The sequence below is a fragment of the Zootoca vivipara genome, chromosome 3, assembly GCF_965207765.1.
Source record: "Zootoca vivipara chromosome 3, rZooViv2.hap1.1, whole genome shotgun sequence".
Classification (NCBI taxonomy): domain Eukaryota; kingdom Metazoa; phylum Chordata; class Lepidosauria; order Squamata; family Lacertidae; genus Zootoca; species Zootoca vivipara.
Window position 1 is genome coordinate 9,120,617 of NC_142586.1, and position 144,179 is coordinate 9,264,795.

Genomic DNA, 144,179 nt, shown 5'->3' on the forward strand with positions numbered 1-144,179 from the left:
TAACATGCCAAGAATTCAGCTGAGTTAACTCTTGAGTACCTTCTCCCCAAGCACCCGGTATGAGTCACCATAAGAGTATAGTAATTTTGCCCATGGTGCAATGAAACTATAGCAGACCCTCCATTATGTACATTTTAACTAAAGTGAACAAGTGATTCATGTGTTAGTCACCAATGACTAGGCCTTTAAATTGCCAGTAATTAGTTGCATAGCCCAGCCACTTCATTACGGAATTAGGAGTGTTTTATAAACTGCAAAGAAAGCTCTGACCCTCACAACTGGTTTTTATACTGGACTTTATTGGAAAAGGTATAAAAACAGAAATCCATAAAAATTTTAAAGAGCAAAATTATACCATGAGGCTCCCAGTATGACAAACAATGCCTGAATTGCAGTCTGAATGCAATGCTATTTGCTAGGTTTTTAAAAAGCCCAGGGCTGGATGCATAGCAATTATGAGAAGAACACAATGATAGATTTGCATTTGAATGCCGAGGGAAACATGCAACATTTACAACAGTGGCTCGAACAAGCCACTTATTAGAGTCCCTCCAGCAAAGTACATCAGTTATGTGTAAGTTATTCTCACCATCTTAAGAAAAAGTATTAAAAGTTTTCCTTCTGATGCAATTCGCATTACACACTAAGTAACTTTAGCTCCCCCTATGGGCTCCGATGGAAGTCTTCAAAAGATGCACATGCTGAAAGGTAACCTTGAACCCAGCAATTCAGAGCAAATGCATCAAAGTGTTCCATTTCACATAAAGGAGTCAAAACCTGCTTAAATTAGAAAAGAATGCTATAGTATATTACTTTTTCAAAATCATTTTCTATGGTTGTCTTAGTGTTTTAAGCAGCAACTAGCGTTTTCCATTTTATCAATTATTTCAACATTCCAAACTTACTGTATACTCTCTATCCACCCAAAGCACATTATATAATTTTGATAAAAGTACAAGTTCCATTCTACTTCCAAGTTGAGAAGGCTCACATTTCTTCTAAAGGAATTACATGATCCCGCTATGTGAAGGATTAATGTTACAGTAAATTCAACTTTGGTTATAGAATAGATTTAAAAGCAGGATTTATTATTTTAAAAAGCTGGGGGGGGGGGAAATGCCACAGAATTCTAAACAGCACTTTCATACTAAAATTAACATGTTCTCAGATTTAAAGATGTACCCATGCTTCATATATCTTGTTTACCTCCTTTTAGTCTAAGTGATTTTTATCAAAAAAAATATTGTGTAAATGATTTCTAACATAATCCATAGAATATTGGGGAGAAAAATCTGATAGTAGGAATGAAATCCAGAAATACTACTCCCCCGTTTTAAATGCTCTCCATTGCCTTGAATTCACTGAGCGCTTGCACTGGGTTGAGGTGCTTTTTCTGGGAAGCGCGCTTGATTTTGGTCTGCGTCTCATCCTGTTTCTCTCGCTTGACGAGTGGTTTCTTCTCTGGGGCTTTCATTTTCCAGGACACGGCTGGCAGGTTCAGAGAAGCCATCCCTTGAGACTTCTGGTATTTTGTGGATGCCACGTAGGAGGCCTTCACCGTTTGCACCACAGCATTCATCAGGTTCTTTGCAGCTTGAATCAGCGACATGGCACTGTCCACCTAAAAGCAGGTCAGCAAGGAAGTCCCTTTAGTTTCAGATAGTGCTCATTGTGCAGCATTTTAGGAAAGGCAGGACGGAAGGCGCTTCGAATAACATTTATATTGTCTCTTTACATACCTTAGATTCCTTTACCATAGAGGTTTCCTGTTGAAACTGAGCATGGTGCTTGCTTTAGAAGAATTGCGAGAAGGAGAATAAAGAAGGAAAGCAGTGGGCAGGATTCAAAGGGCTTATTTAGATGCACTCAAAGGAAAAATGTCAGAATCTGAACCCTGCATCCAATCAGACTACTTTTGGAAGTCCCCATAACTTTCAAAAGAGGTTTTCTATCTGGCATTGGGCAGGTGGAGGTGGAGACAAGGGCTGCTGTCCAAGAAATGCAAGTCCAAAGCTCTTGAATAATATGAACTCAACCACTGCATGCAGCCAGTCAAGATTCCCAAGTCATCTGACGGCTGGATACACAATCATGAAATACAGATCCTCATCACTTTCAAAACAGAAGCACTCTTGTAAGATTAAAGCTCACCTTGATTGCTGGCATGGCATGAAGTATTAAAGTCTCCATGCTAAATTGAAGTAACTTCAGCATTCTGCTTTTGCCTGCATAAGTTTAAGGAATTCTTCCTTACATGCCCAGCTTCTGGGTGAAAATCTTGTATTTTCATATGAAGGAAGAGGAGCACATATATTTTTTTTTTTTAAAAAAATTAGTGCTGCAGACATAATCTTGGACTGTCCAAGGAGTCTTCAGTGCTTCACTAAAAAAACCTGGAGTGTTTCTTTTAACAGGACCATTGGGCAAAAGTACAGTACTTAATAGCCAAATGGTGATTGAATAAAATTTAGTTAAATGAACTTATTTAAATAAGCCCTCAGTTTAGCTATTACTTAAAGAGAAAAAGCAGCTAGGAAGAAATTTCCAAAGGTATGGCTATGTTTTGCCCTGTTGCAGCAAAAACAGTCATTGGCATTTCAAAAAAATAACATTTATCAGGACGTAAGCTTCTGTAAACTAGAAGCATTTCTCTACAATGGCGGCTGTGTGAGAAGAGCAGGAGGGTGTGTGGCTGGCCCAGTATAAATGTTGCTCATGTTTAGAGGTCACCTGAAAACTTGTCTCATGTGGTAACTGCTACCTGCTCTGAGCCCATCGGCTATAAATCAATTTTTTTAGCAGCAACAGAGGAGGACAAGACCTTGTTCCACTCCACCTCTCTGGAAATTGATTTGTTGACATATCAGTGAACCTGGAGCTATTGTTCCACAGGGCTTCTTCTGTTCTGTCCCTGCTTATAGTATATGGTCTAGACCAGAGGTTTTCAATCTTTTTGAGTCCACGGCTCCCCTGACCATTCTTTCTGCGGCACCCCTGTGGGGCTCAGGAGTCCAGTTATGTCGCCCCTTGCCTGCAGAGCAGGCAGCCTCCAACTCTTTTTCAAACACCCTCCCTTGTGGAGTTTTTCCTCTGCCTCCTCTCCTCTCTCCTTGGGAGTCCTCCAGGCAGCCGCTGCTGCCGCCCCTAGTCTCGCTGCTGCTGTCCCCTGCCCCAAAGAGAGCTGCTTCTCACACTAGTACTTGCTTGTCCATTCCCAACAGCAAGGGCTGGTGGACTGGCTGGCTGGACTCTCTGGTCTGCTTGCTTGCTTACTCTGAGGCTGCCTCAGCTCCTGGCAACCAGCACCCCCTGACCAGCCCCAGGGGAACCATTCTCCTAGGGAGCTTGTAGCCAGGGCTGCTGCAACCAACAGCTGTGCAAACAGTTGGGGGGCAAGAGAAGGGAGGAAAGGAAAGAGGGACAGAGGCCAGTGTTGCCCGCGGCACCCCTGACCATCATTCAAGGCACCCTAGGGTGCCACGGCCCACTGGTTGAAAACCTCTGGTCTAGACTGTAAAGGTTATTCTGCTGCTGCTAGCACCTGTCTATGTATTTTGAGATAGGGCTTTCAATTGGAGGGCTCCATGGCCTATTGCTAATCATGAGGAACATGCAGAATGAGATGGACAGTAAGGAAAATTTAATTAAGCCAGAGTGGGGGGGGGAACCCCAACAACCTGTGGATAATTTTTGAAATACAAAACCACACCAATGAAGGATAAGCTAGCTCTTGTATGTGTCAATTTGGATTGTGATATCTACTCTACTAAGTCAATACTGTATATTTTAACAAACTGATAAAATATGGAGTCTTAAGCACACAATTGCACTGCACAATTTCTGCCAGTATTCTGTTGTGTTAACTTTGTGTTAACACTTTGTGTTAATAGCTGATGTGTCCACTATGCATAGTGACCACTATCTGCTGGCATTGAAATGTATCATATTAACATCTGTGAAGGATCTCATCACTGCACTGTCAAAAACGACATGCAGATTGACAGAAGGTGGCAACAGGTAGGGTGGCACAGATTGTTTCAATTCAGAACTTAAAGACTCCATGAGGGAAGCTGCAAAAAGATTAACTGCCTAGCATATTTTGAGGGATCTTTAACTGATTTAGGCCTCCTAATTAACAGCTCAAGACTGCCTTTTCATTTTTACGATTTCTACAGCAGCACAGATAATGTAGACGTTTACAAAGAGAATCTGGGTTAGGATCCATTGCAGCCATTTCTCAGATTCTGCATATCAGTGGAGAATAACCCTTCCTGTATACCCTGCATTTAACAAAATCCTTCTGACCAAGAACTGCATAAACAAGTGATATGGGATTCCTGACTCCTTTTGCTGATTTTAACTTTCATTTTTTTTATTTCCCAGATTCCAAAACATTGTATTTATACGTCACAAACAATCACTTAATGGGAAGGCAAGTGCTGTAACAAACTAGGTCATTGTTCAACTGGCTGATGGGGAAAGGGATACCTACATGGCGTATGCACTTTTATTTTTCAGTGTGTATTAAACTACATTCTACCGAGTCTAGCTTGGAGACAGGCAGTTATTTATGGCAGAAGACCATGTAAGCCACACAGGCATTTTATAGTCTCAGTAAAACCCCAGGGAACATGTTAGCGGGCTGTCAGGGTAACAGCTATGTCTATTTTCCATGCTGAGAGCCTTGCCAAAGAGGGCCCTCACATGCAGAATACCACAGCAATACATGTTGTGTTTTCTGCAGTGCTCGCCCGCCATCCCCCTGGTTGTGACAGATATGCTAGGAGCCTATTGCTACACGAAATGTACTCTGTGTGAAGGTGCTGCTGCCAACACTACTATATGTTTCTGCTTTAGTTTGTCATTATTCTCAAAGGCGGAATTCACTCGTTTTCTTCTTCTTCAAGCAGCCACTTGCAAGATTTGGGATCTGAACCTTTCATTTCTCCCATATCTTATAGTGTGAATTCCCTTCTGTGAAAGTAATTGTCTAAACACCATGTGTAGCTAAGAACAAACCTTTTGATGATCAGAAAAAAAAGTCGAGGATGGACTAGTTTTGTGGAGCAATAAGAACCATGTTCCGAGCACCACTAAGGTGTCTTTATCACAATCACTGTTTAGTCATTTTGGACTCGCAGCAGTCCATGGAGGCGCAGGTCAATTCTGTGTCCAGGGCAGCTGTTTACCAGCACCATCTGGTACGGAGGCTGAGACCCTATCTGCCTGCAGACTGTCTCGCCAGAGTGGTGCATGCTCTGGTTCTCTCTCGCTTGGACTATTGCAATGCGCTCTATGTGGGGCTACCTTTGAAGGTGACCCAGAAATTACAACTAATCCAGAATGCGGCAGCTAGACTGGTGACTGGGAGTGGCCACTGAGACCACATAACACCGGTCTTGAAAGACCTACATTGGCTCCCAGTACGTTTCTGAGCACAATTCAAAGTGTTGGTGCTGAACTTTAAAGCCCTAAACGGCCTCGGTCCAGTATACCTGAAGGAGCGTCTCCACCTCCATCGTTCTGCCCGGACACTGAGGTCCAGTGCCGAGGGCCTTTGTGCGGTTCCCTTGCTGCAAGAAGCCAAGTTCCAGGGAACCAGGCAGATGGCCTTCTCAGTAGTGGCACCTGCCCTGTGGAACACCCTCCCATCAGATGTTAAAGAGAACAACAACTACCAGACTTTTAGAAGACATCTGAAGGCAGCCCTGTTTAGGGAAGCTTTTAATGTTTGATGGATTACTGTATTTTAATATTTTGTTGGAAGCCACCCAGAGTGGCTGGGGAAACCCAGCCAGATGGGTGGGGTATAAATAATAAATTGTTGTTGTTGTTGATGCATAAAACTTTTATGGATAAATGGGGAGCCTTGATACAGTGGGATAGCATTCTTGTGCTGGAAAAACTTACTCCTTAAATGTAAACCCTTGAAGATGTCAGCATAGTACTGGGCAGGGGAACTGCATTGCTGTAGGGGAGCATGCAGTCTTACATTTGGGTACACATGTTTGTACTTCAGTGCATGCACACAACCACAAACACACCCGCCCAATGACATTTTTTAAAGTGCTACAAAACTGCTCCAGTTTTGCAGAGTGGAGGGGGAAGTGAAAGAGACTACAGTGCATATAGCAGAAGTGTGAGAAAATGCTGATAGTTATTAAGCACCATCAATATACAAAGGGCTTTACAGCGTAATATAAACCTATGGGGAGGTGAGGAGAAAAAGACTGTCACTACTGCCTGAAGAAGTTTCCAATGGTGGCAATGAGATAAAAGGGGAAGGAAACATGGGATGAAAATGATGTGCACACAGCTTGGCTGGGGACCAAAGGGTTAAAACTACAGGTTTCCAAGGGGAAGAGAGATAGCATTGCTTGGTTATTCTACTAGGAAGTTCCAGGGGCAGCAAAAGGAATAATTGGGGGAGCCTGAAAGCAGAAGTCCCAAGTAGCTGATTGGTAGACTGGGAGGAGCACAAGTAGAAACAATAGGATGGGGCAGGTTTGTGGAGAGGTTTAAAGACAAGCAGTTTGATGTAAAAAGTGATGAGAAACAAACATACATGCTGGCAGGAAAGAAAGACTTGGCAGTGGTAGTTTGGACAGAAGTAAAAGGGTTAGATCTAGATTATAAGATGCTTTCAGAAAATAAACCATTATTCAGAATACAGCTGTAGAATGGTCTCAGCTCTGGACAGCTGCAGAACAAAGTTTAGGTGTATCCTGTATAAAACAGGAATAAAAGTAAATTTGCTCTCTGAATGAAAAGGCATAGCACAACTGTGAAAAATTGCACAATACTTTGCATATCTAGCATGGCCTCTGACTTACCAGAATTACCTAAGTATGTAAGGATCATCAGAATCAATTGTAATGAGTTTTTGAGCAAAACCAAGATGCTCCAAGAATCTTTCCAAAAGGAGATTTATATATTCAGAGATCAGAAACAAAATGAAGACACACACAGTTTGTTCAGAATCCTAAAAAACTAACATAAACGAAGTTTGTACAACTGTTGATGTGTTCAGAAATTTACATACCCCAGACACAACGAGTTCTCCTCCCAGGTTTTGAACTTCTGCCTTCACTTTGCTGCAGATGTTTAGCTGGTGGCAGTATAAAGCAATACGTTGCAGATAGGCTAGCAAATCCTGTTTGCAAGCAGAATCTGGGCACTGAGGACAGAAATAAAATTGGTATTTAGTTCTGAGACATTAAAACTGATCAGTGTATCACATATCAATAGTGTTTCCAATCCGCCAACGAACATACAGGCTACCCTAAATATCTAATTTAGGCAAAAAGCTGATGTTGTAGAATACCTCTTGCACAAAGACTGCTAATGCAACGGTCAGTCATCACCTTGTAAAAAAGGTTTGGCAAAATGCCTGTCTATATACACTGATTGACCTATAAACAGTAATAATACAGTTATATGGATTTCATAGTATGTCCTGATTGAGGCTTCTCTCTTTTGAAATTTATTCTGCTTTTGTTTTAAAACAAAAAACATATGGTGGCAGCATACATGGTTTAATGGTAGAAAAACTTTGAAGCAGTTCATAGTTCGCCTCATTTTATCGCAAGTCTGTGAAGAATTTATCCTCTGAGCTTCATGGCTGAGCAGGAATTGAACTCAGGTTTCCAGCCCCGGCCCATTACACCAAGCACCAAGAATTTTCCCACTCAGTATAAATGTCATCCATGGATCCCACAGCCTAATATGGAAGAAAAGATTTTTGCTTCTAATTTTAAATAAATAGTGTAGCTATTTAGTGAATACACATTTAGGCTTTCTATACTGCATAGTGGAAAATCAAAAGTGAATGGCTGAGAATTAAGAGTTTCATTATCTCGTATATTGTTCACTTCATTTGCAAAAGTAGATACTTTGAATAATTGCTTGTTGAGAGCAATTGCATGAGCTATTCATTGCTTTTCAATCTATAATGCCAACATCTTGAACTTGCACCTGTAAGGCATTAACATGCTTAAAATTGTGCTAGTTTGCACAGGTCAGATTTTCCCGGTTTAACTAATCTGGCTGCAAAATATATGTCTTCACTTTTGAAAATTCCAAAATATACACACTGTGAAGTGAATAAAAAAAAGGCAGAATTAATTAAGGTAACAATGGGATGGAATACTGAATGAATGAAGTTCTCACAATGCGTGAAAATTCATCTAAATGGTGAGAAAAAGTACTTTGTAACTGCAAATGGAAAAAGCTATTATTGCTTTCAGTCCTACAGCTCGAGATAGATGCAAGTTCCAAAATACTGACATCTCTGCTGGTGGCATGCAAGACAAGGGCAATGTAGTAATTCCACTGCATTCTAGAAGTGCATATGGTTAAGTGCTGTGTGACTGCTTGCCTTCAGGCTCATCATCTTCCTAAGGTCAGATTGTGCCAAGCCAGAGCAATTTGCTGAACTTCACAATGAATGTGTGTCTCAAATATGAAATTGTTCAACTGGAGGTCTAAAGCAAGCGTTCAGAGAGTAATTATTCAAAAACAAAGTTGAAAGATTACAACTTAACCTGCATTTTCTAATGCTGGGAACACACAGTGAGGTAGTTCTTTTGAGGTTGTTTTTTTTTGGGGGGGGGGGGTAAGGTGTCCAAGCATCCACAATGATTGAGTAGTTGCAGAGCAATGTATGAAAAAACGAACAAAAAACAACCAGGAGTGGAAAGTAACAGTTTTCTTTTGGGAACTCTATGCTCAATGACAATTTTTGAAGTGAACACCAAGCTTCACAAAAACTCAGGGCAAACTAATGATCCAGCTACAAATAAAAAGCTGAAGTGCAAGAGAACAAAGAATCAATAATTTGAGTCAGAAGACACCATAAAACAAGCTGCTAGCTCCAGGACTCTTGTACTTGTGAATCTAAAACCCCAGTTTAAATTAAACTAAAAGTTTGTGAAAAACAGTTCCAACTCACATGATCAGCAATTGTCCGTCCTAACTTGTCCATTCTTGACCCAGCTTCTGCAATTTTCTTTGCTGCACTAATCACATCAGATGTATTTTTCAGTGGCCCTTTCCCTCTGCAAAAAAAGGAGAGCACAGCATTTGTCTATTAGAATCAGGGACACAAATCAAGGACATCTTTGTTTTTCAATTATTTCCCGCTGTACAGGAATGACTATAACTAGGCTGCACTAATGTGGCACTGAAACACACTGTAAAAGATTGCTTCATATTATTCATGTATGTTTCAGATATAAAAAGGTAAAACTTGTGAACCAGGTTCTTCACATAGTTCTGTATCATACTACATATTGGAAGGAACCAAAGAATAGTTCGCATTTCTTGATCACAGACCTCACCACTTTCACAAAAAGAGGATCTTTTACAGGTTGGTGGGATCGTATGTATGTATGCGTATACATACAAACCTATCTAAATCTCTGCAAACAAACAAAAACAAACAAGGCAGGCCCAAACTCTTGGACACTCCTATACTTTTTGGAACACAGTCATTAACCTATAATAAAAATAAACCAAAAGTGAACTAATTTCAAGTGTCAGATCATTAAATTATTGCAATATGCAACAACAACAACAACAACAACACCACCACTTCTCTGCTTAATAAATACTATGAAATCTTATTTATTGTACTCTATTTTAAAATAAATATCATTTTGGCCCAGTTTTTCAGAATATAGATCACAAATTTCTATGCAGTTTCCTGGAAGCTCCATGTATGCATCACAGATAATCAATGTAGGAAGTTACATTTTAATCTTCACAAAATGTGGGATTTCCTTTTTTTAAAAAAATTAAGTCTATGTTCAGCAATGCATGTGCTGGAGAGAGCTTAGTTATTCAGACATGTATTATTTATTTCTACAATTTATATGGCACCCTACAGCAGAAGATCTCTGGATAGCTTGCCAGAATCAAAGAGAATAAAATGAAACATAGCCAATGAAAACCAGAAAGACTACATTAAAACAGAGTAGAGACTTTGCAGCACTAAAATTCTAAAGAGGACAGAGGGGGGAAAATCCACACAGCTAAGGCAGTATCAAACCCACATTATAGTTTAAAAGGCCAGGGACAATAAAAAGGTCTCCAGCTGCTACTGAAAGGACAAATAACGGAAAGGCCCTCTCAAAGCCACATGGCATTCCCCAGTTGTAGATGACACCTAGAGAAGGGCCATGGATAATGATTTCAAACTGTAGCGAAGAGGTAATCTTTCAGATACTGAGGTCTCAAGCCAAGAAGGATTTTAAAGGTCAAAACCAGTTCTTTGAATTGGGCACGAAATGAAGAACACGAGTCAGGGGAGATGGCAAGGTACAAGCATATTATATTCATGATACCCAGTTCCAGTGTGTATTATTGTACCTGTAATCTGTGCCAACTAAAGTTTCCCACTGTTTTTAAAAGCAGGCCCCCAGACACCACACTGGGTTGTTTCCAAATGAAACTGTCCTGTTAGTGCAAGGACATCTGCCCAAGCAACAGAACCATCTCTTTCTAACTCTACCCATGCTCCCAACTATCTGCTCTGAAGTGGCTTTTTTTTGGGGGGGGGGAGGGAACCCAAAACAAATTTGCACAGGCACACAGGAAAAGGAAGTATTGGTGTACAAGGTGAAATGCTTGCACTAACAGCACTTCACTGGATTTCTAGCCTAACATGGTAAAAAGTGTCTCATGACACACCTCCAGATACAAAGAGAGATGAGCGTCCTCCAATGATGAACCTGGTCCATTAGGAGGGAGTGCAACCTCCTCAAGAAAAGGGGGAACCACAACTGATCTGGGCAGATGAACCGTGCACTAGCAGAAACCTCAATCTTGTCTGGATTGAGCTTCAGCCTTTTGGCTCTCATCCCATTACCATTGCCAGGCACTGATAAAGCACTTCCACAATCTAGGTTTTATCCCTCCCTCCCTGGATGATCTCATTCAGTGGCTTTGTGTAGATGCTAAACAGCATGCGGGATGAGATGGAACCCTACGCGACAAGGGGCCACGAAACCAAGCAGAAATCCCCCAGCGCCACCTCCTGGAAGTGGTACCTAGACACGAATAGAACCACAGAAGAAAAGTACTATGCACATAAAACTTGGACAGGGTCTTGAGAGGATCCCATGGTTGATGTTAACGAAAGCTGCTGGAAGATCCAGGAGAATCAGTCCTCTCCCTCTCTCTGCTAATCACCACCCCACAGGCTGACAAAGGCCGTTTCAGTACCAGAGCGAGGGCTAAAGCCAGATTGAAAACAGACAATACTAGTCAGATCAGTCAACAGCATTTAGGAACGAATGTAAATCTAACAGAGCCCTGTTGAACAAAGGATATGAAATAAAGTTGCCCCCCAAATGCTTATTTAGATGGCGTGTCCATGAAGAATCCTTACCTGGTAAAATCTGTCATTTCCATCATAATCATGCACATTTGTTTTGCCAGAACAATGATATCATTACCACTATCATCCCATTTGGACACTTCAGCGTCCAATTTACTCTTTTCTTCCTGGAAGCTGGCAACTTGTTCAGCGATTTTTGCTTTTTGCTCCTGAGGGAGTTGAGCCATGATAGCCTGGAAAGAAGAATGGTTTCACATATAATTACTTCCATTCATTGGCAAGATGGCTTTTCAGGTTATTTCACTAGCCAACTAATTCATAGGGGCAGAATCAAATTATATCTGAAAGGATGAGAGGAACATTTCCATCTTGATCCATATCATGCACCTATATGAATTATCTACCATTACAAGTACAGACCATTGGGAAAGAAAGTCACTGATAAAAGGCTGGTTTCTGAAGTCCTGCTGAGAGGAAATTGCTAGCATCCTGAGGGTGCCTTCTTTGTTTTTTAATCCTTTTCTCTTTGTAGAGTACAATAGCCTTTACAGCAAGGTGGTTCAAACCATTATCGAATCACCTGCTGTAGAGTTCATCTACCTTCAGGTAGATAGCTAGAAATTAAATTTATATTTATTGTCAAGAAGAACCTATTGAATATGGTTCAAGAGTGCTCGGAAGCAAAGCTCTGAAGCAAGAACACATCCTATGTAATTACCAGATAATGATGTTCCAAATTAATCTAGGATTGAATTTTGGTAGTTTAAACACACACTGTCTACAGACAAAATTGTATGGCTATTTCACCAAGCAAAAGCAAATTATAACAGAGCTAAACCACTGTTGGGCTATATGAAACAACAGGGCAACCCAGGGTGCCTGGCTTGAAAAGGCATGTTTATTCACAAACAAGTAGCCCACCTGCAGTTTCAAGTAGTGTACTGGCATGTCCTCCTTGGAGCAGTGCCACTTGAATTTAAGTATCTCCTTTAATTATTCTGGTAGTGTTCTGTGCAAACATACTGTGCATGCACGCACACACAGAAAAATTAGAAGTTACCTACGTTGCTTGGTGAGAATTACCTCTGCTCTGCTACAATTTTGTAAGTAAGACAGTTGCCAAGTTTGACGTTTAGCATAAAATATACATATGAAGGGCTATTTGGTTGCAACACAGAAGTTAATCCAATTATTGAAGTATTACTTTCAGTTTTGGTATCCATCACTTAAAAGAAATCTGAAGAGGAACTGGAAAGAGTTCAGAATAAATAGTTTGGAAGCCATGCAATCTTAGGAAAAGTAAAGGAATGTGAAATCTAAAGAGAAAAGGTTGAGGTGGCATAATAGAAGGAGAAAATAAATGCTGTAATAAAGACGAGGGAGAGAGCTGAGACCAAATATAATGGTCTCAAGTGGCAGCACTTTATATGATGGCAGCAGAACAAAATAGTCCTAAGTGGTACATTCTAATTAGTGAAGAATCTGTGTAGGTTCAAATGCCCTCTCTGCCCAATATCTTACTGGAGCAGTGTTGATTAAGTCACCATTTCTCCGCCTTGACTAACCTACAGGGTTGCCATGAGGAGAACCGTGTGTGGGAGAACCAAGTATTCCACCTTGCAGGAAAGGCAGGATGTAAATATAACCTTTAATAGCCAATGATAAGTTTATTTCCTTGTTTATGAATAAACTTATCATTGGCTATTAAAGGGAATTCTAATGCAGATGTCAGATTACCGTAGGTGATCTTATCTGACGATCTTGTATATTAGGTCTGTGGTTCTATTACAAAATGCGGGGCAGAAGGAAAGGCAAGAAATAATCAAAACAGGAATAGAAATGCCATTTATCAGATTACATAATGATTGACAAACAGCTAAGACTCAAGATAGGTTTCAGGAACTCACTGGGATAGTTGAAAGGATAGGGCCAGAAGAGTTCACGATCTTTGGGTAAAATTATCTTAAGGCTAGGGATTAACTAATGTGGCAGGAGGAAAGTATATGCATCAGAGGGGAGAAGTAACTAAGGATGAGGCTAGCAGAGTCGTGCATGCATAGGGTACATATGAGGGGGTGGAGCTGGAGAGGTGAACTGACACAGGGCACTTGGATCTTCTCAACTGAGTCATGTTCTGATCCGTTCTTTCCGTTTTAATTCTATTTTCTTCCCCAAAGCAGAAAAGAAGGAAGAAGATGGTTGGAGAAAGATGGACGTTAAGACGATATGCTGGCCTCTTGATTAAAGTATGATCAAATGTTCTGCATATGTTCAGTGAGATTTGGAACAGTTTGCCTTACTCTTGCACTTTGGCCTGCAATAAGTTGGTCATCTTCAGTCTGAACACTTGTTCGGCTTCTAACATCAAAGTCTTCTGTCTCAAAGTCTGAATCATCCAATTCTTCAGGAGTCTGGGAAAACAAAAATACAAAAAGTCAAGAGCAATTCAGTGAACAACCATCTCTGGAATTATTCCCTCTGGAATGCATCTAATTTAAAAGCTTTAAAACTAAACATAAATGAATTTTCACATTTTGTGGCTTACAGATAAGCAGTTAGAAATGGCACCACCACTTGTGCTAAATGTATGGCTTATGACATTTAAAGCATCCTGTACATAATTTGATGGCGAGATTGAATATAAATGTTTTAATAATTTAAAAAACTGTGGACAACTGATTTGGGATGCACATGTTAAAATGCAGAGCATTGTGCCCACCTGTTTCATTAACTGATACTCCAAGATTAAGCCTCCTTCACATTTTTTGTTGAAGACAAGTAAAATAGGATTCCCAACACTTATAAGAAACTCCCCATTTAGAATGATGTAAGCCTTCAGAGAGGACGCAGGTGGCGCTGTGGGTTAAACCCTAGGGCTTGCCGATCAGAAGGTCGGCGGTTCAAATCCCTGCGATGGGGTGAGCTCCCGTTGCTTGGTCCCTGCTCCTGCCAACCTAGCAGTTCGAAAGCACATCAAAGTGCAAGTAGATAAATAGGTACTGCTCTGGCGGGAAGGAAAACGATGTTTCCGTGCACTGCTCTGGTTCGCCAGAAGTGGCTTAGTCATGCTGGCCACATGACCCCGGAAGCTGTACGCCGGCTCCCTCGGCCAGTAAAGCAATATGAGCGCCACAACCCCAGAGTCGTCCGCGACTGGACCTAATGGTCGGGGGTCCCTTTACCTTTACGCCTTCAGAGAACAGGCTCAAGATTTGGGAAGTTTGGTATTTATTCTGGCTACTGTATGTTTGCCTTTGTTATATTATAATCTGCTCTGAGTCTCAAGCATGGGGCTGGATGACAGTGAAAGTAAATGCAATGATCTCTTTGTTTGGTATTATAGCTCTAACTGCAGCACACACAATTTAGTATTAATTTTTGAAGGCAGCCCATGAGTTCAGAGTGTTACTACGTACTTAGGATTACAAGTCAATCCCGTTAACATATTGCTTTTCATAAGTTTGGAAAAATGCAGCTACCATTTCATTCATATCAGTTTCTTTCTTCTGTTCTTATAATCAAGATGCCAGCAGTAGCAAAGTGTATGGCTGTATTAATGGCTTGGCAACAAGCTACACAAGCTTCATCTTTGGTTAAATTTATCTCCCTGTCAACTGAGGAAAGTCAATGTTTGTCTTCCTACTCAATGAGATCATGAAGCCCTTGCTCCATTTTGTACTTTTATTAGTAGCAAACTAATACCTAGGATCCCAGGTGGCGCTGTGGTTAAACCACTGAGCCTAGGGCTTGCTGATCAGAAGGTCGGCGGTTCGAATCCCTGTGACGGGATGAGCTCCCGTTGCTCGGTCCCAGCTCCTGCCAACCTAGCAGTTCAAAAGCACGTCAAAATGCAAGTAGATAAATAGGAACCGCTACAGCGGGAAGGTAAACGGCGTTTCCATGTGCTGCTCTGGTTTGCCAGAAGCGGCTTTGTCATGCTGGCCACATGACCTGGAAGCTATACGCCGGCTCCCTCGGCCAATAATGTGAGATGAGCGTGCAACCCCAGAGTCGGTCATGACTGGACCTAATGGTCAGGGGTCCCTTTACCTTTAATACCTAGGATACACTATACGCTGCAGTAAACTTTTGCATTTATTCTACTTATAGAATGAACTTATGTAAAGGCCAACACAGCAGTGAATGCATGAGCTTGGCTTCCCTAGGCAGAAGTAGCATTATGAGTTGCTGAATGTAGACGCTGTGTTGTGCCAAGCAGCGATCTGCTATAGCTTACTAATGGCTTGCATATACAATAAGCAGACATGCAAACTCATCACATAAAAGTTGTTTCCCAACAGAGAAATAATTTCTGTGAACAAAGCCCCATAAGCGAAGCGCTGGGCTTTGGAAGGAGGTGTGTGACTCTGAAAGCCTAGTTAGCACTTTCACAGCTTTGGGAAGGAAGCAGGAGGGTTCTCGGACTCTTGCCAGCATTCTTGTACCTCCTTTCCAAAGCCAGGTGCCTCCTTACTCACCTTTGGGAAAGCACTGTGAGGGCTGGGGGTGCACTGTGGCCTTGTAGAGGGTGCCATAGTACCCAAGTCCATCACTGTGTGTGTGTGTGTGTCTAAAAATCGGAATACTTGCAGCAGGGGAGCAAATAGGTATGAAGCAAGCTCTGACAAAAGAATCTACAGCTGCTGAGACAAGGTGCAATATTTCAATTTTCAGGTTTGGCTCTTGTTATTTTCCCTCTCCAATACTGATACAACTTTTGGGGAAAGTATATATTCTATTTGAATTACGGGAGAATAGAATGGAAAAAAGAAGTTGGGGAAGTATTACATGAAACCACCCTCATAATCTCATCTGGGAATGCATGCCAATCTCTGCCTTAGAATACAAATGATGCCAATGTGGTAATGTCACAGCAGGTCATAATTTTAAAGCCCCTTTAATCTAGATCCCTATTTTAATACACAAAACATGAGGAAATGAAGATCTGCCATCAGCTGTCTTGTAGTTTAATCTTTCTTAGATAAAAAAGGTTTGTCACCTAGCTTTTACATTCTCAGTACGTATTGGTTTAATTCAAAGTACACAAATGCTTAATATTATCATGCTTTACATTTAAATGTCGATAATTAATGAACGGTATTAGTTAAAACTTCCAATATTTGTGATTCATTCTTATACTTGCTTTGAAAGCTTTCTACCATCTTTCCAATTTGCATTTTAGATTGAAATGTGAAGCTTTCAATCAGAGCTTTTCAACATAGGCCCAAGAAGATGAGACACACTTTTAACTTAATAGTCTACTGATTCATTAAAGTTTGAGTTTCTGCCTCGGTAAAATTGAAGTAGCAAACAGGGTGTCTTTTGAATTTGCTTCCTGAAGCACTAGATGTAATCTTAACAGTACAGGATTTTCTTAGATTTATTCCCCCTGCTGTGACCTAAGAGCCTATCAAAACCTGCTTTTTTATCTTAGCCTTGACAGTTCTATTCTGTGTTGTCAATCCTAAAGCTATTTATCCCATTCTTAAAAGTTTCAAAGCAGCTGTTGTAAATTAAGAGTGTTTAATACATGTACATATAACAAGATAAAAACTTAAAATATATTTCAGTTAAGTAATTAAAAACTTTTTTGGGGGAAGAGTGAAAACAGACAGGTGGAAATAGGAGTAAAAGCAGTATTTAAGATTAAATCTGTGTCATGTTTTTTTAGCTGAACAGCATTTATCCATTTTGTATTTTAATTGATTTGTTATATATGCCTTGAGAGCTGCCCAGAGGGCTTATGCTGTGAAGCAGCTGTATAAATTTAGAATGTGTATGTGTATAGTTTATACAGACACTCAGTGCTATTGTACTGCCTTATTGTTTAATAAAAATGTGGTTGAGAAAACCAATGAATGCCATTTTAAGGAAATAAAGACTGACTCACTCTGATCATCAGCACTGCTTTTCTGATGTCACGAATTCCATCGTATACCAATCGAGAAGCATCAATGAATTCATTTTCATCCATTGGTTGAGCAGGGTCAGAACTCAGTGCTTCTACAGCAGCTTCTACTTGTTCAGTAAAACGTGGCATAACTAAAGAACACAAGGGGGGGGGGGACATTCCGCTTACCAGAATACAATAAAATTTGTGGCTCTTAGCATGCACATTCTGCAGTAACACAATACTGAAATGCAGTTTTATAATCCACAAACATTATTGGTACAACTGTTCTTTCATTGAAATGTTACAAATCACACACATTCAGATTTCCTAACCGTATCCCTACAAAGGCCATATAATACACACAGGACAGACACTTAAGAAAGGTGGGGATGTGACTACATTCATGCTAGTTTTGTACATTAATTGTATTGTGCATTTGAAATGTGTACATATGAAAAAGTTTTGCCATGAGACATGATGATGTTGACCACTCAGAAAACCTGAGTTGCTTGGTGGTATACAAATGTCATTAATAAACGGGTCGGTGCGTTCACCAGAAGGTTGGTGATTTGCTTCCACCTGCCTAGGTCTGGCTCTGGAAAGGATTCCTGCATTGAAAGAGGTTGGTCTAGAATGACCCTTGGGATCACTTTCCAACTCTACAATTCTATGGCTGCTAATAAAAGTTATTTTGTTGGGCCATATAAATAATACTAATTCGTTAAGATACGGTTAGTATGACAAAATAATACTAATTCGTTAAGATACGGTTAGTATGACAAAAACATGAGCAAGAAAATGGAAAGTCTGCCAGTGCAACAAATGCAGGATTAGATTACAGGTTCTCACATATGGCCTCAGTGGTGAGCCTAACACCATTGCTACAGAAGGAGGAAGAGCATGGTGAAATAAATACTTTCCTAAATAAGAGGTCAAATTGAGACTTATAAAGATCCTTTAATGCTTTATAAAATAACGTATATTCAATTTTGCATTTCTTGCCCTGAGTCCTGGCTACACCTGCTCTCTGCTTTGCTGGTCAATTTCCACCTGACCTGGGGGTGCGGGGTCCAGACCAAGGCAGTTGCTGAAGGTACCAGGGACCTTCTTGCTGTCAGTCCAGAAAAGGATGCTGCTAAGGTGCTTAGAGACTATAAGGGTGGGGTTGCTCTTGGGGGCCAAGATTTAATTTTGGGGATCCATCGTATTTTCAAGATTATGCTTCTGTATTTTGTTGTTAGACATTATAATGGGATTATATAATTTTATTGAATATTTCTTAAGGAAATGTTTTCATCAACGTTGTGAGCTCCCTTCAGCATAGTTTACTATGGAAATGCAGCATACAAATACATGGTGTTGATGATGATAATTAAGGAAATTTTAAGTAGCCACAGTGATCTGCAATGAAGCATTAAAAATGCTGACTCCAAATGTACTGTGTGTTACCAAGATCATCATTGCGGAAGAGGAATGCAGGATAGTGATACTGGAACTTGGTGTTGGAGCAAAATGGAACTAATCAGTCTGCCAGAAGGATTCTGCCTCATGTGTCATCAGTACCACCAGAGACGTTTGATGGTACAAACTATACTGTGGCTCTGCACGAAGACGCATTGGCAAATTATTTTAAGCTCAAGCTACTAACTAGCACACACGGCACTGTTCATAGTGCTCTAGGATTGAATATAGTAGTCATATGGCACTAAGAAATCCCTCTGAATGAGGATATTGATTTTATGATTAATTCATCTTAATTCAAGGTCAAAAAGAACTAATTGTCTGCTGTGGTTTTATGCATGGACAGAGTGGTCATAAACAATTCCTTCTGTTTGCATTTTACAGTTCAACAGAGTATCAGACTTGCTTCCAGACCAGAAACGTATTGGGTGTGTATGTTAAAATTAATGATATTTTAAATTTACCAATTACAGTTCCGCTTAGCTCTCACCTGTGACTTTACATTTTTTTCTTTCAAGAGAGGAAACTTGTTCTGTTAGGACATGCATTTTAGTACTGCAAGCCAGTAATTTCCTAGTGATTATATCCCAGGGATGGGATGTTGACTTATTGACTGGTGGAACTTCTAGTTCAACAACATCTGAAGACTCTCAGGTCTCCATGACAGCTACAGTGGAACCTCGGTTTATGAACACCTCGGTTTACGAATTTTCGGTTTACGAACGCCGCAGACCCATCTGGAATGGATTAATTCACTTTCCATTACTTTCAATGGGAAAGTTCGCTTCAGTTTATGAACGCTTCAGTTTATGAACAGATTTCCGGAACCAATTACACCCATGCTTCGGGTTAAGTACGCTTCAGGTTGAGCACTCTGCGGACCCGCCTGGAACGGATTAATCCACTTTCCATTACTTTCAATGGGAAAGTTCACTTCAGTTTATGAACGCTTCAGTTTATGAACAGACTTCCGGAACCAATTGTGTCCATAAACCGAGGTACCATGGGGCTCACAATGGATAAACAGACCCACATTTCAAGCAAATATTCCAGCAAAACACTAGATTTAGCACTGAGGTTTAAACAGTTAATAAATTTGCTGTACCTACCGACACCAAGTTGTAAGCAGAAAGCACTGAACAGGGTAAGTATCTGAAATTAAAAGCCTGATGAGGTAGTTTATCTTACCTGTGTTTGACAGCAGCTTTGTTGCATCCAGAACCTTTTCTGTATACACTCCAGGTTCATAATTATCCATTTCAGAAGTGACAACATGAATTACTCTAGCTGCACGACCACGAATTGCACCAGCAGTGCGATCTAAGCCATCAACATCTTTTTCTTGGAGAGCAATGACACATTTGTTTACATCTTCCAGAATATGATTCTCTGGTAGTAAAATAGAACAGAGCAGAATTCAAAATTAACATTTCGCCCTATGTTGGTGTATAACAGCATCAGCACGGAGCGTGAGGAGGATTGGTCAAGGCTGTGAAGAATCCCAAGTCTTTTGTTGTTACGTGTTGAGCACAAAATGCAGCAATTAATAAAAAGTTCAATTAAGAAAAAAATCCTCTATACCCCCATTTCATGACTGAAGGAAATTGTAATCATTCACCAGTTCAAAGTCTATTTTATTTGCGATACGGACGTGAAATAAGTCACATTCCAATCAACATTCTAAAACAGGGGTGGGAAACTTTAATTCCTTTCTCCATCCTGTTGAGAACCTCATTCCCTCAGTGATAGTCTGCTGAGGGCAGCAGATCACTTGCAGAGGGCTCCCCTGTGTCTTTCCCTCGCGTTATCCTGTTCTGCTCTCCTTCCTGCTCTCTTCCCTCTAGGTTCCCCACACCGGCAGAAAACCAAGCCAAGGGCCACAGGTTCCACCACCCCTCTTCTAAAAAGTTTTATAGATCAAATTGGACAACAAAGTGAGAGGTGCAGACAAAATCAAATACCTAAGAACATTCTTAGTAATTTGATGGGAATTTGATGGGAAGATAATACTTTTCACTTTCCTACATCTACTTCTTCAGGAAACAAAACATCTTTCTGAAGCCCGATAAAGATGAAGATGCTCAAGTTCTTATTGCCAATCATTTGTCCATGTTCCTCGGGCAGCTCTGACAATTTCACGCTTTATGGTGCTCAATTTTCCAGATACTTCTGGCACTGAAGGTATTAAATATTTGCACTGAAGCGGTATGCTCCTTTATGGAAAAGTGAGACATGTACTACAAGAAAGATTTTTCCTCTTCCTTTTGATATTCACCCCTCATTCCAAATCCTCACACATGTTCCTATTCTTGACATTAAGCCATTCTGAAATAGTCTAATGTTAATCAGAAGTATACAAAGCGGGAGCCAGGCCACCACACACGGCCTTTGCAAACCACTTGTTTCAAGTTTCCACTGTCTTTCAAAGGGCACCTTTGGAGAGCAACTTTATGCAGCCATTAGCTATGTAACAAACATTATTCAGCAAAGAGCAAATGAATGAATGCAGAATGAAGATTAAGAAACTGGGGGTGCAGAACAGTTAGGACAGGGGATTCTTAAGGTAAAGGTAAAGGGCCCCTGACCATCAGGTCCAGTTGTGTCCGACTCTGGGGTTGCGGCACTCATCTCGCTCTATAGGCCAAGGGAGCCGGCGTTTGTCCGCAGACAGCTTCCAGGTCATGTGGCCAGCATGACAAAGCTGTTTCTGGCGAACCAGAGCAGCACACGGAAATGCCGTTTACCTTCCCGCCGGAGCGGTCCCTATTTATCTACTTGCATTTTGACATGCTTTCGAACTGCTAGGTGGGCAGGAGCTGGGACCGAGCAACGGGAGCTCACCCCGTTGCAGGGATTCGAACCGCCGACCTTCTGATCAGCAAGCCCTAGGTTCTGTGGTTTAACCCACAGCGCCACCTGGGTCCCTAGGGAGTCCCTAGTATAAAATCCAGAGACTGAATCCAGTGAAAGTGGATGTGCAGCACCAGGTTCCAACCTCCTCAGCTTCACTCTGTCATCGGCTAAAGTGTCTGTCTCTTCCACCCTGGCCGATGCTTTTAGGAAAGATCTTTATAGAGCGCTGTTAACAAAATAAATAAATAAATAAATAAAGGAAGGAAGGAAGGAACTAATTATTAATGGAAGGGAAGGAAAGGCTATATTACAGTGAGAAACCCTTTGAGCAGAAGCAGGTAGGAATAGTCAGACTGTCCTCCACAGCCCCAGAGAAGAAAAGGCTGCAGTTGTAGGCATCTTAGCTTGGCAGTAGCAAGATAGTAACTACTGCTGAAGTCTGCCATAAGGCTGGGCTGCAAGTTTGCGTGTGTGGCAAGGCACAGTGGAAAATGTGGAAAACGGCTACAAACTCACATAACATACGTTTTCAACACCTCATTCTCTACAGCAGCTCTATATAAAGAAGGAGTGAGGCAGCCCAGTGGTATATTTTGCACTTCCACTACCAGGCCTGAGATCCAGAGAAGTAGCAACAGCAGCGAGGGCTTCTGTGTTGTTACCTATGCTCACAATACTTTCTAAAATTTGGATTGAGGAAATGAAGGGCTTTTAAGAAAACTTCATCTCATGGAGCTGAGGTTTACGGGAAAAGAAATGGCTGTTAATCAGTGCTGCTCCGCTATAGTCCCTTTAACCTGTTAGTAATGCTAGACATCCGCTTCAGTACAAGCCTGACATTCTACCACAACATAGCCATAGCTGAAGAAAAGAGCTGTTCTAGTGGCCTGGTATACTTCTTTATTTACATAAATCTATGTTGAACACCAACCGTAAATGACTGGTGATTGTTATCTCTAAAGTCCCTGAGGTAGTCAGACATTTTATTTTAAAAAGTAATACACAAAACCTAGCTGCAAGCTGTATGATTAATAAAATAAAGTATTCAAAATGCTGCCTGAAAGGAAATAACATGCAAATTAAAGTTGGCATACACTGTATCTTCTATCCATTTATCCAAACAATTATGTTAGCAAATAAGTCAAGCAGCATAAATAGACTAGTCTCCCAGCAATCTATAATAATTTATACAATAAACTTTGCTCTTTTGTACAAAACTGTTATCATTCAACAGCAACAAACCGTAATGATTGTCACCTTATTGTATTGTGTGCACGTAACGCAAACAGGAATTTCCAGGACAGTAGAAAATGTTTATTGGATAACAGATGTTAGGAAGTACTGTTCCATGCACACCACAAATATGGGGGAGATGTATATATTGATGGCAGTGCTATTGGCTGTACAATATAGGTTTTCCCTATGCTTCAATTATTTGTGGAAAGGAAATGCCCCTCCCCCCCAAGACTGATGTGACCAAGAGAGTTCTGGGCTAAAACAGCTGTGGTTGCCTGCAAATGTCTGCCTCAATGTGTTCACAGACCTCAGAAGACTGGATGATCTTATTGGAAAGCTTTCCTCCTGTTTTAGTTTTGTTTTTCTCCTCCTACAGGACTGATAAAGAGCATATCTACACCTCTTCTATATTTATATATCGACATCTTCACCATCCATTTTCATTTACTTCACGCAACTGATGAAATACAGTAAGCCTGCAACTTATGCAGGGGTTACGTTCCAGGGATAACGCCTAAAGTCAAAATTGCGAATAGTCAAAACACATGGGGTTCAATGTCAGGTGGATTGTCTGTCTTTTTGCCCCAGACACCCATCTACTGTTTTGTTTTTTGCCAAGAACGTAAAGATAGGGCTGCCAAATTTTGAAGGGTTTCCACCCCGAACAATCCTTCCTACTCCAGGTATGTCCAGGACGTATGGCAACCTTATTAAAGATATATGTGCACAAGCTAAATGCTGTAGACTCTTGCCTACAAAAGCTTGTGCTGCCACCATATTACATTCTTTGTTGCAGCAAACCAGCAATGCTATTCACAGAATTCAAGAGGATATTCCAGTACCACTGTAGCAGGATAAACAATGAAGCTAAACATAAAAGAAATCTTAGCATTCTGCAGCCCATTACCTGATACTGCCAGAAAGTCATCAATGGAAGTGATATCATCCACAGCATCTGTAAGCACACGAACTTGCTTTTCCCACTGTTCTTTAAACATCTCCATGTTTTCTTGAGCTAGCTTACTTTGTGGCTTGGCAGCCAAAGCCAAAGCTGCATTTATTACCTGTAACGCAAAACGTTTTTTTTTAAAAAACACACTATGAATTTACCAATTTTCAGATTTATGTACTAAAAATGATCTACATTTGGCAAAACTGAAAAATCAGTAGGGTGTTTTTGACTGGGGGGTGGGAACAGAGGCTACAACTGTTTTGGTTAAGGTTCCCTTGAGTTAATTCATGGCAATAATCAAACTGGGGATCTTCCTGATTAACTTTTTTGTTACAGCAGCTCTCGGTATAAAGAAAAAGCAAGAAAGACTGAGGGTTTCCCTCCCATAATTTAGATCTAAATATGTTGGGGATTGGCACAGAGTCTGCACATGTTCAACTGACTTAAATAACAATGTCATGAACACATCTGTTTACAATTTTGTTTTCCTTCCAACGTCTAAATGGAGTATTGCCAGGCACACATTACCCCTTTGCTCAATAGAGAAACAGATGACAGAGGATATTAGTTACCACTGATATAACAACTCACTAGAATATTTTATGTTAATAGCTTTAAGCTACCGCTGGTTTACGCTTTGTATTAAGAGATTACAATAACTTTTCTATTACGATCTGAAAAACCACCTACCTTACTGCGTTGATTTTAGCAGGCAAAATATTATTATACACACTAAAAATATATTTACACTCCGCACATTTCATGCAGAATTAAGACTATAGAATTCATAGATCCATTCATAATTTACCTGAGGACAGAGGGCTTCAAGCTGGCTTGCTGACATGTGGACTAATTTCACACCTTCTTCGTTATTTGAGATAGAACAGGCCAAGTTGGCAACCTGTGCATATGACAGAAAGGTATTTTAGGAAGGTGTTTTTGCTTCTGGAATCAAAAGCTCTTCACAAGGAGACTGTTACAGTTTGCATGCCTTTTACAACTGGCAATAACAATTCTTAAATTACAAAAACCAAAAACACACACAAACAAACCCAAACATTTCTGAACAAGTGTTAGCATGCACCTAACACTTTCATGTATTACAACCAGGGCTAGCCTTCAAACATTTGGTCTTCCAAATTGCATGTAGTAAAAAACATTTGAACAGACTGATTGTTATCCAATATTATTGCTTTACACCCATGTATAAGACCCTGATGTTGGGAAAGATTGAGGGCACAAGGAGAAGGGGACGACAGAGGACGAGATGGTTGGACAGTGTTCTCGAAGCTACCAATATGAGTCTGACCAAACTGCGGGGGGCAGTGGAAGACAGGAGTGCCTGGCGTACTCTGGTCCATGGAGTCACGAAGAGCCGGACACGACTAAACAACAAAGTAAGTCGGTTCATTTGGCTATTCTAAAGAAAACCTATACTTTAGCTAAAGGTGTACTGAGAGTCCCAATCTATAGTTTCACTTAGCGATTTGGCCTCTCAGAAGCGTAGCCTTGTGTGGGAACATTCTCCACTCATGTGCAAGCAGTTTATGGGCATCCAAGACAGAACAGAATACATTGCTGCCAATTGGTGCAGAAAAAGATGACAATTGGCTGTTTCTAGAGATTTGTTTGGAACCTTGAGCTGCTAACTAGAGACAAGTCCTTCCATTTGCTTTCTAGAAGGGAAATGAAAGGGCACATAAAAAACTATGTTATTTTTAAGTGAAAATGTTCTATATCTTGGAACCTGTTCTCGGAGGAGGGATTCTAAGAGGGTTTGTAGTTATTAACTGACAGGTGAATGACAGCTTGTTATTTAAAGCCTACATTTGCGCACAGAAATATGTAAAAATTAGTACAAAGACAAGAACAGTGCGTTCCATCCCACTATAAGCAGCAAAATTTCGCCTCTTTCTAGCAAGGAGCCAGCCAAAGGAAGCCTAAACTCTGGTTAGTAAACAGGTGGTTTCTTGTAAAGATTTATATTAAAAGCATTTTAATGTGTTTTGTTAAAGAAACACAGACATTGTCATGGAAGGAAAGCCAAAGTTTTTGCTGTCAGGACTTGAAACCAGGCAGAACCGGAGCCATAAGTATAAAGACTTCTAGTTATTTTCAGGGATCTTTGCACCCATTTGTACTTTTATCTATGCTTTCATAAGAATCATATTGTATAGATTAGGTATTTTGAACAGTGACAGAACTAAATGGCTCGTTAACAAAGTTGTTCATAAAGAATTTTACATTTTTAAAAAAAATCAAAGCTCTATGTTAGCATTATTTTCAAGTTTATTATAAAGACAAGTGTATTATCTACTGTGAATCTCTGTCACCAACCCTATTATTAACTGCTAGGAGAGATGAGTCTACAGAACTAAAAATAAACAAGCTTTTTTGTTACATTAAAACACACACATGCTAACTTTATTAAGAGCAAATCTGTGGAACACAAGCATGGAAGGATTGTTTTTGTTCATCCTTCTCCTTGCTATTTGGAGACTTTTTTGGGCATAGAGAAAATAGCAAGAAATGTAGATTTTCTTCTTTCTAACTGAGTGAATGTTTTGTTGACCTTCCAAATTCTTTTTCTTACATTAATACCCTCCTGACCTAGAACTCAAGGCAGTCACCCGTCCAGGAGATGACCTAGATGGTTTGAATAACAGGGTTGGCTATTCTAGAAAAGGCAAAAATCAGCTGTACATTGGAAAGACAAGTCTGGAATTACTGCCTTAAAAAGAACACAAACATTTGGTAATACCTTTGAAGATAAAGGCTTTGTTACTCTTTTGACAGTTTTATCAAATTCAAACCTCATGTTCTAATCTTAAAAGCTTAATAGGTTTGTACACTGCAAGAAGATCAAACCTATCCATTCTGAAGGAAATCAGCCCTGAGTGCTCACTGGAAGGACAGATTGTGAAGCTGAGGCTCCAATACTTTGGCCACCTCATGAGAAGAGAAGAATCCTTGGAAAAGACCCTGATGTTGGGAAAGATTGAGGGCACTAGGAGAAGGGGACGACAGAGGACGAGATGGTTGGACAGTGTTCTCGAAGCTACGAACATGAGTTTGACCAAACTGCGGGAGGCAGTGCAAGACAGGAGTGCCTGGCGTGCTATGGTCCATGGGGTCATGAAGAGTCGGACACGACTAAACGACTAAACAACAACATCACATTAAAACACAGTAAAAAAAACACCCCTATGGTTTAATGTTGGTGTGCAGTATGCTGTTGTACGTAGTTCCTTGATGTTCTTTGCTTGTTCCTGACTGTGCTGCTGGGAAAGAAACCAAAATCTGGTTTGTCGCAACATCCGAACCTGGGCTGACACTTCTCCCCCCCAAAACCCACAAGCAGTAAGACAAGAATAAACCTTGGTTACCACTTGTGGCTGTTTGGAGAGAAACGAACCTGAAATTCAGGTTTGGGCACTGTGACAAGTCAGACACTGAATTGCTTCCTGGTGGCACAGCAGCAGGAACAGAGTGAAAGCTTTGAACTGCGTGCCCCAGCATAATGCTAGCTTGCATTAAACATTAGTTTTTAAATCCACATTTGAGAATCCTAGTAATGAGATAAATTGCTAGGCATGCAAGGGAAATCACCCCTTTTCATCATCATTCCTAGATGACTGGTATAAATGTTTTCTAAATAGGGTTGTCGTGATCCTCTGTAAGATCAAATGTCTTTTCACTTCACTTTGTATATTCCTAGAGGATCTGGATTTGTCTCCTTTTTGGAGTCAGAAGTCAGCAAGGAAGATGGTGTGGCTATCATATGGGCTAGAAACTCATATTAGCAGGATTCCAGATTTCCTACTCAATGCCTGGGTAGTGGAGAGTATAATCCATACTACAAAACTTCTCACTTTTATGGTTGCACAGGAAAATATGTGCGACAACCAATACTGACACAATGTTCTTTTCCTGTACTGGCCTTTGAAAAACTAAAGAATTATTTTCTCCTTCTTATCTATCAAATCATTCTGTTCTTACTGAGCTGACCTCAAAATCCTTGCCAAAGGTTAAGGTTTTCACATGATTATAACCAAAACATTCTAATGTCATGGAATTCCATGAATGTCGAAGGATCTGCAAACAAACTGCCATGTAGTTAGGGACAGTCCCACCAAATGTCTTCATGCAACTGCTGCTTGCCCAGTTGTCCAGGACATTTCATGCAACCAAGCCCAGGGAGAGATGGCAAAAGCACTGTTCCTCACTAGGCTGAGGAACACAGCCTCCTATTGGGAAACTGAAGAAAATCCTAAAAAGCTCCCACATCATGGCTGCTTTCCCATTTCCCAATATAATGGGCAGCCAGGACAGTTAGGTCTGATTCTTACATGATTTTCTTGGCCCTTCCAACCCCAGGTTATTCAGCTCAGGAGATCGTGGTGTTCAATCACCCCACTGACCAGGCTGCTAAAAATAGGGAATGTCATCAGTGTATGTTTCTGTTCTGTAGTCCCTTCAGAACTTGACTGTGGAAAGCCTAGCCTCCCAACCTAAAGCTGACCATCCCTGCTATATATTCTCCATGTATGGAATAGCCAATACTGCACATTTGCAGTGTGGGACAAAAGCTGCCAAATGCACACAATTTAATATTGCTTCTTTTGCTAGGCACCTGCCCCGTACACTATTCTATGTGACAGGGTAATATACACACACACTGACAGCAAATCAATGACCATACCCCCTTGCCCCAGGCTTAGGAGTGACAGATATGCTGTGAATGATAATTTAGCTAATCCAAAAGGAACAAGTAGTTACGAGTTTGGAACTATTTCCTGTAGTACAGGCGGAAGAAATTAATTTTAAAACAGTTATCAAAAACACACACCACTCTTTTAGCCAATTCTGTAACCCATCTCCAAGAATCTGCCCTTTACATCTTAAGATACATGGATGACCTCGGGCTGCCTACTGGTGCTGCTAGCATTTGGATGAACAACTTTCTATTTACCCCCAAGTGACAATCCTGCCAGATATAATAGTAACAAATGCGTACTTACAACTACTTCCCTAAAACACTGCACTATGATTTGAGCTAATGTGCTGGTGACAGAACATTAAGCGGTGGGTAGTCTTCTAGAAGGCTGTCCATTCTATATGTGGATCAGCTCTTTAAAGTTTGCTTTGAAATTCATTAACAATGACACTGGAGCAAGAAATTAGGTTGATGTCTCAAGTGAGGCATTCTTAACTCTGTAAGTTTACTTGTAGAAAGCAAGCACAAGGCTCTGTTACTTGAGCAAGTAAATGTTGATATAGGCCACATTAGCCAACATGGTGCACTTCAGATATTACTCAACTACAACTCCCATTAGCCCCAGCCAGCATGGTGAATATTCAGGGATGATAGAAATTGTAGTCCAAAGTATCTGGATGGCAACATGGATGGAGCTGGATAGCTCAGTGGTGCTTATAGTGACAAGACTGCAGGTTGGATTAGATTATCCTCAGGGTCCCTTTCAACTCTACAATTTGATGATTCTATGATTCTGTGTTAGCTACCCCATTCAACACACTTTTAGATTGAAGTCCCAGCCTTCAGCACTTCCTGATTTGTGTTTAAACCATGTTTCTCTCTACTGATCATAAAAAACAAATATATTTTAGAGTATTGAAGGGCTCACCATTACCCACAAGCCATCATATTGCAGTTTACAAGACATAGTGGTTTATAAAATACTGAATCACATAACAGCAGATAACTTAAGATCAATCTATTGAGTTAGTTTCAAGACTATATAAAACATTAGCTGTTGGATGAACTTGTCTTTTCAAAGCTGCCCCCCTCAGTAATATGTAACATTTATCTGAAGCGGATTTCTACTATGAGCCTGAAATGTGCTTGGGAAACTGACATCAGCATGACAAATCAGTGAATGGCAATGGAATTGCCATATCAATCAAGTCTACCTCAGCCCTAATTAGAGAAGGGTAACTCGGCTAAATTTAGATGGCATCCAACCTGAGTTCAACTTTGTTATATCAAAAAAAGTCTGAGGCCCTTATGCTAGAGGGGGCATAAAGGAAAAAATGACCCTCCTTCATATGTAGTCGTCTGCTTCCTGTTTCGCTCCTCTGGTTGCTGGCATTCCAAGCTGTGATATTATGCAGTAAACCATTCACATTTGTCTGGCCTTGATGTTCTGGACAGTCTTCAAGGCACAGATTAGTATGGAAGGAGTTCCAAAAACTGGAAGCTTGCCTTAAACTTGTCTTTTATTGCATGAAATGACTGGGTGTGGAGGGTGGCCCTGGCTGAAAACGCAACGGATTAAGTTAGGTTGCAAAAGGGTTTATTAAAAATATATTTGTAGAAATCTTGTATATATCACTTATTATACATAACTATACTGAACGTTAATCACTATATAGTGACATCTGGTAATATGCTGTTCTTGACTGATCTCATGGCTTTCCTCTCTGTATTTGCAAAATATTTTTTTTACATTTTTTTTAGCTTAGTTACATTGTTTTTCAAGGCCTGTGCCTCTCATTTTCTTCTATAAAAGCCCTGAGGCACTTGGGCCAAGGTAGATAAACATGGTTAACAGATAACACAGAGATGTATTCTCACACAAGGCCTACATGAATTTTTAATTAACTGAGAATCTTATGTTTTGCTGAACAGATTTTGCATTTAATTTTAAGTTAGCAGTTCCCTAAAATTCCTCCTCAGCAGTTACATTAAGTTGTGTGCTGATCTGTTGATACTTTCTGTATGATGAAATTTTTCACTCCCTGTTGACATCTCAACCACATATACTGACTACCTCCACTGAAAAGCACTGTAACAACTGGTGTTGGCTGGTGTGGTGTCTTTTGTCTGTGGTGATTTGTTATCACTTGATACTACAAAGAATTATAAATATGTATGCATTAAACAGGCTTTCAAGTGTGACAAATGCCTGCCTTCAAAATTATAGCTTCTCTATAACATTGAATTCCATATTAGTGCAAAGCCTTTTTACACTTGTGTTAATAGCGGCATGTGGCATTGGTAAAGCCACTTGGAATCTTGCATTAACGTTAACAAAATGCAGGAATGCGATCTGTGAAATTCTGGCTTTTATGTCCTCAATAATAAAAATACTTTTTTCCATAGTTATGAAACAGATAAATCTACAGCCATTTCAAATGTAAATATTTTGTCCAGCTTGAAATGTTATATTATCTGACACTAGCCAACTGGCTCTTTTTCTCTAAAGCACTTATGCTGTCACACTTGCAAACTTCTCTCCACAACTTTGTTTAAAAACCCCACAAAACTCTGTAACGCACATAATATTACCAACCAGGAAAAGCTGTATTTAACACGCTGCCCAAAACTCAACTGTAAGTAAAAGGAGAATTTTTAGAAATCAAGTATTGTAGCTATAAGGCTAGCTAGGGAAATTTCCAGATATATACTTCATTTGTTTGGTTGTTTTTATAAAAGAGAAGCAAGGACAGAAAGCTCTTGGTGTTAAAAGAGCAAGGTTTCTCTATCAGCACACCAGAACCTGAAGTGATCCAATGAAGCTGGCTGGTTGTAGATGGAAGATAAATACTTCACGTAACACATAATTAACCTGATATAAGTTTTTTCAAATTTTAAATTATCACTCTACCTCTATCAGCTTGTTGGCATGTTCACGGAAAACCTGTGCGTATTCCTTAACCTCTTTCTCATTCCCATTCTTGGCGGCTTCAATCAGAACTAGAAGTGGTACGTTTGTCTCCAGAAAGGAATCTGAAACATGGTCCATTACAGCCTTGCGGAGCTAAGAACAGAGAACAAAACAATGTTGGCCCTTCAGTGTAAACTGCATTAATAAAAAGTTCACTTTGCCAGCAACCCTATTATTAAACACACATAATCCTTCACTTTAATGCAATTGGCATTGCTGTATGGAGGCTATTCTGAAGCTAACTTCCCCAGTAAATGTTTCATGTCACATAATCATTTTAGCCTCAAAATAATAATCTTAATGGGGAAACACAGTACTTGCTTAAACAATTAGATAGTATGAGGTAAGGCCACTGTATTGCTCAGAGGCTGGATCTGGCCCACGAAACCTGGTTCTCAGCAGTCCTATCAAGTTTTAAGTCAAGGCACTGCAGAAGTTCTATCAGATTTCACTTGTTGGGAAAATAATGTTTTAAAAGCTGTGAGACGTATTCCATGTATCCAAGGTTTGACTACAGTGCTTTGGCCTTTTCAGATCTGATTTGTCCCACTACCCGTGAGATGTTGGTGACTTTATAACAAAGTATGGCGACTCATGACAGGGAGTATTGAAACTGGTCATTTTTCATGTTTTAACAAGATTAGATTGACACAAAAGCAGTTTCGACTTTCCCTGCAGCCAAGGAAAAAGGCAGCAACAAAAAGGCATTGCTAATGGCTCACTCTGATGCTCTCTCTTCATAAGGAGAGAGTTCATTCTAGGAAGACAATCATTGTAAGCAGTGGCTCGATTAGGTTGGCCTTTGCTGCTGAAGAGAAGAGGAGGAAGAGCTCATCATGGCCCCGCCTCCAGCAAAGCTGCACCTAAGAGGCTTCTGTGAAGACACTGCGACTCCCTTCTTCCAAGGCCAGCTCACTCAACTTCTAATTGAATCCAATCTTTTAGTTTTCTACTACAATGAACAGAACATTAAAGACTGCTAGAATCAAGCTAACATGATAAATGGAATGTTATGTAGTGTAACTGTTTGCATGAACACTTTATACATATTTAATACTGTACCTGTCTACGCAAATCCCTTGTCTTTTTTGTCATTTTGTCTATTGCAGAATTTAAAGCATCACTTCTTTCTTTGCGTCCGGCCTAGAAAATTAGATAAAACAAACAAGCTTTATTAATGTATTGTACCCATTGCAATGGCTCTTTTCCAAAGGATTTGAACACCCAGGTTTCTCTGTTGACTTCAGTGTCAAAGGCAATGCCTCATAGATGATGAGCTAACAACACTGAAGTCCAAACAGAACGCCATACTTTGTACGCTCAGGTCACATGCACAAGTAAGGAGCCCCTTTATGGGACTGAATACTTACAATGGTTGATATAGACATAGGGTTGAATCAAACACTGCACGAGCAGACTTCTGCTCTCACACAATGGCACTGCTGAACACATAAAGCACTTATACATAGTTGAACCTGGCAAAAACTTAGTTCTATGATAGAATAGTTTAAATCACAGTAGGGGGTGGGTTGTGGCCTTCCAGTTGCTGCTGGACTCATAATCCCTGATCATTGCCATGGTAGTTGGGGTTGATGGGATTTGGAGTTCAGTCACATCCAGAGAGTCACAGGTTTATAAGTGGTTTCAAATTTCTATAAATAGGGGAAGCATCCCTTCAATATTTTGGCTCATGAAACCATCTAGTTAGGTGACCAAAGATACTCTCTCTTAGAACTGCCTTTCTCCAAGATGTTGTATATAAAGTTAATAAATAATAGTAACAACTCTGCACAGGTTTTGAGACTCAGACATATATAGACTTACAAAAACTTTACATTTTTGTCAAGAAGTCTATTTTTGTCAAGAGTGATTGTTGTTGCCTTCCATTTTTTTCTTGACTTTTCCCTCTTTCCCCAAATAATAATTCGTCATATCTTAACACTTGCGTGTCACTGGTTTTAGGGGAAAACTCTGGAATTTCTCATTAAAACTTTCCCCACACGCATGTTGGCTATGCTACATTTGTGAAGTTTTAATGTGGGAAGTTTCCCTTGTCCTCTGGGAACATAAAACCAAACTGTTTAATACCCGTAGAGATTGAGTGAATGGAGAGGTCCTTAAGCATTGGGTTTAAAAAACCCAAAGCAGACAACTTGAGGTGAGAACCTAATAGGATTCTTTTTTTGGGGGGGGGGTGCAATTTATGCTGGGACAGCCTCCTTCCAGTTCTGTCACAGAGGTACAAAAAGGGAAATAACCGACAGAGCTACTGGGCGAGACTGGCATTTCAAGCAGGCTTCGAAATGTCTGCTTACCACTGTGAGTGCAGTGCTGCCCTCTAGTGAGCATGACAACCGAAAAGCAACTGAGTTTGTTATATGTATAATGATTTAAAAGTTGCAGAATATACCGTAGTTAATGACAGAACAAGTCTCAAAATACTTAAGACAGAATTGTTAGTTAGCATTCATTCTTACTGTCATAGCCTATTTATTCCAGTATTTGAACTGATAAAATTTGCTACACAACTTGAACAAAATTCCTCCAATTAACAATTCTATTTTAAAAATAAAAATAAAAGCCACAAGCTTCTTGCTTATTAGAATTACAGGTAGTTTTTTTTACCTGTACTACATCACCCACACGGCAAAACTAAATATTTATGGTAGTTTTTGCCAAACAAACCCAGACTCATGCAATTAACATTTGCTTTGGCTAGGTAGGGGGGAAAGTAAAGTTTACTTTTTTCCAGAAAAGGCTGAAAATTGATCAGGATGCCTGCAAACGTCCTCAAGATCTATTTCAAGTTTCCCTGTGAACTCTTTGTCCACCCAGGTTTGCTTTTGTTCTTCAAGTTCTCATTATCACATTTGTTTCATTGGAATAGGACTCAAGTTTGCTTGTTCTCAAATAATATCTGAACTATCCAGAAGTAGAACCATTAGAGCTTTGAATGACATTATCTTATTTTATTTTTTTAAAAAACACATTTAAAGTAGAAAACGATTTATTAAAGCTATTGCATTTGATTTGACTCCCCTATGTGGTCTTTACCAAAACACTCTTTCTCCATTTCTAGCAAATAAAAAAATAAAAATTCTTCCTTTTAAACTAGATCTTTAATTATATAGCAATACAAATAATTTCTGACATGCTAACCCCTTGCAACTCTCCCTTGGCAGATTTTTTTTTTTTTAATTTAGCACCCTGCTCTCACACATGTAGGCATAAGAATGCCAGCAGGACCACCATGTCACAAAAATCTGTACTATAACTTTACTTCACAAATTCAGATGTATAGCTCAGGGCTATTGTTATAAACATGTAACTTGCAAGAGAGATTCATGTAAAGTCATTCCAATTACTTGGATGCTGGATGAAAAATTCCTACAATTAGTTTTTCCTCTTAGTGGTAGTCTAATCTCACAATTCACAGTATGCACCACTGTGTCTTAAACTGCAAAGCTTCTGGAAAACCCAAACAAAAAGGAACGTCACAGGATGACGTCAGCCTATATACAGTTGTGTGGTCGCAGCACATAAGCAAATGCATTCCTGTACCGTATCCCTGAAAGCTTTTCAGCAAATGCATTCAAGCGACTACAGAAGCTTCTCTCAGCAATAAGCCACCCTTCTGCCATCAACAAGTTAAGACAAAAAAGCCATAGCAGTTGAAAGCATTTTCAATTAAGCAGCAGTACCAAGAACTCCAATTCAGCACTGTTTAAGGAATTAACAGACCTACCGCTGGAAATCAAGGAAATGAATTCAAAAGGAATATGAGAAAAGAGGATGTCAAGTCATTTTTTTCCTCGGATGAGGACAGCAGAAGAAAGTAAATTATTCAAAGGTTGTCAGTGTTAGAGCCTTTTACAGACTCACTGTGTTGAGTCTAAAACTGCGACTGAATGCAACCGCCAACGCACTCAAAAGAATGGGTAAGTTTATATATTTTTGTTTGTTGTACTATGTGCAGTCAACCTTGCTTCAGAAATGCACATTTAGACAACAATAGATTTAAAAGGCAGTTTTCAGTTGCCTTATCAGTAATGTCAATAATTCAGAGATGCTCACTAGGATTTGTTTTATATTCTAAGACCTGAAACATTTTAATGCATGTGATTTATCTGTAGCATTCTTTATCCGTCTTGTTGGAAGCATACATCTGATAAAAATATCCTATTTTGTTGTTTCCCTGAATTATATTCTGCAGGCTTACATTTCAAGTGGCCATTAGGGGCTCCTATGCTGGCAGCAGTATATGCAATGAGTATTGTTTTTAAAATGCTGCCTGCCTTGGGCACGGCTTGTCCGCCAAAATGCCGTTGCGAGAAGCTGCTCTTTTACTGTGACTCTCAGGGGTTTCACTCAGTGCCAAACACCACTGACAAGGGCTGTCTAGGTTTGTCTTTGAGGCACAATGTTATTATGGAACTTGAAGGGGATCAGTTTGCAAGCTTCAGTCAACTTACTTGGCTTCATTTAGACCATAATCAAATTGATACAATAAGAGAAGATGGTTTTCAAGGACTGTATAAACTCAAGGAATTAGTTTTAAGTTCAAATAAAATCTCTTATTTGCCAAACACAACTTTTAGCCAACTGCTTAACCTGCAACATTTGGACCTCTCTTTCAATCAATTGTCTGCTTTGCATCCTGAGTTGTTCTATGGCCTTCGCAAACTGCAAACCTTGAGTTTACGTTCCAATTCCCTGAGGACTATCCCAGTCCGTCTATTTTCAGACTGCCGTAGTTTGGATTTTTTGGATTTGAGCACAAATCGCTTGCGAAGTTTGGCACGCAATGGATTTGCAGGATTAATCAAACTGAGGGAACTTCACCTAGAGCACAACCAGCTGACAAAGATTAACTTTGCTCATTTCCTACGGCTAAGCAATCTGCACATGCTCTTCTTGCAGGGGAATAAAATTAGCAACTTGACATGCGGGATGGAATGGACCTGGGGCACTTTAGAAAAGCTAGATTTGTCTGGAAATGAGATCAAAGCCATTGATATGACAGTTTTTGAAACAATGCCTAATCTTAAAGTACTCTTACTGGATAACAACAAGCTAACCACTCTGGAGTCCAAGGTTTTATATTCACTTGCAACCCTTACTACAGTGGGCCTCTCCAGCAATCCCTGGGAATGCAGCCCCAAAATATGTGCACTAGCCACATGGCTGAGTGGCTTCCAAGGTCGGTGGGAGCATTCGATACTTTGTCATAGCCCAAACCACACCCAGGGAGAGGATATTCTAGATGCAGTTTATGGTTTTCAGCTTTGTTGGAATTTATCAACTGTTGTTACATCCATTGCTACAAGTTACAGAGCTCCAACGACTGAATATACAAAAAGGATAAGCTCCTCAAATTTCCATGTGGGAGACAAAGAAATTTCAACTACGACAGGCATACCCATTACTACAGAAGAGCAGTTGCCTGAGCCGAACAATGCCGTCTTCAGCCAGCAGGTAATTACAGGAACAATGGCTTTATTATTTTCTTTCTTTTTTATCATTTTTGTAGTGTTCATCTCCAGGAAGTGCTGCCCTCCCACATTAAGAAAAATTAGGCAGTGCTCAATGATTCAAAGCCACAGGCAACTACGATCTCAAACACGGCTACATATGTCAAACATGTCAGACCAAGGACCATATAATGAATATGAAGCCAGCCATGAAGGACCTTTCATCATCATTAATGGTTACGGACAGTGCAAGTGTCAGCAACTACCCTATAAAGAATGTGAAGTATAATATATACAGGTAATCAAAAAACAAAAAGAAACACAAAATCAGATAAACTTATTTTAAATTGCAGGGATCCTACACATATTTTTGATTTTTTTTTTTACAAATGTTGAGAAAGCTTGGATTTTTCTAGGCTACTTGTTTTGAGTGATGCAGTATTTAAGGGTGGCTTTTTTAAACCCATAGTATTTTCTGTGTTAAAGCAGCAATGTTTGCATTAAATTTGCACTCCTAATGTTTGGAAGTCTAAATATGCTCAACCCAAAATATGTAAACTGCTTCATGTTAATGTAATTATACGTGTAAATTTTTACTCTCAAGCCTCCAGATTTGATTTAGAAGAATGGTCTGGATGAAAAGATGTTAGGCATATATTTACAGGACCCAGTAAAGGGAGGACATTTTACCAACTAAAGCATTGTAGCTATGATCCCCAACATTTCAGCTGGCTTGGTTTTCTTTTGAAGTAGAGATTTAATGGAATTTTCTTCATTAAAAAAAACTGGTTCTTGGGACTTATGATCTACAGTGGAAAGGTGCAAATGGGGATTTTCCAGTGTACTGAAGCATGGAAAAAGATTATTATTTTCTTAACTCCATATTGAGAGTTCAGCTTATCTAAATGTGTTCCAGATTCAGAATATAGCTGTTGACAGTTCTGAATAAACCAGGATTACATCCCCATTGCTTTGAAATATCAACCTTCTACAGGCAATCAGTAGCATGCAGTTTGGTCTTCAAAGTATTAGATACACTTCAACTTTTATTAAATCTGTCTAATGGGACACATTTCAGACTAAGAATCAATATATACTTTACACAAATGAAAACTGAGATGGTTGTTTTTTTAAAGCAAACACAGAAAATTATTCCTTTCATCTCCAGCTGTTTGTCTAGACCAGAAAACTATTTTATGCACCAACTACTGGTTTCTCTGGAGGACAAATTAGTCCTTGCAGTACAGCTTTCATCTACCATTGCAACATCCCAATCAAGTAAGATTTATGCTCAAATCCTGGTCTGGTTTATTCAGAAGTGAGACAAATATGTTGGGAGACGTAAGAACATTTTAATGTAGGATATCAGAGATGGTTTACTAAAAAAGCAATTTTAGGAACACTATTTTGCTGAGCAGAATGTTTAGAAATATTTTAGGCAGTACAAAACTACTCTGAACAAAACTGATTTCTGGATAACAATACAGTTTCCAGATTGGGTTATGGAATTGAATATTACTGTGCATCTAATGTGGACAGAAGTTCATTGGAGAGGAGAATTTAATACAACTGTTCAAAAATCATGAACACATAACCAAAGCTATAAAGTTAGAAGGAAATGTACATATGTAGATCTAACATATCATGCCACGTTCAGCTGCAACAGTATTTACAAGTACATGCAGAGGGAAAAGAAACATTGGTGCTTGGAGTTCTTAAATCAGTATATAGTATTAATTGTGTGTTGTACTATGCTGCAAAGTTTTCAACCTAACCATTGGCTCAAAAATCCATTTTTATATGCGTAATATCTCTTAGTGAAGTACTTGGATAAATATATTTCAATGCTTTAACAAAAAAAAAGTGAGTAGTTTGGAGATGCAAGACTTTAAAGCCACTGAGTCAAAGTCCACAACCCATGAGCTTAAGCTTTTCATATTGGACTCTATTTTAAGTTAATAGGAGGGCTCCTATTTTTCTAGTTCTATTAAGCCACTGACTGTTTACTACTAGAGTGAAAATGGATGGACAGATGGAAGGATATCTGCAAATATCTCATGTAGTAAGCCATTATTTTAGCCATATACAGTGTATTCTATGCATCTGGGCAAAGGGAATTTCTCTCTGCATTTAAACACTGCAGCCACCAAGAATCTATTCAGCTTCATTGAGATTAGTGTTCTATATACCAAACTCTCGCAAACTGCCAGCCTCTTCTCCCAGCTCCCACTCCATATGGAGACACAGATAATTTCATGTCTTGCCAAGAATCAGCTGTGCATAACTCTACAAGTGTGTTAGGAAGGTGGACAAAGGCAATGAAAGATAAAGGCTTAACAGCAGAAGTCAGTCCCTTTCTTAACAGGTAGCAAACAGGCTTTTCTTTCAAAAATGTCTGCAGTTCCTCACTATGCTGAGTAGCAATGCACTAACTCTATAGAATTTAGTATAAAGTGGGAAATATAAATTCCAGCAGTTTTTCCACAGAACCATTTACATGCCCAAGATCATTACCACTACAAGCCCTTTTTGCTTCCTATAGCATATTTCCAATTGAAAATAGCCCAACGTTATCCCAGTTAATTACTTAAAAAATATGTAGGAGCTGTGAAACTGGCTGGACTTATTTAGCCAACATTTCTAGTTCCCAACAACCCCTGCCCTCCTGGGTACTTTCTATGGCTTATGCTGGGCTTTTGTAAGAGATGCCAGTAGAATCCTACTGCTGCCATTATCTCCTCCAAATGTGTGGTAGGAAACGGATATTCGTGTTTAACATGTGGAACAGGGGGATTCTGCAGCAAGTGAGTATGTGGAACTGCTGATAATAGTCTGATCTGCGTTTACTTTTCCCTTCAAGGAAATTCTCTATTCCTCCCTGCCATGTTAACCCACCTATCTATCCCTTCCCTTTGGGCTGGTATTTGTAGACACCTAAGCAAGGACAGTCCAATGTTATTTCCATACTCAAGCAGGTTTGGATTACAAAGTTATGACATGTCTTGCAGATACTTCCATTACCACAATGAATACTTGTCTTTATAGTGACCTTTGGCTGCTTTAACAAAAAACTATGTGGGCTACTAAGTTTGAACTTGCAATCACTCAAAGCACAGGCCAGTATTAAACCCAGTAAGAGGAATCATATGGCTTGCGTGATGATTCACTGGCATCCACAAAAATAGACCAGTCTTTCAAACAACACTGAGCTGTACACAGCAAGCCCGCCCACTAGTTATGTTCGCTATATTTCTAACTATTTTGCTTTGTCTATCTAGGAAAGAGGGTATTTTATTGAGTGGCAAACTGACTGCTACTACACTCACATTCAGTCTTGTATAAGGAAAGATGTCAGGAGTATTATTTTAACCAACAGAACATACAGTATGAAGATCATTTCAAACCTGCATAATCACACTGACAATAGCATCTATGAAGGATGTACATGTATGAAATGCCAAAAGACTGAATTCAAACACAAAAAAATTCCAGTTGACAGGTTTCTACAATTTGGCCAATATACATCAAATATCAAATAAGTGAAGGGAGAGAGTTTCATGCATCATTATTTATTAAATTTATATACAGTACTGCCCTTCATTACAGGGCAATTCACAACATAAAAATAAAAAATTAGAACACAAAATACATAACAAGAACAAAAACAAACCAATAATCTTCCTCCCACAAACATGTGTAAAAGAACATAGAATGTTAATCAGACAAAGGCCTGGTTATAGAGAAAAGTTTTCGCCTGGCGCCTAAACCTATGCATTGAAGGTGCCAGGTGTATCATTAAATAAATTACTAAATTTATTCAGGAGGAGTGATATTTATGTTTGCTCTTAGCTTATAAAGGTCAGGCAGCTTTAATTTACTAGTATGAGATTAATATCCTGTCTCTCCCTTTGGCTACTTCCCTTTATTTCTGCCTCCCTCAAAAGTTCATTCAAAAGAATGAAAAAAGTAGTGATTTATAACCACATGTATATATATATACCAAAGCTGTATAAGGTATAACATTAATTGGTGTCTAAAAGAATTCTTCCCAGAAAAAACAGGTTTTTTTGGCAGTAAGAAATCTAAAACATAAGAATACCATCATCAAAGCAGAACACTGTTTACAGTGAAAATGGATAGAAACTGCATTGTAAACATGTATCATGGAGATATGCACATGTGAATCAACCTCAAGACTAGCATAATGTACTGTGTCATGCAGCTGTAGTTCTCCCCCAACCTTCATACACTACGTGTTTTCATTAGCGACGGTTTCCACACATGCTTGAAGTTTTCTCTTATTTGCTAATATCAGAATGCTTTCCTTCATGTCTTCTACAGCTACACTTACAGAGCCTTAGAAGGGGAGGGGTCAAAACAAGCAGAACCACATCGTATTTGTGGAACTCACTGCCCAACAAATCTCTCAGTATATGTATTACTGCCTTTATGGTCCATTAAGGTCCTTGCAAGCAAGTTTCAGAATTACAATTTGTTGCTGCATGTGGGAAGAACAAGGTGGTGAGGTTATATCATGTTTGGTGCCACAATCATCTGCACTCCAAGATCAGATACATGGAGTTTGCTTCACAAGCATTATCTTCCTTCAACTGATAGCAACATTAAATACAGTACTTTGGAATCACTTTTAATATTCAAGTAGTTACTTGCTTTGTGTGTGATACACACAAACACTCACTCACTCTACAGGGGTATAAAGGTTTAGATTACACCATTACCCAACATAAATGCAGGTCATGTAACCTAAGGGAACAAAAGGGTAGCTACATCCATGATGCAAACTTCAGAAGTCTCCCCAGTCCTTCTAATCCATCATTTCTCTCATTACTAATTTTTTTCCTGGAACTTTTCATTTAATTCTGAAATAAAATATTAACAGACATTCCAAATGACCTGTGCCAATAATGTTCCAAGATGCGTTTTCTGGTGGAGGATAAAGGTTCATAATGCAGTAATTGCAGTGTACAAAAACATTAAAATTGTGTATACTGTAAAAATAGAAGTTGCCTCTTTATTGGTGCCATTTCAAGATGGAAAATACTGGTAATGCAATCTATTTGGTGACAAAATGTAACAACAGCAGTCTTCAGGACCAGCTATAAATTACCTGCTCCTGCAATATAGGCTGTCTAGAAAGGCTCTGAGTATGGTACCTTCCATTACACACCATTGAAATGCCACTGTTAGCTACATTAGTATAGACCAGTCCCTGCTGTCAGGATTAATGGGAATTGTAGTCTGACAACTTATGGAGACACCACTTTGGCCACTGTGAACTTTCTGGATCCTCAAGTGAATTGTTATTAATAATAATAATTTATTAAATTTCTAAACTGCCCTTCATCTGAGGATCACAGAGTGGTTTACAATATAAAAACACAACAATTCACAACACAGTAATAAACAGAAATAATGTAACCAACAGCTGAAAAACAAACAATGGAAGAAAATACTACATGGAAGAAGCAGTAAAAAGCAGCAATTACTGAATCAGGAAGGCGGGTGGAGAGATTAAAAAATGGGAAACACTTTGGGTTAATATTTTGATATTAAAGTCCTGAAGAACCCAACAAGCATGAAATAGCCTGGGATCTGCTTGATTTTAATCCTTTTATTTTCAAGACACAGATTTCAGTTTGCCCAGGTTTCCAAATGAGTTTAGGATGGCACTCTAAATTGACTAATGAACAACACAGTGCCACACAAAGTAGTAAAAAAACCCAACCCTAATATTTGGAAAAGAACTGTGTGTATTATTCTGATTTGTGTATAAACTGGTTGTTTCCTAGCTGTTCAACAAACGTGACCTAGACTGGCTGTGATTGCTGAAGTTCAGCCAGCTTGACTGCACTGGCTCCCATTTTAAAGTTACATTTTGGGAGCCCAATGAGTGAGTGAGTTGTGTGAATCTGTCACTATGTCAAAAAAAATTCCTCTTCCTCTTCTCTATCTGCCTAGCTAGGATTACCTGTTCACCTTTACATTTCACAATATGCTCACAGGCAAAATTCTTCAAAATTTCAGGCACTGAATCTGCTTTTACCCCAAACTGGCATTTGGGAACCTACTTCATCTTTTTAAAAAATTTTTAAACAATTTTATTTATTGAAAGAAAAAAACAAAGTTAAAAACATTTACATTCATTTTACATGCATCATTACATACATCTTACATACCTCCTTTCGCATTCAGCTTCAACTTTCACTCTCGTAAGGTCATAATAATAAAAAACTAAACAAAACGATAGTCATCATACTTCAACTCAACATAATCTCCCTCCACCACCCTCCACCCACCACATGTGCTAGACTTCCAATCACGTAATCCATACTTATCTTTCCTCTCTATTAATATCTTTTGCATATTATTTCCTTTATGCATATTTCTTCTCTTTTCATTCCAATATACTTTATAACTTATACAATCAACTTTAACTATTACATCATATTTTTAATTCATCCTCTATTTTCTTATCTTACTGATTTCTGATTACTTCATCTTTTTTATCATATATGTGTGAATTGTGATTGTACTGCTGTTGTGATCCTATCCTGAACCAAATGAATCCTTACCCAACAGTTGAAAACTAACATTTTTAATGGATGTTCAGAATTCTATGTCAGACTTTTGTAAAGTCTGATAAAGGTAAAGATTAAATACTCTCCCTGAAACCATTAAATTGAACTAGCATGGACAATGCGAATGTCGTTTTGATTTGCAAGGGTATAGCTGGCAGTCCATTTGATAAGGATAGGATTGTCCAATAGGATAGTCATGCCATACTAAAAGCATTATTTGTGCTCACCCTCCTTCCCAATCTTGTGTAAGACGAGAGGACTGGAAAAGGGGGGGGGGCTGAGTCTGCATTTCCTAATTTTACGGAAACACATGTGGCATGAGCAAGGTACTAAGGTAACCCAGTCAGATGGATGGGGTACTTTTATTATCATTATCATTATTATTCGGCTCTAGATTGGGGTTGTGAAGAGAGGGAAACAGCTGCAATGAGTATTATTTTGTAATGGCATAGCAAACTACAGAATTTTGTTTTTTTAAGCACCTATGTCTCACTTGCAAAAACACTGCTGATTTAGTGTCTAAATGTGGTTAAGTTCACCTTCATCTGCACTTCAAGTCAGTTAAAGTAGTGTTTCTTACTATGATGCTGAAATTGGGGTGTTTTTTTAAAAAAAAACACCCAACAACAATTCTGCCTTGATTTCAAAGTTAAGATTATAATGTTCTAATATAAGCAGAAGCACTGTGAAACGAAGCATTACCTGGTAAATGAGCTCTTCAGCAATTTACCTTCCCTCAACATACAAAAGATTGGCATAGAGGACTTCATGAAGTAGACACATGGTCTAGGACCTGAACAACTGCAGCTAGTTCTATACATCTAACAAAAGTTTGGATTTGTGCTCAAGTACTCCCTTTCCATGCTTTATTGTAAGCTTGGTTTGAAACTTCTGAGTTCTAAAGTAGTCTTTATATGGTACTGGGGATTGCAAGTCAAAGAAAAACAAGCCAAATTCCATTGGATATGCCCAAAGCCTTGAATACACTTAAATGCAACTCTCTAGATCCTGACCACCATTCTGCCTAATTGTGTTTTAGATTAAACCGCTTTGGTTTCTGCTTTCTTATGAAGGAAATGAATTGTCTCAACACAAATGCCCTTAGCCATCAGTTGCCCAATATGCAAGCCAAGTGACACCATAAGATTACTTTCTGCCAAGTGTTTTTCACTGAGATTTCATCTTCAGATTTCTCATGGATCCAAATAATTTTACTTAATTACACAAGTTTCATTCACACTACAGGCAAAGACTGGTTTACGCTTCTCCAATGTGTGCAACTGTAAACATGCACGTGGCCCAAACCTGGAAATGTCCCAAAAAGGGGTGGAATGGGGCAGCCTTAAGTGGGCCCCAGTGACACACGTGGGGGTCCAGAATAACCCCTGTGCAAATCGGTTGCTGCCTCTACTGTCTTGTGCTTATATTTAGGTGATGTTTTATGGATACAGTATTATCTGTTGCAATAGTGGTAATGATCTGAAAGCTTTGCTCACTGTGGATGTCATTGCATGAGGTGAACCAGTAAAGCTATGTTCCCATGAAATAAGATCTACTTATATTTGCTGTGATCTGGATTTAGGGGGGGGGAGAGGGTAATAGAAGTAGTGGCACCTCCTGGAATGCTGGAGTCCAATTTTGGGAGAATGATTCTGGGGCATCTAAGGCATCCAAAAAATTAAAGATGAAGAAGCTTCCCTACCATTGTAATTAATTCCTACACTCTACTTCTGGTTTTTAATATCTAGCTGCTGATCCATAAATGGGTCAATTTACTTACACCATGAATGTTCAGTTCATAGAATAATTATTCTTCACCAAAAGCTTCTAATAGAAGTTGGGCAACATCCAGTATGCAAGGGGACACCTTTCTTCTACAGCTCCCTTCCCACAAATGCTAAAATATCCTCCTCCCCGCCCCTCACAGCTAATACTGGGGGCTTACAGGGGGAGAAGGAATCTGTTGTGCCAACAGTATCTTTCAGTTGTGGACAGCTATTGTTAGATTTCACCCCAGGTATACCGCTTGACAATCATCCTCAATAGGTTTATTGACCAGCTCAATAAATTAAAATGTTATAGAATTAAGATTTCCTTGAATCATGGAACTGGAAGGGACCCTTTGGGGCATCTAGTCCAGGCATGGCCAAACTTGGCCTCCAGCTGTTTTGGAACTACAATTCCCACCATCCCTGATAACTGGTCCTGTTAGCTAAGGATGAGGGGAGTTGTAGCCCCCAAATAGCTGTAGGGCCAAGATTGACCATGCCTGATCTAGCCCAACCCCTCCAATGGAATCTCAATAATCCTAACCTGAACCTTTAAAACAGTGCCCCTCAGCACAAAATCCTCCAATTCTTCCCTTGCTTATAATATACTGTACTTGCCTTTAATCTTCCCACTACTACCTTTAAAACAGTGCCCCTCAGCACAAAATCCTCCAATTCTTCCCTTGCTTATAATATACTTGCCTTTAATCTTCCCACTACTACCATACCACCTTCTTTTTATTCCTTCTTTGCACCCCACCCAAGCACAGCCATAAATAGCTCTCTAATGATGCCTTATTGCTACTCCCCTTAACACTTTACTTTGGAAGGAATAAACACTACAATGACCAACCACAGATTACTAACTGCTGAAGCAAAAGAAACCGTTGGAGCAGGCATGGCCCAACTTGGTCCTCCAGCTGTTAGCTGGTCCTGTTAGCTAGGGATGATGAGAGTTGTGGTCCCAAAACAGCTGGAGGGCCAAGTTTGGTCATGCCTGGAGTTTAGAGCAAACATCTGACACTCATGGATTGCAATACAATTTGAGCAGCAGCTTACCAAATTCCCTCTGCCCTGTTTTGTAAATGAGGTCAAATTAATATAGAGCCATTTTATGCACACATTCGAAGCTACATCTATAACTACTATTCAGTCTCGTAGGCATTTGACAACTCCCCTCTATAACTACTATTCAGTCTCGTAGGCATTTGACAACTCCCCGCTCCAATAATTTATTTCTTGGCAGTTCTCAAATTTTATTTCAAACATAGTTATTTCCATACGCTTATCATGCATCCTGTGTTGCTATACATCAAGTCAATTTACAGTAAGAATAGTCAATGTCTTAAAAGTATTTCAGACACTCATTCTTCCAATAAAGCAAACAAGAGATGCTCGTTAACCTAGTCAAACTGCAGTCTTACCTGATTTAGTATCTACTCATGGGTGTGGGTGAAAGGAGACACATGAAAATCCAGAAATGAGTGGAACTTGCAACAGGAAGACCAAGCAACAGATAGTTGACACTGCAGCCACCCAAACTGCACATGCCTTTTGTTCCTTCATTCTCCTTAGACAAATCTTTCTTACATCCTACATTTGTAATTAGTGTTGACACCAAATTTGCTGAAGGAAACTCTCCTTCAAATTTTAACAAGTTTACCACAAATATTGTAAGGATATACAAATATGCATTTGATGGGAGATTGAACATTTTCAATCTGAAAGTATATGACAGGTACCAGCAGTAGGTTTGACAGTTATCACTGTGCAATGTAGTTAAGTCTTATGTGGACTTGAAGCAAGGATTTTTATTTTGCTGTCAAAACTCCATTCTAAATTCAAATGCTTAAATGTTGGATGTCAGCACTGTTCCAGTTCTATTGCCATCTTTTAAATCCCTTCTTTTTACAGTATGTTGAATGAACAGAAATGTATCTTATGCAAACAGATGTCAATGATGCTATATTTGCAGCATCAACACCATCTTAAGCTATGTCATCATTTATTAAAAGACCACATCACTTCAGTCACTTTAACCCTCAACAGGCACTCATATGGTTGTATTTGTCAATATCTGCTGCATATGTTAAAACAATCTCCTGGAGATTGTCACGAAGAGTCGGACACGACTAAACGACTAAACAACAACAACAAAGCATGAGCTTTTATAGACAAGAGCCTACTTCTTCAAAAGTACTATATACTCTTGATATTCCCCAGCAGGACTCTTGCTATATTTAAGATCCATTTCGCACACCACAGTAATTGCACAATGTAATGCCATGACACATCTATTTAGGGCTGCAGGAAACTAGAGCTACAGAATACTCAACATCCAGCTTTTCCATCCAACCCTCATTTCAATTCAATAGGCACGGAGTAATTTAGAAGTTAGGAAAAAGTTATACCAACACACCAAGAGAGTATATCCAAAAGAAAAAAGTTACAAAAGACCCAACTTTACTTCCAGTTCTATTTCTTAAGAGATTCTAGTCAAATTCAAGCCACACCATTTACGGTCTCTTTTCAAATTTCACTTACAAATACACACACAACATAATTTGGTTACTCACATTTCCCATGTATTCTGAAAGCAGATCTTGCAAGGCTTGTCGCACTGCATTACACTCAGCAACTATGCGTTCCCGTCGGTCATCACGTGTGCAGGATGAGTCAGCCATTAGGGCTGCACCACTAATGATGCTCTCCAGGCGCTCTTCCAGGGAAGGCCTAAAACGCTCCTCACTGAAGTTCAAAGGATCCACAATGATTTGTTTCTGGCAGGAAGAAAAAGTTATAAACTCCAAGTAAGTGCCATACTACTCTGGGTCAGTTTGATGAACACAGCTGAGAAATATTAGGAAATGCAACTCATACTTTTGACATCAAGCACGTTACCAAGTTTCCTCTTTTCAACCTATGCAGGGCTAAAATCTTCCTTGGACTAAAGAGAACAAAGTAGTACATTAAACTCAATTCCTTCCGGCTTAAAAGCCTTTTTAACAGAGTTTGCAACAGTATAGTTTATACCAAGTTAAACTACAGCAGGGATTCCACTTCAATCTTTTTCATGTTAACATGAATCTTTTTCATTAACATGTTAAAAAGGATCTTCAGACAAAGCGTTACAATTTGTCAACTCTCCAATATTTTCAGTGTTTAATCCTTTTAGGGATTCTGTTACACAGTAGCACAGCCACTGAAAAGGGTTTTTGACCACTACTGAAAAGGGTTTTTGACCACTACTAACAGCACAATTCAATACATGTCTACTCAGAAGTCCCACAGAGTTCAATGAGGTTTACTCTCAGGTAAGAGAGTGCAAAATCACAGCCTAAATTTTACTTTACAAAGGAATGGACCCAAGACCAAGAATTTCACATATAATGCAATTTCACTTGGGTTGAGGACTGCCATAAGAAGGCTGTTGAGGGTTTTAAAAATTACACTAGCACTTAGTAGTGAGCCTGGAATATATTTGCAGCCAGAGAAGACAAATGAGATTGGATTTAATAGGCTGGTTAACCTTTCTATGCCAGAGCTTCCTAGAAGATGTAGAGGAAGCCTCAAACAGGGATGAGGACAGGAAAGGCTGGATGGTATTGACAGGAACACAGAGAAGACATAGAAATGCTGATCAGGGTATGATACAGGGTAGGCAACCCATTTTTGCTGGCCTTGGTAGACAGGAAAAGTTTGTGTTTGCTATGACCCAAAGATGTCTGGGATATTGAACCCCTATGTAATTGTGGGGTGACAAAATTCCCTGCTCATTTCAAATCTGTGAAGGTGGCTTATCCCTGTTGCACTAAGCCCAAGAGCAATTCTGAAAGGAACCTGATGCCTTACTGCTTTTCAAATACCTCCAAAAGCCAGTTCTGGATCAAGGAGTCCCAGTTCTTCTCTATGGTCTGGGGCAGGCATAGGCAAACTTGGCCCGCCAGATGTTTTGGGACTACAACTCCCATCATCCCTGACCACTGGTCCTGTTAGCTAGGGATTGTATGAGTTGTAGTCCCAAAACATCTGGAGGGCCGCGTTTGCCTATGCCTGGTCTGGGGAAAGGGGTGGAGATTCTGACACTGAACTCATGTCAGAGGCACTTTTATTTCTGCCCCTTGCAAAAGTGGATTAAGGAAATGGATCCAAGGAGACAAATCTGGAAAGCTGAAATGCAAGGTGGGGGTAGTAGCAGCCTATGCAAAAGCTGGATGAAACCAGTACAGAGCTAAAAGGAGACAAGAGTCAAAGCTGGGGGGACAGGACGGGACGGGACGGGACTGTGAAGTAACTTATTCACACAGGACTGAGGAAGAAGAGAAGACCTTGTCAAGAAAAGAGCAGATAGGTTGCATTTCACATATTCACTTAAATAGGGGAAATATTCTGTTTCAAATCTCCAGCTTTCCTATCAGGTCATGGTGAAAGTCGAGAAAAGTGAGTTTATGTCCTAATTTCAGCCCTGTTTTGAATGAAGCTAAGCATCGAATCTTACTGCCACCCCCTAACAGTTCTCTGAAAATAACCATGCCAAAAGAAGGAAGGTAGCTTATCTAGAGCTAAGTACCAGTCTTGCCAACTACACATCTCCAGATGTTTAAGCAGTCATGTAATCAACTGTGTGTGCACTCATGGTGCCCAAGTGTATCTACAGAAATGTACATTTATCACCATATTCACACAGATGGTACAGATGTTTACAAATCTGTTAGTTTCTGAATAGCCATGTGTAAACCAAGGATACGGTTACTCATCACCCTCAGGAGATCTGTTTCTAGGTAACTTACGACCAACTGTCTATGAAAAGGGAACATACATTTCCCCCCTGCAAAATGCAGTACTTACATCAAAGTTGTTAAGTGCATACGCCAATTCTCCGCCACCGCTCTGGTGCTGAACAGAGTCTTCAGAAGCTGTTGCCTGGGCTGCATTAGAGATTCCTGTGACTGCCTGCTGCAGCTGCTTGTAGATCAAATCCCTGTTGGCTTTGTAAGCAGCTACATCTGGGTGCTGTAGACATGCTTGAGAAGCAGTGTAAAGTATAGGAATATTTTTCTGAAGGATTCCTCTGGCTGCTGCCATCTGATCACGATGGCCAATATCTTTTAATTCCTGCAGAGAATATTTCAAATAGCAAGATGTGTTAAGAGATAAATATGATGCAGGTCAGCACTTAAGACTCCCCCATAACTAACAGAGCATTGCATATTGTTCCCTTTGAACAAGTAGTGTAATAGCATAACATTCATCAAGAAGTATATCAAACTACAAGGCTTCTAAGACATGATTATGTTGCAACAGTAGAATCCTGAAAGTTTAGGTTTCATTAATAGAAGTTCAGGTAATTAGAAAACTTCTAGACAGCAGAGAGAAGTATGAGCAAGAGTCTCACAAGTTTTATCAGAAGCTTCAAATAGTAAAGCAGTAAAGTCTCAGTCAAGCCTCTTATGGTTTCAAATCTTAATTATACATGTACACAATATTCTCTCAGACCATGATATGTACTCACTGAAGCTTAAAATTCTGCAGAAAACCAACACACACCACCACCACCTCCAGAGAGCTAGCTGCTATTTTGTTGTTGTTTGAGAAGAATAGTACTGTAGCTAAGTTGTAACTTGAAGAAAGGGCAGATTGGAATACAGAACTCTCCTCTATATTTTGCTAATGATGTTCAAGTGGCTGTAAATAGGCCCAAGGAATTGGAAGTTGTATGAAAACTGAATGTAATTTTCTTTGCCTACTCTGGAACTTAACTTCTAAGGATTCTGCCCCACAACATTTCCAGCAACTGTCTTGGAGGTATACATAGATGTGATTCCTTCTCCAATCTTAAACCAAAGGAAAACAGATTCTTATTATGAACCAATTCCTGAGACTGGCACTTCAATTTAAAATAAATAGAACTTCCGTTGAGAGTGATGGCAGTCACTTCCAGGGAGCTTGCTACATGGAGATTTCGATGCATGTAGCAGCAAAAGTCCTGCACACTAGCTAATCACTTAGGCAGCTGAAACCATTAAAAACATACTAAAGGACAGCCTTTGGATCAACTCATCAGCACTCACAACTCCCTCCCTTAATTTTTAACTGTGGATTTATAGGGACTTGTCCTTAAATTCTATGGAATGGGTTTCAGAGCCATTTCACGGCAAACTGACTGACCCAACACAACTTTTTGTCCATGGGCCCAACCCTACTGGTAACATACAGTATAGGCAGCCAGTGAAGATCCTGCCAAATAGGTATTCTATGTCTGCACACCAAAATGTCAGTTGGTATTCTGGTGGTAGCATTCTGCACTAGCGGCAATTTCCTGACCATCTTCAAAAATAGCCCTGTGTAGAGAGCATTACAGAAGTCAAGATGGGAGATTGCCAGAATATGCATAACTATAGCTAGGCTATCCCTATGCAAGAACAGTTGTAGCTGATGAAGCAGACAAGGCTGGAAATGGGAATGGGCACTCCTTGGCACAGAAGCCAATTGAGCCTCATATGACAGAGATAGCTCTAGAAGTGTCTCCAGACAATGGGTAAGATTCACCTAACAAGTCCCATCCGCAGAAGCCCTGCTTGCATAATGGGTTCTCCCCCCCCCTCTCCCCTGAAAAAACTAGATCAGGGTTATGTGTTGGGAGAATGAGATGCAGAGGGGGGAGGGGGGATTGTTTCCTCTGGCAGGCTGAAATACTTGCACTGGCGGAACGGTCAGAAGACTGTGATATTGAATTCCTCCCATTGTACCTACAACTCCACCCAGAAGAGGCTGAACATCCATTTCCTGGACATGAAAGCCACCCACCCACAGTCCTTAAAAGTATTTATAGCATTGCAATCTTGTGATTCTGTTACAAATACTGTCAGATACTATACCAGTAAATAAAGCAACCATATCTTTCAAAACATGCAAAGTTACTATACCTGCTGTCTTTTGCCTGCCATTATATTAAGCTTATCCACCTCTGGTTTAAGAGCTTTGTACTGTATTCCTAAATCTTGTTCAGTACCAGCATTTCTTAGTTTCATGATGCCTTCTTCTACCTAGAAGATTAAATCAGATTTTGAACTATATGGACTATACAACTTTTAAAAATGTAATACAGATTCTGTAGAAGTAGTACCAGTAACTTCCAAGAGTACCTAAGCAGTAGTAATCTGTTGGGCTCCTCCAACCCCCAACAAAACAGGCATGCAATCTGAATGACAATGTAACCTGCCTGTTTTAATGGCATATAGCTCTAGCCTGACTTTACATAGCAATACTTAGTCCACTGGCCAAAATGTAAGCCAAGAATTGTATATGGGGTCATATCACAGAGGAAGATCTGTTAGTCTATCTAATCCAGGGGTAAGCAACCTTTTTCACCCGTGGGCCGATCCACCGTCCCTCAGACCATGGGGTGAGCCGGACTATATTTTTTTTGGGGAAAACCGAACGAATTCCTATGCCCCACAAATAACCCAGAGATGCATTTTAAATAAAAGGACACATTGTACTCATGTAAAAACACGCTGATTCCTGGACCGTCCGTGGGCTGGATTTAGAAGGCGATTGGGCCGCATCCGGCCCCCGGGCCTTAGGTTGCCTACGCCTGATCTAATGCATCAATGTGTTTTCAACAGTGCTTATCCAGATGTTACTAGGAAGCCCATTAGCAGAGGAATGAAGGCAAAAGCACTCCTCTACTGCAGTCCCTTCTTCCCTGCTATTCCAAAAAACTATTGTGAACAACTTTAATAATAAGCAAATTAAAAAGAGACAGAAAGTTTCAGTTGAGTCACTACTTACAACTTTAAGTTGAACAAGCAGTTTGTACACATCTGCCATATCAGCCAAAATGAGCAGCCGGGTGACAGCTGATAGGAGGGCACGGGCTGCTCTCACCATGTTCCCCCGTTTCACAGAAGAACATGGGTCATCAGCAAATTCTCCAGAGGCACTCTTCATCAAGTCTCCTATGTACACAAAGTTAGCAAAAAAGGGGTTACATTTCTTCAGTCTTTCCAATTATCACTGGATGAGGTAGTTTACACTTCCTATGGCAGTAAATGAATATGTAGAAGCAGCACTATTTTCTTACAAAACTGGCAGAATCCTAATAAATATCTATTGCAATTATGCAAATAGCTGTAAATTGCCAGGAGAGACATTCCATCCTATTAAAATTAATTAAAATAAATCCAACCTTCTGAAATATATATATTGCACTGGATATTTTTTCCAGAGACGGGAGATAGAGATATTTCTTTCAATTAAAATAAAATTTCTCAAATCAGAGAATTTGGTATCATGCTCTTGAAAGAGAGGTCAAGGTAATTATCAGAAAATTGTAAAGTTGAGATCTCATTTTACAAAGGGCTATTATTATTTATTAAATTTATTAGTTGCTTTTTCTGCCACTCAAAGCAACTTACAATATTTTAAGCAAAAAACACATACATACAGTGGTACCTCGACTTACGAATGACTCGACAGCCAAATTTTTCGACTTACGAATGGGGGTAATGGCCGCGCGCTTACGAATGTCTTGACATCCGGAAAAAAACTGTGGCGGTTTTAGATAGGGATTTTTCGACTTGCAAATTTTTAGATAGGGTTGCTTCGACTTACAAATTTATCAGTTTTCAATGCATTCCTATGGGAAATCGTGTTTCCAATGGCATTCTTCGACTTACGAATTTTTCGACTTACGAAGGTGCCTTCGGAACGGATTAAATTTGTAAGTCGAGGCACCACTGTACATACATTAAAACCAATATTTAAAAAAACTCTAGATCAAAAAAATCCCACCCATGCAAAAAGGCTGTCAATAGTTAAAAGCCTGATTAAAAAGGAATGTTTTTGGCAGGTTCCTAATTTTATTAGTATTAATAATATGTAACAATGGTGCACACGGAGCCTCCTTGGGGAGAGCACTCCATAAGCAGTGAGCCACCACTGAAAAGACAAATACTTATGTTGCTACCCTCCAGACCTCCCACGGAATGGTCTCAGATTAGAATTGCAGGGTTCATGTCAGTTCATAAGGAGAGAGCGGTCCTTGAGGTACTGCTGCCCTAAACCACATAAGACTTAATAGATCAAAATCAGCACTTGTGGCCAGAAACTAAGTGGTAGCTAGTGCAGTGGTCTGGATTGGTGTTATGTGCTCAGATCATTTTACCCCAGTGTCTGCTGAATTCTGTACCAGCTACGGTTTCTGACGTACAACACACTAAAGTGATCTAATCTAGAGATTACCAGAGGGTAGGCAACATAAATTAGGCCATCCCTGTCCAGATAGGGCAGCAGTGGTGAACCTATGGCATGCATGTCAGAGTGGGCACTCACGAGCCCTCTCTGCGGGCACACGAGCCATTGGCCCAGCAAGCACAGTGGCCATCCGCTCCCCCCACGCCAGTGCGGGTGGGAAGCGCTTCTTAGAGTGTGCTCTGCCCACAGTGGCGGGGGGGGGGGGGAGTTTTGTTGGGTGGGCACGCCGCTGTGAGCAGTAAAAGTTCCATAGAACGTGTGTTATGTGAAGTGAAGTTCCGTGCCCGTGAACCAGCTGGCGGTGTGCTGTTGGTGAGTTGGAGGCGCATGTTTGCTGCACTGATGTGAGCGATTTGCAGCGTCTTTTAGTGGTGTTAGTTATTTTCTGCATTCCCCCTAAAAAAGCTCCAGATCCCTGCACAATCCCCCCGCCCAAAAACACTTCAACAACTTTGCCGTGTTGGCACTTTGTGAAAAATAAGTGGGGTTTTGCTTGCAATTTGAGCACTTAAGTCTCTAAAAGGCTCGTCACCACTAAGATAGGGGCATAGTTGGGCTTCTAGGTGAAGCTGATGGAAGGGACTCAGCATCACTGAGGCCTCAAGCTACGTACCTGCTCCTTCAGAGGGAGTGCAACCCCATCAAGAGCAGGAAACTTCCCCATCATCAGGTCTATGGAACCACCCGCTAACAACAGTGCCTCGGTCTTAAATAGATTGAGCTTCAGTTTATTTAAGTTTATTTTAGAAGCAGAATTTTAGTATCTTGTCTTATTGAAGATGAAATTGGCATTCCACAAAGCCACTTGGGTGACTGTGGGTCAATCACTATCTCTCAGACTAACCTACCTCACAGGATTATTGTAAGGATAAGTAGAAGTTGGCTACTTCTACATGCCACCTTGAGCTCCGTGGAGGAAGGGCAACATTAAAATGAAATACATCTGTAAATAAAACCAGTGCAATTAAGTACTTAAAATTGGCTTCTTTCTCATAATCAAAGGAATGGAAAGTGGCCTTTAAATATGTGCATGTATTGAGAGGCAGGCTACTAGTTTTTGTAACTAATAACTTCAGTGAACTAATTCTCAGGGCTGGGACAGTCATAGCAATTCAGCTCCCCATCACAATGTAGTGTTACAACATACCTTGTTTGCGAACATCTTCCACCGCTGCCACCAGCTCTTCTTTAAGAAACTGGCTCTCCTTTGCAATTTTGTCCCCTTTCTCCAGGAAGTTCTCTGTTGCCTGCTCAACTGATGCAGCTAGAACATGAGCCTTTTTAGATCGACCTCTTTTTTTGTTGGAGGGACCCTTGTTACTGGTATTAACCAGTGTTGTAACCTGGAAAGCAGCATCGCACGGGACATATTATTAGTTGACAAACTATAAGAACCTTCTCTGCTAATATGGATCCAGATTTATTTGTTGGACAAGCATCACAATTCAAGCAAGATCGACTGCATTTTAATTAAACAACACATCAAGCTAAAAGAGTCTGTTAAGTTTAAAATAATTTTATGTCAAACAGTTAAGCAGCTGAAACATTAGTTGCTGATTAGGAGTGTAGACTTTAATGCAAATCTCAGTTTTCTGCTCCAGAACAGTTTTTACAGGCAGTTCTCACCTTTATTTCTTCATTCTTGCATCCGTAGCTCTATCTTCACTTTTGCTCTCTTATTATACAATTATAACCTATTGGGTAAACTCTGACTTTGTGGATCTTTCATCTGCCTGCTTTTCTTGATGCACTTTAGTACTGTACTGAATTTCACCCTCTCCCATATTCAGTACTTTTTTCTGGGGGGATGCAGGGGTACACATGCACCTAAATATTTTGTGAATCTAAATTTGGCCTCATTAAGGGGCAGTATTTCAATTTGAGTAGGAAAATGAGAGTACCCCTAAACAATTTTTAAGAAAAAAAGCACTGCCCATATTCATACTGTTTCTCTCAAAAACTGTTATTCTCTCATCCTTTTCCAAGCCAATTTCTTCTCATGATGCTACATGTTTGTGGTTATTCACAATTACTTTCTATATTATGGAAACAGGTCACTGTTTTGAATACACAAGACATCTGTTTAATGTTACATGGGATTTTTCTTTCTTATGTTTGAATTTCTTCCTCTAAAGAGCTCAGGGTGGCATTCATGGTAGCATTCCATTTTATCCTAATAACGTTGCAGATAGAGAAAGATAGAGATAGAGAAAGCTACTTGGGTGAGGCCACCCAGTAGGATAGACCAATTTAAAGTTCCTCCATTTATGTTTCAAATATTTCCTCAACAGATATGTAAAAGAAAGTGTGCATCTGCGTAGAGACCACAGAGGAAATACCTAGGTTTTTGAGATCAAGCATTATACAAATCTGTTGATTTATAACTGAAGAAAGCCTTTGCATTACCTAACAGGAGACTTCCTTTTCACTGTTTTAGAAAATATTTTGTGATACATTCATTGATAATTTACTCTTTGTTAATTATTGTGAATTGCTAAATTGTATTATTGCTTGCTTATTATATTGGATTTTGTTTTAAAGTTTTAATTCTGGTTTGGATCAAGCTATGCTGGACTATATCAGGAAGGGCGAGCTGCAAGAAATAATCAAGCTGCACTGGGATGGTGATTAAAAGTAAATGCAAGAACAATTAGCAAAGTGATTTGCTCACAGACCAAGCACTCATAATCTTTAAGAAGCAAATAGCTGAAAGTTAAGGTCCAAAACAAGGTATTTCCATGTGGGAAACGCCCACCTTTGTAGGAAACAAAACCACATATCATAATGTGACTGCACAACTTTGTCCTCTTTCTTAATTTAATAGATTATTGTGATGAGATATAGGTTCGATTGTCCTGGAGATTGATCATAAAACTTGAGACAACTTGTCATGCCCTGACACTCAGTATTGTCTGTACAGTAATATGCATGACCTATTATGCCATAATTACATTTGAGCTCAAAAAGGAGATATTTTGGTCATGATTTCCTCTTTGAACAGAAATGCACTCTAATGTTATTTGGAACTGAGTCAGTGAGTGAGGTGTGGTGCAGATATGACATTTTGCAGTCTCTTAATCATGGTTGGATCAGATGTGCCAACTCAGGCTCATATGCTATTCTCTACGATCACTCCCCTGAGATAATTAGAGTCAGTATTACATTTGCCTCAAGTTGAATGCTACCCATATCTGACTTTAAACAAGAATTAGACGCTATAAATTAGAAGGTTTTAATCTCTGCTTTAAAGTTATCTATGCTCAGTGTCTGAAAAATGCTTCTAACCATATCACTTGATTCAATGTAGATATTAGTATCAACAATTACCGTACCACTGAAAAGGGGAAAGGGAAGGGGAGAAGGAGTGCAAACATCAGGAGGAGTGAATGAGACTGTTGGGTGCTCATTGTCTCTCAAGTCAGACATAGTTTAGAGATCACAAAGTACTCTGGACAAAATCTTCAACAGATGCACTCAAATCTGATTGAAATGACAAACTTAACTAATTAAGTCCCATTTAAACAAATGCATCTTCACCGGTTAACAAGACTAACTTATTTTGAATCGAGCACAATACCTTTGATATTGATTTGTGGGTTTAATAGAGGGCCACAGATTCCATTTAAAGAGACCAATATAAGTTTTGCTTTAATTATGTATGTGTGTTTTGCACAGAAGGCATTATGAAAGATAGTATCAGATCATATTTACCAGCTATTTTAAAAGGGTGATTTTTATAACCTGCTCATTTTATTTTGAAGTTTTCTTACTAAAAAAGAAAAAGAAAATGTGGGCAGAAGACTACATTGCAAGTTTGTCATGGTGCCCACTTTATACTTGGAAGTCCAATGCAGATCTTACTGACTAGTGATGTAGTACAATTAAACTAATAGTTACCCAACTCACTACTATTGATCCAAAACATTATTAGAAATCACCACATACAGCTTTTGTTACCTGTGTAACGAGAGGCTCTAACAACCTTTCAACTGCCAATGTCCTTATCTCCAGACTTTTTGGATCCCATTTGAAGTTAACGTTTCCTGCATTAATGGTAGTCATTTCTGGGGAAGAAGAGAGAATTATCTGTTTATTTCACTTACTAAAATTCTCTATACAGCACAAACTGGTGATTGTTTCAACTCAGAAGACTTGCTGAATTCAACAGAGCTTACTCAAAAGCTAAGTATGCATAGAATGGATGCCTCAGCTGCAGGCTAGGACAAATTACTTCTAGTACTAGAGCTCTGCCGCAAGAGCAGACAAAATTTACTCTTGTCCTATCCATCAAAGGAAGAGTTGGATTCAGTAGCCACCATTTAGCCCTAACCTGCAAAATGAGACCTGCTTTTGATTTCCGTCCCTACATTTTTCTCTATATACCACTATGTTTATATTCACACACTCTGTTTTTCTTAGCCTTTTTCCACTAAGAGAGTCACCCCCAACAGAACAAAACTTAAAATTATATATGTCACTGCTGCAACCCACAAGTCAAAGACCAATGAGCTGGATGACAGTTGGGAGCAGAAAGAAAGAATAGATTTCTTTCTCAAGTGCATTGCATAGGTTGATCTATGAGGAATTAATGTGTTGATGGTCTTGACTGAACAGCAGGATAGACACCTTGTCATTCCTACCACGATTCTTAAGTGCTGCAATAAAAACACAGCAGCAGCATAGTATCTGTACTTGCAACCCACAGCAGGGCAAACAGTATCATAGTGCTGGAAACCCCCAGAGAACACACATTCAAGTTTCATGAAAAAGAAGACAGGGACTGACAACAAAGTAGTGCAGCTGGGACTAAGATAGCCCTTCGCACTTTACACAATAGCTACATCCACCATTAACATAGCAAGACAAACAAGGATTTCCTCTCTCTGTTCTCACAAACTCTGGAAACAATGTGGTACTTTCAATGCTTTAAGAAGCCCCACCCCACCCCGAGCTCCTAGCCCTTCTTTAACTCCTTCCAACTATCCAGTTCTATATTACATGGCACAGCAGAAAACATACCGTATTTGGGCTTTACACTCTCCAGAACAGACACAGCCAATGATACAACCAAGTCTGCATCCACATACGTTTTCCATAGCCAAGTACTGTATACAGTATAGAAAAAGCTGACCGCAACATCACTGCTTAAGTACTTGTTAGCATATTACCTTACCACCTCATGATTTGACCCTGAACACAGGTACAAATCTTTGATATGTGGGAACAGGTAACACACTCTCTCCACTCTGATCAGTACAAAGACTCACTATCTTACCACAACATGCTTGCACAGCAGGGGGTGGGAAAAGGATAACTCCTTAAACTGTAGCTATTATTATGGTTCAGGCCAGGCAAGTTTCAAGCTTGAATTTTGTGATATTTTGGTTGGTGTAATAAATACATTGCCCTACTATGGGTAAAAAAAATTCATAATGACATTCATGCATTAAAGATTTCTGTAGCAATCACAGTTACAGACATAAACTTTAAAATCCAGTGAGAATATGCTCAACTGATTGTGAAATGGGAGATAATCCAATTCTGATAATGAGACATGAATCCTTACTGCTAAACAGTCACAACCCAGAAACTGCTCAAATTCAACAATTTGCTAAAAACAACACCATACTGCTGTAACGCATACAAAAGATGGTGGCTTAAAAGTAATTGTAGGGAGCGATAGTGTGCAATGCTTATTTTATTTGTCACAAACCACATGAATCGTTTTAGGACCTTGAGCAACAGGTGCCAATTGCAATACAGGCATGACTTCCCAAAGCTGCCTACTGTTTTGCCATTTTGCTAAAATACATGCTTGCATTAAAAAGTGCTGATTTCCCCCCTTTTTATCACCATGGTGCATTTCTAAGTTCACTTTTGAAACAGTAGTTCTAAGCTTAACAATATTTCCCTCACATTTTCTATTATACTTTGCGCAAAGGATGGGGATGGTGCATGGAGGCCAGAGAATGAGCCCATTACCACGCGAATTTAGCAGACATCGCAGCTTTACAAAGTCTCCCCCCCATGATTCTATTCACACACTCCACCCCTCTTCCACAAGTGCAATATTTCAAAGCATGAACTTCTGTAAAGAGATATGAATGTTAATAAGTGGGGCAGAAGACTCTTTAAGATGCCACCACTTCCAGCTGTATACCACGAAGCAAAGGCTCAAAATGAAGGGAAGAGAAAGGATTCTGTTACCAGGTACACTTAGAGAAACATCATCTTTGCAAACTGAGCTAGGAAGAGCGGTTCCATTTTTCAAGCATTCTCGACTAGCATCTGTGTGGCTTGATGGGTGATTAGGGCAGGGTGGGGCAAAGAAACAAACCAATTAAAGAACCATAGTTAACATAAGTAAGCTAACAACAAACCATAGCTAATAAATCATAGTTAAGGCATTGGAAAGGATTGTTTGAACAGAGGTCTTTGCCTTGAAATGGATACGCAGTGGTTTAGAACTATGGTTATACAATGGTATTTCAAAGGCTAATATTCTTTTTTCCACTGAAAAGCCTAACATACCCACGAAGAAGTTCATTCCCACATCCATGTCTTGTGGCTCTTGTTTGTTTGCTAAAGAGCTGCAATAGCAGCACTAAGCTATCCTACAATTTCAGGGAACCTGCACTTAAATATGTTGCTTGCTAGCATGGTCTACCCACGGTGTGCTTTGTTTCGTCCCTCCAATCTACTACACCAGGCATGTCCAAAGTCTGTTTCGGGGGCCTAATCAGGCCTGTCGGTCAGTTTAACCCGGCTCCTGTGGCAGTTTATTTCCTGGGGTAAAATCTTTTTAAAAAAGCTCAACAGCTTTGGTTGGCCCCCACAGCCTTTCACTTCATCAAATCTGGCCCTCTTTGAAAAATGTTTGGACACCACTGTACAGTACTACCTCCTTCTTTTCAGTCTCGGCTTTCATCACTCCTTTGAGTTCTAAGCCCACCACCAGATCTCATTCAGCCACATTATCTCTGGATTCCTAGGTTCACAGTAGATTGAATAGGTGGCAAACTAAGCATCGTCTGCAGAAATTTAAATAGAAGAAAGTGCATTATTTGTTCATTTATAGATCACCTCTCCACTAAAGAGCTCAAGACACTGTACATGGTTCTCCTCCTGCCCCATTTTATCTTCACAACAACCTGAAGAGGAAGTAGATTATGCTAAGACCCAAGGTTACTCAGTGAGTAGGGATATGAACCCTGAATTCTGGGTCAGTGATGGCGAACCTATGACACGCGTGTCAGACATGACACGCAGAGCCCTCACTGCTGGCACGCGCCCCAATTCACGCTGTTGTTGCTGGTTTCCCCCACCCATTTGTTCTCCCGTTCCTCTTCACAGCTTGTCTCCGCTGTTAAAACCCATCCTTTTTTTGTTTTTTGTTGCTGGTAGCCAGAGTTTGGTTTTTTTAAAACCCTTTCTGTGCTGTTTTTTCTGGCGCTTTGGCAGACGATGATTGGGTGTAACAGCGTTCATTTTTAAACCCGTTCTGTGCTGGGTTTTTTGGCGCTTTGGCAGACTATGTCGGTGCTGCGTGTTAGTTCTAGCGAAGGTATCATGGTTTTTTTTTTCGAAGTGACACACCACCCGAGTTATGCTTGGTTTTTTGACGAATTTTGACACACCAAGCTCAAAAGGTGGCCCATCACTGTTCTGGGTCCTAGCTCAACAATCTAACCACTAAACCACATGGGCTTCTATCAGGGAGAAAGAATCTGTGCCACAGATTTCACAATGAAATCAGCTCATGGTATCAGTTTAAGAGGAAGCCAATGGTTGCTGAAAAGGAATATCTGTGCAGTGATGTCATCTTTTCACTCAGAGTCTCAAACTTTTGTTCTTCTATGCTGCTTCCATTCCAGTCAGAGAGAATACAGTGGGGGGGGGGAACCACCTCCAATACTGAATAGAGCAATGCATCAGTTTTGGCAGGAGGCCTAGATGACAATTAAATGACTGCATTAATGCAAGTACTGTACTTGTCTGGCAGACTACATACCAGACATTAATCATCCTATCCAAAGAACTTTGACTACACATCACACACATATTCTAGGCAGTGCCCTCAACAAATAGTAAAAAGCAAAGAAAGAATAGCAACATATCCTCTTTAACACTGCTTATCTAGAGAATTGCACATTAAGCCAACGACAGAGGAAGAAATAAATGCTGACTGATTCTGTAGAGAAGCCGTTGTAGGGGGACAAGAGAAACCAGTTATTCCAGTAAGAACACATATATGCAAGTACACACTAAAATTACACTGCTTAGCAATTTTATCCACCCATGACAGAACTTTTAACATTACCTGTCCCTCCTGTTTGCCCTAACAGAAAATGTGGAATCACAGTATGGCATTTGTAATTGGGGGTGGGAAACTAAATTTCCAAGTACAGTGGTACCTCGCAAGACGAATGCCCTGCAAGACGAATTTTTCGCAAGACAAATGCGTCTTATGATCTGATGGTGACTCGCAAGACGAATTCGTGTTGTGAAAAATTCGTCTTGCGAATCACGGTTTCCCATAGGAATGCATTGAAATTTAATTAATGCGTTCCTATGGGCAAAAAAAGAAAGAAATTCCAATGCATTCCTATGGGAAACCGCGATTCGCAAGATGAATTTTTCACAAAATGAATTGACTCGCGGAATGTATAAAATTCGTCTTGTGAGGCACCACTGTAGGTACACCAAAATGAGTAATTCTATTCGTGCATGCAGGAATAAAGCTTACATGAATTCAATAGAAGTGATTTATAAAGTAATGTTGTACTGGATATGGCTTGATACATCCAAAAAACCGAAAAGAAACAAAACTACTGTTAAAAATAGAGACTCCTTTACCAAAGAGGTAAGAAGATACTGCTGTGGCTCATTTCTCCTTTTACAGTACTGTATTAGGATTGGCTCCCTCCCTCAAGTAGCAGAATTTTAATGAGTCCATTTGTACTAGCACCTTTCTGCTAAAATTAATGTAGCAATCACCTCCATACAGTGTTAGAAACTGAGATATGAAAGCTAGGAGCTAAACGGCACCTTAAACCTAGGTTATGGGCACAACAACAGAATGTCGAGGCACACATTTTTATAACAAGAATACAAAGCCGAAAATGAATGAACTGCCGCTAAAATACAATGTTCATTTTCCACATGGTCTAGTCCTTCCCCTGCGCACCCCCTAACATTTTTAAAAGGGCCTCTAAAATCACAGGCTACTAAAACTTTTGACACTGGTGTCAGAAGATAATGGTATGCCAGCTTCAACTTTTTGTAGAGAGACCAAAATACCAGAGATTGATACATAAATTTTCAGTTCCAATGGATGTTTATAGTGTTTTACATTATACACCCAATTTGGAAGAGGAAACAAAATCTCTTGCCCCAATCTGTCCCTCTCAACTCAGAACACTGCCCACTAACTTTATGTCAAGTAGTACTTACTCCATACTTTAGACGTCTGCAATATAATGTATCTGCTATCATGTTTCAGTCATAAAAAACTTTCATCTTTTAAGCATGGTCGTCCCCAACATCCTTTCTCCCACACCCAGTGAAACATTCACAGAGGTAAGAAAATGTTCCCTAACATATAATGGAACAATGCAGAAACAAAATCAAATTTCAACCTGACTTGGAAATATTTATTCTATGATATGGATAGTTCATCCAATGAGATGAACTAATCCTGTTTCTTGCTCCTCAAATCTCTTTCACTAGGTACAATTCAGAACCTAACCAAGTTCCGTGCTCTATTTTCAGTGATACGCAGTGGTGAGAATGTGTGTACATTGGGCAGTATGCTGCAAAGGAAAAATTGATTACTCTGAAAATGAGTGCAGCCAGGGCCAAATTTAAACCAGAATGAATTTTTTAGAATCCAAAAAACAGTTGAAAGCAAGCCGTTCTGCAAAGAAATGCCAAGAAAGGTTTCTTTCCTTTCCAAAAAGATTTCTTGAACAAGAAGGGATGTAACAGTGTTCTCAGAATGAAAGTTCCCTTTGTGCCAAAAACACAAGCTGAGGACAGACTGCTTATCTCCAGGAAATAAAGCAAAGTGTGTTTGCTGATTTGTGCTATAGGAACAGCACAGAGCTGCTTCCAGATGCCTCAATATCATGAAACCCCAATACTACCTATGAGAAGTAACCACTGGGTTGAGATATTTCCCACATCAGCATTTCCGAGGGTGCTGGTGATACCATGGAAATTAGTCAATTATCTGGGCAACCATGTGGTTGCTCCTTTTAGGGGTTATTGAAGTACAGTAGTGTGCTGGCAACGAAAGCTGCTCCCTACAGTTTCAGCAAAACATGAATCTCCCTGAATTTCATATAATTCTTGCACAGTACCCAAGAAGACTTCAAAGACAAGACACCAAAGCCCTCCCCCCACCAGGGATTTCATAGTTACAATACATCAAAGCCTTCTTAGATTCCATTAACCTCTTCTCAATGAAAGTGAAGGTACTCAAATGGGACATTCATTCCTTCTCTACTTCCCACTCCCTTCCTGTGTGTTGAATTAGAGATTGTAAACTAACTGGGTAGGGCCCTGTCCTACCTGTTTTTACTTCATAATCGTTTGTCATGTTGTCAAACCTGCAACTGAGTTGAACAAATTAGCGGTTGGTTTAAAACTACTGTAATCAACTTCGTAGTGGCATTCTGAAAGTGGCTTCTTTGAAAAACTAACCATGTACATTGATACAACACAATAAGCAATACTCTTTCTATTGGAAGCAACAACTATACCAATGTCTAGGAGTGCAACTAATGTTCCTGCTACACAAGCCAGGTCAGAATTTGGGGAGCTAAAGTTAGTCATCACCCAGGATGATGACAGTTTTATAACAGTTATGTTCAATTCTCAAAACACCTGTAACTTTTACCAACTCAATGGTTCTATAAACAAAAAATGAGATACTGTCTTGAAGAAGTATAGAACAGGGGAAACCTACATAATCCATGGGATCCCAGGAACAAAATATTAACACTTACATATTACTGTATTCCAGTATTATACAATTTAGCAAGATATGAATGAAGCTAGCATCCTCTGGGCTTATGCATTCCTTCTACCCCTCCACTAAGGATTTTGGAAGCTTTCACTTCTGCTTTTGGTTAATTGCAGTTTGTCATGTTGTCCAACCCGTCACTGAGGTTAACATTAAACATACTTAGTTTCAAAGAAGCCACTTCAGATACAGTGGTATGAAGCTGACTAGTTTGTTAACCACTAGATAATTAACCAAAGTTTCAAATCTAATATGCCAAACCACGGTTAAACAAAAAACATTTTAACTCATCCTCCTAGTTGGGCAGGAGGAACAGTGGGAGGGAGCACACAAGCTCAAGAGGAGGCTAGGCTTTTCATATTTTACTAAACCATGTTTTAGGTGACACTCGGAGCAACCATTATGTGCTACACTCTTCTTCTGGGATTTATCTTATCAATAACAATTTGACATATGACAAACATAACTTATTGCTTAATGTGCTACTTTAGAACTGTACTCTTCTCTAAGATTATACTAATGTTTACAAAACACTATATTGTAAGAAAAAATGTTTCTAAAAGAAAATGTACATGATAAAGCACAACAAAAAGGCAAGGCTCTTAAAATATGCTTTTAGATGTACCTGTAGTTTTGTAATTTAATTGGAAGTATACGTCAAGTGAGTTCCTTGTCTCAGCAATAATAAGAAATAATACTGTTATGGTATGCAATGGTTATATGACAGAGTTCTGGAGGGTACAATATTTGCTGTTCATAAACAGCAGCTGGGATTGCAAAGTAACTCTGCACTCCTGCATCAGCTCTTTACACCTCAACTTCCACACACGGGTCCATAATTTCTGGCTGGCCTTGGTCACAAAGTCAAACATTGTGCTTGCCTACTCCTGACCCTTTCTGGATAAGTTGCATTTCCAAGGCAAAAGGGAGACTCAAGAGGCTGCCCACTCCTCAGATAAGTAGTTCTGAACACCCTGGCCAACCAGCAACCAGGCTCTCCACAATTCATATTTTTTTCTTATTCTAGAACAGGAAAGGGCAGCATGGGAGGTGGCAGCACTTGCTGATCTGGCTATTATCCAAATTTGTAATGGTTCAAGTCACCACTTAGCAACCAAGCTTGGTGGGTGACTTTGCCCCAACTTTTGTGTCCAGATTTCCACTTCCTGAAATATGGCAACCCTACCCTCAGGCGGGTGGCGGGAGGTGCTGTGGTCTAAACCACTGAGCCAAGGGCTTGCTGATCGGAAGGTTGGCGGTTCGAATCCCAGCGACGGGGTGAGCTCCCGTTGCTCGGTCCCAGCTCCTGCCCACCTAGCAGTTCAAAAGCACGTCAAAGTGCAAGTAGATAAATAGGTGGGAAGGTAACCGCGTTTCCATGCGCTGCTTTGGTTTCACCAGAAGCCACTTAGCCATGCTGGCCACATGACCCGGAAAAACTGTCTGTGGACAAACATCAGCTCCCTCGGCCAGTAAAGCAAGATGAGCACCGCAAACCCAGAGTTGCTCGTGACTGGACTTAACTGTCAGGGGTCCTTTACCTTTTTTTTTTACCCTAACCTACCTCATACAAATAAAAAAATTCCTTCCAGTAACACCTTAGAGACCAACTAAGTTTGTTATTGGTGTGAGCTTTCGTGTGCATGCACACTTCTTCAGATACCTCATACACATCAACCTATCTTAAGTCCTCAGGGTAGGGTGAGTTGCGGCTTAGTCCAAGCAAACTTGCACAGGATTACTTTATAAATACTTTCTGAACACTTAACATGCCACTTGTTCCCTCCTACAAAAAATCAATACAACATATGCTACTTGCGGCACAGATGCTTGTAGCCCAACAATGGAACTCATCCTGGCTATTAACAGGAGACAGATTGCATTTATTAAATGTTTGATAATGGGCAAATTAATGTAACGCATGTGAACTAAACCAAGATTGAGGAAAGTAAATTTATGGCAGGCGGCCACGGAATTTGAAAAAAAAATTATCCGAACACTACTACTATCGACGTGCGCAAGATCTCGATTGTCAACATTTATCAGATCACCCTAGGCTTATAATTGGATTTAAGTAGAAAAGGTGTGTCGCGAGGCTACAGGAGGAGTTTGCCGATTCAAGGTGAAGTCAAGCGGACCAGCAAAATCCACCAACTAGGAAGCCTCTTTGGGGACTTGCTTTTTTTAAACAACACTTGAGCAACTTCCATCCCAACTTTGTGGACGAGGATACAATGCAAGTTCCGTAGCTGATGGGGCGCAACTACCCCTCCACTGCTGTGCATTTGCACATTTCGCCACACACACAAGCGGGGCACAAACAACCACCAACATTTAAAAAAACAACAACCCCAAGAGATAAAACCTGGGAGAAAAAAAGGAGACCCAAACCCCCACTCCCTCCTCAACCAACTACAGTACTGGGGAAGAAAAGAAAACCAGATCCTCTCTCTGTGTGCTTCCTCCCTCCCATAGATAGCAGCTCACAAATCCCTGGAATGAGGGCGGCGCCGCCCAGAAAAGGGGGGGGAGGGGAAGCGAGGAAAAGGCCTCGAGCGTCTGAGTGGTGGACTATTCCCCCCCCTCCCCATTCACACGCACGGCGGTTCCGTGTCCCACTTCGAAGGGGAGCGAGAGAATATATCCGGGGCGAGGGGAAAAGCCGGGGCGCTGCGCCAAGCCCGCCGCCGCCGCCCTTTTAAAGCAACCTTCGGAAGTTGAAAGTTTCTAACTCGGCCTGAGGAGGCCCGGCCGGGCGAAAAGTGGCGACGCCTGAGTGGAAAGTTACCTGAGGTGGGCCGCTCCTCCTCCGAGGGAGGTTATTTACCTCAGAAAAGCCCACCCAAACCTTCCGCACCGGGGGCGCTGATTTACCTCAGGAAAAAACACACTCCCCACCCCCACCCCGACCCCTCACCCGTGCTGTACCGGCCGCTTTGACTCCCGTCTGTGTGGGCCTTTCGCTCACCGCCGCCGCCGCCGCGCCCTGTCCCAAGCCGAGCCACGGAGTCTGCGAAGGAGGAGGCTAGCGAACGGGCTCTTCCGGGCGCCTCCCCCTCTTCGCCGCCGCCGCCGCCCGGCCTGGCTCTTCCCAGCACCGCCCTCCGCCCGACGCCGGCTCTTCCCAAGCGCCGCCCTCCGCCCGTCGTCGGGCCGGGCCGCGGCCGGCTCTTCCTCAGCACTGCCCTCCGCCTTGGAGGCTTACCTGAAAAGGTAACGAAATTTATTTCACACACACCTGACGGAGCCGCGCACCTGGCTTTGAGAGGGTGGGGAGGAGATTCAGCCTCAGTTACCCTAATAGGGAATGAATCAGGGGGAAAGTTTTCAGGCGAGAGTTTGTTGGGATTCCGGTCACATGGGGAAACTGCTTTGGTTTCGCTTTATCCTAGGAGGGAATGCGGGCACCTCTGCAGGCCCGGACTTCCCGCCCAAGGGCTGCTTTTGTTGTCTCTCTCTCCCCCCCCCCCGCCCCATATATACCCATATAAGGCCTGGCGTTCCTTCCTGTTCTTTGGCCTTGTGCGAGGTGCAATTAAGCCACTTCCGGGAGGTGCCCGTGATCTCATTCGGATGGTGAGAGAGGCAGCCCGGTTGGATCAGCCCTTCATCGTTGCGAGGAAAAGTTTCGTCAGCGTGAGCGAAACCCTTCATGACCTCACTGCTTCTTCTCAAGAATTAAGACCTCGGTGCAGCAACTGCAGAAAAGAAATCACCAGTGAAATGCAGGCGGGTAAGCGTAGAGACTGCCAAAAAAAAAGCAAAATTTAAAGAAAACCGCACCTTCAGCTAGTCCCAAATTATCAGTATTTGTTTTAGGCACATATAAAGCTGCTCTTCCGCTGTTTCCAAGTTAAAACTCCTCTCCAAAGTGTCCTGTTTTCCAGGGACTGCCTCAAATTTAACAGAGGCCGTCCCGGTTTGTGATTTGATCCTGGAATGTCCCACTTTTCATTTGTCGTTTTTTGTTGTTGTTTAGTCGTTCAGTCGTGTCCAACTCTTCGTGACCCCATGGACCAGAGCACGCCAGGCACTCCTGTCTTCCACTGTCTCCCGCAGTTTGGTCAGACTCATGTTGGTAGCTTCGAGAACACTGTCCAACCATCTCGTCCTCTGTCGTCCCCTTCTCCTTGTGCCCTCCATCTTTCCTAGCATCAGGGTCTTTTCGAGGGAGTCTTCTCTTCTCATGAAGTGGCCAAAGTATTGGAGCCTCAGCTTCACGATCTGCCCTTCCAGTGAGCACTCAGGGCTGATTTCCTTCAGAATGGATAGGTTTGATCTTCTTGCAGTCCATGGGACTCTCAAGAGTCTCCTCCAGCACCATAATTCAAAAGCATCAATTCTTCGGCGACCAGCCTTCTTTATGGTCCAGCTCTCACTTCCATACATCACTACTGGGAAACCATAGCTTTAACTATTGCTTTAACTAACACTTTTCATTAGGCTGTCCCTATTTTCATCAGGGGAAAAGTTGGAGGGTATGGAGTTATGCCACCCCTGACCTAAGGAGATAAGTACCATATTTTTCCGTCTATAGGACACCCACATGTATAAGCCGCCCCCTATTTTGGGGGACTCCGATTTAAGAAAATGGAGGGAGATCTATCCTTGTATAAGACACTCCCAAATTCTGGACATTGTTTTTAGGGGGGAAACCTAGTCTTATACATGGACTATACAACCTTTAGAAGACTTCTGAAGGTAGCCCTGGAGAGGGAAGCTTTTTAAATGTTTTATGTTGGAAGCCACCCAGAGTGGCTGGGGCAGCCCAGTCAGATGGACAGAGTATAAATATCAAAATTGTTTTTGAATAGGATGTCCCTATTTTCATTAGAGAAATGTTGGAGGGTATGAACTCCAAGTGCTCTGTGAAAGAGCCCTGTCTTTGCCACTGGTTGCAATGTCAACAAAGATGGGGTCAGGTTGTCCGCATTTGGGAGGGCAGTCTGTAACTGTGGTGCCAAGACAACAAGAAGAAAATCCCCATTCCCTATGCCTCGGACGTGGATGCAGTGAAGTACTGATTTTGCTTTAAAACATTGATGAAGATATACAGTACAGTGGAACCTCGGTTTATGAACACCTCGGTTTACGAATTTTCAGTTTACGAACGCCGCGGGCCCATCTGGAACGGATTAATTCACTTTCCATTACTTTCAATGGGAAAGTTCGCTTCAGTTTATGAACGCTTCAGTTTAAGTACTCTGCGGACCGTCTGGAACAGATGAATCCACTTTCCATTACTTTCAATGGGAAAGTTCACTTCAGTTTATGAACAGACTTCCGGAACCAATTGTGTTCATAAACCGAGGTACCACTGTATGTCGTTGGAATATAGAGGAGGAATCCATTTTTCTGACTTCCATCTACGTTTAACCCCATCAAAGCGGTACTGTAGGTGGGTAGCCCTGACCTGTGATCCTGACAACTTAATGCTATAGTGCATTTGTAGCAGCGAAACTGGACGCCTTCATCTGCCCCAGCTGTAATAAAACGTGCCTCTCCTATATCAGCCTCTATAGTCACAGCAAGCATTTTAACTCTCCAGCGGTTTTACTTTAACCCTGATGGCACACAGACAGACGCCAACAAAAATAGTTGCCGATGCAGCCCAGGTTGCACCAGGGCAGATTAGTATCTACAATTTTATTTGTACACCACTTAGAGAGCTCTTTCAGTGGTGGCTGGTCTGCTAGGGCAAATGGGGTACTGCCCCACCATCTTCAGGTTGCCTTCATTCAGTTCCTGCTTTCTTAGCTTCTGCTCACAGAACCCATCCAAGAGGTAACACAGCCTGCTTGGCCCCAGTAGAACTCAGCTGGGAGGAGGATAGCAACAAAACTAGAATCTGTTGGCTCTGTCTGTCATTGGATCTGGCTCCACCTTTTGTTAACCCCCTTGCCTTTCACCCCACCAGTCCCAGTGGTCATCAGCCACACACGAGCAATTTTATACATCTCTTAAATAATAAACAGCATCCTGCCTGCAGCCAGCAGTGCCACACCAACTCTGAACATGCAAGTGCCCGTAGAGACCATAAGAGCAAGGCATGTTGAGTACTGAATAAATACCAGGCCCATTCATGTTTTCCTCCACCTATAGGGTTAAAGTGTGGAGGACGGAGCAGGGCCCTCTGTTCTGGTCCTGCCAATGTCTGTGTGCTAAGCACGGGTGTCTGCAAACAGCCACATATGTGTGATCAACTGCTTACGTGTAGGTATGCAGTCGTGACCGCTTGAGGGGACAACATACAGGAGTGGAGCCAGAGCACTGTTTAACACCAGGGACAAGCCAAGTGGCAGGACCCTGTTCTCTCTGTCACATGTTAGCCCTATGCATAGAGGAACATGTGAACAGGCCATTGTGACAGGGAGACATGGATAACCCTCTTCTTAGAAATGTGGGGTATATATGTGGCAAAGTATACCCCTATGTGGCTAAGGGACTTCCAGACCACCACCAGAGATTAAATTTGGCACACGCAAAGCCCACAATGCACCAACTGCTAACAAGTGGACATTTTAAACACCTGACTATCAAAATGTGAGGCATGAAGCTCACCAGTTCCAGCTGCTCAGCCCTACTCCCTTGCCTCAGAGGACCTTGGGAGACCATTGTTGCCTGGAGACAGCCAGCTGCCAGCATGGGAAAACTTGCATGCCTTGTGGGCTGAGTGAGATCCAGCTGCTCACCCCAGTCTCTTGCCTCTGAGGATTTTGAAGGGCAGGAAATGCTGCCTGCACAATCCTGCCTCCATATGGACACCATATAATTTCTTTTCCTGTAGTGGAGTTGAGTGTGATTTTATTTTGAGATTTGTTTATTTTTTTGGGGGGGGGGTAAGTTCTCAGGGCTATTGAGTCATATAAATATTCTATATAAATTGCTGAAACCCGAATTCCAGCACAGAGCATTCCAAGCTACATATGGGACAGAAAGTTGTGTTGTGAGAATTATATTTCCTCTTCACACCACTGAATCACAGGCTTGAATTGGGGAGAAAGGCAGCCAAGAAAATGTATCTGTGCCTGCCAAATGCAAGCTTAATTTACTTGTGTGCATATGTGTGCTTCTCTATATACCTATATACATTCACAGAAATGTCCTGGCTAGTTCAACAGTGATAATTTATTAACTGATGGTGAGAATGAAAATCTTCCTTGGTGGTAGGCTAAAATTGATCAGTTACAGAATCTGGCTATGTCTCAATCTGAAGCAACTAACCAAGGCAGCCTAATCAGGGACACAAACATAACCACAGACCAAGAGTCAACTGAAATGCTTTAGATACCTAAGAAAAATACATAAAGATTTAGTAGTCTACATCAGGCATGTCCAACAGGTAGATCGTGAACTACCGGTAGATCACTGGACGATCACTGGCTCCCCCCAAAGAAGCTCAACAACTTTGGCTCCCCTAAAAAATGCTCAACATTTTAGCCCTTCAACCCCCCCAAAAAACAGGGCTTTCCTCCTGTGTCAGAAAAGCTCAACAACTCTGACCTGAACCCCTAAAAATGGGCCTTCCTGCTTCGTAAAAAAATCTCAACAACTTTGACCTGAACCCCCCAAAAGGGGGTAGATCACTGCCAGTTTTTAACTCTGTGAGTAGATCACAGTCTCTTCGGATTACAGGTAGGTAGCCGTGTTGGTCTGAGTCGAAGCAAAATAGAAAAAAATTCCTTCAGTAGCACCTTAAAGGCCAACTAAGTTTTTATTTTGGTATGAGCTTTCGTGTGCCTTGGTGAGGTTGATGGACTTCCATTTCATGCGGCTCAATGTGGTGCCTTCCATAGTTCTAGTTACAGGTAGGTAGCCATGTTGGTCTGAGTCAAAGCAAAATAGAAAAAAATTCCTTCAGTAGCACCTTAAAGGCCAACTAAGTTTTTTATTTTGGTATGAACTTATACCAAAATAAAAACTTAGTTGGCCTTTAAGGTGCTACTGAAGGAATTTTTTTCTATTCAGCCTCTTCGGAGTTGGCCACCCCTGGTCTACATGATTGTTACATGAGCCTATAATTTCTACAAAAAATGTACGCACTGGACTAGAACTAATACGGTGTACTATATTCAGAGCTTTGCATTGGGTGACTACATGAGCATAATTTGGAAGAACATACTGTTACATTTCATCTCCCTGCTACTAAAGTAATATACTTTTGAGATAAATTAAGAAGGACGCTGTTGGCAAAGCTTGCAGTAAGAAAGGAACAAGTGAAACACCTAGCTGGGCTACTAACATAGCCAGCTAGAAAATGGGATTTCCGCTTGGTCCTAAATGCCGAGCTAAAACAGACTACATAGTTTTACATAGTATAATTTCTGCCTTACACTCTTCTATATGTTACTTGAATTTTAAAAGCTAAAGCATTAGTAAGTTTCTCTAGGCACATAAGGATCAAAAATGGCACTGGAATTAGGCTCATTTCCTAACCAAGTCTATTAAGAAGTAAGTGACCAAATAGCAAACATGCGCTGGATTATGGAGAAAGCTAGAGAAAGCTAGAGAGTTCCAGAAAAACGTCTACTTCTGCTTCATTGACTATGCAAAAGCCTTTGACTGTGTCGACCACAGCAAACTATGGCAAGTTCTTAAAGAAATGGGAGTGCCTGATCACCTCATCTGTCTCCTGAGAAATCTCTATGTGGGACAAGAAGCTACAGTTAGAACTGGATATGGAACAACTGAGTGGTTCAAAATTGGGAAAGGAGTACGACAAGGTTGTATATTGTCTCCCTGCTTATTTAACTTATATGCAGAATTCATCATGCGAAAGGCTGGACTAGATGAATCCCAAGCCGGAATTAAGATTGCCGGAAGAAATATCAACAACCTCAGATATGCAGATGACACAACCTTGATGGCAGAAAGCGAGGAGGAATTAAAGAACCTTTTAATGAGGGTGAAAAAGGAGAGCGCAAAATATGGTCTGAAGCTCAACATCAAAAAAACCAAGATCATGGCCACTGGTCCCATCACCTCCTGGCAAATAGAAGGGGAAGAAATGGAGGCAGTGAGAGATTTTACTTTCTTGGGCTCCTTGATCACTGCAGATGGTGACAGCAGTCACGAAATTAAAAGACGCCTGCTTCTTGGGAGAAAAGCAATGACAAACCTAGACAGCATCTTAAAAAGCAGAGACATCACCTTGCCGACAAAGGTCCGTATAGTTAAAGCTATGGTTTTCCCAGTAGCGATGTATGGAAGTGAGAGTTGGACCATAAAGAAGGCTGATCGCCGAAGAATTGATGCTTTTGAATTATGGTGCTGGAGGAGACTCTTGAGAGTCCCATGGACTGCAAGAAGATCAAACCTATCCATTCTTAAGGAAATCAGCCCTGAGTGCTCCCTGGAAGGACAGATCATGAAGCTGAGGCTCCAATACTTTGGCCACCTCATGAGAAGAGAAGAATCCTTGGAAAAGACCCTGATGTTGGGAAAGATTGAGGGCACTAGGAGAAGGGGACGACAGAGGACAAGATGGTTGGACAGTGTTCTCGAAGCTACGAACATGAGTTTGACCAAACTGCGGGAGGCAGTGCAAGACAGGAGTGCCTGGCGTGCTCTGGTCCATGGGGTCACGAAGAGTCGGACACGACTAAACGACTAAACAACAACAACAAAGTCCTATTGAATTCAATTAGGCTTACTCACCCATAGGTGAGACTGGGATTTCAGCCTCTTTGCTTTACTAAGACTGGATCAATTGTTTAAGCATCACCTATTATAGGTGATACAAATAGACAAAAGAAGTATAGGTACGCCACTCAATGCACACATGAATTGTTTCCAGAGGAGTTTGGGTGTGCCAAACCAGTCGCTAGCTTTTCATTGCGCTGAATGAAAGTTAAACAACAAATACCTAAAAGTCAGAGTTACAATAGCATGTTAGTAAGAAGCAGTAACGACTGGATTTGTGACCATTCTGCTCATTTGCCTTCAGTAGTAAGTAAAGCTCTGCTGGATGAAGTACAATTGCCTCTGGTCTATTTTTTGGGAACTCTGCTACGTGTTTACGTTTTTTCCTCCTCCGGCGCTGGCGCGACACCTCCGCAGTTCACGCCACACTAACAGCACCCCTGAGAACGTGGCATAACCATAGTGCCAATGATCATGGCATCTTAATCACATTAACCTCTGGGCTATGAAAGTGCTATAGCAAGGCAACGTCCACACCTCCCGCCAACGTCCTACGAATAGCACCAATGTATGACGGTACCTGCTCTCGCCAGACTATAGCCTGTGAGTAGCAGGAAACAGAATTATCTTACACAGCTCGCTCTCTCCCCTCCCATTGCCCCCTATAATGCAAACCACATAGCTAGTTAAAAAACAAAAAACCTTGTTAATAGAGCATAGGAGAGGTGCTCAGGACCATTAGGACAATTGTCCCAGTCCATGCACCTCATGCCTGGTTGTGGTGGCCACAAACCACAGCAGTACCCAATTTAGCACAGTGTGGACAGTTCCCCCGCACAGGGTGCCAAGCCTGAGAAGCTCCAGGGTGAGTCCACCCCTGCCCACAGCTTCATTTCCCGGCGAGGTTTTCCACCTCCTGCCTACCAGATTGGGGAGGGAGGGAGGAGGTGGAGGCGAAAGACTTCACTAGCCCTGTTGCCACTGGAGCAAGGAGAGGGGAAATGTGGTGGTGGCAGCAAAACCCCACCACCGCAGCAAAAAAATAAGCCAGGAGGAGAGACCATGAAGGGGAGGAGGAGAGCAGAGGCCAGGGGGAAGGGAGATGAAGGTGAAAGGCAGGACCCCCCCTCAAATGATTTTTCCTGGGCCCTGCAAGGACATGGGGACGGCCTTGGAAAGATGCAAGAAAGATGCAAGAAGCCTCATGGATACATGCCAACATGCACCCGTTTTTGAAATATATCAAAAAGATTTGTATTCACTGTGTCCTTAAAAGAAGTGTCATAAGAACACCTGTTCTGGTTTTCTTTTTGGGCTGTAGGTTTTGTACCTTAACATTTTTGACAGTTTCCATTTAAAAAAAATAAAATAAAAGAGTCTTGACTTCAAACAGATTTTCTTTATAAAATTGCAGAAGACAAAAATACAAGGGGGGGAGGGGGGAAATCACTTAAAATATAAAATAGCTGTCACCCTGTGGGAATGCGAACGAGGAAGGCTTCAGAAAATGATGCATGCTATTTGAAATGTCTCATTGACTAACACAGCAGGATAACTTTAGTCAGAAAGGAAGTGCTTTTTTTTTGATGTATAGTTAATGCAATTGAAGCAGGCTTGAGTAGAGAAATCTTTGAATACCAGATCCCCCCCCCCAAGTTTTTCTTGAAGAAATACTGTCTTTTTTTGTAGGAAGCCGATTTCCTCTTATTCACAGATTTCTGGCGTGTGTGCGTTCATCGCTTTAGAGATGACATTTGATATTAAAGTTTCTACAGCAAACCCCCCCCCCCACATTCATATAACTTCATGGCAGAAGTGGGGGGGGGAGAGAGCCATTGCGATTGTGACTGGTTTTCTTAATTTGTTTTGTAACTATGAAAAACTTGTAGACATACCATTCTGCTGCTCAGTCCTTTATTGTCGTGTCTGATGCCTGCCAAAGTTGGATTTAGTGGAGAAAGCCAGAATATAGATCTATCCAGACAATTCAAACCAATCAAGCTTCTGTTCACATTTGAATGGCAGGCAGTGTCATGAACTATGCAGAAGTTCGTGCCTGTGTTTAAGGAAGTAACATGAGTTTCATAATGCTTTGAAGCGTTTCATATCCTCCTAAGCCTGAACCAACTGACACTACCCTTGGGTAACCTCTTCCATATATAGTCCTGTGAGGCAGGGACAGCTATCTTCAGGCTTGAATGAGTCACTTATTATTTTACTGGATTCCTTCTGGCCTATCAGTCTTGTTTTAAATTGATCACGTACAACATGCTAGATTCCTTTCAGTCAGGGCTTTGGCTCGGTTTTGGCACAGAAACTGCTTTGGTCACCCTGTTTGATGACTTTTGTTGGGGGAGAGACAGTAATAATAATAATAATACTAACAATTTATTATTTATACCCCACCCAACTGGCTGGGTTTCCCCAGTGACTCTGGGTGGCTTCCAACAAAATATTAAAATTACAATAAAACATCAAACATTAAAAACCTCCCTAAACAGGGCTGCCTTCTAAAAGTCAGATAGTTGTTTATTTCCTCGACATCTGATGGGAGGGCGTTCCACAGGGCGGGCGCCACTACCGTAAAGGCCCTCTGCCTGGTTCCCTGTAACTTCCATTCTTGCAGTGAGGGAACTGCCAGGAGGCCCTCGGAGCTGGACCTCAGTGTCTGGGCTGAATGATGGGGGTGGAGACGCTTTTGAACTGCTAGGTTGGCAGGAGCTGGGACTGAGCAACGGGAGCTCACCCCGTTGCGGGGATTCGAACCACCGACCTTCTGATCAGCAAGCCCTAGGCTCTGTGGTTTAACCCACAGCGCCACCCGCGTCCTTGTTGGTGCTGACCTTTAAAACCCTAAACGGCCTCGGTCCAGTATAGGTGAGCTCCCGTTGCTCAGTCCCAGCTCCTGCCAACCTAGCAGTTCAAAAGCACGTCAAAGTGCAAGTAGATAAATAGGTACCGCTCCAGCGGGAATGTAAACGGCGTTTCCGTGTGCTGCTCTGGTTTGCCATGGTGACTTTGTCATGCTGGCCACATGACCTGGAAGCTGTACGCCAGCTCCCTCGGCCAATAACGCGAGATGAGCGCCGCAGCCCCAGAGTCAGTCACGACTGGACCTAATGGTCAGGAGTCCCTTTACCTTACCAACACTTTGAATTGTGCTCGGAAACAGGTGCAATGTGTCCCTGTTAATTCTCCTTGAGCTCTCCCAGTGGCTTTAAATAACACTGACCACCACAGTAACCTTCTGGAGTGGCCATCAATACAATAATGCAAGAATCCCAGCAAGCAACAAGCACTAGACAATCTATTGGAAATTGGCCAGTGGATTACCATCAGACCTATCTAAAACATGCTGGGAAAGAAGGTTGCTTCCTCTCCTTACAGCCTGCAATAGACGCTCTCTGTGTTCCTTTGATCCCTAGGGCTTGCTTCCAAGCCCCCTGTTCTATAAATACACAGCAGAGGATGCTACAAGCTGTCTTTAGTTGGCAGGGCCCAGGGTGATGCTTGCTCAATGCATGGTGCTTTTACAACCACACTCTCAAACAACTGTAGCTCCTGCATTAACTTCAGTTAAATGTATCTCTCTCTCTCTCACACACACACACACACACACACTGGTTCAGGCACATTAAAATCCATGTGATCTTTGCTTTACAACACCTTTGCATAAAACACAAGTGACTCATCTGCCGGGGGGCATGGATCACTTAAATAACTTATACACTATAGAAATGCATGTTGTTCAGTGAAGCCACAGGTGTGAACGTTTGTAATGATCCTAGAGGGACACGTAAGCAACCACGAAGGCAGTGGCAACCAGGTCCCTCCATGTACATGTAAAACCAGCCGCTTGACACCAGCTGATTTTATTTTTTTAAGGAGGAAAACAGTCATGCCTTCTGCAGATTGCTATTCTGTGTGATTAACAAACTCCATGGAGCCCACTGTAATTATTGAGCAAAGAATGTGGCAGCTGATTACTGGATACACTGTGTGGAAATATGTGCATATGTGATAAAAAATAAATAACTAGAAACGTCTTTCTGGTGAGTTCAGTGTTCACAAATCCAGAATATTTCACTCTCCTAAAATGGATTGTTCTTAATGTCATGGCTGACATGCGGAGGGTTGGCTGACATGCAATGCATGATGTTCACGTCTGACATTGAGGTGCTGCCACCCAAAGTAGCAATCCTATGTTGAGTTCTCCCTCTTCTCCTCTGACATGTTTAATTACATGACTTGGGTACGGTACATTTAGCTGTGCTGTGATACCACTGAATCGTACCTTTTCCTGCCAGCAGTCCCCAGTCATTATTTGACAGCCCCCAGCAGAAGCTGCTTAACTTACCTTAACTAAAGGTAAAGGGACCCCTGACTGTTAGGTCCAGTCGCGGACAACTCTGGGGTTGCAACGCTCATCTCGCTTTACTGGCTGAGGGAGCCGGCGTACAGCTTCCGGGTCATGTGGCCAGCATGACTAAGCTGCTTCTGGTGAACAGAGCAGTGCACGGAAGCGCCGTTGACCTTCCCGCCAGAGCGGTACCTATTCATCTACTTGCACTTTGACGTGCTTTCGAACTGCTAGGTTGGCAGGAGCTGGGACCGAGCAACGGGAGCTTACCCCATCACAGGGATTCGAACTGCTGACCTTCCGATCAGCAAGCCCTAGGCTCTGTGGTTTAACCCACAGCGCCACCCATCATCCCATCATGACATAACTAAGTGTGCCTAAATGTTACAGGAAGCAAGCAGGAGGTTTGAAAGGCAGCTCTCATTTGTGGTGGGAGTACCGCGTGCCTCTCCAGTAACTTGTATGCCTGCCTTCCAGAAGATGAAAACCAAGGCCAGATCTTGCACCTACCTGGGGCAGTTGTCCAGTAGTGTGCTAAACAGAGCAGTCTTATATAAGCCACAAAAGAAGGGGATGCCATAAGACACCAAGGCAAAGGTTTGTAGGAAGTGCACAAAAGAAGTACAGTAATGAATGGCGAAAAGAAGTCCACGGTCACAATTAATATTAAGCCTCATTAATATCATTTCAGGCTGAAAAGAGCACTCTAATCATCTATGTTCATTCTTTAACCAGTGTGTCTCATTATGAAATTTCAGCAGTTGTTACAACAACCAAAGCAAGATCTGCAACATTAAAAACTTCCTTTAAATATAAAAGAAAGCAAAGCATTATTTCATACGTACATTTTTACAGCCAGCTACATTTGTTTCAACAAGTTTTGTGAGCAGTTTCAGCGCAACCATGGCAAATCTCGCAGCTCTATACACGACACATTTCTCTTGATTAGACAGAAGAGAAAAACCATGTTTGTCAAATCTTCTGATTTATCTGGGTCCTGTAACACTTTCTCAATGAAATCCCCCCCTAAGATTGTATGAATATTACACCGTGGAGTATGGTAACAGCAAATATTCTTGATTTCCCATGCTTGACAGATGCAGGAGCGCTGTTCCAGTGGAATTTTCTTCTATAGCTCTTGAAGCGATTGAGAGGGCCTAATTTGAAATCTCCGTGCATAATACAAAAACAAACAGGCCCTGCAAACAGTGTGGAGATTAAATCTTGAAAATAGCTCTCAGAGGCATGATCAGTCTTAACGAGGCAGAGATATGGTGAAAATGAAGAAGTCCAGATTGATTCCATGTCTTGATTAGGAAAGTAATACTTCAGTCTATTTTTGGTGTTAAAAAAGATGTTTTGGCATGGTGTTGTCTACAGTGTCTTAAAATTTGAGGGATGGTTGTCTAAATGCCTGCATTTAAGTTCACACTAGAATGTCCAGTTTCTTTTAGATTTGACTCTTTTTGTTTCAGCTAACATTTTTTCTTCTGACGGTATTACAATCTATAAAGTGGAATCTATAAAGTGTGTGTCATACCCTTCAACATTTCTCCTATGAAAATAAGGATGTTTGTGCGTGTGCAACCAAAATGGTATGAAACCTCACAGGCCTAAAACTCGCATCTAATATATGCAAGCAGGACAGGTTTGTGGAACCTGTGACCCTCTTGATGTGGGACTACAGTTGCCATCATCCCAGACTCGTGATTATGCTGGCTGGGGCTGATGGGATTTGGAGTCAAACAACAATTGAAGTGCCACAGGTTCCCCACTCCTGTTGTTTTCATATGTTTTCACATCAGTTTACCAGAACCTACTAGGTCAGGCATCCCCAAACTGCGGCCCTCCAGATGTTTTGGCCTACAACTCCCATGATCCCTAGCTAAGAGGACCAGTGGTCAGGGATGATGGGAATTGTAGTCCAAAACATCTGGAGGGCCGAAGTTTGGGGATGCCTGTACTAGGTAATAGGTGAAGTGCTAGGTGGTGGTAAATTTGCATGTGAACACGCTTGGTATTCCAGAAAGAATGTGTGTGTGTGTGTGTGACTGCATTCTTGGGCCTAATTATATGATGCTTGGTCTCACAGTTGTGGGAATATCAAGGATTCATCTCAGTGACCTAGACAACTCTGTTACCAGAGACAATCTGATAACCAGCAATTCTGGACCTCAAAATGGAGGCAGAAGTGTCAAATCATTCCGGAAGCTCCAAAATTACTAACGATTTAGCACACATATAGCCCAAGATGCCCTGATGATAGTGGAAAAGTATGACTTCAGTACATCTTTGAAAATGGGATTCTGAAGACCACCCAAATATTTTTTCACCATGTGGGGAGAAATCAGCTTGGAATGGGTAGGTTGATCTTAATCAGTAAGATGGATGGCAGAGAGAAAAAATTAAGCACCTTATCACAAATGAATTGCTTCCCGCTCCCCCGTATTATTTTGACAATGCCACCTGGAAACAGGGAACCATTTTGTTCGCTTGAGAAGTTATCCTGCCAGGTTAATCATTTGCTTTTCTGAAAATCCAACCCTGAATGACCGACCACATATTGTTGAACTCCAACTCCCATCCACCCCAGCCAGCATGGTGAATGTCAGGGATGATGGGACTTTTTCAGCCTCTAAAACTACAGTTCTATCTTGCATAGTATAAGATGGGAGGGAAATGAAGAATGGAGGGAGGGCAGCCTGGGTTGTTCTGACTTGCGAGAGCAGGCGGCAGAGAAAGATGACCTGAGGCCTGTTTGATTGACTAATATGATGACGATGGAGATTGTTGTGTGATGTGCTTTCAGATACCTGTTTGTGAATTCTCAATAACAGAAGGGGAAAGAACAAGGGGGAAATGTTTGTGTATTAACTACCGTTTACTGTATGTCAGCCTTCCAATGATTGATGTTAAGTATTCATGACCTAGACATCATTTTAATATTAAAATGCTTGCAGAAAAGAGCCTGTGGGAATGTATTTAAAGATACTTTGTTGGGGCAAGCAGCCTTACTCAAGGGGTTCCTGCAGTCAGGGGGAATTATCCTGAGGCTTGAGGGCATCCTGAGCAAGTTTGCAGATGACACCAAATTGGGAGGGGTGGCTAATACCCCAGAGGACAGGATCACACTTCAAAATGACCTTAACAGATTAGACAACTGGGCCAAAGCAAACAAGATGAATTTTAACAAAGAGAAATGTAAAGTACTACACGGGCAAAAAAAATGAAAGGCACAAATACAGGATGGGAGACACCTGGCTTGAGAGCAGTACATGTGAAAAGGATCTAGGAGTCCTGGTGGACCACAAACTTGACATGAGTCAACAGTGTGATGCAGCAGCTAAAAAAGCCAATGCAGTTCTGGGCTGCATCAATAGGAGTATAGCGTCTAGATCAAGGGAAGTAATAGTACCACTGTATTCTGCTCTGGTCAGACCTCACCTGGAGTACTGTGTCCAGTTCTGGGCACAACAGTTCAAGAAGGATACTGACAAGCTGGAACGTGTCCAGAGGAGGGCAACCAAAATGGTCAAAGGCCTGGAAACAATGCCTTATGAGGAACGGCTTAGGGAGCTGGGTATGTTTAGCCTGGAGAAGAGAAGGTTAAGGGGTGATATGATAGCGATGGTCAAATATATTAAAGGATGTCATATAGAGGAGGGAGAAAGGTTGTTTTCTGCTGCTCCAGAGAAGCGGACATGGAGCAATGGATTCAAACTACAAGAAAGAAGATTCCACCTAAACATTAGGAAGACCTTCCTGACAGTAAGAGCTGTTTGACAGTGGAATTTGCTGCCAAGAAGTGTGGTGGAGTCTCCTTTGGAGGTCTTTAAGCAGAGGCTTGACAGGCATATGTCAAGAATGCTTTGATGGTGTTTCCTGCTTGGCAGGGGGTTGGACTGGATGGCCCTTGTGGTCTCTTCCAACTCTATGATTCTATCCATCAAACATGGAGGCCTGGTGATTCCCCAAGCTCCAGGTGGTTGTAAATCTGCAATATGCGGTGCTTTAATACATCCATTTACAGTACAGCCCCCTCCCCTTCTGTGGTACCCAAATGTAAGCTCAAAATATTTGTGCATAGTTTGTCCCCATATGAAGCAAGGGAGGAATGCAAAGACTGAACAGAACAGGAGCAGAGATTCAGGCATCCCAAACCTTCTGTGACTTCAGTGGCTAAGCTTCTCCCAGTCATCACAAGTTACTTGCTGCATGATATTTGCAGAACCTGCTCCAGCAACCGCTGTTGTGAGTATCTTGGAAGGAAGGAGAAAGGAAATAAATTGAAAGAACGAGCCGCACTTCTGTTTCTGCCACATCCAGTCCCCCCTGCCTCAACCTGAGTCCACCTCCACCTCTTCACCCCCAGCGCCTTTCAGTTAAGAGATTCTGCATGGAGAATGTTAGCTCTTTCACTTGCTTTTCCCCTCAGAAGAGAGGAAGGAAGGAAGGAAGGAAGGAAGGAAGGAAGGAAGGAAGGAAGGAAGGAAGGAAGGAGAAGATCCTTCACTAGTGACTGGGAGAAAGACCATATCTTAGTAAGTATGAGATGTCATCAGTATAAGGACCCTAATCCTCAACTGTCATAACTGATGGGTATTTTCAGAAATGTCCCAAGAGCTATTTTTAGTTTCACACCAGGAATTGCATAATCCTGCAAATTCCCACCTTTCCCCACTGTGCTGCTGCAAGCTGCTGCAAGCTAAAATTCAGATCGGATGTGACTCTCAGATGCTTCAGATATATATAACATGGGGCTCGAATCCATAACTCTGAGATTAAGAGCCTTATCCTCCCCCCCCCCCGAAAAAAGCACTGGTTACGTAGCTAGGAAGACCTCGCACAGCTGCAATTCTCAGAGTGTTTCAAAAGTCGATCCTTTTCCCCAGTGGATTCCAGTATCTCCTAACAACTCAAAGCACCCTTAACAAACTAAACCTCCCAGGATTCTTTGAGGGAAGCCATGACTGTTTAAAACAACACTGCTTTAAATCTATTGTGCAGATGAGGCCAAGATTGCTTCTTAAATCTCTCAAAGCAGTTGCTGAAGAATTTTCAAGTGTGTCGTCTTTTCCTGCCTTTTGAAGACCTCCCCACTCAAAGGCCATACTTTGTGAAATCATGTTGCAGCTGTTTCTTCTCTAGTACAGTATCCCTTCATTGGCCTACAACAGAGTGTTGGTTTGTTGGTTTAAACCAGGGGTCAGCAAACTTTTTCAGCAGGGGGCCGGTCCACTGTCCCTCAGACCTTGTGGGGGGCCGGACTATATTTTGGAAAAAAATATGAATGAATTCCTATGCCCCCCAAATAACCTAGAGATGCATTTTAAATAAAAGGACACATTCTACTCATTTAAAAACATGCTGATTCCTGGGCCATCCTCGGGCCGGATTTAGAAGGTGATTGGGCCGCATCCGGCCCCCGGGCCTTAGTTTGGGGGGACCCTGGTTTAAACCATTTATATAGCACTTCTCAGGAGAACCTCACAAAGCTGCTTACAAAAAACCCTGATAAGCATCAATTAAAAGGTTTTGGAAAAATTACAGATCACTAAAATTTTAACAGTACAATAGGAACATGCAAAATTAAAAGAAAATACAAGTTAAGCTCTACAGTTCTCATAAAATAGCATCCTCAGATATTGTCATTGAATTTTGATTGATTGATTTATTACGGTTCTTGACCAGCACACATAAATATGAAATGCATAAGACAATAAAAGAAAAACAGTAATAATCTAAAAATAGGCAATAAATATAGGTTTCATCAATTGTTTAAAAGAAAACTGATTATAAAAGGAGTGTTACTACTTAGGGAGGTAGATTACAGCAATTAATAACACTGGGTCCTCTTTAGCTAGTCCTGAAGATGTTCTGAAGATATTTGGACACTGCTAATTAGATGAGACCGAATTTTTATGGCTCTAGCACAGAATTTGGCTACCTTCGCTGACACATTAGAGTTAGCGTCGGAAAGAAGCCACTCTATATAGAAATTATCCAAGCGTCCAGGTAGGTCATTGAATACAGACAGACTCATCTATCTGGGAGCCCTTGCAATTTTTTACGAAGGTGTGTATAATAGATTATGGAAACCCCTAACCGCCAGTGGCTGTCTGATTTCTATGGGGTATGTGGTCTATGGAGCAGTTGCTCTTGAACCAAAGACCCCAGTCTGCCTAGCTGCAGAACAACACCTGGTGCATGCTGAGACAAGCTACAAGGAAAAGGCTTTTGGAAAGCAATATATTTTCTTTCTTCAGGGCAAGATTCTTTTCAGTAGTTCTGTGATGGCAATAGGGTTTTGGGGGGTGGGGGGCAGAGGCCAACTGATTCACAGAGTAGATGGTGGCTGGTCGGTTTTCCTTTCTCCTTCCCTCAGGGCGAGATGTTCCCCATAAAGTCCTGTGTGGGGCAGTTGGGAGAAGAGAAAGGCTGCCTCAACTGGAACATTGAGCCCCAGATGGTGGGAAAGCTAAACCTGGTTTTGTACCGCAGCACATGACTTGATAGCACATTTCTCCGGTGAAAATAAAGGTAAAGGTACCCTTGTCCATTAGATCCAGTCGCGGACGACTCTGGGGTTGCGCACTCATCTTGCTCTATAGGCTGAGAGAGCCGGCATTTGTCCGCAGACAGCTTCCAGGTCATGTGGCCAGCATGACTAAGCCGCTTCTGGCGAACCAGAGCAGTGCACGGAAACGCCGTTTACCTTCCCGCCAGAGCGGTACCTATTTATCTACTTGCACTTTGACGTGCTTTCGAACTGCTAGGTGGGCAGGAGCTGGGACCAAACAACAGGAGCTCACCCCGTCGCGGGGATTCAAACCGCTGACCTTCTGATCAGCAAGCCCTAGGCTCAGTGGTTTAGACCACAGCGCCATCCGTGTGAAAACCACACAGTGCCACCGGTGAAAATAGGGGCATCCTGTTCCATACCCTCCAACCCATCTCCCATGAAAATAAAGACACCCAGAGAAAAAAGATGAGGTGACTCACAAAGCTATAGGAAACCAAAACAGAATTAGATTCGGAGCTCTTTTTTTAAAAAAATATTTTATATTAAAGATTTCTTGAATTACAAAGGTGTGTGCAGTGTCACTCATATTTTAACATGTATCATTTTTGCAAATCCGTTCTTTGACAATATGGCCCAATTAGGTTTGCAAAGCACATGAACTGTACATAAATGCCACACTGGTGCACATATACAAACCTTTCCATCATCATTATTGTTTATTCAACCGTCAGTCAGAAAAAGATACATTTCTCAGTACAAGATTAAAACATCTAAGACATCTTTTAAAAAAACTCTTAAAATAAAGCATGGGCAGCACTAATAAAAGCTATACCAGGGGTCCCCAAACTTCCGCCGCTGAGGGCCGGTGCCGCCAGCGCTGATTGCGCTGTGGGCCGGAGCATGTGGGAGCGCGTGGGATCACACGCCCATATGTGTGCACACACACAATTTCTGGCGCACTTCCATGTCACTGGAACACCAGAAATAGCTTGTGCACATGTGCATGGGCTTCCTCTGGCCCAGAAGTGCGCTGGAAATGACGCTTGCGCACGTGCACAAGCTATTTCCGACACTCTGGTGGCCCGGAAGAGCGGGCGGCAGCAGCGGGTGGCAGGGGTCACTGGGGGCCACATAAAAGAGCCTTGCGGGCCGTATCCAGCCCCCGGGCCTTAGTTTGGGGAAGCCTGAGCTATACAGATAAACCCACATCAATGCAGTCGATTTTAATCTTACAATGCTTGAGAACTAGGAAGAGAAATTTGGCCACCCAAACCTTTCCATGGGTAGGAGGGCACCAGTAAAGTCTGCACAAGGGCAGATCTTCCTTTGCTGAGGGCGGGGAGCAGGCTGGCTCCTCATATTGAATGGAGAGGTTGGCAGAAATGGCCGAGGGGCAATGCACAGCACTCTCGCAAACACGGGCATATGCACCGCGCGCCCCATTCTTTCTTTCCTGGAAGTGCTATAATAATTTTTCTCTCTCTTTTTCTTAATACATATTTATGAATCAATAAGACAGGAAGGTAGGGAACTGAGATATGAAATAAAATAGCAGTGGATGAAGCCATAATGTAAAAAGAGCACACAGCAGGAATCCAAAGAAGGCATCAATCCTAAGGTGGCATCAAGGCTGTAATTGGAGACGATCCTTCAAAACTCTGGCAGTAAAATAAGAAAAGCAGGCACACTATAATTTCACTTTACCACAGGGGCAGCTATGCACGGTATTCTTGCTGAATGTATAACTAGGCTTTGCGGGAACATCGAGGAGAACCTCGTTGACATTGCAAGTGGGATCTGCAACAAAAAAGTTGCAGCATACCTGTGCCGCCTTACAGGAATGCTCCTGTTCAGAGTTTTTGCCTAATAATAATAATAATAATAATAATAATAATAATAATAATAAATATATTATTTATACCCCACCCATCTGGCTGGGTTTCCCCAGCCACTCTGGGCGGCTTCCAGCAAAATATTAAAATACAATAATTCATCAAATGTTAAAAGCTTCCCTAAACAGGGCTGCCTTCAGATGTCTTGGGAGCCAGAGTGGTGTAGTGGTTAAGAGCGGTAGACTCGTAATCTAGGGAACTGGGTTCGCGTCTCCGCTCCTCCACATGCAGCTGCTGGGTGACCTTGGGCTAGTCACACTTCTCTGAAGTCTCTCAGCCTCGCTCACCTCACAGAGTGTTTGTTGTGGGGGAGGAAGGGAAAGGAGATTGTTGGCCGCTTTGAGACTCCTTAGGGTGGTGATAAAGCGGGATATCAAATCCAAACTACTCTTCTTCTTCTTCTTCTTCTTCTTCTTCTTCTTCTTCTTCTTCTTCTTCTTCTTCTTCTTCTTCTTCTTCTTCTTCTTCTTCTTCTTCTTCTTCTTCTTCTTCTTCTTCTTGTCAGATAGTTGTTTGTTTCTTTGACATCTGATGGGAAGGCGTTCCACAGGGCGGGTGCCACTACCAAGAAGGCCCTCTGCCTGGTTCCCTGTAACTTTACTTCTCACAGTGAGGGAACCACCAGAAGGCCCTCGGCGCTGGACCTCAGTGTCCAGGCAGAACGGTGGGGGTGGACTGAGGCTGTTTAGGGCTTTAAAGGTCAGCACCAACACTTTGAATTGTGCTCGGAAACGCACTGGGAGCCAATGTAGGTCTTTCAAGACCGGTGTTATATGGTCTCGGAGGCCGCTCCCAGTCACCAGTCTAGCTGCCGCATTCTGGATTAGTTGTAGTTTCCAGGAGACTTTCAAAGGTAGCTCCACGTAGAGCACATTACAGTACACCAAGTGGGAGATAACTAGGGCATGCACCACTCTGGCAAGACAGTCCGCGGACAGGTAAGGTCTCAGGCTGTGGCAGTCAGCTGTTCCATGAAGTACTTCAGCAGCACCTCAGCAAGTGTCACACCATCTTGGAGTTTCTCTGCTTCTCACTGGGTCTCTTAGTGCAGACCCGGGTCATCAGTTCCATGTTTCTGCCCCTGCCTGCCATGAACCACCATTGGCAGCAAAAGCAGCGGATTGTTTTATGTTCAGGATAATATTGTGTTCTCTTGCTAATTGCTGTTTTAAATGTGCATTCTATATTAGACCTCCTTTAGTAATGCTTTATTTTGAAATGTTAAAGATAAACAATGGTCAGATTTGCTACATTAAATGTGTATTCTAGACTCGGCCTTCATTTGTAATGTCTTGCTTTGAAATCCTTGAGAAGACATTTTGGTTTCCTGTTCGTTATTTTGCTTTGAATGTATATTTTATACCTGATTTTCTCCTGGAATGTTTTATCTCAGAATATAGGATTGGCTCCATCGGCAAGAGCACAGGGTATGCATACCCCTAAACATTTTGTGAATCGTAAGTTTGGCCTCATTGAGGGGCAGTATTTCAATTTGAGTAGGAAAATGAGAGTACCACTAAACATTTTTTTAAAGAAAATAAGCATTGTACCTAACCAATGTACCACACCATCTCTCTATAACAGGAATATCTATATACATAAAAATGTAAAAATTGTGAAACTGCGTTCTACACTTTTCTCCGTAACCGCTTGACCGATCGTCCTGAAATTTTGGCACAATGATCCAGGCCACTCCCCGAGCGTTGTTGGGGGCAAAAATCCCTCAAATCACACACCTGGGCAGGTGTAGACATGGTTTTCCACCAAGTCAAACAGCACCCTCAAGTGGTGTAGTACCCTCCTCCACCCCCTCCCTTCCTGTGAAATCTAAACCACACCCACAAACCAAATGACATCATCAACCAAGCAACTGAAACCACCAAGGCGGCCATTATCAGACAGACTAGGCTGCTTTCCAGACTAGGCCAAGTGGAGGTAGGGGGGCGGCGAATAGAGGGCAGGGATAAGTAATGGGTCAGAACAGGGTGGGGGGAGACACAGGGATGAAACCTGCCCTCTCCACAATATCTCACCTCGGCTTTGCAGACTAGGCCGCTTTCCAGACTAGGCCAAGTGGAGGTGGGGGGGGGGGAATAGAGGGCAGGGATACGTAATGGGTCAGAACAGAGGGGGGGACACAGGGATGAAACCTGCCCTCCTCACAGTATCTCGCCTCGACTCGGGGGGACTCTGAGGCTCAGGGGTATCTGAAGGGGGGCTATTAACCTCCATTTCACAGACTAACGCACAGCAACGCGTGCAGGGCCAGCTAGTACTGTATATATTTTTAGAAATCAAACCCAAACAAACAAACAAACAAACAGTGTAGTATACTATATGCTACTCCAAGAACACCTTCAATTAAATGCAGTGTTCTGGACTTCAGGAGGAAGGCAAACTTCAGTGGAACGTGCAGGAATTTAACAAACGTGATGTCTCCATTAGGTTGATATATTCCTCCAGAAATTAACAGTATCACAAGGAGAAATTAGGAGAAACTTTTAAGCTGTTCTGAAAAGACCCAGGGGAGAGTCATAGTGACACTCTGCCACCATGGAAGCCATTCGCTTTCACCTCTGGTTCACACACTTTTCTTGTATAATACATCACCATAGCCTTAGGAGAGAGAGAAGATACCCTGCAGCAAATGTACAGCAGAAACAAACCTTTGCTTCTATGAGTCACTGACCCCAAGCACTGCTGTGACTTTAGCTTTTATTAATTAATGCAGATTTGCATGTCAAGTGTATTTTCCACGAGAAGGGATTTATGAGCCCATCCGCAGTGTCTTTGAGTACAGAACCAAGGGGAGAAGATGCACAGCATTGCCTGTTGGAAAAGGGTTTTCTTTGCCGCTTAAGGGTTTTGCAATAGTTTTCACATTCAGAGCATGTTGTTGCCCTGCTCAGCATTCACACACAACATAATAAGGTCTCTTTTTGGTTTGTTTGTTTTTTAAAAAAAGGTGTTTGCAAAGCCCCTGCAAGATTAATCTTCACTTGGTTATATTGCTGGGATGGAGGAGCCTGGGGTTGGATTACAGATGTTGGATTACAACTCCCATCATCCCTTGCCGTGGGATAATGGCCAACAGTGGTTGGAGCTGATGGGAGTTGGAATCCATTGCTATCTGGAGGACCACAAGATCCTGTCCCTCTTTTAAGTCTTTGGGGTAACCAGACAGAATCTCAACTCGCACTTTCTGCACCTTCTTAATATACCACTGCCAGAGGCAGATTTTTTAAAATAAAAAAACAATTTATTAGATTTTCCAAATAAACACATTAAACAAAACAGTCAACAACAAAAACACACACAATTTTTCTCTTTTAACACCTATTCATCTACCTCTAATTCCCAATGCTCTGCCGAGCTTTGACTTCCCTCCCTCCCCTCATCTGGTTTTCTTATCAACTCTTATCTCGCAGTTCCTTTACTCCTTCTGTTTAAAGTCATTTCGTAGGATTTATTTCAGTCCTGCAAGTGTCTTTAAACTTCCACAGTTCTTCTCCATATAGTCCACAAATTTACTCCAGTCTTTTTGGAACTTTGCCTCTCCCTGGTTTCGGATCCTGCTAGTCAGTCTTGCTGATTCCGCATAGTCTATCATTTTTGTCTGCCACTCTTCAATTGTCGGTAACTCCTGGGTTTTCCATTTTTGGGCTAACAAAGTCCTAGCCGCGGTTGTCGCATACAAAAATAATACTTGGTCTCCTTTTACAATCTCCTGCCAGAGGCGGATTTAGGGCAGCGTTACCAGTTCCGCCTAGGGTTTAGGGTGTGCCAAAAGGTGCTGCAAGCAACAGTGAATTGAGCAGAACGGAAGGCGAGAGGCAGGGAGGGTGCTGAATTTTGGCCTTGCGCAGGGCACTGCTGAAATTGGAAAGACCAACGTCCGCCCCTGCCCACAGAGCTCAGAGATGGTCACCAACTGCATCCCCCAGCTGCTAACGTGATCATGCTAAATTCACCTCCCAACGGCACAATCTTCCACAGTCTCTCAAGACAGACAGGTGCCAACAGCTGACTCCAGGATGCAGGAGCATTGATGGGGAGGGGAAATAAATCGGCTACCAGATCTCCTTTGCCCCTGCCCTCACGAAGGGCCTGTGTCCCACCATTCAAATGAGAGGAGCCTGATGAAGAAGTCTTGCTCCCAAGAACTTGAGCTGGGGCCGGTTCTACTATCAAATAGAAGAGGCATCAGATTTTGGAAGTCGTGAAAAGGCAGCAAGTGGTTTGCTGTTTAATTGGTCATTCTTGTATTCTTTGCTGCCGGGGAGATGCGATTGTGGGATTTTCGAGTCAAAAGAGCTTGACCGGCTTTTGGTACTTTGCCCTTTGGCTTAGGTGCAGGGTGTGTGGGGAGGGCTGCCATTTGCTGCTCTGCCGCAGGTGGTAAATTGGCTTGGCCTGGCCCTGTCCAGTTCAGATACCTTGCTGGCAATTTGCTTCGGAGCTCGTGTTCCTTTACAATCTAAACCGTTGGAATATAGTGGGAGGTCTATTCAATCTTGGCATCCGAAATGTGTTTCTTGTCACCCCCCTGCTGTATTATTTGTGAGTAATAGTTTTCGGTATTGAAACCATTTTAAAGGAGAATGTGAAACTTGGGGGGGGGGAAGGGGGGGAGCCCAACCCATAACCCTTAATATATTTCTAAAAATATTGCACCTATTATTGTTACAAAGAACACCCACGGTTTCTGAGGGAAGGCGGAGGAGGTGGGAAAAGAAACGTATTTTCTGTTTGGTAGTGGAATGGCTGGAAGTATATTTGCACTCGGAACTTCTATCTGATCTTAGATGCCAGGAGGTAGGTTGGGCAATCCCCGAATAACATTGAGGCTGGTCCATTAGGGCAGGTGGGCACTGCTGCACCAACCTCAGCCTGCCTTCACCCACCCGCCCGCCCGCCCGCCTGCCTGCCTGCCTACTTACAACTAGTCCAGGTTTGTCAATTTCCTCTTTAGAAACTAAGAGCATAAGAAGAGTCTGCTGGATCAGCCCAATGGCCCCATCTACTCCAGTTTGCTGTTTGCACAAGGGCCATCCAGTCCAACCCCCTGCCAAGCAGGAAACACCACCAAAGCATTCCTGACAGATGGCTGTCAAGCCTCTGCTTAAAGACCTCCAAAGAAGGAGACTCCACCACACTCCTTGGTAGCAAATTCCACTGCCGAACAGCTCTTACTGTCAGGAAGTTCTTCCTAATGTTTAGGTGGAATCTTCTTTCTTGTAGTTTGAATCCATTGCTCCGTGTCCGCTTCTCTGGAGCAGCAGAAAACAACCTTTCACCCTCCTCTATATGACATCATTTTATATATTTGAACATGGCTATCATATCACCCCTTAACCTTCTCTTCTCCAGGCTAAACATACCCAGCTCCCTAAGCCGTTCCTCATAAGGCTCCCTTCATGACCTCTATCAATGGTATTAGTCTCAGTGTTGTCCTTGTACAGGGGTCAGCAAACTTTTTGAGCAGGCCGGTCCACTGTCCCTTAGACCTTGTGGGGGGCCGGACTGTATTTTTTTTGGGGGGGGGGAATGAACCAATTCCTGTGCCCCACAAATAAGCCAGAGATGCATTTTAAATAAAAGAACACATTCTATTCGTGTAAAAACACGCTGCTTCCCGGACCGTCTGTGGGCCGGATTAAGAAGGCGATTGGGCCGGATCCAGCCCCCGGGCCTTAGTTTGCCTACCCATGTCCTTGTAGAACCCAGCGAGGAGGAGGATGGGGACAAAACTAGAACGAGTTGCCTCTGCATTTCATTGGCTGTGGCTTAGGCCAGTCATTGGCTGTGGCTCCGCCTACTGTTGGGCCTCTCTGCCCACCGCCCTTCCAGCCTCAATGGGCACCAGCGACCATTGATGGCACTTTGGGTTTGGTTCTGGAGCACAGACCTGGGTAAAGTGACTGGAACCCCTCGAAGACTGGGGATGGGCTCACAAATCCATCAAGGGAGGACATTGCTCACTGTAGTTAATCTCATTTGTAGATAAGTGCACAAAGCCTCCTTGGATTCAGCATTGAGCTCTGGCTGGGCTTTTAAGGCTGAATTGGACTTACCCTCTTGAGTAGAAATGCATCAGACGGTGCTGTAAAATTTGTACTTCAGAGATAGGGAACATTTGGATAAAGCAGCATATGTTAATTTATATGTATAGATGCACATTTGGACCGCATTTCAAAGGAGGGGGAGCCATCTCTGACTCCTGGTGGTACAGCTTGCTCTTGAGATATTGGCTGCTAACTGGAATTTCTGGGTTTGGCACAGTGTGTGTGTGTGTGTGTGTGTGTGTGTGTGTGTACACCTTTGGAAATTAATCTGGGAGCTGACTGGAGTCTGACTGGCACTGTAGTGTGCCCAGCTGCCCTGTAATAAAAGTACAAACAAACACTTTAAAAATAGAGGCAGGAGATCAGGGACCCTGCGCAATAGACCCAGCCTCTGGACCGCCCCTAACAATGCCCCTGACTTTATTAAATCCAATAAGGGCAAGTGATTTCATTTGTAACATGGTAGTCCCAACAGGTTTTGAGGAAATCCGAAATCTAATCAAACTCGGCATGTCTGAGGGCCTTCCTTATAGCTCTGGAAGTAAAAGTGCTAGAGGTTTGCTTTTTTAAAAAAGAAAAGGAAAGGAAACTGAACACTCAAGGAAGGAACTTAGGATATCATCGAGAGAGCCTAGCTCGGTCAAGCTATCCTCTCACAATGGCTGTGTGTACACTGAGGTTTAACATTAAACCACTGCTTCTCTACTTCCGTTTCAATCACTGCGTATTGCTCTTGCGTTCCACAGCCAGAGATGCTTGAAATGCTGCCTTTTCCATATCCTGGGATGTGTGTGTTGCTCTGACAAACACCACCCACCCAACAAATGGTTGCTGCTGGCAAAAACATCCTCCCTAGCTTCCCCACGATGAGTGCACTGAAAGCTCGGCAAGCGTAACGTTTCACGAGCAACGTCCTAGCAGCATTGTGGCGGGTTGTTACACAAACCCCACAGGCGGACGTGTTGGGGGGGGGCAGAGAGAGAGGCTCTCACTTGAGGTCTGTTATCATAAAAAGGCCCTAGGTCACGTGTGATCAAGGCAAGGTGAGGTCTTTGCCCCCAAATCATTAAAATAACATGCAAGGAAATCCACTATTAGAACAGGTTCCATTTGCTGTGATATCAGTCAGACAAAAGCCACAATGCGCTAGGGAATCTGTTGGAATTCCCAACACAAATGACAGTATTTAAGTTGGCTGGTAATATGGCCTCGGTGGCTTAGTTTGCTGAGCTCGCAACACCGCATGCAATGACAGCAGAGGCCATGCAATGAAAGCAGAGCTCAGAGTTTGCCACCCCTTAGACCGTACACTTCCCCTGATTAGTAAAGAGGGTGTCCCATGGGTGTATGTGGTTGGTTGATAATAATAATAATAATAATAATAATAATAATAATAATAATAATAATAATAATAGGGACCCAGGTGGCACTGTGGGTTAAACCACAGAGTCTAGGGCAGGCATGTCAAACATGCGGCCCTCCAGATGTTTTGGCCTACAACTCCCATGATCCCTAGCTAGCAGGACCAGTGGTTGGGGAAGATGGGAATTGTAGTCCAAAACATCTGGAGGGCCGCATGTTTGACATGCCTGGTCTAGGGCTTGCTGATGAGGTCGGCGGTTCGAATCCCTGTGACGGGGTGAGCTCCCGTTGCTCGGTCCCAGCTCCTGCCAACCTAGCAGTTCGAAAGCACATCAAAGTGCAAGTAGATAAATAGGGACCGCTCCAGCGAGAAGGTAAACGGTGTTTCCGCGTGCTGCTCTGGTTCGCCAGAAGCAGCTTTGTCATGCTGGCCACATGACCCGGAAGCTGTCTGCGGACAAATGCTCGCTCCCTCGGCCTATAGAGCGAGATGAGCGCCACAACCCCAGAGTCGGACACGACTGGACCTGATGGTCAGGGGCCCCTTTACCTTTAAATAATAATAATAATAATAATAATAATAATAATAATAATAATAATAATATTTATACCCCGCCCATCTGGCTGGGTTTCCCCAGCCACTCTGGGCGGCTTCCAACAGAAATATTAAAATACACTACTTTCTTAAAGATTAAAAGCTTCTCTAAACAGGGCTGCCTTCAGATGTCCTCTAAAAGTCTGGTACTGTAGTTATTTTTCTCTTTGACATCTGGTGGGAGGGCGTTCCACAGGGCGGGTGCCACTACCGAGAAGGCCCTCTGCCTCGTTCTCTGTAACTTGGCTTCTCGCAGCGAGGAGACCGCCAGAAGGCCCTCGGCACTGGACCTCAGTGTCCGGGCAGAGCGATGGAGGTGGAGACGCTCCTTCAGGTATACTAAAAGCAGGAAGGCATGGAGTTGGGAGGAGATCCCTGGCGACAAGAGGGACCCTCGAGGAACATTTGAGAATCCTTAAAAAAATACCTTCCCCACTCCAAGCCTCCAGAAGTGAGGACAGCACCTACAGATCGGCATGATGCTGCGAGTGAATGTGAGCAACAGAAAGCCTTCAGGCAAAAAGTCCCCACTTGCCAGACTTGGGCGTTTGGCTGAAGGGAAACAAGATTAGATGCTTTTATACTTGGCATCAACAATCCTATCTGTTGATCCCAGTTCCTGAAATCCCCCTGCCGTTCCTAAGACGGCTTTTTGGCTTGCAGCCTTCCCGGCTATTTTGATGTGCACCGATACAGCATTTGCCTGGGCCGTCTATAAAGGAACTGATTCTTGATGATTTATTCAAAGGGCCGAGGGGTGGGGGTGGGGGTGGGGAAATGAACACAAAATAAAGGAGTTGTTCTGAAGTGTCACTGTGTAATAAAATGTCCTTTCGGGAGTACTAATGAGCCTAGCCACACACAGCTGGAGGCGAGTGTTAAATAAGGACAGATCTATATACAGCCAAAGGAATCTGACATGAAACAGACCTGTGCTTTCTTTCAAGCTGACACAAATGCTGCCAAGCCACAGTTAGCAGAATCTTACAGCTGGGCCACTAATAATATTTATTATCAGCACTTTTAAAGAGTGCAGCTCGGCTTGTAAGCCTCAGTTGCACGGAGGCTGCAATCCTATACCCACTTATCTGGGGAGGAAGCCGCGTGGAACCCAATGGTTCTGAACAGACACCTGTAGTATTATACTGCTAGGATTCTGTCCATCTAAGACTCCAATGAACTGGATAGCCAGATTCTCTACCCAGTTGCATCCATAATTTTCACCTCCCTCCCCCCATGTCAATTCTGCCTCAATGAAATTTTATTTTTTGCTTACTAATAAAACGTCTAACCATGTCTCCTCAGAATTAAGGCTATTGAATTCCACGGGGCTTACTCCTAGGGAAGTAGGGTTAGGGTTTTCCTTACTCGATGCCCAATAGCTATCAGCCTCTGGGTGTTGTATAGAGAAATGCGGATTATATAGTAAAACACAAAACGAACTACAGCTATAAAAGGAGGATTAAAGAATTATAAAGCAGAGCTTTAGACCATGTCAACCAACCCGACAATTGAGATGACCATCAATGACCTAAAGCAGGGCTGGCAACCATTTTTATTTTTTATTAAATTTATATACCGCCCTTCATCAAGAGATTCTGGGGCAGTTCACAGACTAAAACACAAGATTAAAACATAAGTAATTAATTAAGCCCAAACAACAAAACCATAACCCCCTGGTTATTGGCCTGGTGATCCTCATCTTTTTTGGTTATAAGTCTTTTTGGATTGCCTTGGGGCAAGATGAAACAACTAATGATTTTTTAAATAGAAATAATAATAAAAATCTCTCTCCCTGCGCTCCCCTTTGCCAACTTTGAGAGGTGGGCAAGGCGACCCACCTGTCAATCACCTGACATCACGACCATGTGACTGACAGGTGGGCAGTTCAGTCCCATCTCATCAAAGTTGACAGAGTGGCAAACGAAGGTACTAGATTATATGGAAATGGCCAAATTAACCCCTAGAGTCCGGGATCAGGACGGCGAGAAATTTCGGATAGAGTGGAGTAAATTTACGGTATTGTTTACGCTAAGGACAATTACAACGGAATGAAATCGCTAGCGGTAATGACATAATTCCTATATCATTGAGATTGTAATTAATTTATAATAATAATAATTTATAATAATTTATTATTTATACCCTGCCCATCTGGCCGGGTTCCCCCAGCCACTCTGGGCGGCTTCCAACAAAACATTAAAATACAGAAATCCATCAAACATTAAAAACTTCCCTAAACAGGGCTGCCTTAAGATGCCTTCTAAAGGTCTGGTAATTGTTATTCTCTTTGACCTCTGGTGGGAGGGCATTCCACAGGGTGAAATTTAGATAATACAAGAGAGGATTGAAATAGTTTACCATTTGGTGGGAGGAGGGAAGTCACAATGCATTGGGTTTATGTTGTATAGTTGTATCATTGTATTGTTGTATAATGGAATAAAATTTTATTGGTCAAAGTTGACATGTGGTGTGGGGGGAGGGTCTGCTTTGACAGCATATTCCCAGTAGGATTGCGCCCCATACCCAACCCACCAGCTCTTAAGAGTGCTTTAACAGTCAGTCCAGCTTCCTTAAACTACAGTTGCCTTAAACTACAGTTCCCAAGATTATTGCACAGGGACAATGGCTGTTTAAAATGGTATGATGCTGCTGTATGATGAGGCCTTAGTTCAAAGGATGACAGACTTCTGAGAACCCTGGTTGCATTTTCCTGTGATCCCTTCTTCTTCTTCTTCTTCTTCTTCTTCTTCTTCTTCTTCTTCTTCTTCTTCTTCTTCTTCTTCTTCTTCTTCTTCTTCTTCAGGATATTGGGAAACTCTGCTTCTGCGCACCAAGCCCAGAGGCTTAAGCAGCTGTAACTCTGGGGCACTCGCTCTGAGCCACCTTGTCTTCCTCTTCAAGCACATTCACACACTGCTTTGGGCCTGAGGATCACAGAGCATTTGCCATTCTGAATACTTTAAGAACAGGTGATGCCGTCCCTCTTGCATGATTCCGCATCCTTGATATTCCCGGACATTAAATAAACACTGATGCACAGCAGATGCCTTAGGATGTAAGCAAAAAAATTCCTATAAGGATTTGACAGATCTATCTGTTATGTGATCCTTTCGCATGCATTCTCCTCATGAGCCCATCTTGTTCTCTTTCTGCATTAAATTTGCAGATTTCCCCAGGAAAAAAACCAGCACGTGGCTAAGAAGGGAGAAAATGGCAAAATGCTGGGACAGGGCCCCATTTTTCTTAACGGAATAGATTCTGCTGCACCCAAAATCTAGTCTGTTATGTCCCTCAGCCATTTCTCATCGGATACAGTCCAGTTAGGTGCTCCCACTTAAGCCCACTTTCACAAATCATGCAAACGTCCCAGGAAACTGCATGCTATAGAACACCAAAAGCTCACTTCTTTAATGTGACTGAGATTTCGAACAGCTGTTAGTCTGGAATAGGAGTTTTGTTAGTGGAGGCCAAAGGGAAATGCAAGGCAAAGCCATTGAAAAATAAAATAAAAAATTGCATGCATATTCTTGCCAATCTAGATTTGACATGCAAATCAAGGACATCGGAACCGCAGAAGCTAATTTAGTGGTCATCCGTGGAAACGGCTTAAGGCCACAACTCAGAGAAAATGCAGAAGCACATCTTGTGTAGCATGTTCCAGATCAGCCATCCCCAACATGGTGCCCTCCAAATGCTGTTGGACATTTAACTTCCACCATCCCTGACCATTGCTGGGGCTGAAGGCGAGGTCAGGTCCAAAACGATCTGCAGAGCAGCAGGTTGGGGAATGCTGTTCTAGATCAGGCATCCCCAATCTGCGGCCCTCCAGATGTTTTGGCCTACAACTCCCATGATCCCTAGCTAACAGGACCAGTGGCCAGGGAAGATGGGAATTGTAGTCCAAAACATCTGGAGGGCTGAAGTTTGGGGATGTCTGTTCTAGATTAACAAATCCGTTATTGTAGTGATGACTTTAAATAGGCCAAATTTGTCAGACGCATCTGACGAACAAGGGCACGTAGCTTTGAACTCTTCTGCAAAACTGGAGATGTGGTAGCCGTGGCTTCTCTCAGTCATTCTCCCTTTTATCTAACTTCCAGACACACTTACAGTAGGGTGCATGGGGAGTCCTAATTGCTGCTACAAGCAGGAGAGGAAGTCGGATGAAAGGGCCGGACTCGCTCATCTCATGCTTCATTGAAGAGTTCAAAGGTACTAACACATGTTTGCTCAGTTCCAACATGGAAACCATGTGGAGCCAGTGTGGTGTAGTGGCTAGGAGGGACGCGGGTGGCGCTGTGATCTAAACCACTGAGCCTCTTGGGCTTGCCGATCAGAAGGTCGGCGGTTCGAATCCCCGTGACGAGGTGAGCTCCCGTTGCTCTGTCCCAGCTCCTGCCAACCTAGCAGTTCGAAAGCACGTCAGTGCAAGTAGATAAATAAGGTAAGTACCGCTCCTCGGGAAGGTAAACAGCATTTCCGTGCACTCTGATTTCCGCCGGGATGTTCTGTTGCGCCAGGAGCAGTTTAGTCATGCTGGCCACATGACCTGGAAAGCTGTGGAAAAATGCCGGCTCCATTGGCCTGAAGCAAGATGAGTGCTGCAACCCTATAGTCGCTTTTGACTGGACTTAACTGTCCAGGAGTCATGGGCGTAGGCGGGGGGGGGGAAATTGCCCCCCCCGAAGCAAAAGGCTGAGGGGCGCAGCGTGGTGGCCCCAGGCTTATGCTCCCCGCACGCCTCCGTAGCTTCGCGCGGGAAGCGGGAGCCTGGGGCCGCCTCCTCGGAACAGCTGGGAGGCGCGGAGGGGGCAGCCAAAGTCCCAGCGCGCCTCCAGAGCTTAGCCCCACCCACATTCCCACTGTGGCCCCTCCCCGCCCATTGCCCCCCTAATTTTGATCATGGGTACGCCCCTGCCAGGAGTCCTTTACCTTTACCTTAGTGGCTAGAGTGTTGGATTAGGACCTGGGAGAACAGGGTTCAAATCCCTGCTCCACTGTGATGCTCACTGACCAGCTGTGTTTGGACTACAACTCCCATCATCCCTAGCTAGCAGGGATGTTCAGTGTTCAGTGTTGTAGTCCAACAACAGCTGGAGACCCAAGTTTGAGAAACACTGAGCTAGATAAACCAATGGCCTGCCTCATTAAAATAAGGCAGCTTCCCGAATCCTTACCACGGGATCCTTCCTACCAGTGGATCCTTCCCGAATCCTTACCACGGCAGTTGCAGAGCACGGGGTGTACCAGATTGGAGAAGGCTGGCTTGGACAATGTGCACACACACAGCGCTAGTGGAGAATGGCGGATCATAGAATCATAGAGTTGGAAGAGACCACAAGGGCAGGACCCCGAGAATAGCATGCATGGGAAGAATGTGAAGTTTTCCTCCTAATGAGTGATTGACTAGCTCATTAGAGGCTTTCATAGAATCATAGAATCATAGAGTTGGAAGAGACCACAAGGGCCATCCAGTCCAACCCCCTGCCAAGCAGGAAACACCATCAAAGCATTCTTGACATGTGGCTGTCAAGCCTCTGCTTAAAGACCTCCAAAGAAGGAGACTCCACCACACTCCTTGGTAGCAAATTCCACTGCCGAACAGCTCTTACTGTCAGGAAGTTCTTCCTAATGTTTAGGTGGAATCTTCTTTCTTGTAGCTTGAATCCATTGCTCCGTGTCCGCTTCTCTGGAGCAGCAGAAAACAACCTTTCTCCCTCCTCTATATGACATCCTTTAATATATTTGAACATGGCTATCATATCACCCCTTAACCTTCTCTTCTCCAGGCTAAACATACCCAGCTCCCTAAGCCGTTCCTCATAAGGCATCGTTTCCAGGCCTTTGACCATTTTGGTTGCCCTCTTCTGGACACGTTCCAGCTTGTCAGTATCCTTCTTGAACTGTGGTGCCCAGAACTGGACACAGTACTCCAGGTGAGGTCTGACCAAAGCAGAGCGGAATACAGTGGTACTATTACTTCCCTTGATCATTCTCTAATGTTGTTGGAAGCAGGATGGGCAAGTCCTTGGATTGAGCTCTAAGCTGCTCACTTCCATGTATGCCAAGGGATGTGAGCTAGGAAAGGCCGAGAGACACTGCATGCCCACCTCCTGTTTGTGTGTCAGGGCACTCCCTGTCTGAAACGTCTCCCTTCACAGCTCTGGCTCATTCTGTCAGGTGCAACCAGAGACCTTCGCCCACTGCGCCATTCTGAAGCTGTCCAAGCATTTCCATGCTATACTCCCCCCCCTCCATTTTCTTTCCATGACAGTCCTTGTTAGCTTCAGTGGCTGTACTCCTAGTAAAGCTCCCTGGAAGTTATCCTTGTCAGCTCTTTCATGTATGAAAACGTCTTTGTAGACCCTGCTGCAAATCTATATAGAGCGAGCCTCTGCTTTGTGACATTTCACCAGCTGGAAGAAAAAAGAATGGGGGAGGCAGAGGGAAGCTTGGTGCTGCCTCTAAGCCATGCCATGCCAAGCCAAGCTAAGCATAGCCTGGATAACCTTAGCCTGCAGTCACCCTCTTGTGACACCACGAGACAAAACCGACTCAGTTTGTTGGGGTTTTTTGTGGCTGGCGAATGTAGGCAATGTGCAACTCATGTGATTCTCACAGAGATGAAGTGAATAGGATGAGTGTGCAGAGCCTGAGAGAGTTGCTGCCATTTGGATCCCGATGGGAAGGATAATAATAATAATAATAATAATAATAATAATAATAATAATAATAATAATAATAATATATTACTTATATGCTGCCCATCTGACTGGGTTGCCCCAGCCACTCTGGGCTGCTTGCAGCAAATTAAAACATCAAATACAGTAAAACATCAAACATTAACAACTTCCTTATATTTCCTGCTTATTATTATTATGTCTTACTATTATGTATGATTTCATAGAATCATAGATGCACTCCTGTGAATACAAAGTCATAGAAACATAGAATTGTAGAGTTGGAAGCTACCCCAAGGGTCATCTAGTCCAACCCCCTGCAATGCAGGAATCTCAGCTAAAGCATCTATGACAGATAACCTCCCGAGGGAGACCATTCCACAGTCAAAAAGCTCTTAACTACCCCAAAGTTCTCCCTGGTGTTTAGTCGGAATTTCCTTCCTTGTAACTTGAAGCCATTGCCTCGAGTCCTACCTTCAAGAGCAGCAGAAAACAAGCTTGCTCCATATTCCATGTGACAGCCCTTTAGATATTTGAAGATGGCAATCCTATCTCCTCTCAAAATAAAAAAAATTCCTTCAGTAGCACCTTAAAGACCAACTAAGTTTTTATTTTGGTCTGAGCTTTCGTGTGCATGCACACTTCATCAGATACACAGTGTGCATGCACGCGAAAGCTCAGACCAAAATAAAAACTTAGTTGGTCTTTAAGGTGCTACTGAAGGAATTTTTTTTATTTTGTTTCGACTCAGACCAACATGGCTACCTACCTGTAACTAGAACTATCTCCTCTCAGTCTCCTCTTTTTTTCCAGGCTAAGCATACCCAGTTCCTTCAACCTTTCCTCCTAAGGCCTATTGTAAGACCAGTAGCTGCCCTCAGTGCTATGGGTACCACGTCCCTGCTTTGATTGTCAGGGAGGGATGCTGTGATAAAATAACAGAGGGAAGAAAATGTTTGCTTCTCCTACAGCTGAAGCTTTCTATTTTTCACAGCAACCCTCTTCCTTCCCCGAATTACTAACAGTGGAACCCTGTGCATATTTACTCAGAAAGAAGCCACATTGAGTTCAATGGAAATTATTCCCAGGTAAGCACATATAGGATGTCTGAAGCCTAAACAGAATTGCAAAGGAACGGCTGCAGAACAGAGATGACTTTGCTGCATTTCACAGACAGGGGTAAGTGTTTCAGGTCCAACCCATCCTCCTCCTCTGTTTTTCCTGCATTCCTTAGAGATGAAAGGAGCTATCTGGTAAATTATTTAATACTTTTATAAAAATTAATAGACCTTGCTTCATAGATCTGAATTATTATTTCAATAAGCCCCAGCCCGAAAGAGAGAGAGAGAGATCCTGCCCTTGCAAATTCATTTCAACTTTTGGTTTGCGACGTTCGCCACCTGTAAGCTCCAGTTTAGATGTCTGGAATGAACTCAAGTAGGGTTGAAGTTTGGGCCGGTTGCGTAATTTATTTATTTCTTTAGATTAGGAGGTCAGGTGGGCAGGCAGCCGAGATCGGCAGGCCCTGAAAAGCTTTGTAAGGTTCCGCAGCCCTCATAATTCATATGGTGATTCAATACAATTTGATACAATTACTAAGTGACCCCCACCCACGCAGAAGTCATCATTTCTTGCAGATTTTAAAAAGGCTCCAGTCACACAGTTTCTGATCAATGCGCACAGGCAGGAGATATTTGACTAACCAACTCATTTATCTCTCTGTTCACATGTAATTGGATTCTGGGCAGCTTGCATTCCACAGTGACACAAGGTGGGGGGTGTCCCCCCCAAAAATGAACGCCCTTACACATTCAATGGATATGTGAGAGGCCATCATGAGAATGAGCCCGATGGTCATGCGCCTTGCAAACTAACATGCCCACTTGCCTTGTCCCTAGCAGCTATGCCTTCAGGGTTAGTGAGGAAAAATTGGCCCCTGAACCACAGTTGCAGGCCTTGTCCAATCAAGGTTCCTCCCAAAGGAACGCAGGTGGCACTGTGATCTAAACCACTAAGCCTCTTGGGCTTGCCGATCAGAAGGTCGGCGGTTCAAATCCCCGCAACGGGGTGAGTTCCCATTGCTCTGTCCCAGCTCCTGCCAACCTAGCAGTTCGAAAGCACGCCAGTGCAAGTAGATAAATAGGTACCGCTGCGGTGGGAAGGTAAACGGCATTTCTGTGTGCTCTGGTTTCCATCACATGTCCTGGAAAGTTGTCTGTGGACAAACGCCAGCTCCCTCAGCCTGAAAGCGAGATGAGCACCACAATCCCATAGTCGCCTTTGACTGGACTTAACCATCCAGGGGTCCTTTACCTTACCGTTTTACCCCCTTCAAAGATGGAGGAGACCCTACAGGTGTGCAGCTGTATGTGCAGAGCCCGTTTCTCACCCATGTCAAATGTCCTGTTGCTGGGGGGGCACAGTTAGCAGGCACGATCTTGCAACCCTCTCAAGCATTAGAGCAGGGGTCAGCAAACTAAGGCCTGCAGGCCGGATCAGGCCCAATAGCCTTCAGGATCTGGCCCGCACACTGTCCATGGATCGGCATGGGAATTCTGTTCGTTCGGGCTGCGCCATTCCCCCCCACACCATTCCACCCCCCCTCCCGGCTTCTCCCCACCCTGCCTAGAGGAGGAAGGGGGCTGGGCTGAGCTGGCTGAGTGCCGTTTTAAGCAGCCCCTCTCCGGAGCCAGACCTTTCACGCCACTCATCTTTCCTCCGCTGCTGCTGCTGCCCTGGTGCTCCTGTGGGCCAGAGAGCAGAGCAGACGAGCTCGCTCTGCCTACCCAAGAGTGGTGGTGGCGGCAGTCCCTAGGAAGGTAAGCACTGGGCCTGGGGCTGGGCCTGGGGGGTGGGGGAGGATGACTACTTGCCACCCTCACCTCTTCTTCCAGCTCCCCCCCCGTGCCTCTTCTCCGGCTCGCCACAAGGTCTGATCGACAGTAGACCGGCCCGCGGCTAACATTTCTTGCCGACCCCTGCATTAGAGAGTGGGCATGCAAGGTGAAGAGGGAACTAATTAGGGCAGGGGGGGTGTTGGTTTAAGAAGCCTGACCGCGCCCTCTGCCCACTGGGTGGGAGAGCCCATGTGCCGCCCTGTAACCCCTCCCCTAGGGGAAACCACACAAGGCTTTTCTAAAAGGGTGTGTGAGTGTGTTGGACAAATCCCCTCTATGCACAGGTGACGTGAACGCAGGCCCAGAGGCATCTTCCTGTCTGCATCATCCTGCTCATCTGGACCATGTGGAACTGGCTGGATACATATTTTAATGCCAATGGGAATGTATATCCTCATTAGGGGCTACCGTTTGTGACAAGTTAATAGCCTCTGCTGCAGCTGAATTGGACCGATGTGCTGCCAAGCTTGAAGCTAGTAAGCACCTCCTCACTGGCAGGGGGAAGACGTATAATCTGAAGCATCTTTTGCAAAGGCAAGTTCCCAGTCCTTTGAGGATTCTGCCTATGTGCAAAATTATGCTCATGAGTCGTGCTCTCGGGGGAGGCATTCGCTGCGGTAATGTGTGATTTCCTCGCAAAATGGCAGTTTTGAGAGCTCGACTCAGTCTGGGGGCCCCCACATGTGTTTCTGGGTTTTTTGTTTTTTGTTAATGATTCTTTGTTCCAGGCAAATTGTTCCGTTCTCCTGCCGGCTGGTTTAATGTCCTGAAGTTGCTGTTTACAAAAAGCAAATGTTTCACTGTTCGCTAATCCAGCTTGTTTGCAGAAGCCCTTAAGGCTAATTTTAATTGCCAGTAAACGATTCTTAACTATATAAATTAGAGCAAGTCGAGGCTGAGAGCATTTTTGATAATTTTGCACCATAACAAGGAGTTAGGAAACGAATTAGCCTCAAATTGAAAGGGGGAAAAGTTTCAGTCTGAATTTGGGCAAATTTGAGGCATCATCAAGTAAAGATAATCACTCTGCAGAATAACAATGAGGATCTAGTTTATCGCGTTTGCACGGAGAATTTTTAATATGCCATTAGCAGATCTGACTGCCTTGAATTTCAGAAGACAACTCAATAAGAAAGTTAATGAAGAAAAGGGAAATCAGCCAGACTTAAGTGCCTTTCGACAATGGTTGCTAAAAGGAGCTAAAAAGTTATGTTTCAAGAGCGTGGGATTCCCAGGCCTTCTTTCAGAGACCGTGTCTGTCCCTTTAAAACAGGCACCCCCAAACTCCGTCCCTCCAAATGTTTTGGACTACAATTCCCATCTTCCCCGACCACTGGTCCTGTTAGCTAGGGATCATGGGAGTTGTAGGCCAAAACATCTGGAGGGCTGCAGTTTGGGGATGCCTGCTTTAAAACATGGGTGGAGAACCTGTGGTCTTTGAGATATTGTGGGACTGCAGCATCCAGCTGCTCCGCACAGCATGGCCCATGGCCAAGGATAATGGGAACTGTATTCCATTGACACCTAGAGGGCTGCTGGTTCCCCTCTCTTAAAAAGTCTGAGGCAGAAGAAGAATAAGAAGATGAAACTGTCAGGGACCAGGACCAGGTGATGAAGTGGAAGACTTCAAAACAGAAGGGGCAGATCCCTCAGGGCCCATACCAGAAGCACTGAAACCTATTGGGCCTGCAGGGCCAATGTCTCTGCTGCAGCCAGAGAATGTGGCATCTTCAGAATTGAAGGACTCCTTGGATGACTCAGTGCCATCAGAAACTATCCTGCTCCAATGTAGTAAGAGACTAATTGAGAGGGCTGGGCTCAGTGGTGTCTAGAGTCCACTGGGATTGGTAGGGTGTAAACTAGAAGGCCAATAGTAGGTGGAGCCAGAGATAATGGCAGGTGCAACCATAGCCAATGACAGGCAAAGCAAAGTCTAGCTTTGTCCCCGTCGTCATCCTCTTTGCTGAATTCTACAAGGGGAACAGCTGGACCCGTCTTTCTCAACCTCAGGTCCCCAGGTGTTCGTGGACTATGACTCCCATCGTCTCTGACCGCTAGTCCTGCTATCTGGAGATGATGGGATGACTGCAGTCCAACAACATTTGGGGACCCCAAGGTTGAGGAAGTAAGAGGAAGCTGACAGCCAGGACAACCCCCTGGACTGGTTGTAGGTAAGAAAATTCGGTAGGTGAGGGTTGGCCGAGAGTAGACTGAGCTTGGCAGGACAGTGCCCCACTTGTCCTAATGAACTGGGCCCCTTAAAGCAAAGCAGCACCTTCCAGTATACAGGCAGGGCTTAGAATTAGGAAGCAGTTGTGCTACTCCTGTATAGGGCTGAGGCTCAGTTTGGTCACTGCTGAAGCATCATAGAAGTTGTGTATACAGAGCACATCCTGACCCCTTTCTCTGTGTAGCCTTGCCTTACTCTACTTCAGGCTTCCTCAACCTCGGCCCTCCAGATGTTTCGAGACTACATTTCCCATCATCCCCGACCACTGGTCCTGCTAGCTAGGGATCATGGGAGTTGTAGGCCAAAAACATCTGGAGGGCCGAGGTTGAGGAAGCCTGCTCTACTTGGTATCTAGCCTGAGTTCCACCTCATCTTAGCACAGAGCACATCATTACTCTACCTCAGCTCATGTCTGCTGTATCAAGCAGGATTCTGGTTTTGCTCCACAATAGGCTGGACTGCATCTTCTCCCAAGCGTCTTTGAACTGTTAAATGGACAGGTAACATCTCTAGGTGTCACCACTTGGCAACCTACAAGGAGGTTTGGAGCTGCTCAGATTTTCACTGGGAGTTGTCTTAAACCAAACTACCTTAGAGCTGCATCAGACATTACATTACACTTCCCCCCTAAAACGAGGTAATATTCATGTCGGAAAAATGTATTTTATGGCAAAGCACGATGAATGGCGTGAGTCTATTTCATGGCCCAAGAACCCAGACTGAGCAGCTTGCTACAAGGTAAACTCATATCCTACTTTGCACATTTTGGCAAGCACCTATTTGTCCTACACGGGAAATCTCTATGTAGGAAAACCGTAATGGGCGAAGAGCTTTTTAAGCAGGATATTAATCATCCTTCTGGTGTGGCTATTCAGTTGGAGCAGTTGCGTACATCACTGCGTTTAAGTTCCATGCATACTTGGTTACTCCCTCCTTTCAGGAGATTGCCAATCAATCATGTTGCAGAATCTGTGGCCATATGGGCCTGTCAGTTGCAGAAGATACAGTACAGCACATCTCAGTGATGGAACGGTAAAAGTCTTTCCCGATGCTTCTCTGCTCGCTTTGCTTCTCTTGTGTTGCTTTTGGAAATGAGACAGGTGCTTGGTCGTGTGTGTATGTATGGGGAAGCTGATCTCAGACAACTGGGAAGGTGGAGGTGAAGTACAGCTTGTAAGTAGTTTGTCTCATGGGAAAGATGTTCTCCTAGAGGTAGATATCATGAAAAGTGATGGCGATGGATCTGCAGGACCACGGACAGCTCCCAACAGCAGACCAATGAGTTCCTGCAAAGCCAGACAGAGCCCTTATATTCACACTGGCCTTCTTCCCTGCCTCAGACTCCACCTCCTCAATGAGAAGTTGGAACTTTTAAAGGGATGGTATACCAGAATAGACACTCACACTTCACTATTATCTGGTGCCTTTCTGATGGGGCTGTTGGAAACCTTAAAAATCTAAGCCAATGTTTCCCAAACTTAGGTCTACAGCTGCTTTTGGACTACAACTCCCATCATCCCTAGCTACCAGGACCAGTGGTCAGCAATGATGGAAGCTGTAGTCTGAAAACAGCTGGAGACCCAAGTTGGGGAAACCCTGAGGGAGCGTTCCTCAGTCTAGATCAGGCATCCCCAAACTTCGGCCCTCCAGATGTTTTGGGCTACAATTCCCATCTTCCCCAACCACTGGTCCTGTTAGCTAGGGATCATGGGAGTTATAGGCCAAAACATCTGGAGGACTGCAGTTTGGGGATGCCTGGTCTAGATGTTTCGGACCACATTTTCCATCACCTCTCTCCCTTAGCTGACTGGTTCCGATGAGAACTGTAGTTCAAAACATCAGAAGGGTACCAGTTTGGGGAAGGTTACCCAAACGTTGCTTGATTTCAGTTGCCTCCCCAAAGTTTTTACAAACTATCTCTCCCAAGTGGGTCTGCCTATTATGGGGTGGACACATCTTTTCTTCAGTGCAAATGCATGTAAATATGTTTGCATGACCACAAAGGCATTTTTGGGGCAGCCTCCCCCAATCTAGTGCCCTCCAGTTGTTGTTGAACTACAATTCCCATCAGCTCCAGGCAGGATGGCCAATTGTCAGGAATGATGGAAGGTTATTATCTAACATTCATTAAATTTCAAAACGCCCTTCATCCGAGGATCATAGGGTGGCTTATGATATAGAAACACAGAAATACACAACATAGTAACAAATTGTAACACATGACTCAAATTGTTTAATTTTGTTGTTGTATATATTTCAACAATCCCAAAGTCTGAGAGTCAGTAGCACAGATAACAATAATAATTTTGTTATTTATACCCCCGCCCATCTGTTCTGCCAAATGCAGGGGTTCTTTCCAAGGATATCAGGACAAATGAACCAAGCAGGTAGAAGGTGAACCAAAGCACCTTTATTGAAGACAGAAAAACATACATACCCAAACCAACATGTCCCCAATCCGCTCCCAGGAGCCCCTCAAATGGGTAGCGAGGACACACACACCGTCTCACAGCACCCTGGGTCTGAGACGAGGCTCCCTCTCCCACCCCAAACGCCTGCCTTTTATAGGGAACTTGATCTTAACTAGCGACACCTGTGGCCAAACACCCAGGCTTTCCTTCCTTAAAGTGACACACATCAATAAGGTAAGTTTGGGGCGTGGCTAGGACTTACCTTCCAAGTCCCGGACTGCAGAATCCGGGACCGGCAGCCATGTGACACCGGAAGTTGCGTCGACGTAACTTCCGGTGTCGCTTTGCCCTTCTATGGGCACCAAAAATGGCCGCCGGCGGCTTCGAAAGTCGCTTGTACGCATGTCAGGAAGTGCGTCGACACAACTTCCGGTGTTGCTCCGCCCATCTATGGGCACCAAAAATAGCCGCCACCGACACCGGAAGTTGCGTCTATGCACTTCCGGACATGCGTAGATGCGACTTTTGAAGCCGGCAGCGGCCATTTTTGGTGCCCATAGAAGGGCAAATCAGAAGAAAAAAAAGGCCACTGGCAGGAGAAAATAACGGAGAAAAATGGGAGATGAAGTGATACGGGGGACCACCGGGAAAAGGTAAGTAAAATTGGGGTTTTCCCGGAGAAAACGGGGTACTTGGCAGCTATGGGCTAGGACATGGGGAGAACTCCAAGACATGCCACTATTTCCTCATGACAATATCTTCTGGGTTGTTTCCCATACACCATCTGGCTGGGTTTCCCCAGCCAATCTGGGCAGCTTCCAGGAAAATATAGAAACAAAAAAAATGTCAAGCATTAAAAACTTCCCATGATCTGCCATGGAACAACCCCGCTGAAGAAGATAACAGTGGTTACCCAGACCTCGTTGCTGCTTGCAAAGCGGCTCCCATGACATTGCAAACTTCAGAGCCCCCAAAATGTAGGTCCACCTCTGCTATCAATACCCTCCTCCCCAGTTTTGTGTAAGAGAAGAGGACTGGGCTCGGTCTTCTTTCATTGAGCTCCTGCAAATGTAGATTGAGGGCCGTGGGTCCTATCCATGGCCCAGACCCCTGTATTGGAGGCTATATGTGTGCCTTGAAGGGTAGCAAAATATATTCTGGACCAGATTCCTGGTACTGTTTGCTATTTCAGGGCTATGCTTTCCTCATAAATGAAAGCAGACAGGAAGGACAGCTGAATATATAATGCTGCCGTGTTTATTGTAGCAAATCATTATTCAGCTTTGGCACCGAAAACAAATGCTGAGCTTTGATTTTATCGAGGTTTGTTTAGCAAGCTCCAGGATGAACAAATAGTAGTTCTGATTTCATGCAGGATCTACAGTGCGGGGTAAAATCTTCCATTCATGCTTCTTTGAGTCACAGGACTGAGTCATGTAACCTTCCCTCTATTTCCAGTTCTCAGTGTGAGGGAGTGCCATTGTTTTTGCAGCCTAAATGCCACCACTAACAAACAAGAGGGAGTTATTAGTGGGCGGAGGGGATCTTCAAGGTTTGCAGAATGCCTTTAGAGGGGGGAAATCCCTAAAGCGGGGAAACTCTGAAAAACAGCTCAGTCAGCACCAAGTGTGCTGGGTAGCCATGGCATGCACAGAGGGGACAGAAAACCAGACAGAATAAGAAACAGAACAAAGCTCCTGGCACCCTGAAAAGGGAGCATTCCATGCTGCAACATTTTGTTGCAGTTCCCACTTCTTCTTTATGGATTATTTGTGTTTTGTTTTCATGCTTTTGGCTTTGGCCATTGCAAGGGAAAACATAGCTGGATCCCATCAGAGGTGGCAAATCCTATTGTTTTGACTTTACAGCCAGGATGAATTGCGGGTGGCATTTATGTCACTGCAAAAGCTGCCTTGAGCATTAGGAATGGTATCAAAGCCTCCCCAGTTCTACGCCTCCTTAAGCTGTTTGACACACTAGCTTTGGAGCGAGAAAAGTCCCCCCCCCAAAAAAAGTCTTAAAAGCAAGCTGATCTCATAAAAAAAAGTAGCAGAAAAGATTAATCCCACTTCAAAACACAAATAAGACCCAAGTAAATAACCATGCTAAGCTGGGGAGACTTCACTAACGAAAGGAGTAGACCTTGTCCCTCTTAAGGACTGCTAATCCTAAAATATGTGGAATTTGGAAGCAAATTGGCAGCAAGGATGTTTGTCAGTGCTCATCAAAGAGAAATACCTTGGCTCGGCTCCAGCCTATTTCATAGTTTATTTAAGCACAACCTCTCATTAGGATGTGTCATTACAGACACGAAGACAAAATATCAAACACAAAGTAAATATAGAACTCTCCATGGAACATTTGCCTCTGGCAAAACCAAAAGTTCTTTTCTGGGTGGGCAGGGAAACTTTGAATGAAGAAGCAGGGGTGGGCAGACTTTAGGCTTGTGGGAGCAGCAATTTATTTATTTATTTCATCAGAACCTGGATGTTCACCCAATGAAAGCTGTCGCAAAATAGTGGCTCAGGAAGGTGGGCATATTTTAAGAATTGAGGGCAGCGTACTTCTGGGCAGATAATCAGCCCATCTTAATCTATTTACCTGCCTGATATTCTTCTATGCATTTTGTCTCAGGTATACCTGGTTTTCTCCCTTGCTTTCTTTGTTTCAGCAGCCTAATTCATACCCTCCACATTTCTGTACAGTAATGAAAATAAAGGTAAAGGTAAAGGGACCCCTGACCGTTAGGTCCAGTCGCAAACGATTCTGGGGTGGCGGTGCTCATCTCACTTTACTGGCCGAGGGAACCGGCGTACAGCTTCCAGGTCATGTGGCCAGCATGACTAAGCCGCTTCTGGTGAACCAGAGCAGCGCACGGAAACGCAGTTTACCTTCCCGCCAGAGTGGTACCTATTTATCTACTTGCACTTTGACGTGCTTTCAAATTGCTAGGTTGGCAGGAGCTGGGACTGAGCAACGGGAGCTCACCCCGTCGCAGGGATTCGAACCGCCAGCCTTCTGATTGGCAAGCCCTAGGCCCTGTGGCTTAGACCACAGCACCACCCGCATCCCTGTAATGAAAATACATGGTGGTGGTGGAGGTAGTAATAAAAAAATAAAACACAATAATCTATTAAACATAAAAATAAAACACAATAATCTATTAAACATTAAAAAAATAAAACACAATAATCTATTAAACATTAAAAGCCTTATTGAACAGGGCTGCCTTCAGATGTCTTCTAAAAGTCTGGTAGTTGTTTTCCTCTTTGACATCTGTTGGGAGGGCATTCCACAGGGCAGGCTCCACTACCGAGAAGGCCCTCTGCCTAGTTCCCTGCAACTTGGCTTCTAGCAACGAGGGAACCACCAGAAGGCCCTCGGTGCTGGACCTCAGTGTCCGGGCAGAACGATGGGGGTGGAGACGCTCCTTCAGGTATACTGGACCGAGGCCATTTAGGGCTTTAAAGGTCAGCACCACCACTTTGAATTGTGCTCGGAAACGTACTGGGAGCCAATGTAGATCTTTCAAGACCGGTGTTATGTGGTCTCGGCGGCCGCTCCCAGTCACCAGTCTAGCTGCCGCATTCTGGATTAGTTGTAGTTTCCGAGTCACCTTCAAAGGTAGCCCCACGTGGAGCGCATTGCAGTAGTCCAAGCGGGAGATAACTAGAGCATGCACCACTCTGGCTAGACAGTCTGCAGGCAGGTAGGGTCTCAGCCTGCGTACCAGATGGAGCTGATAGACAGCTGCCCTGGACACAGACAACTCAACCCTAAAAAAAGGTTAACAACTTTGGTTGGCCTTTTGGTTGGCCCTCAGAGCCCTTCACTTCATCAAATCTGGCCCTCTTTGAAAGAAGTTTGGACACCACTGTCTACACAGACTGGCAGCAACTCTCCAAGGTTTCAGGCAGGGAATCCCCCCCCCCCCAGTGCTACTGCTAAGTGCTGAAGATTGAATCCAGGACTTCCCGTGTGCAAAGCAGATGCTCCAACATAGAGCTACACCCCTTCTCCAAATTCCTGACTTTACCCAATTACACTCGGCACCACCTAGTCACTACATCTAAAATGAGACAAAGGAAAACAACAGAGAAAGGGAAGGTGGTGGTGGAGACGGGAGGGGGATAGGTGATTATTTCAATGACATGTACGTCTGCTTAGATACAATAAGGTATAGCGACAGGCTGAGGTACCTGTAATCCCATTTAAATCCTCCCCACCCAAATAAACAGTTAAACAAAAACTGGAAGGAACTAGAGTGTTGGTGCTTAAAATAAAAAATTTAAAAACTGGAGAGAGCAGATCTTAAATTGACTGCCTCGGAAAAGCTGAGCGATGCTGAGAAGAGCCTGCATTTTAAATAACTCTTCCCCTAGGGATGTTGCTTTAAATGTTCTATGTCCCCAGAGTAAGGACAGAATAGAATTTGATAATGCGCACATGGAAATTAATGAAAGCCAATTTGAAAAGCTGTGTGTGTGTGGGGGGGGGGTCATGTTTAAAATGACACTGAGTAAGAAAGAAGGGAAGCAGGCCAACTGGTCAATGGGCAAACATTGTTTTCATCCCAGGTCTATAGGGACCATTTCATTGGTGGGCCTGCCAGGATGTGCTTGAAGCTTAAGAAGAAAGGGCTTTGGGAAAGAAAAAGGTTTGCAATAAACAAGAGGAGTGGGGAACCTGTGACCATGCTGATTGGGGATGCTGGGATGTGAAATCCAGCCATCTGGAGGAGCACAGATTCCTCACCCCAATATACAAGATGAGAGTAAGTAACAACATACAGTGGTGGGAACCAAGCTACCAAGACCACCATAGCAGAAGAGTGCAGCTGTCCAGCACTTTTGTGGAAGCAGGAGATAGAATCATAGAATTCTAAAGTTAGGACTCCAAGGGTCAACCAACCCCCTGCAATGCAGGAATCTCAGCTAAAGCATCCACGACAGATGGCAATCCAACCCCTGCTTAAACACCTCCAAGGAAGGAGAGTCCACAACCTCCCGAGGGAGACCGTTCCACTGTCAAACAGCTCTTTCCGTCAGAAAGTTCTTCCTGATGTTTAGTCAGAATCTCCTTTCTTGTAACTTGAAGCCATTGGTTCGAGTCCTGGTCTCCATAGCTGGACAAAACAAGCTTGTTCCCTAGACATAATTTTTTTTTTCTGATACAGGGCTGCGTTCAGTTGTCTTCTAAATGTTGTTGTTGTTGTTTAGTCATTTAGTCGTGTCTGACTCTTCGTGACCCCATGGACCATAGCACGCCAGGCACTCCTGTCTTGCACTGCCTCCCGCAGTTTGGTCAAACTCATGTTCGTAGCTTCGAGAACACTGTCCAAACATCTCGTCCTCTGTCGTCCCCTTCTCCTAGTGCCCTCAATCTTTCCCAACATCAGGGTCTTTTCCAGGGAGTCTTCTCTTCTCATGAGGTGGCCAAAGTATTGGAGCCTCAGCTTCACGATCTGTGCTTCCAGTGAGCACTCAGGGCTGATTTCCTTAAGAATGGATAGGTTTGATCTTCTTGCAGTCCATGGGACTAAATGTTGAATATTTGTTTATTTCTTTGACATCTGATGGGAGGGCGTTCCACAGGGCCCTCTGCCTGGTTTCCTGTAACCTCACTTCTCTTGTGGGGTCTCTTTCTCTGCTAAGGGAAGAGGGGAATTTTGGAGGTAATTTAAAAGGGGATGTTTTAGATGTCCAACAGCCCATATTTCTATGCTTTCCTTTTCTGAATATTTTGTGATTTTAAATACCTGCTGGGGTTTTCTCACTAAAGAGTACTTGCCCTAAACCTGGATCTAGGCATCCAGGAAATTCTCCTTTTTATGCCATATATTTTCCTTTATCAAAAAACCAACACATGGCCAATGGAATCCCCTGGTCTTGCTCTCTGTTTCCACTTCTTTTCTGTTTCTAAACCAGGGATGGGGAGCTTGTGGACCATCAGATGTTGCTGGGCTACAGCTCCCAGGATTCCTGAGTTTTGACCACGCTGGCTGGAGCTGATGGGAGTGGGAGTCCAACTCCTTCTGGAGGCGACCTGTAGTTTCCCCATTCATGGTTCAAAACCAGGGACCTCGGCAGAAGGGCACCATCCCAGTTAGCACTGTGACACTAAGAGAGGAGGTTAGCTTTCCATGTCATTTCCCCCCACCCCCATGTCTGACTCAAGAAATGGCAAGAGCAGCTGTAAGCATTTGCTCCTCAATGATTTAACTCATGATTATTATTGATTTTTTTTAATAAAAAAAACCCACCTGGGATCCTGCTGATTGGCTTTCATCTCTCTCTGTCTCTTTTTCTTCCCCCTTGCTTAAAAGTATTTGCGTCTTTAAAGACTCCATCCTTTAAGCACCTGCTGTGCTTTAAAAATGTTTGGTTTTTTCCATGCTGGAAAGCTGAAAATGTCCCCCAATTAAATGATGCCTCAAATAAGTCAAAGGAAAACAGAAGTGCCTGGCTCCTGCTCGATGCAGTCGGGACAAATGGATGCTGGCTAAGCAGTTTGCTCTGGTTGCTTTCGCTTGTAGCAGCTTGCTTGGATGCATAGGACTCCTGGCAGGTAATGCTAGGAGAGAACTGCAGTTCCCTCCAGCCAGAGCAAGGTGGTGCATGAATATTTCAGGAGGGACATTTGCAAAGATGTACTTCCCTGCAAGCAAGTTAGGACGCTGCTCCTGTAATGTCTGCAACAACCGTGTTCTCTGGGAGGCTCTCGGTCATCATCTGCTTCAGCTGCTCGCACAGCGGAATGAGTTCTTAGATGAAAATTATCCCTTGCTGAAGACTTCTGGCCTTTTCCGTAAAACAGCTGGAAGAGAAGAGCCCATAGCTTCCTGAACAAGTTATTATAGTGTCAGACTCGGACTTGGGAATCCAGGGTTCCTATCTTCATGCATCCATGAAGCCCACTGGGTGACTTAGGGACAGTTGGAATTCAGTGCTAAGGTGATTGTTCCAGACTGAACCACCCCCCCATTCTCCCCATGCATGCTATTCTCGGGGTCCTGCTGACACTGCAAGCCAAGTTTGGGGACACACTGGGGCAGGAGAGGTTGGAAAGCCCTATAGTGCAAACAGAAATCCTTGTTCAGGGATTTGGCTGATGGGACGCATTAGTTGAATCCTGCCCACTACCTCTCCGCCTAACCTACCTCACAGGGTAGTTGTGAGGATGAAGGGGAGAAGCATGTATGCCATCTTGAGCTCCTTGGGTGGGGAAAGCAGGATATAAATGCAATAGTCAATAAGTAAATAATAAACAAATGAACACTTTTATTGGGAGCAGCTAAGGCTCGCCTCCTCCCAAATAATCCTGGGAACTGTAGTTTACCCCCATAAAGCTACAGTTCCCAGGACCCTAAATAAACTCCAATTCCAGGATTCTTTGGGGGAAAGCCACGTACTTTAAATGTGCATTAAATGTATGGCGTAGGCATGACCTGGGATTCCTCAGTGCTCTGTGTGACTGTCCTTTTTGGTGAACTATAGGAACTGCACCTTGAAATACGTATCTTCCTTGCTGTGAAGTGTCCTCAGTCCATTGGACATGCCCATCCAGGCTGGCCATTGGGTGCTCCCAGACAGGAAGGGCTATAAAAGGCATCTCTTTGCCTGAGAAATGAGGTATTCCTGGTTCTGCTGTGTTTCTGTGAGTCTCTTGTCCAGGGCTGTCTTAAGCATATCTGGCGCCCTGGTGCTGTGGTGCGAAGATCCCTCCGGCGTCCCCCCGCCCCATTTCCCAGCGCAGCGGTTGCAGGCGCAGCCGCGCGGCGCGCCCTGGCGCCTTGCCTTAGAGCCGGCCCTGCTCTTGTCCTTGGCACTATGAAGAAGGGCTGTGATTTAGTGGTTTATGCCAGGGGTCAACAACCTTTTTCACCCATGTGAAAAACCATGTGGTGGGCCGGACTATATTTTGAAAAAAATAATAATGAACAAATTCCTATGCCCCACAAATAACCCAGAGGTGCATTTTAAACCAATCTACTCACGTAAAAACACCAGGCAGGCCCCGTAAATAACCCAGAGGTGCATTTTAAATAAAAGGACACATTCTACTCATGTAAAAACACGCTGATTCCCAGACCATCCGCAGGCCGCATTGAGAAGGTGATTGGGCCGCATCCGGCCCCCAGGCCTTAGGTTGCCTACCCCTGGTTTATACTCAAAGAACTGATTCCTGGGATCTCCAGGGGGAACTGGGAGGCAAATAAAGCTCTGAAATCTGAATTGCTGCCATTCAATGAAGGCCAGTGTTCTGAAACCTTGGATCCCCAGAAGTTATTGGTCCCCAACTCCCTTTATCCCCAGTCAGTTTAGCCAGTGGTCAGGGATGATGGGAGTTGTGGTCAAACATCATCTAGGGGCCCAAGAATGAATGAGGTGAACCAACTGTGTGGTTCTGTATAACATGACTTCCCATGACTTCTTGCCTTCAATATTGATTCCTGGCTCATCTCTGACAGCTGCCAGGGGCTCAGCCTTGAGAGTTTTCTATTGTCACAGCATATTTACCATTGGGTAATTAAAACAACAACAACTGGTCTTTACAAATGAACACTGTAGTACTTACCACCGTTTTCCTTCCTTCAGTGGCAGGCAACAAACAATGGCAGCCATGCCAACCTGAGACAACAAAAGAGTCTTGTGGCACCTTCAAGACACTAACAGATTTATTGTGGCCACGAAAGCTTATGCCACAACAAATCTGTTAGTCTTTTCGGGGAGGAACAGTTGTTCTCGATCTGCTTTGTTGTAATTTTTCATATTCCCCCCCCCGCCACTTTCCCCTTTTAAACTGTTGCCATGACTCCTGTCTTAATAAAATGTTAGCATCCCTTTGCCAGAGTTAAGCAGGAGCTAACTGCGATTGTCCCTCTCCTCGAGTGGGAAAGGGAGGCAGCGAGGAATATTTGGAGGCGAGCAAATGGAATGGGACCTGCAAATTTAAGAGGGACATAAAAAGGACATTCTAAGCAGATGAAGCTTCAAAGCTGCCTTAAGTGGGATGAAGTGGCGGGGATTTAAAGTGCCTTGACAATATCTGAAGGAGGTGGGGGAGGCAGCATGATCGAGCCCAGGGTGAGAAATGGTAACGTCTTCAGGTCCTTGAGAAAGTGGCAACTTGCCTCATTTGAAAGAGATCTCAGGAAAAACAGGTCTGTTTCTCCCCGAAGAAAGGCAGTGGTTGAAATCTGCTCCTCTCACCTGCAAACATGTAGAATGCAGACAATGATCGGCTCCAGACATGCGCTTCAAAGTGTGCAACATGTTCTTAATACAGCCACAGTGCATTAGTGGTACATTTATTCTGCTATAGTTTGCCCCTGCGATGCTTCCCCAATGCTGCCACATCATTGCTGTCTGGTGTGTCTATAGCACAACAAGAGCGGGTACAGAAAGAAACCAGAACATTTGTGGTATTAAAAGTTATGAGATTCCAGCAGGAGGTTATGAGATACTTGCTGGTTGGAAGCGATGCAGTGTAGCCGCCCCAAAACCTTTGCAGGAACGAACAAATGTTTCAGTTTTGTGAGCTGCCTGGAGAACTTTTGGTATGGAAGGTAAATGGAGCTTGAAAAAAATAAAAAGGAAAAGGAACTTTGAAAATTTATATACCACTTGATATTTTTTTTTTAAATAAAATGCTTTACAAAATGATAGTTTATGATCTTTGATTTGGGGGTTAGCAAGCACAATAATTCACCTTTTTCAGGTCTTTAGCATTCATACTGTTTGTCTGAAAAGGATACTGAGTAGAATAGATAGACCAGACATAGGCAACCTTGCCTCTCCAGATGTTTTGGAACTACAACTCCCATGATCCTTAGCTAAGAGGACCAGTAGTCAGGGATGATGGGAATTGTAGTCCAAAACATCTGGAGGGCCGAAGTTTGGGGATGCCTGGAATAGATAGACCAGGCATAGGCAACTTTGGCTCTCCAGATGTTTTGGAACTACATCTCCCATGATCCCGGACCACTGGCCCTGTTAGCTAAGGATCATGGGAGTTGTAGTTCCAAAACATCTGGAGAGCCAAGGTTGCCTATGCCTGAGATAGACCAATGCTCTGACTTGCTGTAAGGCAGCTCTCTGTTTTCCTAAAACAGCCATTGTTTCCAGTTCTTAATTAAACTGGCTATGAAAATTATTCATTCCTTAGTGTGAACAGTGAGAGATAGTCGTATCTCCTGAACTCATTCATACCAAACTTCTGGTTCTGAAAACACAGTAGGAGTGCCTTGGCAGAGTTTCGCAATTTCAAGGTGCCAGGCAGCTGTGGTTTGATCTCTGAGGTTCAAATGAGCCTAGTAGCCCTCTGAAATGAAGTGAGGGGGCCTTTAGGCTCTTCGGTACAAACATCCACCTTAACCACAGAAATCTCTGTCTTGCTGCAACTCTTAATTTCTGGGATGTACAGTGCAGAGAGCACAGGCATGTTTGGTATGAGGAGGAGGAGGCACCCCTGGTCCTTTCAAAAGGCAGAATTGGATTGCGTACTTGTGTATAACCATCAGTGGTTGGTGCCTATTGGGGGACACCAATACTAGGTGGTAAAAGGTAAAGGTAAAGGGACCCCTGACCATTAGGTCCAGTCATGACCGACTCTGGGGTTGTGTGCTCATCTCGCATTATTGGCCGAGGGAGCCGGCGCATAGCTTCCAGATCATGTGGCCAGCATGACAAAGCCGCTTCCGGCAAACCAGAGCAGCACATGGAAATGCCGTTTACCTTCCTGCTGTAGCGGTTCCTATTTATGTACTTGCATTTTGACGTGCTTTCGAACTGCTAGGTTGGCAGGAGCTGGGACCAAGCAACGGGAGCTCACCCCGTCACAGGGATTCGAACCGCCGACCTTCTGATCAGCAAGCCCTAGGCTCAGTGGTTTAACCCACAGCGCCACCTGGGTCCCAATACTAGGTGGAGCCAACGTCAAAGGCAGGTGGAGACAACTAATTCTAATTTTGTCTCCATCCACCTCTCTGCTGAATTCTACAAGGGACTAAGGTCACTAAGGGAAGATGACAGGCAGTTCCACAGCTTGGGTTGGTTGGAAGAAGACTGGCAGGTGGCTCAGTGCCCCATTTCCCTCTAATAGACCAGCCTCCATTGTAACACCCAGGGCTGTTTTTCAGCTGGAACTCATTGGAACTCAGTTCTACCACCTCTCAGGTAGGCGCCATTGCCATTCTAAGGAAATGCGGGAGGTGTTCATGGTGAGTTCCGGCACCTCTGTTTCTAGAAAAACACCACTAGCAACCATAGCTGCCAATTCTCCCATATTCCCCAGGAAATCCCCATTTTTCCAGCTGTTCCTAGCTGAAAAAACGGGTTTTTTTGTTTTCCCCCGGTTTATTTCGGCACGGTGGCCATTTTGGAACGGGGCGGAGCATGCTCAGAAGCGACTTTTGATGCTGCTCTGCCCAGTTCCAAAATGGCTGCAGTGCGACTTCTGGTGCAGCGGCCATTTTGGAACTGGGCAAAGCAAGCATCAAAAGTCACTTCTGAGCATGCTCCGCCCAGTTCCAAAATGGTGGCAGCGCTACTTCCGGTCTGCTACTTCCGCCCAGTCCCCATAGCTGCCAAGTTTTCCCTTTTCTCACAAGGAAGCCTATTCAGCATAAGGGAAAATCCCTTAAAATAAGGGATAACTTGGCAGCTATGCTGGTCCCTTATTTCTCCGACAGCAACTTGGCAGGTATGCTAGCAACATCCCCCATGTTAGGTCAAGTTAGGAAAGTAATTCAGATGCCAGCTCTTCAGCAATGCCTCATTTGTCAATTAAAAAACGAAGAAGAAGAAAAATCATACTCAACAGCCATTGTCCAAGGTTCCCTATGGATGTTTTGAAAAGTGAAAGAAGCACACTGGTGGCTTTCTGTATGTAGTCAGGATTGGGCACGTGGTGGAAGGAGGAGATCCTGAGTGGGAGTCCAAGCCGAGCTGAATTTTCAGCTCTAAATGAGCACCAGTAGCCTCAGGCAGAAGCAATGGAACTGGCTGGTGACTTCTTGGATTACTGGGCTGACAGTTAACAGGCCGGGAGCTTTCAGTCAGAGAGCGAACCTCAGGGCTTTGGAGGGGGGTGGCAGGCAGTCTCATTAGGGCTGAGGAGCGTCTTGGCCAATTGCCATCATGCCCAGGGCCGCCACCCTCTTTGCATGCCAGTTGAAGAGCTATTAAAGGAGTGTAAATCATTTTGCCATTTAAAGTGGGCACAGAAAGAACTAGGTTGGGGGGGAATGCAGTGGTAAGTCACGTCCTTGACAGAGCGATGCATGTTCTGGCTTCTCGGGAATGATTGGTAATCCCCCTGAGTGGAATTCTTTTTTGTGGATACAGATATTGGGAAAGCAAGATAAAGATATATATAAAAAGTTTGCTTGTACTTGTACATCCTGCTGGTTTGTGTGATTAGATCATGAGAGAAAAAGGCATCAGAGTAGGGAAGTAAGTGGAGTAGATATTTCACAGCACAGCAGCTTCCACAATCTATTGAACTGCATATTACTTTATCTCCCAGGCAGCCATCTCTAGATTTCCATTTTAGTTCACGGATGTGTCTTGCTTCTGTCAGTAATCAGGTCCATTAATTCTCAGGATCTATAGCGCTAAGGAGAAGGGAGGAATGTGCCATTGTAAAGGAATTTCCAAAACTGAATTACCTTTGGCATATGAAGATCATAGGTAAGAAGATATTGTCCTCCTGAGTGTGGAACTTGGATTGTGAAATAGCCCTTTTTTAACTGGTCCCAACAGACAAAATCAAGACAGAGCTAGAAGGCTCAAGGATGGAACCAGGGTAGATTCTTATGCTGGGATGAGGAACCTTTGCCCCTCCAGATGTTATTGGGCCCCAACGCCTGCCAGCAACACCAAGTGTGACCAATGGGCAGGAATGGTGGGCGTTGTGGTTCAGCAACATCTAGAGAGCCACAGGTCCCCCATCCCAGCACAAGAGTCTGCCATGGTTTCATCCCTGAGCCATCTAATTCTGCCTTGGCTTTGCCTTGACATAACAGACTTTGTCCAATGATCTATCCTAGTTTCACACTTTGACTATGTCTAGGGCTTTTTTTTTTTTGCATGCCCAAGATGCCTAACAAGATTAAAACAACAACACACAGCAACAATTGCACGAAAAACCAAGAGAAAATTGCCACAGCAAACACAAGCATCACATTAATCTCAGGGTCATGGGTCCAAGCCCCATGTTGGGCAAAAGATTGCTGCATTGCAGAGGATTGGACTAGATTACCCTCGTGTTCACATCCAACTCTACAATTCTATGATTCTTTTCATTTATTTATTTTCAAAATTATTTGTATCAAGATTTTACAACAAGTTTTAGCATAATCAAAAATTCAATTACATTTAACATTTTCAGTTAACCTCCTGACTTCCCCCAACTTCCCTTTCTGCTTTAGAGCATATATTTTTTTCTTCTGCTTATAATTTTATATGCCTTATGTACTAAAATTAAAGTTGTACCTTGTCAATCTGTTCTTAACATTTTAACCTCATTTTTTTCTTTTTTCTATTTATATTTGTCCATTGTAAGTGTATTGGGACCCAGGTGGCACTGTGGGCTAAACCACTGAGCCTAGGGCTTGCTGATCAGAAGGTCGGCGGTTCGAATCCCTGTGACGGGGTGAGCTCCCGTTGCTTGGTCCCAGCTCCTGCCAACCTAGCAGTTCGAAAGCACATCAAAATGCAAGTAGATAAATAGGAACCGCTATAGTGGGAAGGTAAACGGCGTTTCCATGTGCTGCTCTGGTTGGCCAGAAGCGGCTTTGTCATGCTGGCCACATGACCTGGAAGCTGTACACCGGCTCCCTCGGCCAATAATGCGAGATGAGCGTGCAACCCCAGAGTCGGTCACGACTGGACCTAATGGTCAGGGTCCCTTTACCTTTACCTTTAAGTGTATTACTCGAATCCTGCAAGTGAGTTCATTTCAACACATTGTTTCTGTATATACATCATGAAATCTTTTTGAAGTCATTGTTGTCTTCAAAACAACAATTGTCTTTGAGTCTCTCAGTTAGCTTTGCCAGTTCAGCATATTCCATCAACTTTTCTTGCCATTGTTCTTACAGTTCTGTGATTTTATGATGGCAGCCCTAATAACCCATTGCTCTGCTCCAAGCTGAAGCCTGTAGAGCAGTGATTTACAAAGGATGTAGCACACCACCCTGGTGGATGAGAAGGTGGCAGGTGTGGCAGGAAGATTCAAGGACAATTAAAAAACATTTAAACATTTCATTTGTGTTGATGAGAAGATGAGAGTTTGTTTGTCTCAGATTAGATTACCTGGCAAAAGCAAGCTCACATCTCTCATTGAGTTTGTATACGTACTTAAGGTAAGAGGCTTCTTTATAATTATATTTTGGGAGTGTTTTATGTTCTTATGTAGCTGCATTGTTTTATACATGATATTATAAGGTAGTTGCGTTGTATGCTAAATCAAGCACTTTTAGGGGGGCTTTTCTTTTCATTTTCTAATGTATTCCTTTCATAGCAATAAAAAATTCAGTGTGACTTGAGGAAATTTTTATTCTGAAGCGTGGCCCAGAGAAAAACATCCGAGGACCAATGCTGTAGAGCAGGCATCCCCAAACTTTGGCCCTCCAGATGTTTTGGACTACAATTCCATTCTTCCCCGACCACTGGTCCTGTTAGCTAGGGATCATGGGAGTTGTAGGCCAAAACATCTGGAGGGCCGCAGTTTGGGGATGCCTGCTGTAGAGTCATTCTGGCTCTGGGCAAGCTGCAGTCTGGGACAGCCTGCAAGTAGTCAGCACCACGGACAGTTCTCTGCAAGGTTTAGCATTGCAGGGGCAAACTAGAGGCAATTCAGAAAGTGAAGAGGTTGGCAGGGTATCCCAGCAATAACCAGTAGCCAACATTTGATTTTTGTAGTCCTTCTGCCTGTTGAGTGTTCCAAGCTCCAGTCTAACTTCTCAGACACAAAACTGCTTGGTTGCAAAGGAGCATTCACTATTCTGGAGGTGCCAGGACTGGCATGTTGGAAAGGCTCCTCTTTGACTTGTATATCATCTGGCAGCCCTCCAAAGCTGCCTATGGTTCTGGGGGCGAGTCCTGCAAGAGAGAGGGAGAGGAGTTCAGGGATCTCTCTTTGTGGAGAAAAAAATTGGGGCATTCCTGTCTTCCATGGATGTCTGCAGTGGGGCGGTTAGGGTCTCTTCTAGGATGTTGTACCGAGAAGCTTAAGAAGGCAAGAAGCGCCTGATGGTTCAGGCCAATGGCCCATCTCGTCCAGCGTCCTGTTCTCACAGGGGGCACCCAGATGCCCTTCGGAAATCCGCAAGTACGACCCAAGCACAAGAGTGCTTCTGTGGTTTCCAGCAACTGGTATTCAGAAGCATTTCTGCCTCTGACTGTGGAGGCACAGCACGGCCATCATGGCTGGTAGTCATAGACACCCTAACCTTCCATGAGTTTGTCCAATCCTCATTTAAAGCCCTCCAAGTTCAAGGCCGTCACTACCTCCTGTGGGAGCGAGTGCCGTAGTTCAACTGTCAGGGACTGGACAGAGGAGGAATGGTGGAGACCACCTCCCCAGCCTGAACCTTCCAGAGAAGAGGAAGGCAGTATAGATTCACAATACAGTAGTGGTTTGTGGGAGGTCACAGCTCAGAGGCAGATGAGGAGAAAAGTTGGGAAATAATGGGAGAGGAGAGGAGAGGAGAGGAGGAGGAGGAGGAGGAGGAGGTGGCAGAGCTGGAGCAGCTGGCTGACATGTTATCACTAGAAAGCATTCCAGACCTTCCCTCTCCCAGAACCCAACGGGCATTGAAAGTAGGAGAGCAAAGGGCTCAGAGACAGATGGCCCAAAGCAGCAACCGTAAGGTGGGTGGTACTGTTGACAAATGAGGAAGTAGGAGAGAAGGGGGTGGGGTGGAGATTTACCCAGAGCAACACCATTACTCCTAGAGGCTGCGTTTCCAAGCCGCTCTCTGTGAATATTGAATAAACAACATGGGTAAGAACTTTCCTTGTCTTATCCATTCCTGGCAACCTACCGTGGGGGTTGGATCATCTGACACCTGTCATCAACTGTGTGTGTTTGAAGAAATACTTTATTTCGTCTGTCCTGAATCTTCCATGTCCATGAATTCTAGTGCTATGAGGGGGGGGGAAACAACTTTTCTCCATCTACTATCTCCCCGCTATATGCAATTTTATAAAATTCTATTGCACCACCTCTTACCTTCCCCCCCCCAACGAAAAAGTCCCAAATGCTGCAACCGTTCCTCATAGGGTAGTCACTCCACCCCCATGAACATTTAGGTAACCTTAGTAAAAGCTTGCTGCAGCTGAAACTCTGCACATGCTCCAATCCCGTGTACTTGTTTTGCCTTTGCTTTGAGCATACCTGCCAAGTTGCTGTCAGAGAAATAAGGGACCGGGCCGAAAATAGCAGACCGGAAGTAGCGCTGCCGCCATTTTGGAACTGGGCGGAGCATGTTCAGAAGTGACCTGATGCTGCTTTGCCCAGTTCCAAAATGGCCGCTGCACCAGAAGTCGCACTGCAGCCATTTTGGAACTGGGCAGAGCAGTATCAAAAGTCACTTCTGAGCATGCTCCGCCCACTTCCAAAATGGCCGCCGCGCCAGAATAAACCGGGAAAAAACAAAAAAATCCGTTTTTTCAGCTAGGAACAGCTGGAAAAACGGGGGTTTCCCGGGGGAAACGGGAGACTTGGCAGCTATGGCTTTGAGTCATTGGTGAGGTGCTCAATGCAAGGAATCGGAGGCAGCTCAAGTGAAATATCATCCTATTATTGGAAACTCTAATTGTCCATACCAAGAATCCTATCCACAGCAGTTGCTGTACAGGGCAATTTCCCCACAGTAACTGATAATACATAACGGATCACTTAAGTGCAAGCCTAATTAATCTCCAGAACTTCTGTGCTGTATAATGCAAGGAGATGCTCTTATTTAGCATGAATTAGTCAGAGGACAGTGACAATACAGCATCCTCCAGTAAGCAGCTTTCCCCGGTTATTGGATCCAGACTAAATATGCGTTTCCTGGGAAATGCCTCTCTTTCCCCCCACAAGGGACCCCATAGCCACCTAGCTGATTCGCCAGAGATCTTCATGACGTCCCAGCCCCACTCCAGCAGGAAAATGATATTGTGATGCCTACTCAGGGCCCTTTGTCATTTAATGCCCCTTCTGTCCAGCCCTATCCACCACAGGACCATCCTTTGGGTGAGAACTAACACAGAATCCTAGAATTGTAGAGTTGTAAGGGACCCCAAGGGTCACCTAATCCAAACCCCTGCAATGCAGGATTCTCAGCTAAAGCATCCATGACAGATGGCCACCCAACCATAGCTGCCAAGTACCCCGTTTCCCCCGGGAAAACCCCTTTTTTACTTACCTTTTCCCAGTAGTCCCCCGTATCACTTTGTCTCCTGTTTTTCTCCGTTATTTTCTCCTGCCGCCCCCATTTTTTTCCTTCTGATTTGCCCTTCTATGGGCACCAAAAATGGCTGCTGCCGGCTTCAAAAGTCGCATCTACGCATGTCCGGAAGTGCATAGACGTAACTTCTGGTGTTGGCGGCCGCCATTTTTGGTGCCCATAGATGGGCGGAGCAACACCGGAAGTAGTGTCGACGCACTTCCTGACATGCATAGATGCGACTTTTGAAGTCGTCGGCAGCCATTTTTGGTGCCCATAGAAGGGCAAAACGACACCGGAAGTTACGTCGACGCAACTTCCGGTGTCACACGCATAGCTGCCAAGTTATCCCTTTTTTAAAGGGATTTTCCATTATGCTGAATAGGCTTCCTCGCGAGAAAAGGGAAAACTTGGCAGCTATGGTCACACGGCTGCCGGTCCCGGATTCTGCAGTCTGGGACTTGGAAGGTAAGCACCCAACCTCTGCTTAAAAACCTCAAGGAAAGGAGAGCTCAGCACTTGAGAGAGTCCGTTCCACTGTCAAACAGCTCTTACTGTCTTAAAGTTCTTCCTGCTGCCTAGCCGGAACCTCCTTTCTTTTAAAATAATTTTTTATTATTTCTCAAAAACAAACAAACCCCAAAACACATTTATTCAAAAAGTTGCAATCCTTAACTGTAACTTGAATCCATTGGTCCGAGTCCTGCTCTCCAGAGCAGGAGGAAACAAGCTCGCTCCATCTTCCATGCGACATATCCTTTGGATATTTGATGATGCACTTCCTTCCTATAACTGGGCCTCCCTCTTTGTTGAGTTATCAGGCTGGTTAGGCTTTTGCATCTGAAGTTGTGGCCCATGCAAAGGCTGTTGCAATGGAAGGAGTTACAGGTAGGTAGCCGTGTTGGTCTGACGCAGTCAAAACAAAATTAAAAAAATCCTTCCAGTAGCACCTTAGAGACCAACTAAGTTTGTCATAGGTATGAGCTTTCGTGTGCATGCATCATTCTGAAGGTATCTGAAGAAGTGTGCATGCACACAAAAGCTCATACCTATGACAAACTTAGTTGGTCTCTAAGGTGCTACTGGAAGGGTTTTTTTTTATTTTGTTTTGGCAATGGAAGGAGGTTTAGCTTAAACCACTGTGACATCCTTTGATGGGAAGGATATGCAGCTTACGCCATTCCCTGTTCCTTTGATTCCTTTGCAAGTATACCTGAAGGAGCGTCCAGTATACCTGAAGGAGCGGTCCTCGGTCCCGTATACCTGAAGGAGCGTCTCCTCCCCCATCGTTCTGCCCGGACACTGAGGTCCAGTGCCGAGGGCCTTCTGGCGGTTCCCTTGCTACGAGAAGCCAAGTTACAGGGAACCAGGCAGAGGGCCTTCTCGGTAGTGGCACCCACCCTGTGGAATGCCCTCGTACCAGAGGTCAAAGAGAACAATTACCAGACCTTTAGAAGGCATCTCAAGGCAGCCCTGTTTAGGGAAGCTTTTAATGTTTGATGGATTTCTGTATTTTAATATTTTGTTGGAAGCCACCCAGAGTGGCTGGGGGAACCCGGCCAGATGGGTGGGGTATAAATAATATATTATTATTATTATTATTATTATTATTATTATTATTATTATTAGAGTTCCACACTCATTGCTCAGAGCAAAGCTAAAGTAAAGACTTGGTTCCAGGGCATGTGCAAAGTCCCAGCTGAACCAAGGCTCAAGGTGACACTGGTATGAGCTTTGGGCACAATATCTTTGCTTCACAATAGCGCTGCTCGAGTTCTCAAGGTTTGTCCTTGGCAGGGTTAATTTATTCATCTCTATCAAATATTCTTTTCATTAAACGGATCCAGTGGTGCATTTCTGGAATCCTGCCCTTGATCTAGCAATTATTCCGCGGTTTCTCCCTTCCATTTCCTTACCGACACCCTGCATGTCTTGTGGGCCTGGCTGTATAAATCAATCGAACGGAAAACTATCCTCCCACTGGGATTAGAGAAGACAGCAGCTCTTCAGGCAGCGCGGGATTTTTTTTTTTTTTGGTCCGATTGCTAATGATTACCCACAGGGGCTAGGAGGGAGGCATTGCGGGGAAGAGCCTAGGAATGGGTTCGGTTCCTGGGCTAGCCCATCAACATGGCTGCAGTTTAAACAGTCATATGATTGGATTAGGAGGTGGACTGAGCATCTTAAACAGCGCTGGAGGAGAAGGAAGCATTTCTTAAACTCGAAAACAGATCAGACATTCTGGTTTTCCAGACAGACCTTGTTTCGCAGTGTTGGCATCATTTACTCAGTGCATGGCACACATACCTGCCAAGTTGCTGTCGGAGAAATAAGGGACCGGGCCAGAAGTAGCAGACCGGAAGTAGCGCTGCCGCCATTTTGGAACTGGGCAGAGCATGCTCAGAAGTGAATTTTGATGCTGCTTTGCCCAGTTCCAAAATGGCCGCCGCGCCAGAAGTCGCACTGCAGCCATTTTGGAACTGGGCAGAGCAGCATCAAAAGTCGCTTCTGAGCATGCTCCGCCCAGTTCTAAAATGGCCGCTGCGCCAGAATAAACCAGGAAAAAACAAAAAATCCGTATTTTCAGCTAGGAACAGCTGGAAAAACAGGGATTTCCCGGCGAATACGGGAGACTTGGCAGCTATGATGGCACGGTGTCCATATTAGAGCTTGGCACCCCAGGATTAACCATGCCAAATCCCCAGCATCAAATATTGACCGTGTCCCGTTTCATGTTTGATGTTCAGGATCTGGCGTTCAGCATTACCTGAACATTTTCCATCGTTTACATTTGATCAGTACCAGTACTTGACAGCCAGTGCCTGATATTTAGCACAGGCTATTCACTCTGTGATGTACTCTCCGTTTTAAACTTAGATTACGTGTGTGATGGATGCACATGAAAACAAAGCTGGCAGTGTCCCCACAAACAGGAGAGATTCCCAGCCCTGCAGCCATTTATCCGCTCTAAGTGGCAGTAGAGCTGGTGTAGCATAATGACTGAGCGATGAATTAGGAAGTCCCCACTCGGAAGCTTGCCTCTCTTACAAACTCACTAGGGGTGGTCTTCAGGGAAGCCACCCCATCTCCATTTTACTGCTCCCCCCCTCACATAAAAATGCTGGGATAATAATGCTGGCCTGCCTTACATGGTTGTTGTAAGGACGGCAAACAATACAGTGCGTATGAACTGCTTTGAACACAGGAATAGTATGCTATGGGGCACATTATTAGATGCCCTGGTTTTGCATCCCTCCCACACCTTTTAGAGATGTTTTTGAAACATTCACTTGCATTTCTATATACTTTGGAGTCCCTCCCTCCGCTCCCCAGCCTGATAATATCTCTCTTGTGTGTGCATGGAGTTGTTTGGGCAGCATATCTAATACCGACCCTCCTTAGCATCTCAGTTGGGCCTTCTAGTGGTACCCTCACTGAGAGAAGTGAGGCTACAGGGAACCAGGAGGAGGAGGAGGAGAAGAAGAAGAAGAAGAAGAAGAAGAAGAAGAAGAAGAAGAAGAAGAAGAAGAGAAGAGCTTGAATTTGATATCCTACTTTATCACTACCCTAAGGAGTCTCAAAGTGGCCAACAATCTCCTTTCCCTTCCTCCCCCACAACAAACACTCTGTGAGGTGAGTGAGGCGGAGAGACTTCAGAGAAGTGTGACTAGCTCAAGGTCACCCAGCAGCTGCATGTGGAGGAGTGGGGAAGCGAACCCGGTTCCCCAGATTACGAGTCCATCGCTCTTAACCACTACACCACAGAGGGCCTTCTTGGTAGTGGCGCCCACCCTGTGGAACACCCTCCCACCAGATATCAAGAAAATAAACAACTACCTGACTTTTACAAGACACCTGAAGGCAGCCCTGTATTGGGAAGTGTTTATTATGTTTTTCTATATGCTGGAAGCCACCCAGAGTGGCTGGGGAAACCCAATCAAATGGGCAGAGTACAAATTATAATAAATTATCTCACCTCATAGATATATAGATGGATTTTTAGAGTAAGGCCCTCCATAGCTGACCTTTAATAGACAGCTGGGCTCTGACAGGAAATGGATACGCCAAAGCCCTCTAATACCCATAGCTGCCAAGTTTCCCGTTTTCCCCGGGAAATCCCCATTTTTCCAGCTGTTCCTAGCTGAAAAAAACGGATCCCCCCCCCGGTTTATTCTGGCGCGCTGGCCATTTTGGAACTGGGCGGAGCATGCTCAGAAGCGACTTTTGATGTTACTCCACCCAGTTCCAAAATGGCGGCAGCGCTACTTCCGGTCTGCTATTTCCGGCCTGGTCCCTTATTTCTCTGACAGCAACTTGGCAGGTATGCTAATACCCCAGGATATTATGGAGGGTTGCCAACTTTTTTAAAAGCAGTCCCTGCTTAAAAAGTGCATCAGAAGTCAATAAAGCTGATCTCCATTCTGTGAACATTTTTAGTTGGTGATTTCAGCGGATTAAGCTACCGTTAAAAGTGGAGGAGCAAGCGAGACTTGGTTTGGTGTTTTTTTTAATTGTTTATGAACCAAATCATTTGGCAACTATACCAAGGTCAATGTACTTCAGCAGAGAGTTGACATGAGCCTGTGAAATTTGCTCCTACATCTTCTGGTTGTTACTGGAGCAGCATGGGTGGCAGCCACAGGAAAGGAGCTTATTAAGCAAGCCCTCGGGCAAGCTGGAGGAGGGAGGAAGATTATTCATGGCAGGAGCATATGGGCCGATGGAAGCCCAACGCATTGATAAGTCGGAATCCAACAGTGGCGGGTTAGTTAGAAACAGGATTCTAAATATAGTGAGACAGGCAGGGCTCAACCCCCCCCCCCATACCCCATACTCCTTGCAGGATCAGCCATCAGGGTTGGATTAAACTAACTGGCAGGCCGGATTTGGCCCCCGGGCTGGACTTTGGATATGCCTGGCCTACAGGAATTTACTTTCCTCCTTCCTCTTTCCTCCATCTTGCATGAGCAGGGCAATTTTGAATGCCATAAGCACTTTCTTTGAAAGAAGCAGACGAATCTCTCTAACCAAGCTGCGAGTATGCAATGGTGTTTTTAAAAGCAAAAGCACACTGAGGTGTATGTAATCTGCATTTAAGGTCCCACTGGAGAGGAGGCCTGTAGCAGATGCTCCCTGCTCCCCAGGGGCATGGGGAAGAATCTACTCAACATGACTTGCTCCTACATCTGACTGCATCCACAGTTTCCCTTAAGGAAAAAGGGGGTGGAGGTGGCGGTGAGTGCCGTGTTGCCAAGTAAACCTTTCTAAAAATAATGGATATCCAGGGAGGTGATCATCAGGCATGGCGGAGCTGGTTTAAATGATGGCTTAGACTGATTGGCACATTAGTAAAAGCTGATTATTATTATTTTTTAAAAAAGGATTTCCAGCTATATTCGCTGGATAAAAGCATCTGGGTGGTTTTTTGAAAAGGTTTTTCAATTTAAATAAGTTTAAAAAAATTACCATGGGCAGACTTCAATGAACCCATGTCATTAGTATAAGGATTTTCCATGCACAATAAGACTTTCTCCCTGTTTCCTTCCCGCATCTTCCCCAAATCTGCCCTGGAGGGTTGGGAGAAGCCCTAGAACAGATTTAGAGGGCACACGGTAGGCGGAGACGGGGTCAACTTTCCATTGTTCAATCAGAAATACTTGTGCTGATGGAACGGTCACCAAGCGCTATGCTGGATTCCACTTTTTTATTTTTTAAAAATGAAGGCTTCAATCTGTCTAACTACAAATCCCATCATCCCTGACAATTGGGCATGCTGGCTGGGGCTGATGGGGAATGTAGTCCAGGAACACCTGGAGGGCTGCAGGTTCCCCCACTGAAGATCTCCTTCTTCAATGCCAGAGGCCTTTCTGGGGCCTGCGACACTCTCCCAGGACCATTGAATCACCCCCTAAGAGCACATAAAATATTGTGAATTTCTTATCCATTACTGGGAATGGCTTATTCATTTCTAGAAGAAGCACACCAAGCTATGGTATGATGGAAAGAGCCCATTCATTTCTTTGCAGTGTTTCTTGCAGTAGTGTCAAATGGATTAAATAATAATAATAATAATAATAATAAAAACATGAAAGTTTTAAGGTTATTTTGGGTAAGCCTCTTTCCTGAATTTTGTTTTTTCATGATAAAAGGTTTTTAAAAACCCAGTTATATCTAGTGTCACTTTTTTGTGGGGGGGGGGGACCACTTAGTATAAAAGGAATAGTAGCACAAACATGCTGAATTCTACAAATATCTGAATGACTTCTTATCACAGACGCTGCTTTGCAATGTGATATAAGGGCTGGGGAACATCATTCCTGGCGAGGTAAGCTGGCTAAATACTACCCAGTAGGCCAAACATTTATTATTGCAGCATATTATGGTTGTTGTTTTTTATGATTATCAACCCCAAAGTGTGGGCATTTACTTTTCATATCACGTACATACACAGAGAGATTTTGCCCTATAAATACCCCATGCTTCAGAGCATCACTGAGCATAGCAAAACTGGACTGGACTGGACCGTGGCCCCAGTTTTCAAGAGAATGGATTCTCCCTCGAGCCAAGCACAGAGTAAAAATGATAACAACAATCCATTAAATTGTACAGTTGCCCTCTTGCTCTAAGCTGATATAATTATGTCGCGCACAAGATTGTGGACTGTGTGGCCAGAGGCTTTGGAGGCTACGAGGCAGCATGAAGACTTTATTTAGGATGCATGCGTACAAATCTACCCAAAGACGCTGGTGCAGCTTTTTCTCTTGTGGCTTCAGTTTTGCTCCCAGCTGCCTTTCATCCTATAATGGCACACAGAGACTTGGCTCCAAATACACCGCTGATCCAGGTAGGCTTCGGCTTTTAAGCTCTTGAGCCCACCCGGGCTTCCTTCTCCGCTATGTCAGGAATGGGGAACCAGCTGTTCTCCAGATGTTGCTGGATTCCAACTCCCATGAGCCCCAGTCAGCATGGGCAAGGTCAGGGATGATGGGAATTGTAGTCAAGCTACATTGGGAAGGTCTCTGATATATATATATATATATATATATATATATATAAACATGATTTAAGCTGATCCCATTTCTTGCCAATTTAAATCACAGATTGAAAACGACCCTTATTTAAACCCACCCATGCTTTCGGCACAATCCTATGCATGTTTAATTAGAAGCAATTCCCTCTGTGTCAGTGATGTAGCATGGGGGGGTAGCAGGGCCTGGGCCCCAGGGTGCATTTTTTTGGGGGGTGCATTTTAGGGGAGACATGAAGAAGAGAAAACCACCCAAGTGGAGGACGGGGGGCTTTTCCCTCTCTCTTTTTGCAATCAGGCAGGACAGACAAATGAGGATGAAGGGCACATGGCTGTTTTGTCCTCATGCCGCCCTGCAGTCAAGGGACGAACAAACTCCATTAGCCATGGTGCCTTGCGGGGCTGGTGGAGCATGTTCCTATATGTCAGAGGCAGAGGTCCATAATCTTTGTTCTGCTCCATGTATTGTCCTGTGTGTCCTTGGAGACAAAGGAGGAGGGGAGCACACTACATTAGAAAAAGCAGGCTCCCTGGATTCTGCTGCAGCCTCTGCTCCGCCTCCTCTGCTTCAGCGTCTGGGTCTGAACTGCTGCCTGCAACTGGTTCTCCTTGCTCACTAAAGCCTGTTGCCTCTTCCTCATCCAACCATTTTTCCTCTAACCTCTCCCCAGTGTCCCACCACCAATCCCTGGGCTCTGAGCTTTCTTCTTCTGGGGCTTCCCTCGGGGGTTTCCTGACTGGTGCCTCCCACCACTCCTCGTCATCCAACCAATCCCTGAAATTCTCCAACAGCCTATATGCTGAAGTCTCCCTTCTCTCTCTTGCTTGTTCTCAAATAGAAAACCTGCACATATACCGTATTGGCCTGAATATAAGCCTCACTTTCCCCCCAAATTCTGACCGTGGAAAGTTAAAGTGTGTCCTCTCTCCCAAGGCCAGGAAGGGAGAGAGCGAGGAAGGAAGGAAGGGAGAAGGCCGCCAGCAACGCAGTGCGGCTCCTTCCCTCCCCGGCCCACTATGCTTCCAGGAGCAGCGAAGAATGGAGCGGCTTATATTCAGGTATTTTTTCCTCCCCACCCCCAATTTTAAAGGTGCAGCTTATATTTGGGTGTGGCTTATATTTGGGTTAAAGCGGTGTATATATATATATATATCTCCTCTCCCTGTGTTATTGGAGAATGGGTTCAGTTGATGGAACTGAAAATAGCAGTCCGCCCTGGATGTTCCACAGCTGGGGCATTGTTATGAATGGAGTAACCTGCTGCTGATTTGAAATGAATGAAGAACAAAAATGATTCCAAGCAAGGTCACATGGTGGGAGGGGAAGGTTATAGGGCCAGTTCCAAAAGCTTGGCAAGAGAGGTGTTTCGTTGGCTGGGCCGTTAGTTGATTAATGCCCCTTCTTCCACCCAGGCCAGTGAAAAGGGAAGGAAAAAAACAGGGGGGGGGGAGATCATCCAACCCCTCTCTCCCTCCCTGCCTTTTTCTTCTTGTTGTTCTCGAAAGTAAATGCTGCAACAAAATGCACTACTCTGGTGGCTCCAGGGCAGTGGCTGAGCCTCCAGCTTGCCGAGTCTAATGGAGTTTGTTTTTTTGCCCTTTTGGTCTTTTCTGCTGCTGATCCTGATCTGGAGCTTGCTTGGCTCCTTCCCTCCAGCGTTTGCTCTGACGGACTCTTTCAGCCTGCTCCTCTGAAAGCTGAATGTTTTGATTTGAAATGGGGATGTGCCATTAAAGAGACAGATGCAAGATGGAAAGAAGCCCTTTCCATGTAGGAAGAAAATTTGGGGAAGCGCTCTCTCTCTCTCTCTCTCTCTCTCTCTCTTACTGGATGGCTGGTCCAGATATATAAAAAGCCCAACCTCATATACTATCTCCTGAGGGTCCACGAGTGAAAGAAGACCTAAGGTGGCTATGCATTTATTTAGTTTGCTGATATTACGACATGGGTAGTGCTGTGGTCTAAACCACTGAGCCTCTTGGGCTTGCTGATCAGAAGGTCGGCAGTTCGAATCCCCGTGATGGGGTGAGCTCCTGTTGCTCTGTCCCAGCTCCTGCTAACCTCGCAGTTTGAAAGCACACCAGTGCAAGTAGATAAATAGGTACCGCTGCGGCGGGAAGGTAAACAGCGTTTCCGTGCGCTCTGGTTTCCGTCACGGTGTTAGTCATGCTGGCCACATGACCCGGAAAGCTGTCTGTGGACAAACGACGGCTCCCTTAGCCTGAAAGTGAGATGAATGCCACAACCCCATAGTTGCCTTTGACTGGACTTAACCGTCCAGGGGGTCCTTTACCTTTTACCCTTTTACCTATCAGTGATGCATGTCCTCCAACATTTCTCTGATGTAAATTGGAATGTCCCATTCCATAATGACAAGTTTACTATTTATACCATACCCCAAACATCTTACTGGGTTGCCTCAGCCACTCTGGGCCGCTTCCCAGGACCACTGACTGTTAGGTCCAGTCACGGACGACTCTGGGGTTGCGGCGCTCATCTCACTTTACTGTCAGAGGGAGGGCTGGAACCACTTCATAGCTGCTTGCAAGCTCTGGTTGATTATTATTATTTTGTTATAAATTTGTATGAGTTTTCAATTACAGTCCAGTAATAGCCTCAGTAGAACAATACCAATTTATAATACAATTATTAATACCAATCATTCAAATACAGAATTATATAACTTAGCTAAAGTAGTCTCCCGCATGCTAGATTTGATGATTGTCTTTATTTCTGCATTCCAAAATCGTATTAGTTTCAGTTACATTCTGGTCATAATAATAATGCCTTATACAAAAACTACAATATTAATTATTTCTATTTGTTTTGACACATTATATGATTTATAAAACTGCAAGTTGTTGTTTAGTCGTTTAGTCGTGTCCGACTCTTCGTGACCCCATGGACCATAGCACGCCAGGCACTCCTGTCTTCCACTGCAAGTAGGGAACTCTAACTGTATCCTTGTTACAGGTAGGTAGCCGTGTTGGTCTGACGCAGTAAAAAAATTAAATAAATAAAAATCCTTCCAGTAGCACCTTAGAGACCAACTACATTTGTCATAGGTACGAGCTTTCGTGTGCATGCACACTTCTTCAGATCTGAAGAAATCTGAAAAGAAGTGTGCATGCACACGAAAGCTCATACCTATGACAAACTTAGTTGGTCTCTAAGGTGCTACTAGAAGGATTTTTTTATTTTGTATCCTTGTTCTCCCTGTATGTGGCAATTTTTCTGTCCATGGTGTTTCTTCCTGTCCTTGTAAGATGTTATGCCCCCCTCCCCCGATTGTTGCTGTTATCCCATTGTTGTTCCAGAAATTTCTCCATCGCTCTATCCCATGCTTCACTGTTTTGCACCAAGAACTTTAGAAGATAAAGATTTAAGTAAAGAACCCGACCAAGACTAGATAAAATTCTATCTTCCTGATATTAGGAAGTAAAATGGCATCATTGAAGATACATACTTGGAATGTACATGGATTGAATAACAAAGTGAAAAGAAATAAAATTGATCATATTTTGAAGAAGAAAAATTTGGATATAATCTGTCTTCAGGAAACACATGTGGCAAAAAAACACAATTATATTCTTAGAAATAAAAGGTTGGGTAAAGAATTTATAAATTCAGTAGAAAATAAAAAGAGAGGAGTGGTTTTGTATATAAAAGACAAATTGGACCCAAATCTGATGTTTAAAGATGAGGAAGGAAGAGTGATAGCGGTCCAAATATCGACCCAAGGAGAAAAAATGCTGGTGGTGGGAATCTATGCACCGAATGAGAACAAAGCGGAATTTTACAAGAATTTGGAAGAAAGGTTAGCAGAGTATATGGACCAAAAGATAGTGCTTATGGGCGATTTCAATGGAGTGACAGTACCAGAATTGGATAGGACAAAGAAAAGGAAGAATGAAGGCAAGTTACCAAAATCCTTCTTTGAATTGGTAGAAAACCTGGGCCTAGTGGATATTTGGAGGTTAAAGCATCCTACGCTTAAACAGTTTACATTCTTTTCAGAACCAAATCAAAGTTCTGGAAGAATTGATCATATATGGATCTCCAAAGAACTAGTACCCAGGGTGAGTAAAATAGAGATAATACCACGAACATTATCAGATCACAATTCTATATTTATGGAAATGAAAAGCAAAGATCAGAATTCCTTTAGGTGGAGAATGAATGAGGAGCTTTTCGAAGATAAAGAGGTGGTAGTAAAAGCTAAGAATATCCTGAAAGATTATTTTCATTGGAATCTACATAAAGACACTGGACTTGATATGGTATGGGATGCAAGTAAAGCAGTAATGAGAGGCTTTCTAATACAGCAAAATAGTTTCCTGAAACGAAAGAAAGAAAAGAAGAAGGAGGAAATCCTGAAGTGTCTCATGGAAAATGAGAAAAACCTGATAGATAAACCAGAGAATCAACAAATCAAACATAACATAAAGATGTTACAGACACAATTCTCTATGTTGATCAGTCAGGAGATAGAATGGAAAATAAAGCAGATGAGACAAAAAATTTTTGAATCAGCGAACAAAACAGGAAAATTATTGGCGTGGCAATTAAGGAAACGTCAAAATCAAAATATGATAGTGAAGATAAATATGGAAGGAAAAGTGACTGAGGAGCCAAAGGAAATAAAGAAAGCCTTTCAAAAGTTTTATAAAGAGTTGTATTGTAAAAAGAAAGAAGAGGAGAAGAAGATCAGTGATTATTTAAGTAAACATGGATTGAAACAAATCCCAGAAGAGGAAAGAAAGAAACTTAATAATAGGATAACAAGGCAAGAAGTACACCAGGCAATAACGAGAATGAAAGTAGGAAAAGCCCCAGGACCAGATGGATTATCAGCAAAATACTATAAAGTTTTAAACGGACAGCTGATACCGATTTTAGAAGAAGTGATGAATGATATTCTTGCAGGAGGAAAGATCCCAAATACATGGAAGGAAGCGTATATTACATTGATTCCAAAACCAGGAGCGGATGGCTTAGAAGTTAGAAATTATAGACCAATATCTTTGTTAAACAACGATTATAAGCTGTTTGCAGACATTATGTCCAAGAGATTGAAAGAAGTTTTGAATGAAATGATATATAAGGATCAAGCTGGTTTTCTTCCTGGTAGACAGTTAAAGGATAACGTCAGACATATAATAGATGTAATAGAATATCTGGAAACCAAGATAGATAAGCCAGCGGTATTAATGTTTGTGGATGCAGAGAAAGCATTTGACAATATATCTTGGCAGTTTATGAAGAAAAATCTGGAATCGATGGTTGGCAAAGATTCTTTTTTGAATGGGATTGAGGCAATATATTCAGAACAAAAAGCAAGATTGATAATTAATAACACATTAACGGAATATTTTGACATCACAAAAGGAACTAGACAGGGGTGTCCCTTATCCCCTTTATTATTCATCATGGTCCTGGAAGTACTACTGAATAGATTAAGAGATCTTTCAACTATTAGAGGAATTAAAGTAGGTGCAAAGCAATTTAAAGTGAAAGCCTTCGCGGATGATTTGGTCTTAACTCTAGAAAATCCTAATGAAAGTGTTGCAGCGGCTATAGAAGAAATTGAGAAATTTGGACAATTAGCAGGATTTAAATTAAATAGACAGAAAACAAAGGTGATGGCAATGAATATGACGAAAGAGGAAAAGCAAGAGTTACATCTAAAATATGGTTTTGATGTGGCAAAAAAAGTAAAATACCTTGGAATATGGATGACAGCAAAGAACATTAACTTATATAGTGACAATTATGAACCAGTATGGAGAGAAATAAAGAAAGACCTGGAAAGGTGGACTAATATGAACATGTCATACTTAGGAAGAATAGCAGCAATTAAGATGAATATCCTACCTAAAATGTTATTCTTATTTCAAACTATACCTGTGGTGAAGGGTACAAGACAATTTCAAGAATGGCAAAAGATTTTGTCAAGATTTCTCTGGCAGGGGAAAAAACCTAGAATAAAACATAAAATCTTGGTAGACAGAAAAGAAAGAGGTGGTTTCTCCCTGCCAGATTTAAGACTTTATTATGAAGCGTCTTGTATGTGTTGGATTAAAGAGTGGATAACGTTGAAGAATACTGACCTGCTAGATTTGGAAGGTTTTAACAATAGATTTGGGTGGCATGCATATTTATGTTATGACAAAAAGAAGTCTCATACTGGGTTTACCAATCATGTGATAAGAAGATCTCTGTATGAGGTGTGGGAAAGAAATAAAATGCTGTTAGAGACCAAAAAACCATGGTGGGTTTCACCAGCAGAGGTATTAACAGTGAAGAAAGTAAATATGGAGGGGAGGTGGGCCACTTATGAGGAAATTTTGATAAGAACTGATAAAGGATGGAGACTTAAACCCTATGAAGAAATAAAAGGAGTTTTAACAGGATGGATACAATACCATCAAATAAATGATGTTCTTAGGGAAGACAGGAAAATAGGTTTTGAGGACAAAAGGTCCAAATTCCAAATAGAAGTGCTAGAAGGCAAAACAAAGCTTCTGTCAAAAATGTACAATTTGTTATTAGAATGGTATACGAAGGATGAGTTGACAAAAGAAGTGATGATCAAGTGGGCAAAAGATTTTGGGCACAATATTGATTATGACGCGTGGTTGAAATTATGGACTCAAACGTTGAGATTTACAGCATGTACTGCTTTGAAAGAAAATGTGTATAAGATGATGTATAGATGGTATTTAACACCAGTTAAATTAGCCAAAATGTATAGAATGAGTGACAAAACTTGCTGGAAATGTAAAGAGAGAGATGGTGAATTTTATCATATGTGGTGGACATGCGATAAGGTAAAAAGATTTTGGGAGATGTTATATAATGAGCTGAAAAAGATGTTTAGATATACTTTCCCAAAAAAACCTGAAGCATTTTTACTAGGAATAATGGGAGGAGAGATTAGAAAAGAAGATCAAGTATTGTTTATGTATGCGACAACCGCGGCTAGGACTTTGTTAGCCCAAAAATGGAAATTACAAGAAATTCCAACGATTGAGGAGTGGCAGATTAAAATGATGGACTATGCTGAACTCGCAAGGATGGCTTGCAAGATCCGCGACCAGGGAGAGACAAGGTTTCAAAAAGACTGGAGTAAATATGTGGATTATATGGAGAAAAATTGTAGATCTTTAAAAACACTTGCAGGATTGAAATAAATCCTACGAATTGACCAAACAGTTAAAAAGGAACTGCAAAAATGTAGTAAACAAGAAACCCGCATGAAGGGAGGGGGGGAAGTCGTAGCTCGGCAGAGCAAAATGTTAGATGAAAATTTATAATGTTGCGTATAAAAGAATGTTTTTTTATTATTTTAATTGGATAAATTGGAAACTGAATAAAAATTTATTTTAAAAAGTTTTGCACCAAGAACTTTAACATCGGCTGCAAAAGTTGCTCTGTCCCAGAAAATAAACTGATCTCCCAATGAGCTCTCCTGCTGTTGTGGGGGCTGCCTCCATTAAGGCAGAGCAGAACCGGAAGCCAGCTCTGGTTAATTTCAACCATATACTTTCTTGAGTAGAAGAATCAACTAAATCTTTAATCAAAGCTTAAACTTCCCCCCTTCTAATTAATCGGCAAGACTGAGATTGTGCAGCACAGCTGCACATGCCAGCTTTTCTCCCTTCCTATGTCAAATTTGATGGAAACGCAACTTAATGATTGCTCCCTGCTTCCTAGTTTTGTATCTAAAGCTAGCAGATAGTTTGCATGTTTTGGTGAACTACCATGACTTCCCTTCTAGCAATCAGAACCGCCAGCAACCCAAGTGGCCAGGACTCAGCTGAAATCAATGTCAATGCATCTCCAAAATATGGGCTTCAGACAATCCTAATTGGATATGAAGCCGTTTCTGCTTGGGTTGGGGCAATCCTGCAGCAAAAGAGATTCTGTTTTTCCAACTCTCAAATGAACGAGTTGTCGAAACTGATAGGAAATGTTCAGGGAAAGCTCACTTGCTTGTAATATTGCTTTGCAGTTCAGGTCATGGGAGAAGCACATCTGTATTGTGCTTGCGTCCATTACGGAGAGAGCAGACGTGCACCTAGAGGAAAAATACTCTCTTTCTTCGCAATGATAAAGAAAAGGACTAAGAGGCTGTTTCAGCTCCTGCAATTTTCTGTGTTTTGAGGAGCTTTTTGGCAGGCAGGCTATAGCAAGACAGATAGCATCTCTGGTGAGGCTGTAATGTTTGGACTGAGGCCCTATAAATGCTTGCCTGGGGAGTGAGCCCCACCAGGAGCGGAGGAAGGGGGTTGCAGTAGGGGCGCTCTCCTTGGAGTTATGCAGTAGCTTGAGTGCCCACAGGCTCCACGCTGCCCCAAACAGTCTGCCTGCCACCTCCCCCTCAGCTGTAGGGCAGCTAAGTGGGAGAAGGCAGGCAGATTCCTCGGAGGCCCCGCAGAGCATCCTGCCCCGCCCCGCCCTGTGGGCGGCTGCCCCCCCCAATGTGCAGCTGGTCCCGCCCCTGGGCTCACGGCACGCGCGCCGCCTCAGGCACCCAAACGGCTTTCTCCGCCGTTGAGCCCCACAGAACGTAAGGGCCATAGCTCAGTGGTAGAGAGAGCATCTGCTTTGCAAGCCAAAGGTATACATGTGCTGAATTCCCTCCTACTCCAAATTAAGCTCAACTGTGGTAGCTTGGACGGCTCAGTTTATTAGAGCATGGGGCTGATAACGCCAAGGTTGCAGGTTCGAACCCCATACGGGACAGCTGTATATTGCTGCATTGCAGGAGGTTAGTCTAGACCAGGCAGTGATCTACCCAAATGTGTTGAGCTTTTCGGGGGGAGCCACAGTTGTTGAGCTTTTTCTGCAGAACCCAAGTTGTTGAACTTTTTTTTTACAGTGCCAAAGTTGTTGAGTGCAAAGCCTGTGTGTGCCAAAACCACAGCTTCTTTCGAAGACAATGAGTGCCGTGCAGCATTTATTATTATTATTTTTTGGTAGATTGCTCTGGATCACGTGCTCGACCAGGATCGGCCAGGGGCAACCCACAATTGACCAGTAGATCATGATCGACCTGTTGGACAGGACTGGTCTAGTCAATCGTCAGGGTCACTTCCAACTCTACAATCCTATGATTCTACGATCCAGTGTACAAACTTGAAATAGAATTAATATTACCCTCCATGATGTACAGGGAGCAATAGCTATTGGACACCTAATAAATTTAGGAAGCAAACAAACCAATCTTGCAGTTTATGGGCTCTGGGCCTCTCAGTTTTCTCAGTGAGTTTTAAAAAACACACAAAAGAAACTTTCAATTAATAACTATGGGAATAGAGTGGACATTTCATTTGCAAGGAAGACCAGGGGGTATGGCAAATCCATTTCCACCAGCCCCAAAACCTTTCCCTCTCTGCCTGTCCTCCCCTGCCTTGTTGAGCATTGCCTTCTGATTTGAAAGCCATTCTCGCCCTCTTCCCTGTTCAATTAGCTGCTTGCTGAAATGGAGCTACAGGAAGCCTA

General features: G+C 43.0%; 2 protein-coding genes across 6 annotated transcripts; one reads left to right on the forward strand and one right to left on the reverse strand.

Moving 5' to 3' along the window:
• Positions 1-279: 279 nt before the first annotated feature.
• On the reverse strand, positions 280-69,000 carry CTNNA1 (catenin alpha 1). Of its 5 annotated transcripts, none has more exons than XM_035110170.3 (18): positions 68,783-69,000; positions 58,476-58,582; positions 55,666-55,861; positions 53,055-53,221; positions 52,187-52,306; positions 50,109-50,375; positions 47,837-48,040; positions 32,484-32,564; positions 31,362-31,514; positions 24,542-24,634; positions 23,689-23,845; positions 19,881-20,081; positions 17,229-17,380; positions 13,639-13,749; positions 11,390-11,571; positions 8,951-9,056; positions 7,043-7,177; positions 280-1,621 (listed from the first exon to the last, which is right to left on the reverse strand). In XM_035110170.3, the coding sequence occupies exons 2-18, from the start codon at positions 58,578-58,580 to the stop codon at positions 1,334-1,336; spliced, it is 2,718 nt and encodes a 905-aa protein (XP_034966061.1). In that variant the 5' UTR covers positions 58,581-58,582; positions 68,783-69,000; the 3' UTR covers positions 280-1,333. The 5 variants fall into 5 exon arrangements, with proteins under 5 accessions (XP_034966061.1, XP_034966060.1, XP_088521674.1 ...); XM_035110169.3 differs by having other exon boundaries at positions 68,750-68,958; XM_088665548.1 differs by lacking the exon at positions 68,783-69,000 and adding an exon at positions 68,513-68,543.
• On the forward strand, positions 35,548-40,058 carry LRRTM2 (leucine rich repeat transmembrane neuronal 2). The gene has a single exon (XM_088665549.1). It carries the CDS (start codon positions 35,667-35,669, stop codon positions 37,179-37,181), a length of 1,515 nt encoding a protein of 504 aa, XP_088521675.1. The 5' UTR covers positions 35,548-35,666; the 3' UTR covers positions 37,182-40,058.
• Positions 69,001-144,179: the final 75,179 nt, after the last annotated feature.

Bases quoted from the DNA above. Each gene is read 5' to 3' on its own strand.
- CTNNA1 (XM_035110170.3), bottom strand. From the start codon at position 58,580: ATGACTACCATTAATGCAGGAAACGTTAACTTCAAATGGGATCCAAAA. The intron at 48,041-50,108 runs GTAAGTACTGCA...TCTTCCTGCCAG, and splicing joins ATGCACTTAACAACTTTGAT to AAACAAATCATTGTGGATCC. The intron at 23,846-24,541 runs GTAAATTATGAA...TTTGCGTTACAG, and splicing joins TTGAAGCCCTCTGTCCTCAG to GTAATAAATGCAGCTTTGGC.
- LRRTM2 (XM_088665549.1), top strand. From the start codon at position 35,667: ATGCTGGCAGCAGTATATGCAATGAGTATTGTTTTTAAAATGCTGCCT.